General features: G+C 35.7%; 6 protein-coding genes across 7 annotated transcripts in view; 3 read left to right on the top strand and 3 right to left on the bottom strand.

Moving 5' to 3' along the window:
• The window catches only part of LOC130242151 (roundabout homolog 2-like), a 130,874-nt gene extending 127,000 nt beyond the window's left edge, over positions 1-3,874 (top strand). Inside the window, exons 24-25 of the mRNA XM_056474173.1 lie at positions 2,816-2,940; positions 3,251-3,874. Coding sequence (XP_056330148.1) covers positions 2,816-2,940; positions 3,251-3,262 — 137 coding nt within the window. The 3' untranslated portion in view covers positions 3,263-3,874. The remainder of the gene's footprint in view (positions 1-2,815; positions 2,941-3,250) is intronic.
• Positions 3,875-31,168: 27,294 nt separating this feature from the next.
• lim2.3 (lens intrinsic membrane protein 2.3) lies at positions 31,169-34,905 on the top strand. The gene is made up of 4 exons (XM_056474267.1): positions 31,169-31,343; positions 32,778-32,927; positions 33,510-33,644; positions 34,847-34,905. The coding sequence occupies exons 1-4, from the start codon at positions 31,169-31,171 to the stop codon at positions 34,903-34,905; spliced, it is 519 nt and encodes a 172-aa protein (XP_056330242.1).
• A 1,963-nt stretch (positions 34,906-36,868) lies between these two features.
• On the bottom strand, positions 36,869-50,132 carry hspa8b (heat shock protein family A (Hsp70) member 8b). The gene is given in 10 exon segments (XM_056473067.1): positions 36,869-37,317; positions 37,319-37,425; positions 37,503-37,735; positions 40,608-40,806; positions 40,889-41,091; positions 42,752-43,307; positions 43,387-43,539; positions 43,797-44,002; positions 47,113-47,322; positions 49,953-50,132. Coding segments are annotated over 9 exon segments (1,953 nt in total). The 5' UTR covers positions 47,318-47,322; positions 49,953-50,132; the 3' UTR covers positions 36,869-37,226.
• A 1,710-nt stretch (positions 50,133-51,842) lies between these two features.
• Positions 51,843-63,045, top strand: si:dkey-4p15.5 (zona pellucida-like domain-containing protein 1). Its single transcript, XM_056474171.1, has 12 exons — positions 51,843-51,942; positions 55,406-55,546; positions 55,703-55,816; positions 57,343-57,569; positions 58,582-58,766; positions 58,857-58,929; positions 59,016-59,113; positions 60,352-60,432; positions 60,525-60,696; positions 61,305-61,401; positions 62,398-62,415; positions 62,516-63,045. The coding sequence occupies exons 1-12, from the start codon at positions 51,843-51,845 to the stop codon at positions 62,620-62,622; spliced, it is 1,413 nt and encodes a 470-aa protein (XP_056330146.1). The 3' UTR covers positions 62,623-63,045.
• A 10,716-nt stretch (positions 63,046-73,761) lies between these two features.
• On the bottom strand, positions 73,762-97,578 carry sytl2b (synaptotagmin-like 2b). 2 transcript variants are annotated; one of them, XM_056473325.1, is made up of 19 exons: positions 97,455-97,570; positions 95,678-95,879; positions 89,827-89,978; positions 88,953-89,073; positions 88,512-88,578; positions 88,058-88,175; positions 87,168-87,974; positions 84,308-86,803; positions 83,294-83,386; positions 82,259-82,312; positions 82,045-82,139; positions 81,534-81,647; positions 80,612-80,781; positions 80,026-80,128; positions 78,755-78,916; positions 77,205-77,298; positions 76,972-77,071; positions 76,681-76,886; positions 73,762-74,578 (listed from the first exon to the last, which is right to left on the bottom strand). In XM_056473325.1, the coding sequence occupies exons 2-19, from the start codon at positions 95,776-95,778 to the stop codon at positions 74,430-74,432; spliced, it is 5,202 nt and encodes a 1,733-aa protein (XP_056329300.1). In that variant the 5' UTR covers positions 95,779-95,879; positions 97,455-97,570; the 3' UTR covers positions 73,762-74,429. The 2 variants fall into 2 exon arrangements, with proteins under 2 accessions (XP_056329300.1, XP_056329301.1); XM_056473326.1 differs by lacking the exon at positions 73,762-74,578 and having other exon boundaries at positions 76,797-76,886; positions 77,174-77,298; positions 97,455-97,578.
• Positions 97,579-100,700: 3,122 nt separating this feature from the next.
• picalmb (phosphatidylinositol binding clathrin assembly protein b) lies at positions 100,701-135,045 on the bottom strand. The gene is made up of 23 exons (XM_056473228.1): positions 134,497-135,045; positions 131,697-131,839; positions 131,527-131,602; positions 128,563-128,665; positions 128,142-128,235; positions 127,881-127,992; positions 123,705-123,811; positions 123,578-123,619; positions 121,768-121,853; positions 121,461-121,584; positions 118,477-118,610; positions 115,792-115,883; positions 115,518-115,670; positions 113,219-113,302; positions 112,887-112,976; positions 110,160-110,270; positions 109,834-109,941; positions 108,934-108,964; positions 108,744-108,843; positions 107,197-107,256; positions 107,005-107,109; positions 104,197-104,308; positions 100,701-102,090 (listed from the first exon to the last, which is right to left on the bottom strand). The coding sequence occupies exons 1-22, from the start codon at positions 134,624-134,626 to the stop codon at positions 104,216-104,218; spliced, it is 2,178 nt and encodes a 725-aa protein (XP_056329203.1). The 5' UTR covers positions 134,627-135,045; the 3' UTR covers positions 100,701-102,090; positions 104,197-104,215.
• Between the last annotated feature and the right edge of the window lie 9,134 nt (positions 135,046-144,179).

Raw genomic sequence — 144,179 nt, 5'->3', positions numbered from 1 at the left:
ATATCTATATTATGAAAGCCTAAGCAGTGAATTACTAATTATGATAATTCCAGACTATAAACTGTATTGTTGAATACAGGTTGTGTAGGTCTATTTTTTTGCTGCCAGATTCATAAATACAGTTGAAAATCCTCGTAGTAATAGAGATCATTACTGAGAAGGTCTGAAAAGGTTGCATATTTAGTCAAAGTAAACAAAGAAAATGTCTGTGAGAAGAAAAAGTCTGTCTTGATTACACCTTCAGGTTAGCTAAATATATATAATAAAACACACACTCACACACACCTACACCTACACCTACACCTACACACACACACACACATTTATGTCCAATTCACCTGTTTGCCATTGTTTACTGATCATCAGAGCAGAGTGTGGGTAAAAACTCTTGACATCTGGCAACCGCAAATATAAAAGCTTGAGGAGGCTTGTTAAAAACGACATAAACAAACAATTTTCTCCTTTTTTGCTGAAGAAAATATATATAGATATAGATTGTGGTGCAGTTTTTATTTTGTGATATACATTTTCCCCTCCATGGCCAGGTTACAAAGGTTTAATGCAAATAAAATAATAATAATGATACAATTTCTGCAAAACCAATACCTACAACATTTCTATTTTATATTTATTTACATTTTTAATGTAATTTTTTTAGGGGTTTTTAACATTTAATGGAAAGAACAGTGACAGGAAATTTTAGGGAACAGATAGAGGGAAAGAATCACGCTCAAATTCGGGTTGCCATGAGCACCTTGGTGCTACTGTACTGTACATGAAATATACAAAAACACATTTGCAATACTATCATTGACGTAATTGCAATGTTATAACAACGTAATTACAATGTTATAACGATGTAGTAATTACAATGTTATTACATTGTTACTACATTGTTACTACGTTGTTATTACAATATAGTTACAATGTTATTACATAGTAATTACAGGCAAAATAAACGTTTGTAATCACATGTATATTCCGTATATTTATATATTTGTAAATATACAAAGAAACATTTAAGTTTATAAATATTGTCTTGCATGTACTTACAATGCAATAGCAGTGTAATTACAATGTAGTGACATAGTAATGACATCTGTACTGTGTATATTTACGTATACAACTATAGATAACCAAATACTGTACATGCAATATACAAAGAAACATTTACATTTCTACATATTATCTTGGATGTAACTACAATTTAATTACAATGTATTAACATAGTAACTGCACACAAGACCAAAGTTTGTAATTACATATTACGTCTCAGATGTAATTACAATGTTATAACAATGTCATTACATTGTAATTACATTAAAATAAACATTTGTAATTACATATGTACTGCGTATATTTACATATAAATGCACAAATACCGTACTTGAAATATAGAAAGAAACATGTTTATAAATATTAACTTGGATGTAATTACAATGTAATAGCAATGTAGTTACGATGTAATGACATAGTAATTACATTGTAACGACAGTAATTACATACAAGGTAAACATATTACATGTGTACTGTGTGCATTAGAGTATAAACTACAAATACAACCTGTACATGAAATATACAAAGCAACACATTGATAAATATTATCTAGGATGTAATTAGAATTTAATAGCAGTGTAATTACATTCAAGATAATACTTTGTAATTACATTCCATGTGTATATTTCCATAAATAGCTATGATTACACAAATACAGTACATAAATTGTACAAAGAAACTTTTACGTTTATAAATTTTGCTTGGATGTAACTACAATATTTTTGCAATGTAACTACCATGTAATGACATATGTAATTTCAATGTAACGACACAGTAATTTCACACACGTACAAACATGTTTAGGAATCAAGAATAAAGTTTTTAATGACCTATTACATACATGTGTACTGTGCATATTTAAGTATATAACTATAAATACACACCGTACATGAAATATACAAACACGTGTGTAAATCTTGGACGTAATTACAATGCTACAAAAAGTTTGTAATTAAATATTAGATGTGTCCTGTGTACATGTATAAAACTATTATACACAAATACTGTACATGAAATATACAAAAACACATTTACAATACTATTATTGACGTAATTGCAATGTTATTATATAGTAATTATAATGTAATGACACAGTAATTACATCCAAAATAAAAGTTTGTAATTACATATGTACTGCATACATTTACATATAAATACACAAATACTGTACATGAAATATACAAAGAAAAGTTTAGGTTTATAAATATTATTATGGATGAAATTAGAATGTAATTATATAGATATTAAACTTGTAATTACATGTGTGCTGTGTATATTTACATAAAACTGTAAATATATATTGTACATGTAATATACATTCACAGTTATGAATATTATCTTGGATGTAACTACAGTGTAATTACATGTAATGACATAACAATTGCAATGCATTGACACAGTAATTGCACACATAAAAGTTTATAATTACATACTACATCTAAAATGTGAATACAATGTTATAACAATGTCATTACAATGTCATTACATCCAAAAGTTTGTAATTACATGTCAGTGCATTTAACCAATAGGCTATTGACTATATTTCTTGACATTTTATTAAGATTTACTGTAATATTTAAAGCTAAACGTTAATGTTACAACACCTTGGCAACCATCTAAAAACTCCATAGCAACTAGCCACAGTCAGGATTTATCAAACCATCTAATTTTCTTCATAAATGTCATGATATATTTATATAGGCATCTTGCAAGTGTGGTTTCTAGCATTTAACGGCTGAAATATTTTTATACTGCACAGATGAAGATCTAATCCAGTATTTCAAAGCAAACCTGCTGTCCAGCCACTGTTCGCTCTCCAGAAGCTCCGCGTCTCAATCCTCCGCAAGCTCTCGCTCCTTGGGGTCTGGAAGGAGGAGAAACGAGGTTAGATGAGTTTGTGTGCATCTTGTCTGCTCGCTCGTGGTCTGAATAAGTTCATTAGTCACTCACCACGCGTGGGGGCCTCGGAGCATTGTAGTAAATTAGCAATCGATAAGCTCCAGGACACTGAGCGTGCAAAGCTGCAAGCGAACTAAATGAATCAGGCAAATTATTACATTTACACTTTGTGTGTGTGTGTGTGTGTCTCAGAGTGAATATTAAAAATACCACCCCATGTTTGTTGTTAGAATACTACTGCACGTACTATTCCAGATGATAATTTGTATGTACTTTTGGGCTTGTTTATTTTCAGAATATGATATGAGGAGAGGAAATCGTCCTGTTGCTCAACACAGCGTACGCCATGCAGTGTAAATGCCGCCACGCTCTTGTCCTTCACCTCTGTATTATCGTTTGTCTGATTTTTTTAAGCGTTTTTAAATGATCCATTGTTGTCCTACCTCTGTATGTATATATCTATTTTTTACGACATGTGAGGGAAAAAAGGCACACTGGAAGGTATGCTGTTTTCTTATTATTATTTATTGTATTTATTTGCTTAAAAAGAAAACGAAGAAAAATGTTAGCTGAACATGATGTTTGAATGTATCTGGTGCATACTGTACATGTATGCCTCGATGTCTACATGTATTAATAATAATTAAAAAAGGTGTTCCGACATTTTTTTTTGTGACAAATATAGGAGATATTATCAGGCACAAATCTATGTGAACAAACCATCCAATTATACATCAGTAAGTCTGTAGAATATCAAACGTTTCTTGTTGTAAATCCTCACTAGGACTGTCTCATGATCCTGTGCTCACTGAAAGGGGCTGTTCTCTTCTCCTTGAGAATGATTCGCACTCTGTCAGACTGTTTTCTCCACAAATGCATCAGTCATATGCAGACCGCGGATAAAACAATAAAACTCATGTTCTAAGAGCTGCGTCGATGGTATGGATTTCTTTGAACATTCTGTCAATAACTGCATTTGTGTATGGAATGTGTAGTGATGTATGGTGTAAATCTTTTGCTTTTCTGATTTGGGACTGGAACTGGGACTTTCCACTGTTTACATGTCTGTGTTTATAAGTAATAATAAGTGCTTATGTGAGTGGGGGGGGGGGGGGTTCAGCCTGATCTCACAGGGAAACGTAACTATTTTACGCTTTGTCAGTTTAGGGGCTAATTCGTATGAATTCATTTGAAAATTCATATGAAAAGGAGGCATGGCACCTAATCCCACCTTTAAACCCAACCGTCATTGGGGGATGAGCAAATTGTACTAAACTGTACAAATGAGATCATACGAATCATACAAATTAGCCGCTAAATCAAAAAGTTACGAATTGTCTTGAGATTCATGTTGTTTTTTTTTAGATGTCAGATTTAAGTTTGCTGCAAAATACTGTTGCATCTTCTTCTTCATGCTCATTGGTACACTGTTGATGATGGTAGGATACATCAATTTGCCAGTAGGTGGCGACAAGAGGAAGTCTTTTTAAGTAAGTACTCAATCTGTCTTTCAATACATTCTGTCAAAAATACTGATTCATGCATGAGGGCTGCACGATATTGGAGAAATCTAACATTGCGATATTTTGTTATTCTGCGATATTTTTTGCGATGCAAATACAATTTCACCAGATGATTTGAATATCTATTTGGAAAGAATTGATTATTTTAGATTGATTGTGATGATTCTGTAGGGGGAGCGGACCTGCATAAAAGCTAATAAACAATCTACAAGCATAGATAAATGCAGTAAAAAAAGATGCAACTGAAATTAAGAAAGTGTTAATAAAGTATTAATAAAGTGTTTTATAAATTTCTTAGTCTATTTAGGTAAAGTGATGAATAATAAAATTTATTCAATACAATTAATCATTATTAAAGTTACAAAAGGTACAATTTTTAAAAGGAGGCATGACACCTAATCCCACCCCTAAACCCAACCATCATTGGAGAATGAGCAAATTATTCTAAATTATACAAACGAGATCATACGAATTCATACAAATTAGCCGCTAAATCAAAAAGTTACGAATTGTCATGAGATTCGTGTTGGGTTTCTTAAATGTCAGATTTCAGTTTGCAGCAAAATACTGCAATTTCTTCTTCAGGCATTGATACACTGTTGATGATGGTAGGATACATCAATTTGCCAGTAGGTGGCGACAAGAGGAAGTCTTTTTAAGTAAGTACTCAATCTTTCAAAACATGCTGTCAAAAATATTGATTCATGCATGAGGGCTGCACGATATTGGAGAAATCTAACATTGCGATATTTTGTTATTCTGCGATATTTATTGCAATGCAAATACAATTTCACCAGATGATTTGAATATCTATTTGGAAAGAATTGATCATTTTAGATTGATTGTGATGATTCTGTAGGTTGAGCGGACCTGCATAAAAGCTAATAAACAATCTACAAGCATAGATAAATGCAGTAAAAAAAGATGCAACTGAAATTAAGAAAGTGTTAATAAAGTATTAATAAAGTGTTTTATAATTTTCCGAGTCTATTTAAGTAGTGATGAATAAAAAAAATTATTCAATACAATTAATCATTATTAAAGTTACAAAAGGTACAATTTCTTATCCCTAAAGTTTTTTTTTAAATCGTTATGCAGTCACAGGTTACAAAAAACACATGCAAATGATACATTATAATACAGCCTCAACATTGCATACTGCAATGGGACTATAGTGAATGATCACATTGCGATATCATTGCTGAAGCAATATATTGTGCAGCCCTGACATGAATAATAAGTGACTAAGTCATTTGTGATTCTTTTATCAATGAATGTACTGTAGTACAAGTATCCAAAGTGAATCACCTCAGTCGTGGCATTGAGGATACAACAGTAAGTAATGTAAGTAATGTGTATTTATATAGCGCATTTATCGTGTATGGCCATACAGCCAAAGCACTTCACAATCATGAGGGAGGTGGGGGGGGGGTCTTTCCACACCACCACCAGTGTGCGGCATCCACTGTGCTCACCACACATCAGCTATAGGTGGAGTCGAGAGACAATGATAGAGCCAATTCGGTGGATGGGTATGATTGGGAGGCCATAATGAGTAATGGAGTGAGCCGATGAGGTGAATTTGGTCAGGACACCAGGGTTACACCAATTTAACCTCTCATCCAAAAGTCAGCGCTCACTGACAGCGTAGTGTTCCCTTCATTTTACTGTGGATTTATTAGGACTCACATAGACCACAGGTTGAGCACCGCCTGCTGGCCTCACTAACACCTTTTCCAACAGCAACATAGCTTTCCCATGTGGTCTCCCATCCAGAAACTGACCAAGCTCAACCCTGCTTAGCTTCAGTAAGAAACCGAGAATGCTGGTTATTTACAGCCACCACCTACAATCCCTGCCAATTCTGGAACTCAAACCTGTTACCTTTTTTATCACAGGCCAAGTCCAGCCTTCTAACCATTAGGCCACGGCTGCCCCGCAGTATTGACCTTAGTTGAAATCAGCTGACCCGTCAAACCATCCTCATTAATTCAAAACATTGATGATTTCAGTACTGAATGTTTTCTTCTTTAATTGGGTTGGTTTCATTAGTGGAGCAAATACAGACAAAGTAACTGGTAACAGTCAATGAAATTGATTCCCTGACTCGACTTATTTTAGAATGAAACAGGGTCACCAATAATACGATGATGCACGGCTCGAGCTTTTCAGGAAGTCATTAGAGAAATTTCTTTCACAGACATACCTTGTAATTTTAATCCAGCCTGAATCTGCCATGTTGGCTTTTTCACACCACCTCTGTAATAATTCCATTGCAAATTACCTGCTGTTATTCAGCAGTCTCAGTGAAACTTCGAGAATTCTCTTTTGTGGGTTTTGATCTACGTGAACTACCATAGACGCTCATACTTCACATATTCGGATTGCTGTGTGCCATTCATCCTACAAAAACCAAACCAGTCAAATTCTTAGATATGACCATTGATTAGACCAGCTGATTAGTCAAAACACAATGATTAATTAAAAAAAAACATGTTTTCAGTAGGCATCACAGTGGCGCAATGGGAAGCACGATCGCCTCACAGCAAGAAGGTCACTGGTTTAAGCCCCGGCTGGGTCAATTGGCATTTTTCTATGGAGTTTGCATGTTCTCCCCATGTTGGCATTGGTTTTCTCTAGGTGCTCTGGTTTCCCCCACAAGACATGCGCTATAGGTGAATTGGGTAAGCTGTGGTGTATGGGTGTGAATAGATGTTTCCCAGTAATGGGTTGCAGCAGGAAGGGCATCCGCTGCTTAAAACATATGCAGGATATGTTGGCGGTTCATTTTGCTGTGGTGACCCCTGATTAATAAAGGGACTAAGCCAAAAGGAAAATGAATGAATGAATGTTTTCAGTACAGAATGTTTTCCACTTTAATTTAGTTGGTTTCAGTGGTGACAATGGTAACTGATAATAACAAACAGTCAATGGAATTGATTCATTGACTCAACATTTTTGAGTGCCTCTTATTCTGCATACACTGTAAAAAAAAATCATACAATTATACACAATCATTTTATGTTGACACAACATGAACGAATTAAGTTAGCTTACTAGTTTTACAAATTTAAGTGGATTGAACATAAAACAATTAAGTTGTCCCCAAATCAACCATAAGAATTTGATTGTTTCAGCTCATTTTAAATGAGTAGTTTGAACAAACAGCACGTCATTTTTTGGAGTGTGTGTTAGTGATAGGAGCTTTCAATCAACTGCTTTGTGAAGCTTCAAAACATGACAAATCTTTTGTTTTGAATCAGTGGTTCGGACTGCATATATAGTCAAGGTCACGGGATTTCAGTAAATGGGGCTTTCGCTACATCATAACAGTTTGAAAATCAATGGTTCTCTGTTGGGGGCAAGAATCACAGAGATTCACTTAGATCGTCCCTCAGTGGTAAATCAGTGAACAGGTTTCATCGTTTTTACCTGATCTCAGTTTTACAAGTCTGTAGATGTTTTAATGAGACATTTGTAAAATAAAATGAAATAATAGTCATGGGGTGGTACAGTGGTTAGCATTGTCGCCTCACAGCAAGAAGGTCACTGGTTCAAGCCCCAGCTGGGTCAGTTGGCATTTCTGTGTGGAGTTTAGATGTTCTTCCTGTGTTTGCGTGGATTTCCTCTGGGTGGTCCATATTTCCCCCACAGTCCAAAGAAATGCCGTATAGGTCAATTAAATAAACAAAAATTGTCCGTAGTGTATGAGTGTGTGTGTAAATGAATGTGTATGTGTGTTTCCCAAGGGCATTCGCTGCGTAAATCATATAAATAGTATACATATGAATAGTAATAGCTGGAATAGTTGATGGTTCATTCCGCTGTGGTAACCTCTGAAAAAGAGACTAAGCCGAAGGAAAATGAATGAATAATAGTGATTAATAATCTCTTGTCCTATTTATGACAAAAAATAAGACTTGTAAATTGATAAAAGAATATTGTATGTAACTAACAATTAATGTTATAAGATGATAAGTTAAGTGTATTTGATTGGTTATACTTTGAACATTTGCTGTGTGTTTGGAAAAGCTGATTTTAAACATGTTTTTTGTTGCATTTACAGGGTTTTTGAGCAGTAGGTGTGTCCAGTCTAGCACGTGCTGTTTCAAACACTTCAAACAGACAATCATTTAGTGAAGCAATTGTTTGGAAGCTTTGAAAAGCTCAGTTTCGTCCATCACTAGCATATGTTACGATGACAAGCCAAAGGCGATAGGCAGATTAAAGTGCAGTTTCAAACATTTATTATATAATCCAAGCACAATCCCAAAGGGCAAGGCAAAGACAATGGCGGGGAAACAGGAACAATAACACAAGACATGGACATTCAAAAACTGACGAACACTGACTGAAAGGCTTTTATGGGAAAAACAATGAGCTGAGGTAACAAGGGGTGGAGACAATGACTCACCAGGGGTAACCATGACACTTAACAAGGGTGTGGCACAGAGGGAGCAAAGGAAGGTGAACAGAAGCAAAGTGAATCACAAAAAAAATGACAAGACTGAAACAGAATATTGGTCTGTTTGCCTCTTGGTGAAGATAAATAAAAAGATAAATAAAATCAAGAGCCTGTTAAGATTGGCTACTGTAATATAAGGTCAGGTCAGCTACCCCACCTTCATTTCTGCACTCAGTTACATAGTATATTACATACACTTACCATCCACTTTATTAGGTATACCTTACTGTTACCGGGTTGGACCCCCTTTTGCCTTCAGAACTGCCTGAATCCTTCATGGCGTAGATTCAACAAGGTACTGGAAATATTCTAATAGATTTTGGTCTATATAGTCATCATAGCATCAAGTAGTTGCTGCAGATTTGTCGGTTGCACATCCACGATGCGAATCTCCTGTTCCACCACATCCCAAAGGTGCTCTATTGAATTGAGATCTGGTGACTGTGGAGGCCATTTGAGTTCAGTGAACTTATTGTCATCTTCAAGAAACCAGTCTGAGATGATTCACGCTTTATGATATGGTGCGTTATCCTGTTGGACGAGTGGTTATTTGAGTGACTGTTGCCTTTCTGAACCTTTTGAACCAGAGATTGTTGTGCGTGAAAATCCCAGTAGATCAGCCGTTTCTGAAATACTCAGACCAGCCCGTCTGGAACCAATAACTATGCCATGTTCAAAGTCACTTAAATCAGCTTTCTTCCCCATTCTGATGCTCTGCTTGAACTGCAGTAGATTGCCTTGAGATTGTCTACATGCTTAAATGCATTGAGTTGCTGCCATGTGATTGGCTGATTGGAAATTTGCATTAACAAGCATTTGGACAAGTGTACCTATTAAAGTGGCCGGTGAGTGTATACTACTACAAAAAAAAAAAAAAAAAATCTACATAATATTGCTCTAAATATTTCCAAAAAAAAGAAATGAAGGGTCAAATATCTAGTACATGGAACGCATGAATACATGATCTCTGCAATTGCAATGTACAAGAACTTGTCATGTATAAAATAAGTCCTGTCTAAATTCATTTTTTTCCCTCTGTTTAAAATGCCTCAAGTTCCTCCTATTGAAACAACATACTTTTGACTATTAGTTGTTCTTAGCTGTTGTTGATACTTAATATTAGAGCAGGGATAAGCCAAGAGAAACTGGAATTTGAATGCAGAATCAGTTACATGAGAAATAAGGTAATCGTTTATGAACTGATCTAGTTTTAGAGTTAAGGCTTTGCTGCTGCTGTGTTAAAGATATTAAAAATAACATACTGTACAAAATGCCTGATAAAGGCTTGTTGAATTGTTCTTTCTTGATGTGTTTTTAATAATTAATGTCTATAAAATCCCAATAATGCTCATTTATTTTCAATATAAGCTGCATGCATGTGACAAATGTGTTTCTGCAACAGGTCCAGCTCTGACACACAGCATGTCCAAACTCTTATTTGAATTTCTTATCTATATCTCATTCACGACAACTCCAGGGATATTCAGAGTCATGGAATCTAGTCTTTTGACAAAGGTATGTTACTTGCTTTATAGACCTACATAACTTACTAAACATACTAAACATCATGTATTTGATCATGTATGCTATAAGCCATATTAACTAGGGCTGCAACTACCGATTATTATAATAATCAATTAATCTGACGATTATATTTCGATTAATTGATGAATCAGATTTTTTTTTAAAAGCATTAATTTCCAACCCTTTATCCAAAAAATTACTACAATTTTTACAAACATGTTGCTCCTTGAACATCGATCCTAAACTGATAAAAACGTAGTAGTTTTGTCCTGTTTTCAGTTCAAATATTTAAAAAAATCTTAAATCAAGAAACATAATAGACACGTGAAATAGCATAAGATATTATGTCTTGTTTTCTGAAAAAAATGCCCTTAAAATTAAGTGATTGTTTGCTTAAAACAAGCTAAATTATTTCCCAGTGAGGTAAGAAAAATCATCTTAATGAGACGTAATCTCAAACAGAGGTTGCAGCCCTAATATTAACAGCAATAAATTACTCCTGTTGTTGCTTCTTTGTATTGTCATGGTACTGTAATATTTCAGGTGAAGGTAATGAGGAAATTAGGCTGGTCGAGTTCTTTCCAAACAGCTTCATTAAAGGGATAGTTCGCACAAAAATGAAAATGTACTCCCTTTTTGCTCACACTCAAGTGGCTCTAAGATTATTTCTGAAGAATGTTAAAAACTGCAGCCTCTGGCATCCTTATTAGGAACAAAAACAATACTATTCGATTTAATGCATAGTGTCAAACATTCTTCAGGATATCTTCCTTTCTGTTCGACAGAAGAAAGACACTCAAACAGGTTTGAAGCAAGGTAAGGGTGAGCAAATGATGGTAGAATTCTCATTTCTGGCTATGGCTTTGAGTGTCCTGCTGTGTCTGTCCTTCAGAATGACTGGAGCATCAGGACATTCACTTCTGACTGGAACTTGCCCAAAGCTACACCAGCAGGCGATGACAAGCTTCTCTCTTTTTAAATGTGTTACGATTCATTCAAAAGGGCTTCATTCATTTATAGAACAAGTGAGTGAGTCATTGGGTTGATTTTTCTTGCTATAGGAATATATTGTAAAAAGAATAATGTTGCAAGCAGCAATGAAATGTAACCACCGTAATCCAGGAGTCTTGGGAAATCAGTGAATGTTGGGCATCATCCATTTCAGTGACTAAAAATTATAAGAGGAATATATTAAAGTTTAGTTTGGTTGTTTCACAGTTCCTGCTGTCTGCATGAAACTGACTATGGCAGACTATATCTGAATATTGGCCTACTGTATACTGTATGTGTTCAAGCCAAGGCTTTTATCAAACCTGAATTTTGTGGCACATTAAACTTTGTGTGACTTTATTTGACATCCTATTTCATGCCATTAATATCATGTTTAATAAAAGTGTTGCATGGTTTAGCATGTTTCTTGGACATCTGTCACGTGATTGCATATTTTGATGTTACTGGTAGTATATTATATGCTTGAGTTACTTTCATTTAATTTTTTTAAGAGTTCACACTTAGATTTTGCTTGATAATGTTAGCAGGTTTGGCCTGCTGTCCTGGGAGAGAACCCTGAGCTTGGAGATGATGAACATGTAAGGGGTTACGAGATCAGGTAATTCTCAAGAGCTCCGCCAATTCTTTTAGCCTGTTCCTTGATTAAAAGAGGCAGCCCTAGAGAAATAGACCGGCAACTGCACCAGCTCACATTCACACGGAGAAGCTTAGTACTAAAGTACTTGTAATTGTTACTATTGGTTTATTTAGTTTACTCATGTTGCATGTCTTTGGACTGCGGAGGAAACCGGAGTACCTGGGGGAAAACCCACACAAACAAGGGGAGAACATGTAAACTCCGCATAGAAATGCCAACTGGCCCCGTCTGGGACTTGAACCAAGCGACCTTCTTGCTGAGGCAACAGTGCTAACTACTGGGCCACTGTGTCGCCCAATCTTGGATTCATCTAGAAAGAGGAGGAGGGAGATGGTGTGGAGGGGGTGTGTTGAGGTCTTCAAAAAATGAAGATAAGGTAGTAAAGTTAGACGGGATATTTATGTTGAGTTCGGGATGATCCGATTGGCTTGCTAATGATTACGGATGAGGACCAGCAGCAATTAATAATATCACATGCTCCTCTCTAATTAGTTGTGAAACTCAACTTTGCAAAACACAGAATTTTGTCAGGCTGTCACAGTCACCAGCGATCTAGCCCATGCAGTACATATCCAGTTCACTCACACACCTGGCCTAGATCCCAATGATTGCAAACAGACACAGCTGAAGCTGTTCAGGACTAATTACACAGACTATATATACACCTATCACACACACGTTGCTGAGTCTTGTTTTAGTTTTGTGACATTACGAGGCATTTTCCTTGCCTTGCTTTGCCATGTTTTGACCCTTGCCTTGTTTGTTTGTTTATGTTGTCTGCTGCCTGCCTGTACTGGCCTATCGCCTGTGTTTTTGACTACGACTCTGGATTTGCCTGCATACATCTGTTTGCTCCTGATTGTGACCGTTGCTTGCCTGACAATTCTCAATAAACCTGCATTTGGGTCCTTGTCAGCGTCCCGTTCACATAACACAGGCCAATACACACATACACTTAAAAAAAACTTAGGTTCTTCACAATTATGTTACAAAGTCATTTAGAGAGACCAAATATGATATTGATCTTATTAAATTTCTGTCAAGAGTTGAAAGAAAATGCTGTAAAATGTAAAAAAAAAAAAAAAAAACTGCTAATATTTTGCTAAGAAAACTTTTTTTTTCACCAAGACAGTATTTGTCAGTATATTGGGATGTTGCAAACACCAATAACTTACCCTTGAGTTAGTTTTTGCACTAGTTTGGTCAACAAAGTAATATAATATTTTGTCTAATAGGTGAAGTTGTTGTTTACTGAACATTGTGATTGTGGATCTTCTACACACTCTTGTTCAAAATACTTATTTAAATTGAGTTGAAACAACACAGTTCTTCTTTTTTGGGACAACCTTAATGTTTAATGTTCAGTCCACATTAAATTCGCAAAAACGATTAAGTTAACTTAATTGTTTTGTGTTGGGACAACATGAAGGAATTATGTGGAACCCAGCATTTTTACAGTGCAGTTTTTAAACTGAACTGCAACACAGAGCTCCTCACCTTACCATCTACATTACTATTTACAAACACCTGTCTTTCATTTCAGTGCAAATGCTACTAACCACAACTTGAATTGCACTTTTCAAAAATTCAATTTACTCCCTTAAATGCCTGAATCTGCTGCAGAAATCATTCAAACCCAGAAACACTGTTATTTTGGTGCAGCGTTTCCCAAAATGCAGCCTTTTTAAAGGCAAATCGCATTTTCACAAGGTCGTCAACATAACTGTCCAAAGAAGAAATTTAAATTTTCAGTCGCTTGGAAACAAGTGCAGAAGTAGAGGACATGTTTAATGAATACACCAGCCTGCGCCGAGCACATTAACTATGGCCTAGTTAAAGTAGGGTGCTTAAAGTCAGCCACAAAGATGTGAAGCAGAGGTGAATGTGGCTGCGTCTCACAAGAGACCTTCTTCTCTGGAGCTCATTTTGAAATTTTAACAAAACACCTCCTGACCTCTGCAAATCCCTTATGCATCTGAATCTTGACCCCGCTGGCCTCGTGCTGCTGTGGCACATTTGAAATCAGGCAAAAAAGTGGGCAGCAAACAGGCAGAGGCTTAATTAACTCATGTGGTGTATTTAAAACCCTGCGGGGCCCTCTGGGTTTAAGTGAGAAAGGAACAGTTGAAAATATATGCTAGTCTGGACGGAATTGTTGCTGGGATACATGTGGCTAATGCCGGGCGGTTCAGTTAAATATGGGTCAGTCAGAGAACCGTCCTGTTCATATATATTTTATATGGTGTCATGTGTATGTGTGGAGACTATTTTTGATGATATCTGAAAGGCATGTGACACGCCAGACCTTTAAACCCTCAGCATTGATTGGAGAGCGACTAAAGCTCCTTTAATGGAGCACTCAGGATTGATGAAGGTAGTCTATGGATTACTGCAAGCAACTTTGCTGGATAGGATTTTGATATGAAGTGCTTTTTGTTCCGATTGTGAATCAACTTGATCCCTCGTAAACAGTGGCCTCTGAGGACTATATAATCATCATAGTTCATGGATGAAGCATGTTGTTATTGTTGTGCTCTTAAATCAGATTTTCAATCTTTGTAGTGGCAAACTAACATTTACTGTAAGTAGCCACAGATCTGAATAAAATGACAAAGGAAAAACGATGTAATGCAGAACTTTCTTTTATTCACCAGTTGATGACCTGAAATGAAAGTTCTGGATGTATTTGACTCCATTTTGCTGCATTTAAAAGAAATGCTAAATATTTCATAAATAGACAATGGGCCCTTTTCCTGCAGGCACAGGACGTCAATATGACATCAGATTGACATTGTACCCAAACATCATCAGGATGTTGAATATTTTTGGTTAATTTTACAACCTAAAATCTACCAAAGATCAATGTCTACTGATGTTACACTTTGACGTTGTATGGACGTCACATTAAGATGTTAATATGATGTTGCATTTTGGGCAGTTAATGCCACAAATGTAAACCAACCAAAGATCACCGTCTACTGATGTTACACTATGACCTTGTGTGGACGTTACATTATGACGTTAAGATGACGTTGAACTTTGGTTAGTTAATTCCACAACCTAAAATCTACCAAGGATTACCGTCTACTGATGTTACACTATGATCTTGTGTGGACGTTACATTATGACGTTAAGATGACGTTGAACTTTGGTTAGTTAATTCCACAGCCTAAAATCTACCAAAGATCATGGTCTACTGATGTTACACTTTGACGTTGTATGGACGTCACATTATGACGTTAATATGATGTTGGATTTTGGGCAGTTAATGCCACAAATTTAAACCAACTTAAAATCATCGTCTACTGATGTTAGACCATGACCTTGTGTGGACGTTACATTATGACATTAAGATGACGTTGGACTTTGGTTAGTTAATTCCACAACCTAAAATCTACCAAAGATCATGGTCTACTGATGTTACACTTTGATGTTGTATGGACGTCACATTATGACGTTAATATGATGTTGGATTTTGGGCAGTTAATGCCACAAATTTAAACCAACCAAAGATCACGTCTACTGATGTTAGACTATGACCTTGTGTGGATGTCACATTATGATGTTAAAATGATGTTGAACTTTGGTTAGTTAATTCCACAACCTAAAATCTACTGATGTTATACTGACGTTGTTTGTACATCTTATTATGATGCCATTTGACGTTAAACTCACATTGGATTTTGCTCCCCTGACGTCACATCCAAAATATAACCAAATACCTACATCATTTGACGTTGAGTGCCTGCTGGGTTATGACACGTTTAAGGGTCATCTTAAATCCTTGAAAGGTTTTAATATTTAGATTTTTTTTAAACATATAATGTTTATGTATTCATCTATGCATTTATGAACGCATATGAACGCATTATATCATCTTTGCATCAAATTACAAAAAACGAATTACCGCTTAAGCGAGGTATTTGTAATGCAGCGTCTATGGGGCTGAGAGTAAATTTAATGTTATTCTCTCCTCTGGCTGCCGTCATCAGTCTCACACAATTTTTTTTTTCCTTTTTCTAAAAGTCTTGATAACACAATCATGAAGTTTTTCTTTTATTATTTCAGGAAATAGGGTTGTAAAATATTATTTGTTGTATTCTCCCAATTGCTGCGCTCTAAGTTTACCCAACCATGACACCTTCCACTACTGAGAAACCATTAAATGTGAAAAGAATCTATAGAGTCAAAAAGGGATAAACATTGGGAGGGTTTTTAGAAGATGGAGGAATTTAAAAGGATAGTTCGGCCAAAAATGAACATTTCCTCACCCTCTCGAGTGCTTCCAAACCTTTTTGAGTTTCTTTTTTTATGTTGAACACAAAAGACATTATTTTGAAAAATGTTAGAAACCTGTAACCATTGATTTCCACAGTAGGAAAAACAAATACTATGGAATTACAGTGCTCAGCATATTTGAGTACACCCCATTTTGAAAATGAACATTTTTTATCTATTTCACAGTGAAAACAGGCAATGTATTTTGATGTGTTTAAACAAAACAGATTTATTAAACAGATATATTTATTAAAATAATATTCAAACTTATATAGATATTGAAAGATAATACAGTTAAACTCAATAAACATATAGCAAATAAAATTACAACCTACAAAATTTCAACTAAATTTTTCCATTATTTTGCTAATTTGATTTTTCCTCTTTTTAAAAATTTCTATTTAATATTTTTCTCTAACATATTGATTTGGGTGTTCTAGTTTTTTTTTCCGTCATCGTAAGTTATTTTGTTAGATGATCTCTAGATTTGTCTTTAGTACTGACTAATCTAATGTATGTGCAGAAATTTAATGTTGTATAGCTTCCTATTAACAATGTGAATTGAAAAGATAGATTTGTGAGGGGTGTACTTATATATGCTGAGCACTGTATATGCTTATCTTCTTGTGATATTTTCTTTTGTGTTCAACAGAAGAAAGAAACTCAAACAGGTTTGGAACAAGTGGAGGATGATTAAACAATGACAGAATTTTAGTTTGGGGTCAACTTGCTTTATGAAAATAAAACCTTTATTTTTTGTAACTCTGCTATGTGACACTTTAAACACTTCTGTACTTTAACTGAAAAATGAAAAATCATTTAAATGGAGCACTTTAACTAAAGCAATATTTTATGAGAATATTTCTACTCTGATTTTTGTATTGCTTCCACTATAGCAGTGGATAAGGCTTTTATATTGTGATTGTCCATCCACAGTAACACAAACTGAACTAGAGACGGGCTGTTTGGCTCTAAATCTGAGTAATTTCCTATTTCAATTAATGTGGATTTACTGAGCTACAGCAAGAGCTGTGCTGGATCATTGTCTAATGGGGGGAAATGACGGACAGAATGCATTAATGCTCATAAGAGAAAATGTGCTCTAGTGTTAAACGAATGTACATCATGCCTATCTGAGATGGAAATTACTGTGATTTTTGTTATTTACATTAAAAAAGAGAAACTTATTTTTCAAGTAATATTCTTACAGAAAATAAAACTGTGTTTTTCCAATTCTGGCGCTGAGTTTGCTAGTACTGAATCTGGCCTTGATTATAATGAAAGGCTCAGCTGCTGTACAAATATGATTAGATTAAATCAATACCAGACATTACCATGTTTTGATGACAAATATGATTCTGAGGAGCATCCCTTCGTAAAACGATTTGTTCTCATGCATCGTTTATATTGTTTGAGGAAAGAAAATACAGACCTTATCCAGATCCAGTTTTTCCTGCATTTTTAATATAGTTCAAGCCCGTGGCCAGGGGTGGTTCAAGTGGTTCGAAAGACTGACAAAGGTCCAGTATTTGTCCCATACATGAGCTCATTTGTGCTATTATAACTGTTATGCCATCATAAGTTATCAAAATAACACATCGAAAAAAGGCTTTAGGACCAAGCGGAATCTGATGCAAGTCAATTTTCACTGTGCTGTTGTTATAGAGAAAACAAGTAACTTTCATTCTAAATCTGGACCTTATTCTTGAAAGAAAAAATGACCAATAAAAAGTTGTGAAGCACCAAAAGTGGCCCACATTAGCACTTTTTAGGCTATTGTTGTTTTCCATGAATTTTCAAATGTACTTTTTTTACAAGAGAAACTAGAAAAATCGTGAAGCTCTACATTATTATAATTATGTTTATTTTTATTACTCAAATGGCCAAATTTTGTGACTAAGGAAAGTTGGATGTGCTGGCCAGTTTATTATTTGCCTAATAAATCTCAATAGGTCACAGTTTTAATTTAAAACTTTAACAGATTGCTATTTTTTCCCCCAGTGATATATCATAAAGTAGCGTAAAAATAAGTAGCCTCTATATATTTCTTTATTCTAAATCTTTAGAAAATGTTTTTGGCACATTAAAAAGTGTGACCATCTGACAAGCTAATCCAGCAAAAAAAGTGCTTTAAATCTCACTAAAAAGCACTTTTTAAACCTCATAGTTAAACAGAAAATGAGTCGAATGACTGAAAAAAGAACCACCCCTTTCACTAGGCTGGCTATGGGCCTGTAATTATGTGTTTGAGTCATTTTAGTTTGGCTCGGCAAACTAGTGATGATGTTTATTATGAATTTAAAATGAAACATGAAATGACAGTTGGTCAAAATAATTTTTGATTATATCTGATCAAAATATCATCAAAAAAATAAAGCTGCACTATTACAGAATAACAGTATTATAATGGCTCATTGAGCTCCGAGATCATGCATTTTTCAGCTCCAAAACAAAAACCATCTAGTGGTAGATCAATGGTTTTGCACCCTGCATATGGCCTGGACATGACTGGTCAGGATCAGGGTTGAGTGAGTTCAAACCAGATGGACAAAACAACAACAGAAAAGAGCAGAACAGTCTCACACTTTGTGTGTGTTATCATGAATCAGACAGTCGTGATCGCAAAATACAGACGCTGAAAAAAACATGAACGACACTGGGGAAAAATACTGACAAACAGTCACCCAGACTGATTTTCCTGGCTTGAAACAGAAGTTACAATACTGTTAACTTTCTTAAACTAATACATATCTTGTATGAGTTAATAGCCTCTTCTACGCATGCAGGCTTTTCCAGAAAATGACCTTTTTTCAGGAAAGAGATCTTGTGTGAATAGGCTCTTTGTGAAAAGAGTCATTCTTGAAATTGTCCAGATATTTACCGGTATCACTGTGTGAAAGGGATAGTCTACTTCAACAAGAAAAAGTAGTGCTTGGATTTGATTTTGTGTATCAAGAATTGTTTGGGTGGTTGTGATTTGCTGGATTTTAAGTGACTGACATGTTTTCTTGTGCCTGTTTCAGTAAATATGTCATCAGGGAGGAGATGTCATCAGGATGGGGAAGTTATAGGGATAGTTCACCCCAAAATGAAAATTCTGTCATTATTTGCTCACCCTTTATTTGCTCCAGACTTGTTTAAGTTTCTTGCTTCTCTCAAACACAAAAGAAGATATTTTGAAGAATGTTGAAAATCTACGACCATTGACTTCCATAGGATTTGTTTTTCCTACCATAAAGGCCAATGATTACAGGTTTCAATCTTTTCTTAATATATATTAGTTTATGTTTAACAGAATAAAAAATCAGACAAAAGGTTTATAACCATTTGAGTCCAGTTGAATAGTGTGTACACTTTTGTGGTGAACTCTACCTTTGCTTCAAACCCTTTATGAGTTTCTTTTTTTGTTGTTGTTGTTGAGCATATGAACAAAACCTTTGTACTCGGTAGAACAAAAATTCAGATATTTTGAAGAATGTCATAAACTAGTAGCCATTGACTTCCATAGTAGAGCTGCACGATATTAAAAAAAATCTGATATTGCAATTTTTTTTTTTCTGCGATTAAATATTGTAATATAAATACAATTTCATATAGTTTGAATAGTTGGTGGTTTTCTGATGAGTCTAACTGTCATTAGGTACAAAAATGATATAATCCAAATGCAAAAAAAATGCTTTTCTTTCTTTGCTTTGTCCTGTTTATAGTCCAAATATATAAATAATTCTTAGATGAAGTAAAAATATTGTTTTGCTCTCACCTCAAGAAGAAATTAACAGTTTTTTTTCCTTAAAACAAGCTAAATTATCTGCCAATGTGGTAAGTAAAATAAACTTGTTTTCACTTTGAAATGTAGATATTTGGACTAGAAACTAGGGTTGTCGCGATACCATTAATTAATCTTATGATGCTATACCAGCTGAAGTATCATGATACCAAGTAGTATTGCGATTCTGTAATTCATAACTCAAATTATAAAGAAAACTGTCAGAAATACTGTATTTATGTTATAATAGGCCTACTTGAATTTAATTCATAATTCCCCTAAGGCCAAAAAGTATTATTTGTACGTCACTTTACCTAAAATTTATAAAACTTTTTTTGTTTATTTTGTAGATAAATGACCAACAAAAATACATTAAAATAAAGATACAAATGATACGGAATGAAATTCGACCAACAAAACTAGGCTATATGAAGTGATCAAAAACTGTTTCAATGTTTCCTGTTGCTATTTTGGGTTTTTCATCTATTGTCTTTTTCTTATCAGGTAACAATCCAAAATAATTCAGAATTTTACTTTGTGAGTCGTTCTTTTAAAGAGATTGTTGCTGTTGTTGTAGCTACTAAATCATATTAACAGGAACAGGAATGAACCAATTCAGATCGAACTGAAGCGTTAGAAAATGTGCAATAGGTTACCATAAAAGGCGCAAATTTTACAGTTTTGCAACCTTAAAGCGCTCCACAGACTATTCAAATAAAATGGTCTATTGTTGCACAAATGTGTGAGCATTTGACTATTGCACATGCAACATTATCTATTGTAGATAAACCATTAATGACGATACTACCATTTACAAACTACAGTGGCACCGCCAGTATTTTGGAGCCATAGTATCGCAATACTATCATAATACTGGTAAACCGTGCAACCATACTAGAAACAAGACAAAAATTCTAAGTAAGAAAAACTTTTTTTGTTGCATAAATCATATAAATTCTGTATAAATAATTATATGAAATAAATCTGTTACACCTTCATACATCATAATTTTTGTGCCCAAATGTTCTAAACTCTCATGAAAAGCGCAATCACAGAGCTTACAAGCACATGCAAACTCTACAAACCACGTGTTCTGGCTCCTGGTCAACTGTATTTCAGACTCAACATTGCATATCTTGCGATGTGACTATTGCAGATGCGCACATATCGATGCTGAAAGGATATACTGCGCAGCCTTATTCCATAGTATGCTTTCCTAGTATGGATGTACTGTAATAATTACAGTTTACAACATTCTTCTTACAAAATTCTTCTTATTTTTGTTCAAGGCATAAAGAAAAAGCATTTGTTTTGTTTTTCAGATTGCAAACAAATGGAAAAAATAATATAGCAATAAATTATGTATAATAAACTGCAAAATTCCATTAAAAAAAGAGTGGTCAAACTTGATTTCAAAATGAATTTAATCTCTTTTATTCTCTGGTTTAGCATGTCCCAAATCCCACTAAACAGGGATATCCCCTTCCCCCACTCAAAAAAAGAAGGTTTAAGCCACTTTATCCGCATGTACTGTCTATTTGAGCAGCCTTCCAAAAATCGAGGCTTTCTTCCATGCTGAATAATTTTAGCAGTACTTGCTTATTCAGTGTTTGAGCTCATTTCTGCACTCTTGAAAAAGCAGTGGGAGAAGATTGGAAACTCAATAGCTTGAAGCCATTGTTTCAATTGTAAAATGGATTTAGACGAGCACAAATTTAATTAGCCAATTAGCTAGCCGGCAGCACAGATCCACGGTGACGTTTAGCCTAATGAATCCGCCACACTGCGTTGCTTGCCACGCTTCCCTCGCCACGCTGAACTGAACTGCCGCATGTCCAAAAATGAGCTTTCAGCACCTCAAAAGCCATTTAGACAAAGACACAAGAGGATTACAGTGTCTGTGATCATTTAGCTATTGTTGCGTCATTCCAAAATGAGCGCCTGTGACGCAGAGGATGACGACACAATGTATTACTTGCTATGCTGAGCGCATCCCGTCTTGTTCAATTTCACCCCTGGGAACAGAGAAAATCAAGCTTGTATAATTGAGGAGAGAGTTAATACTGCATCATGAGCTCCTCAATTATACAAGCTCAGTTTTCTCTCTTCCACCCCATGGAGCTAGTTTCGATGTCCACAAATCTTTAATTAAAAAGCCCTTTCTTTCTGCCTTGTTTTTGTTTTTGTCTAATGTGTTTGTGTGTTTTGTTAATTATAATTAGTCACTTTTTAATTTTCTCATTTTTTTACAGCTCTATATTTTTATGTTCACAGCAAGGTACTGTTTTATTACACAAAACAAATGTAGAAGTAAAGTAATATAACACTGAACAGGATCTATGGCAAGACAATAATACAGTTTTATTCATGCACCTGTCTGCTTTGCGAATGTATTGGAGTGGGAAGAATTTCTTTGTTGTTGAAAAAACTACACTTTTAAGTGTTTCTTTTTTAGCATGTTATCCATTTGTGTCTGCAGATTTCAATTACAATGCATATTTCTCAGACTGTTTTCTCAAAATGAGTTTTTCCTCCTGCACTAAACCATTTATCTCTACTTCAATAGCACTTGCACACCAGACTTCACAGATTTATTCATATCTGCATTCTGAAGGCTTAGAATATAAATTTGCTCATATACAATATGCCTGCATGGTGATATACACCATTTTATTCTTTGATTTTTTTTCTACATTTATTTATTTTGGCTGATAATGATGTTTATGTGTCCATAGTTTCATTTAACCGCCGTGTTTTTACCAAATAAAACCTTTAAAAAACAAAACAGAATATGAAAGCTGCAAGAAGCAATGAAAGGGACCTTGCACCCGGGCTCACCACCTGGATGACCTTAGGATGACAGAGAACTGTGGATAATAATAATTTAAGCTGATAACTATTAAAAAAAAACCTGAAAAAAAGTCACTAATTATCCTTCTGTCAGCAGGTGGAGTGAATGCTATAACTTAATATTTGCATGTAGATGTCTTCAGGAGAGGAATCTCATCGAACCTGAGAATTTTCAGGCTGATTGGACATTGTGTGGCTGACTTATATGTACTTCCTCTTCCATGGCGAAACACTGAACTTTGTCAGTCTGCCACAGGCACACCCTTCAACGAAAACTCTCAACATAGGCTCATTCAAATTTTGTAGCCAGAGGTACATATGGCTGTGTTTAATTTTTAAAACGAACAGTACAGGGTGGTATGACGCCATTTCTTTTCGCGCTTACCAGCTGACCGCTTATTTCTGTATGGACAGCTTTCCCGCTGTAACCAGTTTGTCCTGTTAGCTCGCCATGTACGTCGGCAGACTTAAGACACAGAGAGGAGTTGACCGTGACGACGGGGTTTGATTTCAGTGAAGAACAGTTCCAAAAAACAGGAAAGACAAAAACAGAAAGCACAATGCCCGAAAATGGCAATAAAAAATACCTGATTTCCTGTTGGGTTTGAGATTTTACTCCAAGAGACTTTTTTGTAGGTATTGGCATGTTTGATGTGTGTGCCAATTTTCGTATGTGTGCGTGAAATGTAGCTCGGGAGCCACTCCGTCAATAGTGCATAGGTGGCGCTGTTGAGTTATTTGGCCACACCCAGTTCCGAAACCTGTAACAAATGTCAATTTTCACTACTTTTGGTGCAAGTGCAAAGTTTTGTGAGTTTTCAAGCATGTTTAGATCCTCAAAATCGCGATTCATTCTAGAGAAGAAAAAGAAACGAAGCAATTCCGATACGACCTATACGCACCATAGGTGCTCAGTGCCTAATAATATTCAATCCTTAATTTTCTTTTCGGCTTAGTCCCTTTATTAAGCAGCGGATGCCCCTCCAGCTGCAACCCAGTACTGGGAAACACCCATACCCACCCATACACTCTTATTCACACACATGCACTACAGACCATTTAGCTTACCCAATTCACCTATAGCACATGTCTTTGGACTTGTGGGGGAAACCGGAGCACCTGGAGAAAAACCCACGGGAACACGGGGAGAACATGCAAACTCCACACAGAAGTTCCAACTGACCCAGCCAAGGCTCGAACCAGCAACCTTCTTGCTGTGAGGCAACAGCACTACCCACTGTGCCACTGTGCCGCAGTCCCTAACAATAAATATAATACAATATTTATTTATTTTAAAAAAGCACTCACAGACAGTATGGGTTGTGAACATGTAATATTTGCAATCTTTGCAGGGCTGTAGTCTCAGATATATTGCATATCTGTTTAGTATGTAAGCATGAACACGGCTGTGGGCCTCAGTGGAACTTACTCCATAACTTTAGCATTTCTATCTGAGGCAAAATGTGTTTGATATGTAAATACTGCAGGACCAAACTGCTTGGAGCCAAAAACAAGCACAAAACTACAAAAGTATTCCTTACAGAGACACTATGTGGAGCAGTGTTGATACAACGAGTTAGTATTCAGACCGCAGGACAGACCAGTGTTGACAAGTAAGTTGCTAAAGTCAGGTCTATTTGTTACTAAAGGTTGATGAGTCATGCTATAATGTCATTGCATGATGACGTCAGTCCATATCCATGTTCCAAATGATTTTACTATAATCTTTATAAGGTGAGTTGTTTATATTCAGAGCATTTTTTTCAGTACAGTATTAAATGATAGAACAGTTAAATATTCTGAACAATTGTTCTTTTAAAGGTCCTGTGAAGCGCTTTGAAATGTGCATTTGTATTCGATGTTTGACATAATCTCAACTGAAAATTGAAGAGGGGGTTGGACATAGAGTAGCCCTTCCCCTTTTTAAAAAGTAGCCAATGACATTTTTGTTTTTATCACAGCTCTGCCAGTAAGAAGGCAATAGGCCTTTTTCACACTTCCTGGTTCCGGTAAGCGAAACGGCGGACTACAACATCCGGTTCCAATGGAACAGAGTAAGATAGAATGGCAGAGTCATCTCGTCGCTGTTATTGCAGCATTCCAGGCTGCTCCAGCTTAAAAAAAAACAACATCCTTACCTCAATTTCCACGAAAAGACACAGGACAGAGGAAACCATAGGTGAAATTAATTAGACGGAATGAATGTCCTTCATTTCAAGTGATATGCCAGAGTATGCTCATGCATTTGAAAGCGGAGATCATTATGTTTTATCAAATATTGGTGGTCTTATTTTTATTTAGATGTGAAATTATAATATAGACAAAATTCCAGTTAAGTTATCTGCCTTCTGCAAACAAGTGCTCCTATCAAGATCATTAATATATAAGCATTTTACAACAAAATTAATTTGGTTAGTCAGTTTTATAATAAAGATGGTATACTTTTCTTACAATGAATTCCTTTCTCATCACAGTATTATTGTAGTAGTTATTGGTTAAATTTTTTTCAGAGACCCATATGTTATTTACTTGTACATACTCAGTCAAAAGGAAGAGGTGCAAAAAAACATTAACAATTTTCAGTGTTCAAAACCTCTTTTATCATTGTGGGAAAATGTACTTTTTGACTTCACTGTCTAATTTACTAATAAGCAACCAAATTTTAAGGTATTGATCACTGAACTATGCTTGTATATTACCAGTATCAGAGACTCTTTGAACAAGGAAGTCTCCCCACTTTAAAAAACTGTGAACTCTATAATGTATTTATTTAATTATTACATATGTACATTTTGTATATTTGTATTTTATTTATAATTACCCCCTGGCATGTATATTTTTGTGTTGAAAATAGTTATTTGCTGTTCTTTAAGTAAATAATAAAAACATTCAAAACAGATGAACAAAATGAACTGGAACATTAACTAACTTTAACCTGAAGATTCAGAAACACACCCTATACGCTATACAGACGGACTTTTTTGAACATATTTGCTTTAAAATGTACAAATTGAGTAATTAGTGCTAAACTGAAGTACTTTAATAGAATCGTACTCAAACACTGAACACAACAACAATCATCTTTATTTTTTCCGGCGAGTTGGAGCTAAATTATGTTTCCAGACTTGAGTAAACCTTACGAGCATTAAGCAACCTGTTATTACGGGGCTCCTCGTTCTTTCGCATTGACCGATAGCAACTCGCCTGTAAATTAGAGAGTATTTGATTGGTCAAGCATTAATGAAAAGCAGAAGTATGATGTGATGTGATAAAAAAAGTTGATCCATTGATCCAAGCTTTACAAGTTTATATCGGTTTTATATCTCCTATATATCGGTTTTATATCTAAACGCAGATTACCCTGTTTTGGAGCACACCCGAAACATCTAACATATTTTTATTTTAATTTCATGGGGCATTAAAGCAGTGAATTAGTAGTCATATTTAACTTTTAAAAAAATAGGTCTATAGAAAAAATGTTTACATTTGTGTATTGTAGCTAGTAACTGAATTTATTTATTTATACTTTTGCCACATTGATTAACATTGTAAAAAGGTATAACAAGTACTGCTCCTTAGTTCAGTTCAGCCAGCCTAAACCTACTGTGACCAGGAGGGGACATGTTTGGCTCACTTTTTGTCGTGGCCATGACAAAACAACTCATGGAAACGTGATAGGTCATAAGAACATCATGAGCAATTCATTTTTTTTTTCTATAGTGAGCTAACTCTTATCCTTTTGATTAGCATAATTTCTTTTGGGTTTAGCAGATGAATTCACAGAATTTTTACGAAGCATGTTGTATACCGTAAACTCGCATACGTTTTGGTCACATCCATAACGCACATTTATTTTCCTCATTTAAAGTATAAAAAATGTTCACAGATTGATATTTGTCTGATCCCATAACTCTTTGGTTAGTGGTTTTGGAAAATATATACAGATGTTTCAATATAATGTTAACATATATGTTCTATGTGAATTTATGTTTTGACTTTTTACTGCAAAGGTCACATCCATAGCGCTGGAATTGCTCTTATATTAACTTGTGGAAACGTAATCATTTGTTGTGGCCGTGTGATGTGAAATTGAACCCTCGAGATCTTATATTTAGGGAACAATATAATATACATTTCTCATGGCCCTACTTCTTATGATGAGGGAATGACATACATTTCTCATGACCACTACTTATGTTGAGAGAGCGACATACATTTCTCGAGGCCACTACATTTCATATTGAGGGGAACAATTTGTTTTTCTTGTGGCCACAAGTTCTTATGTTGAGGGAATGAAATACATTTCTCATGACCACTACTTCTTGTGTTCAGGCAACGGCTTACATTTCTCGTGGCCACTACTTCTTATGTTGAGGGAACACTATGCATTTCTCGTGGCCATTACTTTTTATGTAGAGGGAACAATATGCATTTCTCATGACCACTACTTATGTTAAGGGAACGACTTACATTTCTCGTGGCCACTACTTACATTGAGGAAACTATATGCATTTCTCGAGGCCACTACCTCTTATATTGAGGGAACGATATGGATTTCTTGTGGCCACTACTTCTTATGTTGAGGGAATGAGTTACATTTCTTGTGGCCATTACTTATATAATAATATGTATTTCTCGTGGCCACAAGTTTTTATGTTGAGAGAAAGATATGTATTTCTTGTGGCCATGACTTAATATCATCATGTTCCCACGACATATTATCACGTTTCCACGAGCTGTTTTTGGGGCCACGTGAACTGAGCACGTCCCCTACCGGTAGCCATATGTAAACGAGTCCAGCAAGAACTGGCATAAACCAGCAAACCAGTATCAAAACCTAACCAGCAGTTATTGAACAAAGTAAATATGCAGAAACATCAGAAGGTATGTTGAAAGATCGTACAACTCACCGAAATCTGCCTCATGGCTTTCATCAGTGGAAAAAGCGCAGTAAGAAGCCTCAATTTACCTCAGGAGAGCCACCATCAGCTCCTTAGACAGAAAATGTACTAAAGTGAATCGTTTTGTTAATATATGTAATTATATTAGTTTGTCTACATGCTTATTTCTTTAAAACTGAATGCTTGTTTTAACTATAGATATACGGCCATTTTAAAAAGGTTATTAAACATATAAAGTTATTTTAAAAACAAAGTCATTATACGTAATTTGAATGTAGCACTGCCAAACCCATTTGATTTTGATCTTTAAGCCTAGTATTACAATGTAGCTTTACCAAACAATCCCAGTAGTTCACGGCATTCCTTGTGCTAATATTTAACCTACTAATTTTCTTGCAGCGTTGATAAGAAACACAGCCTAGTTAATCGATATTGAATTGAATTGTGAAATTAGTGTCAGTAAGGAGTCCTGTTTTCCTCTCTGCCATTTAGCCACGGATATACATTAAACATGTCGAAGTTCAGCTTCTTTCCCAAATGTATCGTCTTTTTTGGCTAAACGTCTCCCTCTGCTGGTGCACATCCTAAAACTGGACAGTATTTAACTACAGTGCTGTTATTGTCCTAATAAAAACCTCTACACATATTTATCACAACGAAAAATTACAGCTATTCAGTTCCTCCACAATAACATTTTATTTATCTACATATATGAAAGTCAAACCTTTATCTGTATATTCTCTTGGAAATGAACCTAAGCCTATATCTATCTTAAAATATCCTAATCAGTGTGAATGGTACCTTTACGTAATTCCAGCTGCTATTATGTTCAGTGTCCTGCAGAGGATTGATGTTTTATTATTTCCTGAGGACAGATGAGCTCTATTTTTATCTGTTCATTACGTTTTTATTTTCGGTCGACTGCATTACCTTAATGCAAAGGCGCTAGATGGCATCTAATGTCTAAGTAGATTCACTAAATGGATTCTTAACTTTTTTGGTTGACAGTTTAATTCAGCACTAAAAACTACTCAAATAAAGGGCCATCAGTAGAAATGAACTACTGTGAATGGATAAATTGAAGTAGTTCCGTGCATTTTTATTTGTTTTATTTTTGCAATGAAATGAATCAATATTTAGATTTTTTTTTTTTACTTTTTTCTGTTTCTTTTGTACTTGACTTAGAAGTGTTTTAAAAAATTTCCTAAAATCTGCTTGTCATTTTGCTGTCAACTTGTCAATTGAAAGTCCTTTGTCATCAGTATTAGTAAATAGTTTTGTATTTTCAGCAGATTCTCTTAACACTCATCGGGCCTCTCTGATTGGCTGCTGCTGTGACAGCTCTATTGTCCCTGTCCGCTCTCCACCAGACCTGTGCCCTCACAAAAAAATAACTGCCAATCGCTCATGGAAATCTGCCTGCATTGGCATAATTCAGCTTCACACTATTCAATCTGACAATATTTTTGGAAGACAAAAAAAACAGGTAGGTTATTTATTATTTGATTGTGATTTGATTTGTTATTGTAGCTTGTGTTTGCAAATCACTGTTCTTGTGGCCAAATTTGATGATGAGATGTGGTTTAAATGCTGCAGATTTGTGTAAAAACAGTGTTCTTCATGAATTAATAATGTTGGTGGTATTATTCATTATGAATAATTAATCTGTTAAAACATTCCCTGGACCAAATGAACATAAAATTAGTTTGAGAATTTGTTTAAACCGTTGATTAGATTTGTGTGTGTGTGTGTGTGTGTTTGTGTGTGTGTGTGTGTGTGTGTGGGGGGGGGGGGGGGGGGGGGGATTCAGTAATTATTTTTGATGTTTCATTTGATTTTAGCTCAAGTTCTGTCCTTTCTGATGTAGTAAAATATTATTTAATTCAAAATCACAGTTCTTGTTGATTACTGAAATCAAAAACAAAATCAGATCTAAATATTACTTGAAAATGTAAACAAAAAAATGTATTAAATAAAGGTTAAATGATTAGAACAGAAATAAAAACAAAATAACAAAGCATAACAGAAATATAAAAAATACAAACAAAAAAATTATATTTAAATGCAATAGTAATAAAAAAGTGAAGAAATAATATAATTGGTCCAAATAAGTGTATAGTATATAGATATAACCTAATGAATACTACAATAAAATATAATACTAAAATAGCAGTTCATTAATCAATACTTGTTCTAATATTATATTAAACAGCATTTAAAAGGTAATAATACCAGCATTCCCTGCTGAAAAAAAAACAGCTTAAACCAGCCTAGGCTGGTAGGCTGGTTTTAGCTGGTCGACCAGCTTGATTTAATAGGGGTTTTAATCTCCAGGCTGGAGATTACCAGCTAAAACCAGCTGACCAGCCTAGCCAGGCTGGGAGCCCAGCCAAAACCAGCTATATGTCCAGCTTAAACCAGGCTGGTCAAGGTGGTTTTAGATGGTTTTAGGTGGTCATTTTGGCTGGAAACCAGCCTGGACATGGCCAAAACCCCTCTAAAACCAGGCTGGTTGACCAGCTAAACCAGCCAACCAGCTTAGGCTGGTAGGTTATAATATAAATAATACAAAAAAATCTAATTGTAACCAATAATCATGACAATTTGAATAAATCTTAAATGTAAAAGCACATTAACATGAAATTATTCTGTAAATAAAAAGTTAACTTTACTAAACTTAAACAGACATCTATAAACCATACTTAATTGTGAATCTGAATACAAACTAGGCTTGAAAAGAAAGAAATAAAGATTTTTAAGCTGATAAACTTTATAAATGCAGTTTTGTAGGTTGTTGAGTTGTGATAAATACAAAATGCAATTGTAAAAACTTGTTATCAGTTCAGGGCGACATGGTGATGCACTGGCATGTTCTCCCCATGTTCGCATGGGTGCTCCAGTTTCCCCCACAGTCTAAAGACGTGCTATAGGTGAATTGAATAAGCTAAATTGACCGTAGTGTATGTGTGGGTGTGAATGCAAGAGTGTATGGGTGTTTCCCAATGCTGGGTTGTGACTGGAAGGGCATCTGCTGCGTAAAACACATGCTAGATAAGTTGGCAGTTCATTCCGCTGTGGCGACCCCTGATTAATAAAGGGACTGAGCTGAAAAGAAAATGAATGAATGAATGAATGAATGATAACAGTTCATTTTAAACCATAAATAAAAGTGTATCTCTCTATAAAAATGTCTGAATATATCTTGACGCATTAACTTCAGTGTTTTCTCATATTTTCGTCAGTGTGTGTAGGTGCAAGATGTACAGCTTTATGGGAGGTGGATTGTTTTGTGCAGGAGTGGGAAACATACTCTTGGTGATCTCCACTGCCACCGATTACTGGATGCAGTACCGCCAGTCCAGCAGCTACATGCACCAGGGCCTGTGGCGCTACTGCGTACCTGGAAAATGCATGACTCACACAGACAGCATTGGTGAGACCAGTACACATAGACACCATACTGTATGTAGACCTTACATTGCAATTGCACTATGAAGTTTGCAGTGAATGTCTAACAGCTAAAGGCCATTTTTACCTGTTATATTCAATGTAAACCACAATTTCACTGGACATACTGTATTGCTTTTATAAAATGATTATTTAATTATTCTATACTTGCTGCCTTCATTTAATTTGATTTATTCTTTTATTGTTTTTGCCAAAATGAAACAATACAAAAAAAGCCCAAACTGAGATTAAATGTATGTGTGTGTAATTATGTAAGGTGTTAGTGTGTGTTATGAGTATGAGTTTTGAATTTGGAAAGAAGGATTTAAAGAGAGGAGGAAATAAAATTATAATAAAGTAGAATAAAGAGAAAAGGAGAGGGAAAAAACATTAATAATGACAGAGCGCAAGGTGTGGAAGAGGCAGTGGGTTTAGTTATATATTAAGATATTGAAGAAATGGATTCCAGAAGCAGGTAAAGAAGGACATATTTTACGTGTGAATGTAATTTTTTCTGATGAAATATATTCTATAAGCAGATTGGCCGTACTTTTTTTTTTTTTAGATGAAACAAATGAACTTTTCAAGTAATCTCAATTTGAATCAATCAAACTGACTAAAAATATTAGGTTTAACTCAAAACAATTTAGTTCAAACATGATTAACTTAAAATACCATAAAATAACTCAAATAAATTCAAGTACCATAAAACGTTGGTCACACTTTACAATACTAATTTCATTATTGACAATACTTGTACTGCGTTTATTATTCGTAGTTTAACATTTACTAATGCATTATTAACATCCAAATTCATGCTTGCTAACACTATAAATTCACTGTCAGTTAAGATGAATAACAATAAACAACTATGAACAATGTATTATACATGTAATACATGTAATGCATGTATTGCTCATTGTTTGTTCGTGTTTGCAAATGTATTAACTACAATTAACTAATACAACCTTATTGTAAAGTGTTACTTAAACGTTTTCTTGACTTTTCATCAAATAATTTTTACAGTGAAGCAAGATTTCACTAAATGAAACCAAGCAGTTTAGGCTGTTTATTTATCTCAGTACTGATCGTGGAATGGTTACCAAACAGTAAAAGGTATATGTTTGTGATTATTTTACTACAGCTTAAAACCTGGATCGAAAAATCTGAATCAATATTGAAAACAATGATTTATTTTATGTACTATATATTTTTTTACTATATTTTTAATGTAGTAATGTTTAAATTAATTTGTTTAAATTCAGCTCATATAAATTGCTTTTAAGTGGTTGCGACCACTTACCTTAAAATATTGTAAGTACAATGAATAATTTTTTAGTGAAGGAAAGGACCTACATATTTTATAATATAAATAATGGAGCGCTTTTTACTAACTAGTCTCTGGTTTGGTATGAAACAGCATACTGGGACGCTACCCGGGCCTTCATGATCCTGGCCACCTTAGCATGCTTCTTTGGCATGATCATCGGTGTCATGGCTTTCATCAACTACTCCTCTTTTACCGGCTTTGACAAGACCTTTGCTGCGGGAATTCTCTATTTCATTTCATGTAAGAATTTCTATGCATACATTAATGCTTTATATATATATATATATGCACACACAGTTATTAGCCCCCCTGTTAATTTTTTTCCCCAATTTCTGTTTAATGAAGAGATTTTTTAAACTCATTTCTAATCATAATAGTTTTAATAACTCATCTCTAATAACACTTCTATACAGCTTAAAGTAACATTTAAAGGCTTAACTAGGTTAATTAGGTTAACTAGTCAGGATAGGGTAATTAGGCAAGTTATTGTATAACAATGGTTTGTACTGTATCGAAAAAAAATATAGCTTAAGGGGCTAATAATTTTGACCCTAAAATGTTTTTTTAAAAACTGAAATAAAACAAATAAGACTTTTTACAGAAGAAAAAATATTATCAGACATACTGTGAAAATTTCCTAAATCTGTTAAACACAAATAAAAAAAATAAAAAAAATGTAAAAAATCAAAGGGGGGCCAATAATTCTGACTTCAACTGTGTATATATATATATATATATATATATATATATATATACACACATATATATCTCCAAACTGACTGTATGTGGAGTGTTTTTGGATTTTGTGGCTGTATCTTCCAGGCTTCTTTGTGCTGCTGGCCATGGCTGTCTACACTGGTATGACAGTCAACTACTACGGGAAACGTTATGGGAACTGGCGGTTCTCTTGGTCGTACATAATGGGCTGGGTTTCTGTGGTGCTCACTTTCTTTTCAGGTACACTAGATATAGTGTGTGATTAAAAATGCTATGAAATGTTCAAGAAAGGGATATATTAGTTAAATGGAGAGTTCACCCAAAAATGAAATGACCAAAAATGTGTTTTTAAACACAAACGAAGATATTTTGAAGCCTGCTGTTTGCTGACACCCATAGAATTCCATAGTAGGAAATTAATTACTATGAAAGTCAAGGGGTGTCAGCTAATTAGCATTCTTTTGTGTTTAACAGAAGAAACAAACTCAAAAAACTTTTGAAGTAAAGGGGAGTAAACAATGGCAGAATTTTTATCTTATGAGTGAACTTTCCCTTTAAGCTTTATTGAGTGTGTTTATGTGCATTTAAAATGGCTGGCTATTGACCTTAGCTAGGGTAGAGCCATATTTAATAAATTAGTCATTTGTTTTATAGCAGAATTCTTAAATTAAAACCACATTATGTGTGACGTTGCACAGAAAACTGAACCGATCAGAGAGTATCAGTAAGCAAAGTGTGCCATTAAGATATTTAGCTCCGCCCACTCCCATGAAGCGCTGCAAATTACATAATCTGTCTATGAAATCAAGTCTGTCTCCTGACTCTGAAAATACTTTTTTTTTTTGTGAATGGATAGTTTGATTTCACAGCCATTTCAATTGAATTGGGTCAGTCTCAATGCATTATGAGATTGTATTTGATTCCCTTAGTAAAGTCCTTAAGTACATTTGTCTTTTGGGCTTATTGTCATACTTTTCTTAGCTGATTGGTTTGGTTTTTTATGTATAACATTTTTTAATCCCTATGGGAAAAATGAATGAAAAAAATACTGGATCCTGAAGAAAAAGTGGTCAGCCACTATAATGTACATGATATAGCATCTAACATACAGTAATTATGGTACTGTCACATTTAAATATGCTCTACAAGACCTAGCAGACAAATGTTAATTATTCATATCTGCCGTTTCATGTGAGAGAAATTATTTTGGACACAAAAATTTGCTTCCGTTTTTAAACGCACTTATATACATTTTCTATTACAGTAATATATGCCATGTGTTTTAGCCATGCATTTTGTCCATTCTAAGTGCTTGGCTTATACACAACAGTACTCTCTTTGGTCAGAATCCTACAGAATTGAACTAGGAACATTTCTATTAATGAATAAGCATTGATGAAAAAAACCAGAAATGTTACATCATGCTGTTACTTTTTCTCCAGGGATCTTCTATATGTGTGCTTACCGGATGCATGGACCAAGAGGACCCATGTCACGCTGATGCTTTTCAACTCAGATCCATTCAGTCTGAAAGTGAACTATCATGTCATCCCTGATCCCCGATTTTAGAACTGTCATTTATTGTTTATTATAGAATTACAGAACACAAATAAATGACTGATACTGAACTGCACAGTTCTTTTCTGTATATGCATTCACTGGTCTAATTCAGGGGTTCCCTTACTTTTCAGCCTATGACCCTCAAAATTACAATGCCAGTGACTTGTGACCCCCAATATCCTCTGAGGTGGTTATAAATATATAAACCTTGCACATAATGGCGCACACATACCCGTAGGCCCAAGACTATTCATCATTTAATTTTGAAGAACGCCACTCGGGGACCATCCTCCATGTTCAGTTGTGGCCTGTATTTATTTTTAATGTACGTGAGTGCCGTAAAGGTGTCAGAAAGTTTAACCTGGTGCCATAAAATCAATGTGCTGTGTCTTTAATATAACAATCACCCCAGGGGTCACAAAAAAAGTTGTTTTTTTAATATTGTCACCTTGGAATTATAGGTTCTATCTGCGTTCTGAATGATTTTGAGATATCGAGCTTCAAAGTTTTTGCATTCCATAGGAAATATTATGTGTGTAACATTTGTTTTTTTACATAAAAAGTATTTAAATGTAAACAACTTAAAAAAACATCCCATAATGTAAATAAGTTGTCATTTAATAACTCAATTTTGACAAAAATGTCAGATAGAACCTTATAATTTTAAGGTGACGATATAAATATTAACTGCTTTTTTCTACTGTAGGTTGTGGATAAAATATTAAAATATGATAATTCTAATAGTTTAATAAAATTAATTAGATTTTTGGAAATCACCAAGCGACCCCCTCCTCATTGTCCCACGACCCCCGAGGGGGCCCGACCCCCACGTTGGGAACCACTGGTCTAAATTAACAAAACAATGTAAGTATTATACGTTGGTATCAAAATGACTTTAAAAATATATCGATTTCTATGGGTTTTTTATTTAAAGTTAATCCAGCTGCCGTAGTCCGTTGCGTTGTTCCATTTTATGGGGTGTGGAGCAAAGATATTTGTTGACAGCGCTTTCCCAAAAAAATTAATCAGAGAGAGAAAAACATAGCCTGATGGATAGCTGGTAAAATTTCCAGAAGATGACCATGTTGCAGTTTAGCTAAATTAATTCACGCCTCCTCCTGTGACTAGCGATGCGCCTTCGCCATTTGTAGTGCTTTAAAACAATGTTTTCCAGCCGCAGCCGCGCTTCATTCTCGAAATGTATAGTTTGTCTAAAGTGATGTATACAAACTATATAGTGTACTATGAGCAGGGATACAATCAACCAGCACAGTCGTCCCTCCATAGTAAAAAGCGAAAAAAACTACTTGTGGGAGTTCCATTGGCATTTTCTCACACGTTAATTCTGACCAATCGAAAAGCAGTTTAGGAAATACATTCAATAACATCTGGCCAATGAGTGATATGGATTTTGTCACATGACCGCATTTTGTTTTTTTCCAACGGGTCCAAAGCAATCAAACCAAAAACGGCAGAAAAATGCTACAATGTATCATTTGTTGCCCTTGGTCCAGACCAAATAAACCAAACCACAGATGTGAATCACCCTAAATAGAATCTTTTATAATTTATTAATGTAACGGCAAACAGTTTTGAGTTGTCTTCACTCCTCTTCAGTCTCATGATCCTTCATAAGAGCTCAAGAAACATTTCTTATTTTTAGTGTGAAAAACAGTTGTGCTGCTTAATATTTCTGAGAAAACCTATAATATAACCTACAATTATTTTTACATTGAAATCTTCTGTTAATATTTACTTATATAACTTATGATCAATTTAATGCTAAATAAAAGTAGTTTTTATCTTACAGCCCTCAAACGTTTTAAGAGTTGTCAATGTAATTAGCATTTTGCCTTATTTCAAACACTTTACTTTAAGAACCAATAACACACGGTAGCATTCACTATGTGAACAGCAAGTCTTTATTGTGTACAACTTATGCATATGCACTGTTTCTGACAAAAACATGCAGCTCAAAACAGCTACAGGCCAAACTGATAATATGAGCATATGAGTTACACATCAACTCAAAACTTAGGGGGCAGCGGGACATTTCCCGGTGGCCTGGTGGTCTATCTGGCCTGCCACAGTGAGTCTGGCCTGCCGCACCATCACCCCCCACCCGCCCTACCCCAACAGTCATCCCCTGGGCCTGATTACACTTCTGAAATATTTAACAATTAATAAACATGCGCAAAAAGAAAAATGACTTAAGTGCGCCCAGAACAACAAAGTAAGGTGCTCCAAACAGTGATCTTTTTCTCAGAATGATTCAATCAACTTCTTCAATGGTTGGTCCAGAGGATCCACCTCCACCAGGAGCACCCCCTGCTCCAGGAAAGCCTCCTCCAGGCATCCCCTCCGGCATCCCCCCAGTGCCCTGGTACAGCTTGGTGATGATGGGGTTGCAGAGCTTCTCCAGCTCCTTCTGCTGGTGCTCAAACTCCTCCTTCTCCGCAGTCTGAACAGACATGGCAACATGAAGTGAGTACTGCCAATGCATAAAGACACCTCAGACATAAAAGCTGATGGACATACCTGGTTCTTGTCCAGCCAGCTTATGACCTCATTGCACTTGTTGATGATCTTCTGCTTGTCCTCTTCACTAATCTTGTCTTTGAGTTTCTCGTCCTCAACTGTGGACTTCATGTTAAAGGCGTAGGACTCAAGGCCGTTTTTGGCACTAACCTTTTCTCGTTGGACATCGTCCTCAGCCTTGTACTTCTCAGCTTCCTGGACCATGCGCTCAATGTCCTCCTTGCTTAGACGTCCTGGAAGAGTTTAGACCATCGATTAGGCATTCAAATAGCAAAATAATTTAGAAGTGCAGCCACTCCTCCAGTAAAATCAAGTCATTTATTGAGAGAGTGAAAAAAAATCCCCACACAGATCTTACTTGTTTTTAGGCTTGGGTACTGCTCTCTGCTGGACCTAGAGCTATAGAGGATTGTAAATCTGCTTCTTTATATAAAGAAATCAGCAGCTAATATAACTTATATTTCTAACCATGCTTTGGATAATTTTAGCTATACTTGGTTTGTCCACAAGATGTCAGTGCTGATCCAGGCTGTGAGTGTCAGAAAAGAAATGCAGCAGAGATGGGAAAAACTAGCGTTAGCAATGACCATAGACTCAATGACTAGAGCTAATAATTAAGAGTTCAAATAAACGTTAATGATTATAACTTTTGTGGAAAAAGAACAGGCATTACAAGTTATTCATTGACAGACTGTGATTTATAAAGGTATTCTGATGTTTACCACGTTTAACATGTCAAAATGCAGTATTCATAGTGAAATGTATTGCGTATTCTATCGTTTTAAATGGTCTAAAGGTAACTCAGGAGAGATGTAGTTATTTTTATTCCAAACATGGTTAACGTTCTGTGAAAGAATTGCTGAAATTTTAAGCAGGTGTAGTTTAGTACTTTAGTGTTGTAATTTGTACGGTAACTTTTTTGTTAGTTAGGATAGTTGGGTCACAGTATGTGCTTAGGTAACCCCAAAAACTTACAAACTTTTAGGTTGATCATATTAATTCATCCCATTGATCAACAGAAAACTGCTTCATATATCCAGTGTTGGGGGTAACGCGTTATAAGTAATGCACGTTACATAATAACATTACTTTTCCAAAGTAACGAGTAATATAACGTATTTTAAAAATAAAAGTAATATTTAAAAATGAGTGATATTATTTGAGTTACTTTAAAAAATGTAACGTGAGTTACTTTTTACCTTGCTTAATTGGCTTTAAAAAACATATTGCGAAATAAAAATGACCTTAGGTTGAATCACTCACTCAATGAGAGAGCGTGCTGCGAGAGAACAGACAGTCAACTCGCACTCATCATCAGGTTTCTTTTGTCACAGCAGATGAGTCTGTCCTGTTCTAGTAACTAAATATCTAAGAATATTTTTTTATTTCGAGTCAATGTACAGTACGAGTATCCGGTATATTGGTACTTACTGAAGAGGCAAACCATTTCACGACAACTCCGTTTAATTTAATGAACTGGTTCGACATGTTCACTTAGAAGATCCGGTTAAAACAAACCGGATACTGTGAATCGCCCGTCATCACTACAGAATGTCAGGCCGGAGACTTACATCTTTGCAATGGAATTGTTATTTTGAACTCATCAAAGAAAAGAAGTGGATTGTTTTCAAGTGTTGATTATGTGTATGTAAAACTATTGACAACTGCAAGAAACACAACATCAAAAAAAAAAAAAAAAAACTGGATGCGAAGCACTACACCCGCACCCCACCTCCAGCTAAACAACAAATGATTGACATCAGTTCACGTTCTTCAGGTAAAACAATTCATTCAACTAAACTAAAAAATGGTTATTGCTTTTATTGTTGAGGAGATGCAGCCACTGTCTACTCTAAAAGCGACTATGTTTTGTAATATAGTAAGATTTTTTTCTCTTTTGGGAAATGATTTACACATTTGTTAAGGCCACGTGAAGCAATGTGTTTGATGTATAAAGCTCAACGATTTATTTTGATTTGGGGATTTTTTTATCGTCTTACTGTTCATTTTGTTATTAAACATTTTAAAGGTTTAAAATTTCTTAGTACTCTTGAGCTTTATTGCAATCTTTATCTCAGTAGACAGTGAATTTACGTAACTAATAACACAAAACGTTCAAAAGTAGCAAACACAGTACACGCTGTCATTAATCTGTATATATGCAACATGTATAGCTCTGGACTCAGAAAGTTCTTAAAATATAAATTTATCCTACATTTTTTAAAGGAAAATGAAGGTGTAGTTTTATTTTAAGGTGTAGTTTTCATTAGAAGGTGGTTGTTAAATGCAGAGCTTCTCAATAAAAAAAAAGGTTAAAAAAACACCAGCAAGTTCTAAAAGAGATCAAACCTCAGCCGGGTAAGGAAAAGTTACGGAAAACTAACTCAAAAGTAACATAATGCATAACTTTCCATAAAAAGTAACCCAATTAGTTACTTTTTTGGGGGAGTAACTCAATATCATAATGCACTACTTTCAAAAGTAACTTTTCCCAACACGACATATACTTCTTTAACACAAAAAGACACCTCTATGTGACAAAAGACACAACTTTTTTATGCTTGTAAAACTGAACTGCAATTCCATGAATACACCCTTATTTTAAAGGGTTAGTTCACCCAAAAATGAAAGGTTTGTTATTAATTACTCATCATCATCCTGATACAATCCCTTGAGACCTTTGTCTTTCTCTTGTGCGTCAGGGAAGGGTGCGCCCTGAAATGCTATGGGAAATGCAACTTATTGCCATTAGGGTCAACAGCACAACATGCAAGCATCGTATTGCCCATAGTAAACACACCCTCATCTGATGTTGAAGACATTGGTGAACAGAGTTGATTTCATTATAGTTGAACCACTGAAGTCACATGGAATGTTTTGACAATGTTTTTTATTCCCTTTCTGGACTTTGAACTTCTCTGAACCCTTGCTGTCTATGGAGGGCAAGAAAGCTCTTAGATTTCATTTAAAATATCTTAATTTGTGTTCTGAAGATGAATAAAAGGTCTCAGGGGATTAAAATGACATAAAATAGGTGAGTAATTAATAACAGAAGATCTTTTTATGTGAAGTAACTCTTTAAGAAACACTCAAGAAACACACTACCTTTGTCATTGGTGATGGTGATCTTGTTCTCCTTGCCGGTGCTCTTGTCTACAGCTGAGACATTCATGATGCCATTGGCATCAATGTCAAAGGTTACTTCAATCTGGGGAACACCACGAGGAGCTGGAGGGATTCCCGTCAACTCAAACTTTCCAAGCAAATTATTGTCCTTGGTCATGGCTCTCTCACCCTCGTACACCTATACAGTAGAAGAATGCAATGAAATGTTAAACTTCGCAAGAAACTGAGGATCAAATCATTAGACATTAGGTGCTGCTCACCTGAATGAGGACACCAGGCTGGTTGTCGGAGTAGGTGGTGAAGGTCTGAGTTTGTTTGGTTGGAATGGTAGTGTTACGTTTGATCAGGATGGTCATAACACCCCCAGCGGTCTCAATTCCCAAAGACAGAGGGGTGACGTCAAGGAGCAACAGGTCTTGGACGTTCTCAGACTTATCTCCAGACAGAATGGCTGCCTGGACAGCTGTGAAAAAAAGGATTAAGATGCTTTAGTCAATCCTACCACAAGTTGACAACTCTAAATGCAGGTGTATACTGGGTCTAAAAAAGGGCTTCACTTGCTTTTCCACTCATTCATATGCAGTATGACATACTGTAGGCTGACTAAAGTACAAAAGTAAAAGGAAGCAACAAAATCTCAACACAAATGCACAATTTGTCAGCCAAGATGGAAACCATTTCTGGTATTAACATCTTAAAGAAACACACTTGTGCACATATAATACCAGGAACACTGTCAGTCCTGGATGAGCAATTGCGATGGATGCACTGAAATATGTTAGCATTAGATAAAAACGGGGTCAAATTTAATTCATTTTTATTTTTATAGTGCTTTTTACAATGTATACCGTATCAAAACAGCTTAACATAGAAGAAGAAGAAAAGAGAATAATAAACAATAACAATATTTCAAAATTTGGAACAGTCCAGCAAGTCAGGCAGGCAGAAAAGTAGTGGTAGAATGGCAGTTAAATTAAAACGGATTCAGTTTAATTCCGATCAGTTTAAAGCAAGTGTCACTGATGAAGCATGATCCACTGAAGAAGAACTCCACCATAATGCAGCTCCACCGACCCCAACCAAGGACATTCATGAAACAGACATGTGATTAGCCAGGACAAAAAAATAAGGAAAACAAGACCCCCTTAAAATTATATATTATATATGCGTGTGTTTTTAAATAATAGAAATATTAATAAAAAAATAATAATAATAATAACATTCTTTATATAAATATTTGATACTGGCCACACAATTTAAGTTAAATTTTTTGTTTTATCAGTTTAAATGTTTAGCAGTTTAATAGTGACCTAAGTAATATTTAATAGGTTACTTTGTACACCGCCGCTAGATGGCACCACTAACTCAGTTTGTTCTCCTGTGCCCACAGAATATAACATTCCCTGTAATTTAGTCGACTCTTTATTTCAACGTGACAAATAAACTACTAGTCAGTCAACAGTTCAAACTAAAAATATTAAGTTGAATTGAGTAGCCTAATGTACTTTAACATTCCACCCTGAAAAAAAAAATCATCCATCGATCATAAGTGTTTATCACTTTCCCTTTCCTTCAGCTTAGTCCCTGTTTTTAATAGTTTTAATTAATTCTAAAATATATTTTTATAAATTTGTAATATCATCCAAACTTATGACACTTTCAGGTATTACAGTTGAGGTGCTAGGCTGTAGCACTGAATAAATGAATACATAAAGACAGATGACTAGCAGAGAATAATACCAAATTTGCGTCCTGTATTTAAAATGTACATAGAGCGCACGTGGTCGTGACATCCAAATGCGGAAAAAATGTGCACATCCGCACACGCATTAAAATCGATTTCATAATCTTGCGTACTGTCATCGGCTTCGTCACATTATAGGACTACACAATATTAATATGTTGTATACACTGTAGCCTTGGTAGGTCTACAATTGCATCCCTGACAGACGTCCGGAATGAGGCAGGTTGTCTGCTTTGATGACGATGGATAACCCCCCTTCAAAAAAAAAAAATTTAGATTTGCGCAAATTACCAGGGTCGCCCCATTAAGCTCTGAAAATTTGGAAAGCACATCCCTGATGAAAGAATAGGACACTCAGAACGAAGTACGTTTTAATTACCTGCTCCATACGCAACCGCCTCATCAGGATTGATGCTCTTGTTCAGTTCCTTCCCATTGAAGAAGTCCTGCAGGAGCTTCTGGATCTTTGGGATACGGGTGGACCCTCCAACAAGGACAATGTCATGAACCTGAGACTTGTCCAGTTTAGCATCGCGAAGTGATTTCTCAACTGGATCCAGAGTGCCACGAAAGAGATCAGCATTAAGCTCCTCAAAACGAGCCCTGGTGATGGACGTATAGAAGTCGATTCCCTCATAGAGAGAGTCGATCTCAATACTGGCCTGAGTGCTGGAGGACAAAGTGCGTTTGGCCCTCTCGCATGCTGTGCGCAGCCGCCGGACAGCCCTCTTGTTGTCGCTGATGTCTTTTTTGTACTTGCGCTTGAATTCAGAGATAAAATGGGTGACCATCCGATTATCAAAGTCTTCTCCGCCGAGGTGAGTGTCTCCAGCTGTAGACTTGACCTCAAAGATGCCATCCTCAATGGTAAGGATGGACACATCGAAAGTGCCGCCACCGAGATCAAAGATCAGGACATTTCTCTCAGATCCAACCTAGTAATGGAATACCTTAATCAGTAATGTTACACAATTACTGCTGTAATTTGCTGTGAAGTAAATCTAGCATCCTTACTTTCTTGTCCAGGCCATAGGCAATGGCAGCAGCAGTCGGCTCATTGATAATACGCAGAACGTTGAGGCCAGAGATAGTTCCAGCATCCTTTGTGGCCTGGCGCTGAGAGTCATTGAAGTAAGCCGGTACAGTAATAACAGCATTCGTGATGGCCTGTGAACACAAATTCATGTCTTTTGTGAAATGTTGGGCTGCTTTTGGATTCTCTCTACACTTTTCGCCCCACAGATGTTTACATTGTTCAAACAGGCCTTTTTCATGCTCTAACAAACTGCTTCATGTGTCAATGTTGACAGGCTGAATACATCAACCTCTTTAAACCTGCAGCAGCAAAGCAGAACTCAACACTGTATTACAAATGTAGGTGTTTGTATACAATTACGGTCTCCGAGTATTTGACAGAAACCTACTTTTCCGAGGTAGGCCTCTGCAATTTCCTTCATCTTTGTGAGCACCATGGAAGAAACTTCTTCTGGGTAAAATGTCTTCGTCTCCCCTTTGTATTCAACTTGAACTTTGGGGCGCAAGTTGTCATTTATAACAGTGAATGGCCAATGCTTCATGTCTGCCTGCACAACAGGGTCATCAAACCTCCGTCCAATCAGCCTTTTAGCATCTAGAAAAACAAATGTGGAAACAAACTCAGCAACAGCATCATCCCTTACATGAACACGAGCAACTTCAATGTCACAATACATGAAAAACAAACAGTCATGTACACAAAAAATGCAGACAAAGACTATAGAATGCACAATATCACTCCAATAGTTTTGCATGGGGAAAATTACAACGGTCAATATGGCTGCCTTGTGAACAAAGTAAGTAATTTCACCATGTTTGAAACGCCTATCAAGCATTCTCCTGGGCATTCTGTTTGAATGTGTAAGCATTAAATTATTCAAAACTTTTATTCAAGCTTAAGATTAAATCCAATCAGTGTTGCCAGATATAGCTGACTTTTTCCAGGCCAAAAGCTGTTCAAAACCCACCTAAACCTAAAAACTGCCCAAAATATTCAATCAATATTTTATTTAATCTTTCATGTATTTTACCCATACAGCAACCAACTCCAGCAGTGAAAGAACCACAACATAACCACATCGAAACACTGTCCTCCTCTCACTGCACTTATTGTTGTGTAGATTACACTACCTATTACAGTTTGTTTTGCTTTTGAAATGGAGTATAAATTCGTCCCATTTGGTGTTTCAATTCTTTTGAACATAATTAGGTGCTGCTTGTCAATCAAACTACACTTCTATGTTTGTTCTTGTTGTCAATTGTAAAAAAAAATCATGTCATGATTAAACTGCAGGTGCTGTGTGATGCACGCGAAGGGGAGTCAGATTTGTCTAGGAAGTCAGATTTACACAACCTCCTCTTGCGGGTGGGCCCACGTGGTTTGCGCTATGCACTGGTCACTACTAACTGAATGGAGTAGGAGCAGACAGTTATGTTTTGGTAAATAAGTTGCATATAAAATGTGCGTTTCAAAACCGCCTAAATTTTGTGAACTATGCTGCCTATGCCATTTTTTTCCCGCACAATTAAATTCAAAACCGCCCAATTGGGCAGGAAACCACCCAATCTGGCAACACTGAATCCTATATTTCCACCACCAATAAAATTAAACAACTGTCTCCTAAATTTGTTTCTAAATGTTTAAATCACCCAAAAAAAAAAATTAAGGTAGCATAAGCTAATGTGCATCTACACTCGAAAAGAACAAGATCACAACACCAACCTTCTTTATGGCAATTTCTGTTTACATGTTAAACAATTTCATCCTCTGAAAAACGCCTTACTCGATCGCATTCTGAAGTAATTCCAATTCTGAAGTAATTCCCAACTTGGTCTTGATGGCAAATCTCCTATCAAAATGACAGCGGATTCTTTGTTTACATGTTTCTGGGCTTCAAGTAGTTGCTGTCATATAATTTGCATTTGAATGGTAGAGGTGGAAATTCATGAAGTCAGACAGCACTGACTGTACCTTGTGTACGTTTCATTTAGATTACAAAACCAGAGAACATTTGTTTTAAGTGAAGTTTGTTCAACGTTTGTTACAAGTAGAGATTTTAAGCTTTATGTGGACATATTTCTCATGCCTGTAAAGCAAGTATTTGCAAATTTGCTCATTGGCTGACACCAGAGGGTTCATAATAGACAAGGCTTCATTGGCCATATTGACATTACACTTTTCCCCATACAAAACTAAACGAGTGACATGCCTTGTGTATTCTATAGTCTTTGTAAATGAGCCAATCAACGATCAATATAAACTGATGAATCTCCGTGGAGTGGCTCGGTCCAGATATGTGTTCTTTACAACAGTTTCTACAAATTAATGTTATAAATCCTCTGCGGTCAGCAAATGCGCTGGAATCTCAGTAAAAAAATTCCTTACAGACATGAGAAATATACATACTGTCAACACTCCCGTTTTTTCTGTGATTCTCTCGTATTTTACAATTCTATCCCGCTATCATCCTGTAAAGGTATTTTCCCGTATTTCTCCAATATTTTTTTATTTCTATGAAGGGTGGAAATAAACAGTTAAGAGCCGATCCTCCCAAGTCTCCCACACAGACGAACCACCAGAGGACGCCCTTTTCTCTTAAATGTGAATCTGTTCTGTGCTTTCATTTTATTTAGGCATGAAAACACTTTAAAATAAATACAAAAACGGCAGGATTCCCTTCCTTTCCATAACAGGCGCCGTTGCCGCTCCTATGTAACCCTCAAAACAGTCAGTTTTTGTCAGACGCGCTCCAAAGTGATAAATAGACGCCGTTTCCCAAACTGATTCTGTACACGCGATTTGAAGCGAAGCGATAGTGGACACTCTGGTTTTAGGTGCGAGTTTTAGCAGACATGTACACATAATAATAATAATAATAATAATAATAATAATAATAATAATATCTAAACATGTCAATCTTGATGGATTTTCGTTTAAACACAAATAATTTTGTCTTAAATGTTTATAAAAAGTTTATAAAAAGCAATCGAATGCTTTCATTATAGATCTGTGCATTCTTAAAGTGACACCTCGGTTACTTAATGTAATCAAACTAAAAATGTAAATGAGAGATTGATTTGCTGCTCTTTAATCAGAACAAATTATACAGTGAAGATTTGATAACGTGATTCAAATTCTTTACAATAGCTAATCATTTTAATAAGCTAAACTGTTTCCTAATTTATTTGCAGTTTTTTTCTAATGTATACTATTTATTGTATCCTTTGTAAATAACAATAATAACATTACTGACTGTTTCAACTGTTTATTTACAATGAACCGCTCCAGATGAACATATTTGGGGGAGGGGGGTTATTCTTTATTTTCACATCCCAATGTTGAAAGGTATGGAAATATATCGACATAAAGCTTGAACCAACCAGACCAATTACAACTGAAAACAAAAGTTCTCTAATGTTGTAATCTGTAATTGTTTTTTTTTTCTTCGAATAATTAGGTACAACATTTGTGACAGATATCGTTAAATTTCAATGGTGATACCAAAATGTAATTTAATTGTAAGCTTTGCAAACAGAGAAGAGAATTTGGAGAATTTGATGTTTCCCCATTCAAAGAGATAGGACCTTGCACTTGCATGCCCGGGAGATGTTTCAAAGATGGCCGCCGAGTGAAATGACTTGCCTTAAAAGTACTTTCATACAGTTTCATACAGATCAGTTTAAAACATATAAATCATGGCTTACCAAAGACTGTATTTGTGGGGTTCAGCGCTACTTGGTTTTTGGCAGCATCTCCAATCAGTCTCTCTGTGTCTGTGAATGCTACATAACTCGGTGTGGTCCTGTTACCCTGGTCATTGGCAATGATTTCAACTTTGCCATGCTGAAAGACGCCCACACAGGAGTAGGTGGTCCCTAGATCAATGCCAACTGCTGGTCCCTTTGACATGGTTTCTGACAAACAAACAGATATAATGGCAGTAGTTAATGTCCATGATGGAACACATTATGAGCATTCAAACCAAATATGGCATACAAGTTTGTTTAATTTTCTAAAGATAGCTCAATGCTTTGTTTATATGTTGCACTGTAACTGTTTACTCTAAAGCCGTTCTGGCACACTAGACATCAGATGATCCTGTGGCCTACATGAACCACCACAGAGTGCTTCAGCTGTCCCTATGTTAAAAGATGCTTCTTCTTCAAGCAGAGAGGGAAGACTTTGATCCTTCTTTCAGTTTTAGCAGTGATGACAGTTTTACTTAGAAAAATATGAATCACTTTATATTTAATGTACTTTTATTTATAAACTGCCCCAGAACAACAACAAAAAAATCTGTCATTATTTGATAGGGTCATTTTTAGGCATGGGACGATAACCGTTTTCAAGGTATACCGCCATTTGGAAAAGTCAAGGTTTTAAAACCACCAAAAATTTCTGCTATGTAAGATTTTTTTTTCAGTTTTTTAGGACAACAGTATTTCCAGCAGAAAATATATTCAAAAGATACCATTTTCAATTGTGCCGAAATCAGTGTTTTTGAAACTAATGAAGACAGCAGAAGTCAATGATTCATTTGAATTAATAAATGATTTCCATTTGAAAAACGTTTTTGTTTTTTACCCAGACATTTTAAAAGAATATATTTAGAGCAATAATCACAATACCATGAAACTGTGATATTTTTATCCAAGATTATCATACCGTCAGAATCTTATACTGGCCCATGCCTACTCATTTTAAAACTTTAAGAATTTAGTTAATTGTTCTATGGAAAAAGATATCAGACAGAATTGTGGCATCATACCTGCTCACTAATCTGATGTCATTATGGATTCTGGAATGTCATATCTGAATGGATTCTGAATGATTTTCTAGAACATTCAATGGGAGAAATACCGCGCGCATAAAACATTTCTAAAACGTTCAAATACCACAAAATCTTAACGTTTGAGAACATTCCAAATAGTTATCGACGGTTTGTGAGCAAACTGAAAGCACAAAACGACTATTAAATATTTACAGTGTCTGAACAACACATTAACGAAAATACATATCGCTTTAAAACATGAAAGTTTTGTTTTCAGATTATTTTCTACTACTCATTTTAAACCTTTAAGAATTTAGTTAATTGTTCTGTGGAAAAAGATATCAGACAGAATTGTGGCATCATACCTGCTCACTAATCTGATGTCATTATTTTATCCAAGAGCTACTTATACCACAAGGTAGGCACTCTTTTTCCCCGAACATACTCATTATCTATTCCTCACTGGAACAGGTACACTGAATATTTGATAATATTCAAGACAGCTTAAAAATCTTCTATAAGCAATTAAAATTTTTAGATTTTTAATGTAATAAAATTTCATCTAATAGAATATTTATTAATAATTTACCTTTCGTCTAATCCAAGGTGTAGTTGACTTTTCTGTAGGACACAGAAGAGTATTGATTTTTGGTTGCTTGTGATCCTTGCTTGTTTATATATATATATATATATATATATATATATATATATATATATATATATATATATATATATATATATATATATATATATATATTAGGTATTTCAACAGAATTGCACACAAATCACCAAAGACCTCAATTTCAGGTTTTTAAAAAAACGTAATGTAATGCTCTACTTATGAAAAGGAATCTAGAATGGCCTCTGGGTGAGTTAACTAACAGCATTTTATTGTAAAACTCTTTTTCACTGCATCCTGATAAATGTATTTTCACTTTCCCCCCCAATCCCTCTCGGTTTTCTATTTTGAACTTTGTTCTTTAGCTTGAACACATTCAACTTTATTTGGCACTGTTTATTTCTGCTCTATGACAAATCATTTGCAGTGTTATTTACGTGTAAACGCACCGAACAACCGCCTGAAGATATTTGACTGTTGTTGATGAAAGGTTTGACATCCCCCTGTTTGCTCCGAGACGAGTCCAAACTATTATTCAACAACCGTGATTTCCATAAGCATTCTAGGATTGTAAGAATTGGGAGTGTCCTATTATGGATTCTGGAATGATTTTCTAGAACATTCAATGGGAGAAAAATACCGTTATTGAGCGCGCGCGCGCATAAAACATTTCTAAAACGTTCAAATGCCACAAATTCTTAACGTTCGAGAACATTCCGAATAGTTATCGACTGTTTGTGACCAAACTGAAAGCACAAAACGACTATTAAATATTTACAGTGTCTGAACAACACATTAACGTAAAAACATATCGCTTTAAAACATGAAAGTTTTGTTTTCAGATTATTTTCTCGTCCTCGTGCAGATGTTGTGAAAATGACAGCGTCACTCACTTTCACTGTTTACAATGACATTAAGTGGATGTGAAATTGTTATTTTCATAGCAATTTTATAGCCTATTAACAACTATAAAACAATCCCATTGAGTTGCTAAGTTAAACTACCGTTATCGAGCCAGAGGATTGCAGCTAACTTTATGTTTCAGTTAACGTAATTGCATAAGCTTCTGTGAAATCAGATTGTTTATAATTATTATAAAGTAAGTCAATGTTCGAATTTCAATGCATGACAATAATAATCAAAATACTTCTCACCAGAAGTACCGCCGAGTCTGTGAATCACCTGTGGTGTCGCAGCTCGAGAAGTGCGCGCACGAGCTCTGTCTCTGGCAGCAGAAGTGAGCAGTGATGCGTTTTTAACACTTCCAGAGAACAGTCCAGAACATGAACCGAGCGCTGCAGCCAATCACATCATCGGAGCTTTTCCCTGCTGAATTCAGCCTATAAACGTGCAGAATGTTCTAAAAGTATCGATCCACGGAGTCCAAGAACATTCCAGACTATTTAAAGAAGTGATGGGAGAAACGATGCATTGAATCAATTGAACCGATTGCTTCGCAAAATGAGTCGATCCAAGCACTACATGCTACTGACGCCTGCTGGACAGAACGGTGTAATGCAACAAAGCGCAGGCCAAACATGCACAAAGGCAGCTTTATTCACAATTATTCTAATATTAAATGCAATTAACGAATCATTTATTGCCGTTAAACAAACGTCTGTACAAAGTCTGTTCTTTGCAGGGCTGCTTTATTTGTTGAAATGAAAGCTCAGCCAAATAAGCTACTTTTATTATCAATCTACAGCCCCAAATTAGAAAAGGTTGGGACAGGATGGAAAACGCAAATAAAAAAAGAAAGTGTGGATTCTAAATTTACTTTGACTTGTATTTCACTGCAGCCAACACAACAAACATTATTTAATGTGTTCGTCATAATTTTTATACTTGTTGTTTATTTTTAGTTTTTTAGTGGGTTTTTTTTTGTTCTTTTAACAAAAAAGTTGAAACAGTAATGCATTTACCACTTTGTAATGTTGCCATTCCTTTTCACAACACTTAGAAGATGTTTATAGACTGGCAGCAAGTGATGACGTGTTTCAGGTGTAATTTTGTCCCATTTTTTTTCTGTAAACAAGTCTTATAGTGGGCAACAGTACGGGTCTTTGTTGTCACATTTTGCACTTCAAAATGCACCACACATTCTCTATTGGAGACAGGTCAGGACTGCAGGCAGGTCAGTCAAGCACCTGTATCCCCTTCCTCCGCAACCAGGACTTTGTAATGTGTGCAGAATGTGGTTTTGCATTGTCTTGTAGAAATATGCATGGGCCTCCTGGAAAAGAAGGCAGCATATTGTGCTCCAACATCTCTATACTTTTAAGTATTAATGGTGCCATCACAGAAGTCCAAATTACCTTTGCCAAGGGCACTGACAGAACCCCATACCATGACAGACCCTGGCTTTTGGACTTTTTTCTGGTAACAGACTGAATGATCCTTTTCTTCTTTGGTCCAGAGCACACAGTTTCCATTTCTCCCCCCAAAAATGGCTAAAATATGGATTCATCTAATCACAGGCACATTTCCACTGTGTGGTGGTCCATTCCAGATTCCTCCAAGCCCAGAGAAGTCAATGGCGCTTCTGGAAATATAAGAACATAGGTCACGGGCCAAACTGACAAAACATTAAATAAATTGTTGCCAGACTTGAAGCTTCTGTGCAGTGCAGTGTGCAGATGTGCAGTTCTTGTCACAGCCAGATTGTTATTTCTTAATAGGTTTGTTTTTATTTACTTATTTGATGCTAGTTATTTGATTCTTCTAGACAGGTTCTGGGAACATGTCAAATACCTTACAGAAACATTTCGGGTATGTTCCAGAAACATTCTGGGAATACTCAGATATCTTCCTAGAACCTTGTGGGACCCTTCTTTCAGAGACATTCTGGGAATTTTTTGAGTTCCTTCTGGGAACGTTTTGGGTACTTTTTTGAGAACCTATAATGGGAATGTTCTGGGTACCTTCCAGGAACCTTCGATGATCATCAACTCCAAGAGCCTTCTGGGAATGTTCCAAGAACCTTCTGGGAGCATTCCAGGAATCTTCTAAAAATGTTCTCAGAACCTTCTTGAGATGTTACCATGATGGATACCATGCAAGAAGCTTCTGGGACCCATCCGGGATGTTCTGGGTACCCTCTAAAAACCTTCTGGGAATCTTACGAGAATATTCTGGAAACCTACAGTAACTGCTCTGTTGATGTCAAGAATATCCCAGGAACATTATTGGTTTGGTGGATGTAAATAATATAGAAGGAAGCCCTTCCAAATCATTGCATACTTTTGATTAATAATTGTGAGTTTTTAATGTATAGAGACCGGTACACAGGGCAGCTTGGTTGCTACAGTAAGTGGTTAAGCACTGTTGCCTCACAGCAAAAAGGTCATTTGCTCCTAGCTGGACCAGGAGGCTTTGTGGGTTTCCTCCGGGTGCTTCGGTTTCCCCCACTGCCCAAAGACTTGCGATATAAGTGAATTGAATAAACTAAATTGGCTGTAGTGTGTGAATTTGAGAGTGTGTGTGTTTCCCAGCACCAAGCTGCGGCAGAAAGGGCATCCTCTGGAAAAGATATATTAGCGTAATTGGCAGTTCATTCCTCTCTGGTGACCCCTGATAAAATGGAACAGACTGAAAGTGTGTGAGTGAGATGCAGGTACTGGACACATAAAAATAGAGGGTTCTTGATTTTTTCCATGATAAATATTAAACATCCATAGAACATAGTTGTTTACATTGAAAAAAAAAAAAAGGTTATTTAGATCAAGACAGTGTTTTTCACAGGACAATTCATTAATAGGTTCTTTGGGGAGACAATAAAATGTTCTTCTATGGAATCCCTATGGAAACTCCTTTTAGGTTCTTCTGCACTGCACTATGGACAAATGGCCACAAGGCGGCATTGTCACAAAAAACCCTGTCAGTATTTGTGAAGCGCACATGTTAGCAAGACAAAGAGTCCACATATATTGAACAGTACATTACTGACAATACAAACCGGCATTCTATTAAAAGATGCAGACATTGTACATAGAGGGTGTGATGAGCAGAACTTAAACAGAAAGCACATCAGAAATGGACACACCCGAGTTCACCAGACAAAGCAGAGCGGTTGATCATTTCAAATCCTCTGGGATGTGATATTTTCAACAAAGAACAGTAAATCAGAAAACAGAGGAATGTTATTGTATGGGTTTTAGGCACAATGGATTTTGTTCCTGACCTGGAAAAAGCTAAAGGGTTGAAAAGCTAGCATTCATGAGCTGTCATTAAAATAAAAGTTGGAAATCACAATAAATGTGTTCTTCACTGAATAGGTTCACCAGAATTATGAAAAATCACTTTGTAGTTCAGAGTTTTTTTTTTTTTTTTATGATGAAATGAAAAAAAACCTTAAAGCTACCTTAAAGTACTTGTATTGTAAAAGCTTTTTAAAAGTTGTATGAAACAACCAACAGTATATAAAATAACATATTATTATTATTATTATTGATATTATCTGTCTATTAGGAAAAGCCAAATCTCTTAACATTCATTCATTCATTTTCTTTTCAGCTTAGTTCCTTTATTAATCTTTCGGCGCCACAGCGGAATGAATCGCCAACTTATCCAGCACATGTTTTACGCAGCAGATGCACTTCCAGCCTCAATCCATCACTGGGAAACATCAATACACACTCATTCACACACATACACTATGGACAATTTAGCCTACCCAATTCACCTGTACCGCATGTCTTTGGACTGTGGGGGAAACTGGAGTATCTGGAGGAAACCCACACGAACACAGGGAGAACATGCAAACTCCACACAGATGCGCCAACTGACCCAGCCGAGACTCGAACCAGAGACCTTCTTGCTGTGAGGCAAACGTGCTACCCACTGTGCCACCTTGCAGCCCCATCTCTTAACATATGGTGCATATTTTTAAATGATATTTTATTAAAAATGATCAATAATAGACAATACAAAAACAAAATACAATTAACAGATTAAATCAATTCAAATTAAGATGTCAAAAATAAGAACCAAAAAAGATTATTGAAGCACCTTTTACAACAAAACTTTAATCTTTCTACTTTAAACTTTCATTAATTCAGTCTTGTCATTTCTTTTTTGTTTAATTTCATAATTGTCCAATTTATTAGCAATTTCTAAGTGAAAATTGTTTACATTTTTATTCAGAGTAGGCTACTATTGTAAATATCACTGATCTGTCTCTGGCTTATACAGTACAAGAGGAATTCCCTTTTTTTGTCTATGTACATATTTAACATGTACCTTGTAAACATGCTTGTTTTCCTCAAGGTGTGGCTGATGAGAGAACAGAGGGTTCCTTTTAGTTAAAATAAGCGTTCAACACTAAGTGCGTTAGTGCCAGTATTCATAAAGAGAAATTCGATCTCTAAAATCCCTTATGTGACCAGACCAACACCTTTCATTAACACCGCATGGCGACAAAGTGACTGCACCTGTTGAATATTACATATAATTAAACAAATACTAAATATAATAGTCAGTTATCTCCTATCAGTTGTATATTTTAAAATTTATTTAGGCACAATTCATCCAAAACCTATATATATATATATATATATATATATATATATATATATATATATATATAGACATTTTAAAAATCTGTTCTGTCATCATTGTTAATAATTTTCTGTATCAGCAGTTCACCAGTAACTTACTGTAAAATCAATTACCGCAAAAATATACTGTTTTCATTTACAGCACTATATATCTTGCTTTATACATGTATTTACAGAATTGTATGTATATCTTTACTGTAAAATATAAAGTAATTTTTACAATGTCCTACAGTAAAATACAGTTCATATTACTGTTAAATGCTCTTTACTTTACAAAAATCGTTAACAGTGTACTCACCCTTGTGACTTTTTGTATGGATTTATGGATGCTAAAAGAGCAAGTTTTGAAAAAAGTGCGTAACCAGAATATTTTGGTGACTTTTAACTTCAAATAAATAAATAAATAAATAAATAAATAAAGTCTTTTCTCAGAAAACTTTCACAAAATTAACTTCCACTGAATAAATTAAGTTTATACTTATCAAAATTTTTGGTCACACTTTGGTTCACACTTTAACTAAGTTTAATATTACAGCTAATATTGAACAATCCTTGAACAGCATTTATTAATCGTAGTTTAACAAATTCATGCTTGTTAACACTGTAAATTAACATATAACAACGAACAACTTTATTTACATTAACTAACATTGAGAAAGTTTCAGTAATAATGTAATAAATGCATTGTTTATTAACTAACACTAACAAAATACTTGAACTACCTTATTGTAAAGTTAGGGTTAGGGTGACCAATTGTTTTTATTTATGTGTTACAGCATTAGGAGATGTTTACTTGACAACAGTAATGACAACATTACTTCCCTTTAAGTAATGGCTTCAAAATGTGTGTTCATGAGCTTTTGTATGATTTGGGCTGCTTACCTGAATAGAGAGGATTGAAATCTTAAGACTGCGATGATGGAGACCTGACATACTTTAATGTCCATGTGCCAGTTTCACTTGTTGTTCTAGGAACTAGGGCCTATTCAATCAGCAATATTGATAACAAAAATGTTTTGTAAACTTAGTTACCGGATCTGAATCCTTATCAGTGGAGAGATCGCCGGAGGGGTTCGTGTTGCGCTCCTCTTTGTCATCTTTTCTCTCACACCCTAAACCTCTGTATAAAAACCCAATCTGTCAAATCTGCAAGATAGAAGAAGCTTATCATCCAGACTTTGTGGATCCAACAGGTAATGAATATTTTATTCACTCAAATGAAGTGCGTCATGATTTACTGCTTTGTAATATTCTGACTCATTAACAACTTTCTTCAGAACTGTTCGTTTTTAGAAGAAAAAGCTTCTTTCTACATTGGTTTGTGTGATGTTTTTTGTCTTCTTCTGTAGATCGCGACAGGATGATCAGGCTAGTCCAGCTTTTGTGCCTTTCTGGTCTGCTTCTACATTGTGAAGCTCAAGGTCTCCAATCATGCCTGGTTGACCCCACATACAGACTAGCAGGTCAGTGAAGAAGCTTCACACTCAGAAGAAAAAAATATTATAGGAAATTCTGTGAACATTTCTTTGGTCTGCTAAACATCACCTTGGGAAATATTTGAAAAATAATTTTTAAAAAATCACTGGATGGTGTAGGGCAAAAATGTATATACACTCAAAAATTATGTTTGTTGTTCAAACTACTTATTTAAAATGAGTTGAAACACACAATTCTTAAGTTTTTTGGGGGACAACTTAATTGTTTTATGTACAATCCACTTATATTTGTAAAAATAGTAAGTTACCTTAATTCCTTCATGTTGTCTCAACACAAATCAATTGTGTAGAACCCAGCATTTTTACAGTGCATGAACTTAAAATATTTTTGCTGTTTGTTCAATTTATTTATTTAAAATGAACTGAATCAACACAATTCTTCATTTTTCTTTTTTGTTTAATGTTAAATCCACTTGTAAAAACAAATAAGTTAACATAATTCCTTCATATTTTCCCAACACAAATCAATTGTGTGGAACCCAGCATTTGTTACAGAGTGGCATTGACAGCAATATGGTCAGATATGGACCGCAAGTTTCTTTTATACGCAAACATGAAAGAGATTCTAATTATGTTCTAAATGTACACATTTCAAAATCCTCTAAACTTTTTTGGAAACAGGACAAATACTGAAGCTTGTAATTCTAAACAAACACTAGAATCTTGACATCGATTGAAGCAATAATTTCCAACAACCACAAAAAGTTTACTTGTCTTTGAACATCATTTATATGTCATGTTTAAAACATTTGTATGACAAAGTGTCAACATGTATGTCGAAGTTAAGTCTAGTGCTTTCTGTGACTTATTTTATATGTGTGAACTGGACAACAAAAGGGTCCATTTTTGGAAATCGAGATTTATATCATATGAAAGCAGAATAAATAAGTTTTTCATTGATGTATGTTTGTTGTGATCGAATAATATTTAGCAGATGAATATTTGAATATCTGAAATCTGAGGGTTTGGAAAAATCTAAATATTTTAATAGTAACTATAATATAGAAATAGAAAATTGCCTTTAAAGTTGTCCAAATAAGTTAATTCTATAATTCAAGTTATAATAAGGGAAATGTATTTTTTTTAATCATGGAAGATAATATTTACCTAATATTAAAATTAAAATATATAATATGTATTAAAATAAAATATATTTATTATTATATTCTTTTTTGAATTTTCGTTCTTTTTGAAAACGTTTTTTTAAACAAAACATATCTTCTTACAAATTTGCTTCTCCTGTACCCATTTTAATGATATATTTTCATATTCTTACTACACTGTAAAAATATATGATTGTGATGATTCACTGATGTGAAACTGGCTTTGAGATGACAAAAAAAGTTAATTTGATTCAAGTATTACACATTTTTTTCTAGTGTTGAAAACTAAACACAACAATAACAATTACAAAAGTTTTCACAGACAATGAATCCAGAACTATGCATATTTACATATATACTGTAGTAATGGAATATTTCTATATCTTTCAGATAACTCGGATATTTCCGTGACCTGTGGAACCAATCAGATGTTTTTAAGAATCCTCCTGTGTCCGATGTATTTTGGTGGATATAACGAATCTCTAATGGCACTCAATGCCAGGTTTGGCATCCCAGACTGTCGTGGAGTAGCAGACTGGTCTTCCAGTCCTCCTGTTTTGATGTTTAACTTCTCGATCTCTCAGGAGGCTCTTCTTCTTTGTGGCAACATGCTAAACGTAAGAGCTTTTCACATTGTAACAATCAACCTTTTAACATTTGATCCTACACTATTAGAAAAAAAATGATTTTATTAATTCAATGTTATTGTATTGAATTTCAAAAGGTCATTGGTAACATAATAGTTCCTAAAGTGTGCATATACATTCCTGAAGAGTACAAAAACATCAAAGAAAATACATAAAATCTTTGGTTAAAAAACTGGCAGCTGTGGTTGAACAAGAATAAAAAGAAGCATAGTAATGTCGACAAAAAAACATAAACATTTAAGTGTCATACAGGGAATTCAAAGCTAATTTACGATTGTTCACTGTATATTTTAAAGGTTTCGTACTTTGAAGTGTGCATTTTTTTAGTTAAGGTTTGATGTAATCTCAGTCTGAAAGATAAAGACAGGGCGGGACATATATTAGCTCCTCCCCTTTAAAAAACAGCCAATTGCTTTTTCGCTTGTGATTGAGCTCAAGAGCATGAAATTAAAAGCTGTTAAGCAGAGTCTTGAAGGGGGGCGGGACATGCCAGATATTAGAGAGAATTTTATTGGTTGGAAGATTTGATGAGAAACTGAAGTATGAGGTGACATTAAAAAAAACAACGTTGATTTATTTATTCGAAAATGACAAACTAGACTTGACTTGACTTTATTAATTCCCAAAGGGAAATTCACATGTCATAGCAGAGCTCTTCATACTAAAAATAAATAAGTTACATAGATATAAAAAAAACTACAATATTTAAATTTTTATTTTTTCTAAATGCTAATTTTGTCAGTGTTTTGGAGCACACTAACTTATGGAAATCCTTAAGACTAACTGACACTGACATGAAAACAATATATATCTAAATTTCACAGGACTTTTATGGCAGCTTTATGTTAACCAGGTTACAGATTTTTACAATTAAAATAAATTTTTTACAGTACCTTTCAAAAAGTTCCAGTGACAGATTTTTTTTATATTTTTGTATACATTTTTCCAAAATGTGTGTGTTGCCTCTTTGTTGCTGTTTCAGATTACAAGCCAAGTGGGCTCAGGAGTATTTTCAGACTTCTCCCAAATCCAGTCGGTTAACATCTCCGGCTTAATTAACGCCTGGGATCCATCTATCAGCGCCATTACTTACAGACAACAACTAACCTACCAGTTCTCCTGCGTGTATCCACTGCAGTATTTAGTCAACAACACCGAGGTCAAAGTGTGAGTATCATTCGCGAGCACCTGTTTCTCTCTTCTGGAGGTTTCTGATGTGACTTTGCTGACTTTGATGTTTCTTCTTTAAACCGACAGGTCAGGAGTGAGTCTGGCAGTGAAGGACAATAATGGTACTTTCGTCAGTACTTTGAGCATGACTCTTTTCACTGTAAGGATATTTCTCATGAAATCACACTTATTGAGTTGGTGAATGCAACTTTCTTGACATCCACCTCTCATTTTGATTTTTTTTAGACTGCTAATTATACCACCAAACTCCAGATACCACAAACAGGACTGCAGCTGAAAACTCGCATATATGTGCAGGTCAAGGCAACAAATCTCACAAATAAGTAAGACTGCAACTGTTCTGTGTTCATTTTGTATTTTATTATTTAACATTATTTTCATCATTTACCTAATTTGCATAATTTAACCTCATTAACATCACTTTATAAAATTCACTCATTGAATGTGCCTTTGCTGTTTGCAGTGCGTTAAAACATTGTTTTCCAGCAGCAGCCACGCTTCATTCTCAAAATGTGCTTGTCTAAAGTGATGTTTATAAACTCTATAGTATACTATGAGCAGGGATACAATCAACCAGCGCAGTCGTCCCTCCATGGTAAAAAGCGACATTTTGTGTCTGCCGGTTTGTTTACTTGTGGGAGTTCCATTGGCATTTTCCTGCACGTTAATTCTGACCAATCGAAAAGCAGTTTAGGAAATACGTTAAAAAACAATGAGTGGCCAGTGAGTAATGTGGATTTCGTCACATGACTGCATTTTGGTTATTTTCAACTAGTTCAGACCAAAGCAATCAGTGTGGTGTGAAAACGACCCAAGAAAAGCAGAAACATGATACAATGTATCATTTTTTGCCCTTGGTCTGGACCAAATGAACCAAACCACAGATGTTAAAGCACCCTTAATCCCTTATTTATAAGGGGTCGCCACAGAGGAATGAACCACCAATTACTCTGACATATTTTGCCTGCCACAAACATCATTTCAGATTTAACATAATTTTAAAATGATATGTAACATAAATTTTGTTTATGTATACATACATAGGAATATTATTTAACGATATATACGTATAATAGGAAATACTGTGAAAAAAGTTCCTTGCTCCGTTAAACATCACTTATAAATGTATGAAAAATGGTTGATATGCTTATAGGTTTGTCTTCAACTTTATATTGACTTGTTTTAGTTAGTTGTTAGGGCCACAAAGTTTTCAAATACTGTAGTATTTCTGTAGTAAATTTTATTTCAAATTTATTTCAATTGACTTTTATTATTAAGATTTGCCATAGTCTTGTTTTTAGCAGAGTTATTATAGTTTACTGAAAATTATAACAATAAAAAACGTGCTACTTATATGTTAACTGAACTAAAAAAGTCAAGAAAACTTACATTTCTTGTATTTAATCTAATTGATGATGCAACATTTCCCAAAAAAGACTATAGAATGTGGTAATAACATTACAAAAAAGTGAAAATATTCAAGTAAAATAGTACTAATTAATAACTTGAGTTGTATCTCACCTTTCAATCAAATCTAATTTAATATCTTGTGTATTTTAAGGTTCAATGTAATGCTGGACCGCTGCTATGCCACAACAAGCCCATATCCGACCAGCAGCACCTCATATGATCTATTTCTCGGGTGAGTCATTGACAAAAAAAGCAGAATAAAAGAGAGCAATTAAGAAGACACTTTAATTCTCAAGTGAGAACTTCGTCTATTGTTGTTTCCAGGTGTACCCGTGACCCTCAGACAAAGGTTGACATGAATGGGATTGCACAGGAAGCTCACTTCTCCTTTGAGGCTTTTCGTTTTATGGAGCATAAGAACTTGACCATCTCCACTTTCTACCTGCACTGTGCCACCCGACTCTGTGAGAACTCCACTTGCGCCTCCCTGCTGCCGGTAACTAGTGCCAATTACATTTATTGATTGGTTTCTTTTTGTTTATGATTGTGTTTGTTTGACTCAGGTGTTTAAGGTTTAGTCCTAAAAAAATGTAAAATCTGTGTTGGCATCGGTGGTTACATGAAGAAGCTTTAATAATTACAGAACTTTTTCATTCCACAAAAGCTTATTTAGATCATGAAAATGTTCTTCACATTACAAAAAAAGATAACTTTTTACCCAAAGATTCTTTGGGGAAACAGAAACTGATCTTCTAACATCATTTATTCATTAGCAGACTCTTTTATCCAAAGTGACTTACAAATTAGGACAAAAAGCACTTCAAATCATCAGAGAGCAATTGGAATTCATAGATGCCAAAATATATATATATATATATATATATATGCACACTCCACAGGAGGTTTGTAAAGCACACTCAACTGTGTGAAGCACACTCAAAATAGCCCAATATATAGTATATGACTGTTAATAAGAAAGTGTCTGGTGCATATGGAGGGGAAAAGTTTCTCCTACATTACTGTGATATTTCTTTACATTACTGAACTTTATTTTTAAGAGTGTTAAATGTAGATTTCATGAGATTTTTGTGTGTGTTTTTGTAGAAATGTGCCAGGAAAAGAAATGTACGATCCATAGATTACAATGCTAGTGATGTGGCTACAGTTTCTTCAGGACCAATCAAGACCAGAGTTGACAACGGTACCAAAATCATCCCATATTTACTTGTTAATAAATATTATATATATATATATATATATATATATATAGAGAGAGAGAGAGAGAGAGAGAGAGAGAGAGAGAGAGAGAGAGAGAGAGAGAGAGAGAGAGAGAGAGAGAGAGAGCACTTGAAAAGTCTCATATTCTCTGCACTGTAAAACCCAACAGTCAATTTTATCAAATGAAATGAGTGTAGTTAACTCAAAATTTACTGAAAGTTAATTCGACTCATTTGAAAAGAGTTTGGAACTCAGCGTTGAAGGTAATGAGTTAATTAAATATACCTCATTACTTCAACTTAAATGGAATAAGTTCTCATATAGATTAGTTTTTTAACTCAAATGGTTTGTAGCAATCAGTTTCCTCAAACGGTTTGAGTTGCCTTAACTTATTGGGTTTTACTGTGCTCAAATTGCTTTATTTACTCAAATGGATTAAGTTCTCAGTACTCAATGGGATTAGTTTTTGAACTTGAATGGTTTGTTGCAATCGATTTCCTTAAATGGTTTGAGTTGCCTTAACTTTTTGGGTTTTACAGTGTGGATTTATTAGATTTATATGTGTTTGGGTAAAATCAAAGGTTACTCAATGTTATCCACAGGAAGTTGATTTATTACCTTTTCAATTTAAATTTAAATCATTGGTTTTGAGTTAATTATGAATATAAACATGTCTGAAAACATGGCACCATTTATGTTATTTTATGCAAACAATGCTCTAAATGGCAATGCTTTTATTGTAAATTAGGATCAATAGTTGATAAGATAAAACAAAATGACACTTTAATCATAAATCTAGATAAAATGATCATTTGAACTGATATAATACAATAAAACCGGACACATTTAAATGTACAAACATGAAATCTGTCTCATGCTTTCACTGTTTTAATGCTTAAAATACTATTTTCATCTTGAAAGTAGTTACATAAAAAGAGCTAAAAACTAATAAGAAAAATTTCTGCCATTTCTTCCTCAGGTGGCCTTGCGAGTAGACGTAAGAATTCTCTTTACAAGCACCTAATTTTAATATATTAATTTAATAACATAAATATATTATAATTATTAACATGAATTAATTCCTTGTGTATTTGCAGTGACCTCATCCTCGTCGATCCCTCAGCTGACGTATGCTGGTGCTGCCACTGGTTTGCTGAGTGTCCTTCTGCTCAATTGGCTGTCCGGATCAGGACCGGCATGGTGATCTACAGTACATCAAGATTTGGGAACTCGTTGTCATTTGATGGAACATTGACTAGGAAAATCTCTCATTAATGTGAGACAATAGGCTATATGTATCAGTTATCAGAATCTGTATTTTACAACTTCTTGTAGTAATCTAGTCTAATGTAATGTACTGTAATTAGACTTTTTTTGGAATTGTGTTGAATTTATTTTTGTTTGTTTTTATTAAAGTCTATTCAGCATGCAATGCTGCTCTTGGGGTATGTTTATGCACTAACTATGTAACAGTTTAACATTTAAACTTAAAAGTCTTTGGGATTTTCTGTCATTCAGGCAATATAGATTTTGTAATTTATCATTTATAAGCAGCTATAATGTAATGTAATGCAAATAAAATAAGTCTCTGTACAGGATTAATGCAATAAAAATGAATGCAACTAAATTTTCAAAGTGTTTATTAGACTCTGCTGTACTCCAGTTGTACTCTGCATTTTGAATATCAAGGTCAGTAAATCACATATAAATATAATAAATCATAAGAGTGTCATTTTAATTAGCCTACCTGCCCACACGGGATGCCAGATCTTGCGCAAATATTTCCTCATTTGTAAGTCGCTTTGGATAAAGGTGTATGTTAATAATCAAATGGAAATTTATGATCAGGTGCTTTCGTAACTGAGGGTTTCTATCTAACTTTTTAAATTCTATTCCTGTTTGGTGTTTGGAATGCAAGTTGCTAGCTGCTGTTCACTTAACGGCCAGCAGTGTCGCTAAAACAAGGGTCTCTGAATTGTACATAAAGTCCTCTGTTGTTATGGAGTTTTATTTTTCCTACTTCACTCAACAAAAGCTGTTTTGTTATGGTTTCGACTTTATTGTCTTACGAAAATCAACCGTGAATTCATATGGAAATGGGTGACTGTGGCCAGGGGCGCAACTGCACATTTACTGAGGGGTATGCGGGATCAAGTTTTGCGCCCCCACCCCCTAAGAGTTTACGTATAACAAAATTTGTGAGGATGCAGGGCTAACCAAGACCACACATCTAAACACACACAATACAAACAAAAATAAAAGAAGTCCATAGACAAGTGTTCTGGCTGTAAACAATATTTTATAACAAATACATTTTACAAATCTGAACAATTAGTGGTAAAAGTTCAATTAATTTCTTCTTAATTTCCTTACTAAATGATTACTGCACTTTAACACGCCTTGCTTTTGTACTTGCCCATTTGTCAAGTATTTCATCAAATGAGGTTGACCTTGCTAGATTGTTTTCAATAAAGATGATTGCAAGCTGTGACAAGCGGTCATTGTGCATAGTTGAACGAAGGTATGTTTTTATAAGTTTCAGTTTGCTGAAAGATCTTTCTGCAGAGGCAACAGTTAGTGGCATTGTTAGGAAAACTCTTAATGCCACTGTTAAATTTGGGAAGACCTTGTCAAGATTTTCCTGCTGAATAAAATTGCAAGACAAACAATACCTAAATTTGCAAAACCCTGACCTACCATTTATTCATTTATTTTTTGTGGGGCCATTCCTACCTGTTCTTTTCTCTGGCTCTATTTACATTTTCTTGCTCTCTGTCCTCACCATCTTCATGACTAAGTAAACAAAACAGATGTTTTATAACATTTAATCAGCAAAGTCTAGAATAACTTAATTGACAATGTTTCTTAACATAACTAAAATAGATATACAATCTGACCCTTTCTTACCTGTTCTCTTCACCTGCTCTGAACTCATTTACTGCTATTTTGTCATTGCCCTCCCCATCTTCATGGCTGAGAAAATAGACCAGATATTTAACAAAAAAAATCAAAAAAAATTTCTACTAAACTATTAAAAATATAGTATTAAAAACATTCACACTGTCACTATTTATTCATTCATTTTTTTTTTTTTTGGCTTAGTCCTTTTATTACTCGCCACTGTGTAATGAACCACCAAATTATTCAGCATATGTTTTACGCAGCGGATGGCAACTTTTATGTGCGCTAATTATTTTTAAACCAATTATTACTTTCTCTTGTATCTGAAATATATTCAGGTTAACTTAACAAAGATACATTTTGTATGATCCTCTTATTTTGGTAAAATAATGAAATAAATAAAAATGTTTGTTTTCTTAAATTTTGACCTCAACTGTTCGTGTGATTTGACAGTTTATTTAATTTAATCTAAACAGTTACATCTACATGAACACTTTAAACTTAGCTGTTTGACTGGAATTTGTTGTTATTTTACCTCTTGTAGATGATATTTGGTCAACAAGTAATAAGTTTTTACTCCCAAATAAGGTAAAAGAAATTAATTTGAAAAAAATTACAAAGGTTCTACCCCTGCAATATATGTATTAGACAAATGTTCTTTTTGTAACACTGAGCCTGAAAGTCTTTTACATCTATTTTGTACTTGTACATTTTCTGATGATTTTTGTAAACAGGTTTCAGGGTTGCTTTTAATTCATTTTACAAAATAACTAACTTTGACGAATGCATGTTTCTTTTTTTTAACTGTAAAACTGGCTATAATACACTCAATATTGCTCTGAAGTTGATAATTGTTCTTGAGAAATTTCACATACAGGTTAAAGTAATGTCTATAACTTCCTCCTTTATTTTTTTCTGTAAAGATTTTAAAATATTTTATAATTATTTGACCTCAATTAAAAGATACAAGAAGGCCATAAAACCTTTCTAATAATAATAATAATAATAATAAAAATTATCTGTACAATCTAATTATTTAAATATGATGGATCTCCCCATATGTAATGTATTTTTTATTGATTGATTTTTATGACTTTTACATGTGTTATCATATAACCCAGTATGCTTGTCAGTTATATGCTTCACAAAAAAAAGTTATTTGCGACTATCAAACGTCTACCGTAAAGTCACATGGTCTTACGCCAGGTATATGTATTTAGCCCATCGAATTATACTGTTTTTACATACTTTAGTGGATGGAAGTATGCGATTTCGGACGCAGCCATGGTGTCCCCCTGCCTGGACAAAACCACCTCCTCTGCTCTTACGTTTGGTAAAAGCAGGAACGGCGCGTCTATAGAGGCGACCTACAGTATAGGCGGCAGAATAGGGAGGGCGGCGTCAGCGAACCCCCCGGTCCTCGCGAACCGGTAACTTTCTTTTTCACTTAACATTACGGGTTGAGGGCGGCGTGATCGCCGTTCGCCTAAAGCGCGAGTTCAGCTCGCTCCGGCCCTGGGTAAAGCCCAGGCTAGGTGGCGGTTATGATTTATGAACTCTTTCCCAAAAACAGAAGGTGAATAATAGTATGTTAATAATAATATAAGCTTACCAATCTCTGATTATCCAATTTGACATAGCAGATTTCATTTTAAGGCATTGTTTTACATGTTCTTTTTTTCGTTTTCTATTTTGGGCACCACTCCTCTTCATTCTTCTCTCCATTTTAAACAAGTGACTGTAACTGAATAACGGATTAATCAACTGGTCTACGGAGGGGGAGGGGTGGTATTATATTATTTTTATTTAATAAAATACAATATTAAACTCGTATAAAATGCCAAATAAATTTTTTTTTACCAAATATATTTATTTATTCAATATTATTTGAAACTTTTAAAAAGGCTCATTTCAAAAATAGTTTTGGCACAATGGCGCCCCCCCATGTGCGGCGCCCCTATGCACTGCATATACTGCATACCCCATTTTTGCGCCTCTGACTGTGGCAAGACGAAATGAGTGTATATATAACATATACATATCCATACCAAGATTTTAAAAATAAACAGAACAGAACAGAACAGAAAAAGAACAGAAGGATAAAACAGAATCTATTTATAAAATTCCATCCTGAGAAAATATTTTGTGAGCGCTTACGAGAAAGCAAAAAGAACCAAATTTATGGCCTCATTGGGCTTCCGTACTAAACACCTGCGACGAGCAACAGAAAATCACGCAGGTGTGTGAAAATACAAGAAAAGTAGTTTCTGAGGACGTATTACAGTGCTCCAGTCAGGTAGGCGGGTATTTCACTGTATCTGATTCATTCATTCAGTGAGAACAAGCGATGTATGAATTATTTAAAACTGAAATGAGACCGTGTGAGTCTATTAAATCCATTTGTGTCCGCAACATTTTATGAGATGCACGAGGCACATGAATCCTAAAATAAATGTCTTGAAATGTATTTCCAAAGTTAAAAACTATTAATTAAGAGTAACATTTAAAAAAAAAAAAATTAATTTTCATGATAAATTTCACGAATGTGCTGAGTGACATTAAATTTGCTTTTAAAATACCATTAAATAAGTTACTTTAATGAACTTTTATTGTTTTCATGTTTATATGGGTCTCTATTTCTATAAGATCTATTAATTGAAAATAATCGTGTTTTTTTTTTTTAAATTTCATGATTTGTGTGCGTCCCTCAGTTTGACTTATCACCCATCCCAACTTGTGTTTATGTACTTTTGCTTTAAATAACATTACAAAAAAGAAGTGACATCATATAGGCCCTGCAAAGTCCAAGAATAAAAGCAGGAAAGTACTAAATTTCTTTTACATTTTTTTTTTGTTGCTTTTTAGCTGAGGTACGTCAAGCTCATGCAAAATAGATGGTTTAAAAAAATGAAAGCAAAGAAGAGCAAATTTCAGATTGAATGAATGTATGCTAAGTGAGAAACTTTAACACATGGGGCATTTGCGGCCATTTAGGCTGTGTGTATTTTACTTTTTGGCTAATAAATACACATTTCTGGCCTGAACTCATCCAGTCTAAAATCATTTATTCATTCATTCATTTTTCTTCGGCTTACTCTTTTATTTATCAGACGTCACCACAGTGGAATGAACCACCAACTATTCCAGCATATGTTTTACCTAGCGGATGCCCTTCTAGCAGCAACTCAGTACTGGGAAACACCCATATACTCTCGCGTTCACACATGCACTCATACACTATGGCCAATTTAGTTCATCCAATACACCTACTGTATAGCTCATGTCTTTGGACTGTGGGGGAAACCGGAGCACCCAGAGGAAACCCACGCCAACACGGGGAGAACATGCAAATAGGGAAACAAATAACCCCACATTAAAAAAATACTATAGTAATTTATTATTGACACTGTAGTCTTGTGTATTATATACCATAACTAACCATACTGTAGTAGTCTTGTGTATTAAATGCCTACTCTACAGTATTTACAACTCTTTGTTAATGAACTGTTGTAATAACTATAGGGATCTTCATTCATTTTCTTTTTGGCTTAGTCCCTTGATTAATCAGGGGTCGCCACAGCGGAATGAACCGCCAACTTATATAGCATATGTTTTACGCAGCGGATGCCGTTTCCAGCTGAAACACCCATACACTCTAATTCACACAGATACACTATGGACAATCTCGCTCACCCAATTCACCTATAGCACATGTCTTTGGATTTGTGGGGGAAACCGGAGCACCTGGAGGAAACCCACGCCAACACGGGGAGAACATGCAAACGCCACACAGAAATGCCAACTGACCCAGCTAAGGCTCAAAGCCCTGACCTTCTTGCTGTGAGACAGCAGCGCTACCCACTGCACCACCACGTCGCCTATAGGGATCTTATGAATACTATATTATACTTTAGTTTATACTACAGTAAACTGTGATATTGTAGCATAACACTTCTACTTATAGTTATAGCAACTGTAGTAAACTTGGTACAGTATTGTCATTTGTTTATATTATTTGTTGTCTATTACCACAGTTTTCTTCTTTAGGATCTAACATTACTATATTCTGAACTGTGTACACACTGTCTTGAATCCAATTCATACATTTTGACTTTGTCTCGATAACAATGGATGTGGGTCAAGAGGGCAGACATACGGATGTCACTATTGTGTATATTCTTTGACGCAATATCTGCGTATGAAATCTGTCTTTCTCTCCCAAGCGGATGTATATTGTGCTTACTGAAAGACTATAGGGAACTTGTTGCTGTTCATCTAGTCTTTTGAGAATATATCTGGTCTATTGAAAATATTTTGCCGGCTGCACTGTATGGATATGATCAGATAGCTCTGTTGTTCTTTGTTCAGCGAACATGACCCGGCCTCACCTCAACCTCCTCCAGAGCCTCGTCTCGTCTCTTTGGACCACATTTCAGCCATGGTGCATTGTGTACCATCATACATGGTAAGGACACTTGTTTGACTTTCGCCGATTTTACGAATCCAAGTGGGGTTCAGAATATATTCTTTCATTCATTTTCTTTTCGGCTTAGTCCCAAGTTCAGAATATATTTTTTCCAAATTTATTAAACACTTTCTAGTACATGTTTTTGTTTCCTAATTATTAGATGTTTTCATTTTTGTTTTACCCCTAAAGGATGTAAGTGACAACATGCCTCATAGCAGGGCTGGAAAAATCTGACATTGGGATATATATATATATATATATATATATATATGTTTTGCTGCGATATACATTGCGATAAGAATATAATTTCTCCAGATGACTTGAATAACTCTTTTGAAAGATATCATTATTTTAGATCGACTAGGGTGATTAAGTCTTTTTCTATGCCGTACATTTGCATACAACATAATAAATTAAGCATATATAAATACGACAAAGTAAAATAAGTTTACCCTACTGAAAAATCCAGCTTAAACCAGCCTAGGCTGGTTGGCTGGTTGACCAGCCTGGTTTTAGAGGGGTTTTGGCCATTTCCAGGCTGGTTTCCAGCCATTTTCAGCCTGGTCTTAGCTGGTCAGGCTGGAAAATGACCAGCTAAATCCAGCTAAAACCAGCTTGACCAGCTTGATTTTGGCTGGGCTCCAAGCCTGGCTAGGCTGGTCAAGCTGGTTGTAGCTGGTCATTATCCAGCCTGACCAGCTAAGACCAGTAGGGTAAATAAACAGTGCACTATGGTTATCTGGCTAAACCGTATTCAAATATAAAAATTCAACAATCAAACTTAAATACCTTGGTCATCATTTTATAAATAATTAATTAATTAAATAATGATTTCTCCAACAACAGTCTGATATTCATACAAGGTCAAAAAAACACTTTCATTGTCTTATAATATGCATTTATTTTTACCTGATTATCCCAACGACTCCCATTCGTTCAGCGATTCACTTGTTCCCAAACCCCTCCTTAGCACGATGCTAATCTGCGCTGATTGGTCCAATGACCCAGCCTGTTGTGATTGGTGGACTGCATTCAGCATGAGACAGAGAGAAATGCTAAGCATGGCTAATCAACAAGTAGTCAGAGTGCAGAGTGTATGTGTGAGCCCGATGGAGGAGTGCATTAAAGCAACGCAGTTAAACAGCAGCATATTGCTATATTCTCAACCATACGTAAAACCAGCAACACACGTTCATTGTTAATCTACACAGTGGCTAAAACTGAACTATTTTGAAACTTAACCGGCACATGTGTGTAGGAACATTTGACGGTGGCAGTTGATCACAAGCTGACAAATGCATTTAAATCCATAAACAAAGCAGCACCCGTTGTGTTTTTAACGTGGCTTTAGTTGCGATATGAGAATAAAAAGTTTATAGTACAAGCGGTTACAAGTAACAAAACACAATTAAATGAGAAAACAAGGAGGCAACCATTTTAAATTGCACTTACTTACACTTGTGAAATGGAGGAAGAAACTGATCCATGAACTGTGTACTGTAAAGTTCCTGTCAAGCTCAGACAAAGTCCTTCCTTTAACAAACGGCTGACGAATTACCAGATGTAAGCGTGTAGATTGCTGAAGCACTCGTCATAAAAATGATGGAACACAGCACAAGGCTGGGGCTGTAATGCTGAGGTATTTTTGCAAAAATAAACTTCAACCATTAACTGGTCACAGTTTCATCTTCAGAGCACAGCGTCTTCACGGCAATTCATTCGAAGCACTCTGAGTCGACTCTTTTATAGATTAATCAATAATTTTAAACACGGTGCACTTTCAGATTTTAGCCTTCGCTGGATATTTTACTTCACTTAGAGCTGTTACACACTGCATGGAAGGCCGTTTTCAAAAACCCATAATTGGGGCTCTTTAATAATAGCTGTAAAAGTGTTACAGCATTCCTTATTTGCTAAAAATTAAACTATGCATTAGGGAAGCATTAAAAAATGAAATGCTAAATAACCCAGCAAACATACTCGTACAGCCAGCTCACACCAAATCTAAACAGGTCCAGTGCAGGCTAGCCCAGGTATGGCCCACACCTGCAGGCTCTGTGTGAGTAGCCCACATTAATCCCATGAAGGCCTGGTGTGGGCTAGGCCATTCGGGTGCAGGGCAGGGAGCAAGCGCAAGGCCTTTGTGAATTTGCTCAACGGCAAAACTTTGGCCTATTAGTGTTGGCCCTGCTTGGGCAGCCCTCACCCAGCCCCCAGGAAGCCCTTACTAGGCTCACAGTGGCCCTGGAGAGGCAGGCTCTGTGTGGGCCTAGTCAGGGCTTCATGTGGGCTAGGTGAGTGCTGCCCATGCAGCGACTATTGAGAGCTTGCTAAGTGAGGGCTGCCCATATGAGGCACTCAAACTTTTTTTTGGCTTGTATGCAGGGAATAGAATGGAGATTAAAATAATAGCAGGTTTGTCTCATTTTAAATAAACACAAAAAAAGTAGACATTAAATATATTTGAATGTTGAAACTATTTTCTCAATGAACTAGTATATACAGCAAGTTTTGTTGTGCTACTTTGTGTGGAAATGTGGAAATCATTCATGGGTGTTACAAAACACCCTGCATTAGTTTGTGCCCCACTCACCCCTAATACAAAGAGTATCAGCACCACCATGAGGTTTGAAGGGTGAATAACTGTTAAAAGTAGCAGTTTATTCAAATGGATATAACATGAAGCTTTGGTTTTTTTTAAAACAAGCTGTTTGTGGACTGTAGAATTATGCGACTAGATCTTTACACTGTAAAAAGTGATTAGTTGCATAACTTTTAAAAAGTGAGTAAACCCCGTGCTTTTAAAGGCAAAAGCAACTGGACTTTTAAAAGTAATCGCTTTAAAAATACAGAGCAGTTCCATGCAAATGTCAACCTTGCCATGAAAAGTTTTCCCCAAAATACAGAAACCGTTTCTACGTTTTTTGTGTATTTTACAGTTCTTTAGTAATACGCAAAAATGTACCTGTCAATGTTTTCAAACTATTATATTTGATTTACCAAAGTCACACACGTGGCAATTTCACATCTGTCACATTCATAACAGAGAGATGTCACATCCATAACGACACTTATAAATGCAAAAAGATTAAAGTAAATAAAATCATTCATGTTTGTTTTATAGTGAGCCAACTCTTATTCTTTTGCTTAGAATTATTTCTTTTGGGTTTTGCAGTTTAATTCACAGAATTTTTACAAAGTGTGTTTTATACTGCAAAATTATGTCACATACATAACACATGTTTATTTTCCTCATTTAAAGTACAAAACATGTTTACAAATTGATGTTTTTCTGATCCCATAACTCTGTGCTTAGTCCCTTTATTAACCTGGTGTCGCCACAGCAAAATGAACGGCCAACTTATCCAGCATATGTTTTACACAGCGGATGCCCTTCCAGCTGCAACCCATCACTAGGAAACAACCATACACACTCATTCACACACATACATGTGTTTTTGGACTTGTTGGGGAAACTGTGGTTATCTGTGGTTAGTTGTTTTGGAAAATAAAACAGATGTTTCAATAAAATGTTAACATATACTTTCTATGTTTTGAGGTTTTACTGCAAATGTCACATCCATCACAGCGGAATTGCTCTAAAGCTTTTTATGGTGAATTCAACTGATTACTTTTTACAGTACATAACAGGGCTGCACGATTTGAAGAATTAAAAAAAATATATTTATCTGATCATAATTTAAACCGATTTAAAATGTGATTTATTACTGTTTCATTTAAGAGCTACAGGCTTGATGTGGTGGTTTTAACATCACCAAAGAAAAACCAAGCATAATCACAAAGTACGCTACACTATGCTACTGTTTACTTAAATCTTCTTAAACATTGTTGCCATTATTTTCCAATAAAATTGTCAGTTGTCATGACAGATTAGGAAAATAACTACAATATTTTAAATTCAATTCAATTATACATAAAATCTTATATTTGAAGTTGTATAAAACCTTTACATTAAATTGTGTTTTTTACACAGATCAGGATCATTTAAATCAGAACTTTTAAAAACTATATGCTTGTTACCATATTTGATAGCCCATCGAAATAATCGCAGCTTTCGGTTTTATAACGAAAAATCGTGCAGGCCTAGTATATAAGGATCCAAGTTTGTACAAGTTTTGGTGTTCATATCAAAGAAAATTTTGTAGATATAGAAACCATATTGAATGAAAATAAGTGTCTAGTTTAATGTTTCAAATATATTTTGTGACAAAATAATCTCAAAATATGGGTGAAAAATAATGTTCCATAGGGTTGCACGGTGGCTCACTGGTTAGCACTGTTGCCTCACAGCAAAAAGGTCACTGGTTCAAGTCCCGGCTGGGCCTGTTGGCATTTCTGTGTGGAGTTTGCATGTTCTCCCAGTGTTCTTAAGGGTTTCCTCTGGGTGCTCCGGTTTCCTCCACAGTCCAAAGACATGTGGTATAGGTGAATTGAATAAACTAAATTGGCCGTAAGTATGAGTGTGTGTGTGTGAATGAGTATGTATGGGTGTTTCCTAGTACCGGGTTGCGGCTTGAAGGGCATCCGCTGCATAAAACATATGCCGGAATAGTTGTCGGTTCATTCCGCTGTTTCGACCTCTGAAATAGAGACTAAAGCAAAGGAAAATGAATGAATGTTCCATAGTTCCATTTTTTAATGTAAAAATTAAACATACATATTTATTCTGACCTGTACTTATTAAAACTTATAATGAATCAGAAGTTGTAGGCTACTAAATGTATTATATTTTATCAACTGCTGACATACAAGTGGTTTCTTAAGGGAAAAAAAACGTGAAGTGCGAAGATTTGAAATCAAATGGCGAAGATAAACTGCTCTCTCTCTCTCTCCACTAGATGGTGCAAGTGATCGTCTTTATATATAGTCAAAAGGCAAAATTCCTCACCATACTGTGTGCAAAAATACTGTACCTTTTGATCTAACGAGATAAATAACCACATTAGCAAAACGTTTTCTTTGTATTCACTTCTGTATTTTTGTTGCATCTCTGGTTTATCAGATATTTATCAAAAGCTTTAATGTTAGTACAGACGTATTTCACATATAAAGCGTTCACTGTCAACTTTGTACATCATTGACAACAAGTTTATGCGATACACACACATTCTGTAGCCTTGTTTTCTGTATTGCTCTTTTTTTTTGGCATGGCTTTTTGAATTTTTGGCTTTTTGTCCACAAATACCATTCTAAAACATGTTCAGTATTGTTTTAACAAAAAAAACGGAGGTTTCGACTATAGAAGATATACAGTTGAAGATCTTTAGTTTCAGTATACTGTATGTCATCTTTTCAGGCATTCTCACTGGCTTCATATTTCAGCAACCTCATTAAAAATAGATTATATTACGAAAAAATATATCTCAACATACATGTTTAGACACCGCTTTTAGCTTATTTAATGTACATCATTTGAATCTGTCAGTATTTTGTCAAATGAGCTCCTGTGTAATAGTGTTGATCAGTCTGTCAAGAGAAAGTCTGAACAAAATCCAGCTAAAGAACGTCCACCTATCGGAAACCCGTCTCAGGTGTAATTTGGGTAAATAAAAGTATTTTAATGTAACAAAACTCTGTTATACTATAAATTATAACAAATGCAAGATTTATGTGGACAAAGCTCATTTCCAGGTGTTTTTGGCCGCTGTTATCATCCTCAGTGGTAAAATGTCTTCCACCCATTCATTAGGAGAATTCATCATTCTCCTCCATAATGCAACTTCCTCTGTTGTTGAGTCCATCCAGTCCACCTGTACTCCGTAACTCCGGCCTGTACAACAAGATTGACTCGTCAAACGCTAAATTATTTGTAATAATAAGTAGTTATATGTGGGTTATTGACATGACATTGCATTTTCACTGTGACACATGACAAACATGATTATAATTAGTATTGCCATCATTTAAAAGGCTGTAAATAAAAACATTTCTTTGTCTTTCTCTTAAATTAAAAATAAAATCATTAATAAATACCTCAGGCCTAATTTTACAATAGAATATATAGAAATTTTTATCAATATATAACTAAAAACATAGGAACTTGATACATTTTGTCACTGAAATCCATGTCCTCTGTTGTGCCACAGTATGCAAATTTTGAATTGGATAATTCCACAGAAAACTTAAACAGGGTGTCAACTGGCTTTTAAAACGTAAACCCTGCTGAAAAAACATCCTAAACCAGCCTAAACTGGTTGGTTGGTTTTAGCTGGTTGATCAGCCTGGTTTAAGAGGGGTTTTGGCCATTTCCAGGCTGGTTTTCAGCCATTACCAGTCTGGTTTTAGCTGGTTTTATCTGGTCATCTTCCAGCCTGACCAGCTTAAACCAGGTTGGAAATGGTAGAAAACCAGCCTGGAAATGGCCAAAACCCCTCTTAAACCAGGCTGATCAACCAGCTAAAACAAGCCAACCAGTCTAGGCTGGTTTAAGCAGTTTTTTTCAGCAGAGAAGTAATTGATGAATCAATTTAGAGAGATTTATGGACCTCAAAAAGTCTTAAAATCCTATTTTACAAGGTATTAAATTTTGTATCGGTATGCTTAAGTTTGCCTGAATTTAATCTGCGTATATTGGGATGCTGTGTAGTTTATGAAATAGACAAAATCCTGCTAGATTTGACATCGCGCTGCTTGTTTACTGCAGTATCCAGGAAAACAGCTATTCCACTACCTGCTGCATTAGCATTTTTAATCAGTATCTGAATAATGTTTTAGTTGAGCTTTAGTTTCTTACAATCAGCATTTAGTAAATACACTGTAAGTCAAAATGTCGCCATTGTTACCGGATAAAACCTAAAGTGCAATGAGGTCTTAAGATGTATGGAAAGAATCTTAAAGGTCTTTAAAGGTATTGAATTTCACTCTCAGATTCCTACATATACCCAGTTTAATTAGTTGAAGGATCCCATTTAAAGGTCCCATGGAATTAAAATAAAGTTTTTTAGATGTTAGTATCATTATTCTTAGTTTTTAGGATATCTATAAGCTAGTGTGCTCCATAACAGTGACAAAATCTGCGTTTAGAAGATATAAAACTGATATCAACATGTAAGGCTTGTTGTTTGTCACTTCTGCCTAAATGGATCAACGGTTTTATTCACATCACCTCATACTTCATTTTTTCATCAAATCATAACTGATCAAATGATCTCTAGTATCTGACATGACCCAGCCCCTTCAAGACGCTTTTCATTTGATGCACTTGAGCTCAATCATTCTAAATGGCAGAGCTGTGATAAAACAAAATGCTATTGGCTGCTTTTAAAAAAGAAGGAGGAGTTACACTATGTCCCACCCTCATGTTTCGGCTGAGATTACGTCAAACATTGAATAAAAATGCACATTTCAAAGCACTTTACCGGACCTTTAAGATCCTTTGACTAAGTGAAGTCAATGATGTGTGCATGGTTTTGTCTCAGAATGTTTCACATATTTCACTTTTTAGTAACCCCTGTAAAATTTAGCTTTGTTGTCCTTTGACGTGACACCCCATTTATTGAATATGTCCAATAAGTCCCACAAGTTATGGAGAAAAAAACACTAAGCATGATTCATATAAAATAAATAGCACTATATGAAGATAAGTGTGCAACAAAAAAGACATATCGCTCTCAGGCTATTTGTATATTATTAATGGGTTATCAATAAATATTATTTATGAGTTTTTTCTTATTATTTTTACTGTCACACATAATAGGATTTAAAATTACAATTCAGAAAAAAAGAAATAAAAAAAAAACTGAACGAATTGATAAAGTTAGTGACCTCTTATATATTTTGTCAAACATCAGATGTGTTTTACCAAAAACTGCCTATTTGTCAACTACCCATGTGTTTTTCTGAACAGATGAAGATCCTAAGACTGGACTGCACCTGTTCCCATGCCGAGTCTCAGGCCTCCGAGCGGGTGACTGGCTAGACGGTCACGGTCCCAAACGGTAAGTTCCACACAGGCCTCTTTCAGATCCTCTGCCCTGAAGCCATCATACACCATAGTGTGATTAAATATCGGATTGGTTGTCCTCTTCAGCACTCGAGTCTTCTGGCGGCTCTTTTTGCTGGTGTCGGGGAGTACAAAACTGCAAAATAAACAATTATTTAGTGAGCTGTTTCAACAAGAAACACAATGCAATCATAATGTAACAATGTTGTTTTCATTATTACCATTTGACATAGGGGTCAATAGTTGGGCTTCTGATAAGAGGGAGATTCTTGCAGTCTTTGACCCAGATATGCACTTCGCCAGAGCCAGGGACGTTCTTTGCTGTGTTTTAAAAAAAAGAGAAGTTCACACAGATCAACTGACAGATCTTTGATGTTTTGCTTTATCTGTAACATATTATTTCGGTATGTATGTCAACTGTACTGTAAGTGACTGTAAGGGGTGTAAAGTTTACAATGGGAGATCTGAGGTAGGAAACGTATGGCCAATCTCATCTGTCCTTTTAAGTCTGATGGTTGGAGGCTGTTTGTGGTCTGAATGAAGAGGTTCTGGAATTAAAAAAATGGCTTATTAGCACAATGAAACCAAAAGTGAAAATCATAGCTGAAAATCATGGCTATTATACAGATAATATCAGTTGGACTGACAGATTTATTGATGTCCTGGTAAATTCCAGCCTTTACCAATGTTGTTTGAAGGCACAGTGTGTCATTTTCGCCACTAGAGGGAGTGTATTCACAACAAACAAAGGTGTAGTTTGCTGAATGTGGAATCATGGGGGTTGAGGTCTTCATTACATCCTATGGTACTTCATGGATGAGCTAAATATTCAAAACTAAATATAATCCTAGTATGAAGTAAAGTAAGCTTGAAAGCAATTGAAGCAAAAAGAGAGCGATGAAGCAATTGCTAATGAGAGGCGAGCCCGAAAGCAGCAGAACTTTTATTATGTCACAGTCAACCACTTCTGGATCTTCCTCTCATGATTACATGGTGAAAAAGCAGTGCTGTTTTGCAGTGCTGTTTTACATACTAAATATATATTTAGGGTTCTAATCCTCCTCTGTGTAGTCTAATGAAACACATGTCATATTAAAGTGTCTTTGGTGTTTCCCTGTTTTCTGTAAAACTAAACTGGATATAAAGGGTGTATGATGTCAGTAGCATGGCAACACAGAATACGATCTGCGTCATTAATTAAAATTAAAAACAAATTCTGGATTTGAACATTCTTCAAAACGTTTGGCATTATGTACATAAGTTGGCAAAATAAATAATGTTTTTTGTGTATTTCATTAAAGAAATCTGAATAAAAAAATCAAATATTGTGCCTTTGAGCCATGTATAATCTTTTTTCCACATAAAGTCAATAATGAAAGAGATTTTAAGTTTATTATTTCATATTTGCGTCTTGTCTTCATAAATAGACCAAACATTATCCCCAAAAACATAAATGTTATTTAAATGTTTGAATATGCTAATCAGTAAGAAGCATTAGAGTTATGACGGGTTTAAACTACAAAATATTCATTCATTCATTTTCTTTTCAGCTTAGTCCCTCCATTAATCAGGGGTCGCCACAGCGGAATGACCTGCCAACTTATCCACTATATGTTTTTTACGTAGCAGATACCCTTCCAGCCACAACCCAACACTGGGAAACACTTATACACTCTCACATTCACACACATACACTATGGTCAATTTAGTTTATTCAATTCAATTCTCGAACCAGCGACCTTCTTGCTGTGAGGCGATCGTCCTACCCACTGCTCCACTGTGTTGCCCTACGCAATATTTCTCTCTCAAATAATAGTCATTCTGTCATATGCAATTTTGACTATTAAATTCTCACAACGGACTACAATCGTCATCATTGCAGTTTGTGCCATAATCAGACAGATTTAGAGATTGTTGCATTTTCATGCATCAAGTATTAAGTTTGAAAATGTTATGCATCACAAGTGCCATGTAATAGAAATTATACACAAATCAATACTGTACCCTTGGTTTAAGGGGCAAAAGCTTCCTCTCGGTGTCATTAAAATCCCACGTAGAGAGGTCAAGTTCTATCTCACCCAGGAAGCTGTTACGACCAAACATGTCATTGTGCCACGCTGAAAGGTTGAGAACCTGGGATGTCAGATACTCCATCCGGACTCTGTACTGTATGCATTAAATAATAAAATGAGATTATTAGGAACTTTCCATGATCGATATGGCTACAGTAGTCACATTTATTCCTCATGTGAACATTTCTCAGGTCAAGTATTAAAGCCTAGTATTCCACCATTATGGCAAAGGGTGAAAGTACACTATACATATAGGGCTTTTTTTTACATTTATTTTCACACTTCACACTGTTCGTAAATTGTAAAAACACAGTCATCATGTTAGGTCAAAGTCAAGATTTAAATTAGACCAAAGTGCCTTTTAACGTAATTGGGTGATTATATATACTGTATTTATATCATTAATATTTTTGAGACTATAATTCAATTAATGCAGCTGGCCCTGGGGGTCACACTTAACCCTGGGACCTGTGCTGTGGTGTTTTAATAATTAACAAATTACTAAACCATAACTTCTTCTTTGAATGTTTCTGGCATCAGTATCTTTGAATAGATGAATGCAGTGTGCCACATTATGTTGATTTAAAAGCTCTAGTTTTTCACATCACCATGTTTTATATTGCCAACTGTAGTGACTGTAAATTGATCCTTTCCAAGTATAAAGGAAGGAAGCGATTTTCTTTACTCCAATTGTCACATTTTCAGGGAGCATTTGACATTTGTCCCCTCAAATGCTGAAACAAATTCCGGTCCCACTTTATATTAAGTGTCCTTAACTACTATGTACTTACACCAAAATGAATAATTCGTTACAATGTACTTATTGTGTAAATACATGTATTTAATATGTACTTATGCTTGAATAAATACCTATCTGTAATTACATTTGTAAATACACTGATGGTCAACACCTTACACCTTAACCCACCCTTAAACCTACCCATACCACCATAACCCTACCCCTATCCCAACTCAAGTGCACCACAAGTGTTCTCAAATACATTATGAACACAGTAAGTACATTGTATTTATTTTTTGATGCAAGTACATAGAAGTTAAGAACACTTAATATAAAGTGGGACCCGTATTTCTTATATATGTTCCATTACCTGGTGTTAAAGGTATGGCTTTAGAATGATCACAACCTGGGATTTAGCACAGTGTGAAATAATAGAAAACTTATTCTGTCAGTGGTTTCCTTACCCTAAGAATCTCATTGTATGTAGGATTCAGTGTTTTCTTCTTCACTGCAGTTTTTCTTTTTCCCAAATTAGCAGGATCCGGTATGAGGTAACTTTTCACATACCTAGAAAACAAAGCACTTTGCAGAAATGGTGGTGGAAGAAGTATACAAATCAGGCACTTGAGTAAAAGTACAGGTACTCCAATAAAATATTACTCTAGTAGATGCATAACTTCCTCCTTTTCAATGTTATTTTCACTCAAAAAGTATTAGATTTTTATTTACTTAAACAATTTTTTGCACACATTCAAATGCTGACCTAAGATCAGTTTGTAAAATCAGTGAATCATTTACCGAAGACTCATTCTGAATGGCTCACTTGAATCAGTGTATTGTTGACTTATGAACAAATGTCAAATGTCATAACAGCTTTTTATTCAGCTACATTTTGGAAACTGGAGTAAGTACACTATTTAATTTTGGATTGTAGTGAAGTAAGTTTTCTAAAGTTAAATATACTATGATAAGAATATGTACTTTAGTACAGTAGTGAAATACTTAAGTACTGTCCACGACAGGTGGGTGGTTGTTAGTTTACAGTCTTACGGGTCAGATCTATTCCTCTTTGCGTCCACCGCTGCCAGATTCTGGCACTGAACAACAAAGATGTGGAACTCCCGCAACTTGTGCACGTAGTTTAGTGAAAACTGGATGCTCCCTTGAACGTCGACACTGTTGTAGTCGCTGGTGTACACGCTCGCAACACTCCCGCTAACCTGAAAGTGATGGAAATACAGTGTTGAACCACTCCCAGTACACCTGTGTACTTAATTTTGAACATTTCATTAGCATAAGAAAAACATGCTTATTTTCAATCGAGATCAAATATAAGATCACACTACTTCTTTCATCATTCAATATCCTGTTTGGTGTAAGTTAACATGGATTTGTCCAATTCCGGAAGTGAAATGTGAATGTGAGTCATGATGACAAAAAAAAAAAGGTGAAATAGCTGACAAGTTATGTTTGTATATAGGATGAAGTGTAGACTATATCAAAACTACTCCACCCTGTTCATGGAGACCCACCCTGCATCCTAAGATATTTACTTCCATACTAGATAGTTTGGTATGGTAAGTTTTCGGATAGGGGAAAAACAGTATTTTAGCCAAGTGGTATGTCTGAAATCACATCGAATGGACACCTCACTATTCCAGTGAGGCTATGAGATGTTATGGGAATGGCAGCAAATCAGTGGTTGGTCACATGACACATGACAATACGCCACATGTAGTAGTGTAGTAATTTCTTACATCAAAGCCTCATTCAAAACCCATATTCATCAAAAAACTCATTCAACAATCACAATGTAACACACTTGTGTATTTGGCTAGGGTTGAACTGAAACTCTTCATAACATCGGGTCCCCAGTAGCACAGCTGTCCACTGCTGTACTATATTTTCTGATGGTATTTTGCATGGACTTGGTAAATAGTTGCTATGTAACATATAGAGTATTTGAACATACAGATGACAGAGATGTGGAGCCAGAGTAGTTGCTGAGGTTAGTGAACTGTCTGTTATTCCACTGTGGAACACTGCCACGAGAACTGCTCTCTGAGTCACTCTCTCCTCCATCACTCTAAAAAGAAAGGACAGTGACACTTTTAGGTACCATACATTTTGACGTTTTGTTGTATGTTAAGGGGCGTTTCACTCTCGGTCACTTCATGTGTTTTTTTATGATCGGATAGCTATCTAATTGTGAAGAGAGTTGGTGTAAATGCCCAATGAAACGCAATGCAGACTGATATAAATGCTCAAACCACTACAGGAGGAGGCAAATACATCTGAAACCACATAAGTACTTTTTTTGCATCCCAAAATGGAAACAAAACCGTGAGACAAGACATAGTTAGATATTACTATATCTTTTGTGTACTTAGCCTGTAATGTTAGTAATTGCAAAGCCCGCCTTGTCAGAGAAAATGCATGATGTGACCTGATGTAAACAGGCCCAACATGACAAATCAACCAACTTCTTTTTCCAGGAATGAGGGCACTGATTTGCTGAGTTTCTTCATGTGTTCTGGATCTGCGATGGAGAAGGAAGTCTGGAGATGTGTGCTAGAGGCTTAAATAAAAAAGCAAGAGGGGTTCATGTGCAAATGTGATGCCAGATTACCAAAATAATGTCTTAAAATGTGACTAAAGCGGCATATAAACATGTGAGAAGTTCAGTTTGAGACTTGCCATCATAGTTGTCATGCATGTAGTCGTCTGTTTGCTTGAGTATTTGGTCTTGTCCTTAGGGAAGAGATTACAATGACAACACACAGGAAAAGTAGGACAGATGCTTTTGTCACCTGAACTCTCCATAGAGCCAAACAATAAGGTGCTTTACTCTTGAAGAACCATTGTGCTACTGCATGATGGGCTTGCTATAGGCCAATTCACACAGCATTAACAGCACTTAGTCAGATTTGGCCAGATCAGTGTATTAGCCATGTCAGTGTCAGTTGGAGTTTGTTTTTGTAGATTGAACATGCTAAATTGGCAGTTGTCAGGTCTTATAATGACTGAGAAGTAGGGCTGTACGATATTAAAGAAAAATGTGATAAGCGATAGCATGCTAAATATGATATGCAATACGATATTTTAAAAGCTTTCACGGTATTTCAGGTGAAAAAAGAGTCACTACAACTTTTGAAAGTGAACAGCCATGTTCTACTGTTGTATAAAACAAATCAAGGATATTAACATTGTAAACAAACTAAATAAACAAAATAAATATCTCCACTACAACCTCAAAATATCAAAAACAATCATGTAAACAAGATTTCAAACAGAGTAGAGTCATGTGTCTTATTGTTTGCTTGGGAATAAAATATTCCAGCATCCATACCAAAATCGTTACAGATTTTTGGACTAGAAAACCAGCATGTCCACTCTGCTTGATTTCAGAGATGCTTGTTGACATGTAACTTGCATTGCCTCGTGTGCTGAAAAGTCTTTCAGATGGTGTGCTAGTGGCAGGCACACAAAGATACTTCTGTATTAAATCACTCATTTATTGTTAACTCTTGCGATGTGTAAATCAAGATATAAACATTTGTGATTTTTCAATAATTTCAATATACTGTGCAGCCCTACTGGTGATCTCTTGCAGTATGGATTGGCCTTTAGACAGAGACAGTGAAATACAGTATGTGTATCGTAATTTAAACTGAAAATCAACAGAAACAATAAAAGATTTTAAGTGTCATGGCGTAGAGGATTGATGCTCACTTGGAATAGTGCTAATGTCTTCCATGCTCTTATGGTATACAGGTCTGGACGAGGCTCTTTTCAAAGCTTTCTGAATGAGACTTTCATTTTCACCTACAAGATTGAAAAGTGTCAGTTAGAAGATGCAAGAAGTGTTGCTGGTTTTGTGTTTCCTTTTCTTGGGCCATTGTGCAATGTGAGCTCTTACATTTATTTGATTGGACACGTGAAAGGGAGGTGTGGAAACTTCTATTACAGCACTGATTAAATTACACGTGCCTAAAAAGCCAATAGATTAGTACTGGGATTGTTTAGTCCTTTTAAGTTATGTTAGTGGTTCTCAAATGTATGCATGGGTTATCCTTATTTGGAACTTTTTTTAAATCTGTGTTCTAAAGCAGTGGTCCTCAACCACTGGGCCATGGACCGGTACTGGTTCGTGGATCAGTTGATACCAGGCCAAACAAGAAATTATTAATTATTTCCATTTTATTTATTATCTGAGTCTGAACAATCTTTTATTTTGAAAAATCTTTTGTTTTGAAAAATGACCGTATTCTCTCGGTTACATCTCGGTCACTTGAGTGCACAAATTTAACCCACAAGCAGCAAAACGAGTTAGAAATAGACGTCTTTGGAAAGTTTCTTTGCGAAGGGGAAAGGCCTAGTGAAGGACCCGCAAACTGCCAAGGAATGGATCCGCAACCCATTTGTCAACAAATCGGGTGAAACCAGCATGTCTGTGCAAGAAGAAGATCAACTGCTGGAGATTGCAAATGAGGGTGGTCTTTTAAGGGCCATTCACATATCGTGTCTTATTCTAAAAAAATCGGTTAATGGTCACCTAGCAACCTATGAATCACCGCCCACACCCACCCCTCCCGGTCTGCGGTAAAATTGTCAAGTGTTGACCGGTCCACAGTGATTAAAAAGGTTGGGGACCACTGTTTTGAAGTGTAGAAGTCTATTACTTTTCTAAGCAATCAGATTTACAAAAAAAACTGTAGAGCATGATAAGAGAAGCTTCAAACTCACGGTTTGGAATCCCCTTAGTAATATTTCCATCTGTTTCTGTGGTTAAGTGGTGTCCCAGACTCCCTCTCCTGGTCTGGAGGTCAAGGGAGCCATGTACTGGAGTACTGGTTTTTACTGGGGGACACTTACAGCTGTGGTTTGTCTCTGGAGAGGATGTGAATGATGTGCAGATAAAATCATCAATCTGCTCTGCAACTGGAGGTGGGGTGTACATACTCTTGTCCTCTGAGATTCCAAGGTAATGCTGGTAGTCTCGTGGAATGTAGGACCTTGCAAGTGGTTGAGAGTCAGAATCTTCTGAGGTACGAGAAGGTCTTCTTTGGCTGTTTTTGTCTCTGTCTCTCCAGGATATTTCTGGGGACGTTTTTGGCAGGGTATAGCTAGCTTCCTGTACTTTTCTGGATTGTGTAAGACTAGCTTCTGGTGCCTTTTTTACATGCTGCAGGTTGGAACCCTGGACCTTCTTAGATTGAAAATGCAAGTCCTGGTTTTGTTCCTCTACTGCAGCATTCACTGAAAACATGCTGGTTGCACGCCGCATGGCATTTGCTTTTCCGTTTAAATGACCTTTGATACTTCTTCTACCCTGCTGAGGTCGTGACTCTTGATCAGTCTGAGGTTTAGGTACCATTGTAGTTTTTGAGCCTTTCTGTGGCTGAAGAGAATGAGATAGTCCATGAGTGATTGTTTCACCTGAGCCCCCTTGTGACTGATCCAGTTTTGGTCCTGATTCTTGTCTTGACATAATCCTCTTTTTTGAGGGAGACTGGAATGCTTTCATTTTTGCTGATGATGATGTTTTGCTAATCTGGCTCTCATTTACAAAATCTTTGACATTGGCTCTCTCATTTGGACTTTGTGGACTCGACGATCTCTGGTTTCCACTATCAAGGACTGGTGACCTTTCTCCAGTTTTTATAGGTGATCCTCCCCAGAAATCACGGAGGTTCTTAAACTGTGAAGTGGGCATACCATCCATCACAAATGTCTTATCCTTCCGTAGTAGATGCCCAGAGAAATTGGGAGACATTCTACCTCTGGCAGAAGTAATGTCCTCAACATCATCATCATCTTCATCACCATCATCAAACTCAGTACCTATTGTTCTGAGATCAAACTCAGACTTTGTAAATCTTTGGTTCAGTCGAGTAGTAGTGGTTGATCTATTTTTAGCTGCTACTGATGTTCTAGATTCTTTCTCCCAGAAGGACCTTAGTTGCTTGATCCTTTCTGCCATGTTCTCTTGCTGGGAATTCTGCTTAACCAAAGGACCTTGATTTGTCCTTTGTGCAGTTTTTGATTTTGTTTCTAATTCTTTTGGAGTTGAGTAATCTGCATCATTACTGTTTATGCTAACAGTACCTCCAGTGCTATCATCATTCTGACTTCCTACCAGAGACCCACTGTCAAGCGCTGGTGAAGATGATTTCAAACAAGGAGTAATACATTTTTTGTCTAAGGTAGAGTTTGCAACTATCTTGTCAGTCTTCTGATTTGCATATATTAATGGTTTTGATTCATTGATTATAATGGGTACTTGGGTAGCAGTACCTACATCCTCAATATCTACATTTTTCCAAACTGTCTCATCTTTCTGAAGACCTGGAGACACTACTTTCAGGTTTGGTTCACTTCTCCATTGGTCCTCTATTTCTTCAGTGGGTCTTTTGCTAAAATCATTAGGGATGATTTCTTCATTTTTAGCAGGTGCACCAGATTTGCCAATCAGAATCTTTGGACCAATGTTTTCTTTCTCCCAGAATGATTTCAAATTGGCAATTTTTGGTCGCTGGTTCTCTTCAGCATCTGATCTTTCTTTTTGCTGACTGATGTCAGCCAGTTTGACTTCAGTCTTGTCCTCTCTCTTGATCAAAGCCTCTACTTTGTTCTCATTTTGAACTTTTCTACCTGCAGAAATACTCACCCCTGGGACCTCTGGATTGACATTCTTTACAGTAAAAGCAGAGTCAACAGAAGGTTTTTTGATGAGAGATTCTTTATGAAATGTAGATTCAGATGTTTTCCTTTCTTTTCGAGGATTTTGGGAAGATTCATCAACACTTTGTTCCTTTCCCCAATCTGCTTGTTCTAGAAATATTGTATTGACTTCTGAAGGAACTTCTTCACTTTGTCTTGGTATGATCAAGTACACGTTACTTCTTGGTCTGATTGTATTGTCAACCCCATCATCAAAGTCCAAGTCTTCAAACTTTGAGTCCTCCTCCATGTCCTGAACATTGCTGTCTATATCAAGCCTATCACTGCTGTCTGAGCTCCTGCTAAACCATTCAAGAACTTTGGCAATGGAATCACCTTGTTCATCAGTAGGTGTAGCGATATGTTCATCTGTCATGACTTCTGATTTGGGATCTTCTTGGCTATTAGTCTTTCGCTTGATATCGAGAGCAAGGGGGGTGCTGTCAGTCTCACAGTCAGTCGATGCATTTGTCTTGTTGAAGGTTTCTGTTATGTCCAGGGCTCTGGGGAAGTGTTCATCTGTAAGACAGGTAGTATACCATTTAGCAATGACCAAAGACAAATATAAGCATCCAAAATTTTAAACAGTAATTTAGCCCTAGTTTAATTTAATTTGAGGGTGAGTTAATGGTGCATAAATCTTTATTTTTGGGTGATCATCGCTTTCAGCGTTAAAGTCCCTGTGAGTCCCAGTGTACTTGCATTTATAACTGAATTGACTCAGATTTCAAGCCGGTTGTTTAAGTTAGTGTTCTGCAAAAGAATTTCATTCATATAGGTTGAAATGACAGGATCATACAGTAAGTAAATTACATAATTGTCATTTTTGAATAAATTTCTCTTTTAGCAAATCTTACAAATTTCAGAAAAATACAGATCATACCAGTGGCAGTTTTCTTAATTTTATCTTCAGTTCTCATTGTCTCCAATTTTGGAAATGGAGCCATCTGATTTGCCACATTCTCAGACATGTTTTGTGTTGGGTGAGGGGCAGTAATCTCATTCAGTGGCTTTTTAGAGTTGCCACTTAACGCAAACAGTGGATTCTCAACAGGATGGTACATTCCACCAGAAAAGTTTTGTCTCTCTATTTCCATACTTGGTGACTGCGGAAGGCAACTGTTTGATTCTCTTCTTTGTTTTAGAACTTCTTCCAGTTTCCTGCTATCATCTGGTCTCGTGATTGAGTTCAGACTTAGACGTGGTTGTATCTTTGGCTTCTCTTGTAACCCCTGTGGAAGGTTTATTAGTTGCGATGAGGCTCTCACTGGTAAACGTGACTTTGGCAACTTCACTGGTGAAGGGGTACTAAATTTCTCGTTGTTTTCAGTTTTGTTGCTTGATTCCTCTGTACGTCCCAGATAAATTCTAGATTCTTCAGGATCCTTTTCTTGAATACTGTTTTTGTGAACATTGCTGAGGGAAACAACCGGTTGTCGCAGTTGACTCTTGAGAGTGGGCTCATTGGAGCTATTTGGGATACCTCTTGGTGGTGGAGACCTGATACTGGAGTCTGCTGTGGCAGATATGCTCTGGGTGGACACCGAGCTGGCAGTGTCTGAGACCGAGCTCTGGGGTTTGTTGATTTTGGTCCTCTTCTTCGGGACAGGCTTTTGACCTGGAGGTCTGGTGTGTACTGCATTAGAATCCTCACTGTTAACCTGACTGTGACTTGCTTTCTGATGGTTATCTGCAAATGTGAGAATTGTTAGCATGGGAGAACACAAAACATAACAAATTTCTGAGCATAAGTGAACAAGTTGCCACAATAACCTTGTGGATCAGAGTCCCTGTCTAATGCTTTCCTGAGTCCAGGACTTGAGGTAAAGTGGAGATCAGTCTCCTCAAAATCAAGCTCTATTGGAACACTGTTGAAGGGGTTGTGCCTTGGCTGGAACCAGGTAAAAAAGGCAAAGTTAAATATGAAGAAATTCACTGATCGTGTACACTACAATCAAAATTTGAATTTGTCCTTAATTGGTCTTGGAAATGACATTTCACCGGTTTGTTTCCTATGTTTTGCTAGAATTCGCCCTACATCCACATAGCAAAGTTTGTGTGTTTTTTGCAGATTATAAAAATTCACATCAACAAGGTGATTCAGAACATGTATCAAAAAAAATTTGATGCGTGTAGCTGTTAATGCATCTATGATAATCATCTAGTTGATACAGTTTTACCAAGTTTTGTTGTAATATTCAGACCCATAATATTATGAGCACCTTACCTTGGATGGCGATCGCATTCCTATGTTTAGTTTTTCCTGCTGGGCCTCTAAAGTGTCACCATTTTCCCTGATTTTAAAACAAACAATAGCATTCTAACTACTTGCATTTGTAACACACGCAGACAACATTTCTTGATATTAAGTTTTAACAGACATCCTGCAATGAACAGGATCAATTAAACCTTCACAGGCTTTAAAGGTACAGCATAGAAACTCCTATGTTGACCCTTGTGGAGTCATAAACATCTTGAAATCATGTGGCACCGCCTATTAAACACACAAGCACCTGAGAGAGGTGGAGGTTGCACACACAGTGCTAACCAAAGGATTCTGGCAAGCATGAATATATATTACTCCTGATGTTCTAGATAAGTTGTTAAATACAAAGCTACTAGATGAATAGATCACATGAAATGTGTATGAGTAACATTTTAGCATTACCTCTCCTTAAGGTGCTCTGAGGACTCAGCAGTCCGTGTTATTTTAGGTGACGTCATGATGCCTTCACTGTCCTTCCTGCTGATGCTCCTTGATCTGCCGCCCCATGACTTGGTTAAATACTCTACATAAGAGATGTTCACTGATAAGTAGTGCTGTTTATATTCTTGCATTTAATTGCATTAAAGGCTGTGTTTACACTGCAAATATTAATAATGAATAGATCTGATCTTTTAACCGCATCCAATTTTTGCTCCACTTCTGTTTACACTTAACCAGCCAATGTCTGTGTTTATAATAATCTCCCACACTAAATGATTCTTTATTCCTTATACATACAAAGATTGACTCTTGTAGATAGACTTTCGTTCATTAATCTTCTCAAAATTTGGTGAAAGTACTGCCAATTTTCATTAAGTAGACAAAACAAAATAATAAATCGTGTTTTTTTTTATTTATATTTTTTAATAATCATGATTATAGCTTTAATGTTATCAGATCTGGAAGGCAAGAGTGCTGAAATCAAGTCCACTAATTTGTTGAGAAGGAACGGGTACAACATTTCTTTCCAAAACCAGATTTCACTTTCAGGCATGTGTTTGCTACAGGGGTGAAATCATCCATTTACCAAATTTCATCCATTTTGAGATTTACCATCCATTTAATCACCAAAGCCAAGGTGAATCGAATATGTATGTTTACATGCAGGTCGGATGTAGGCTTATCTAATATGCATCCAATTAAATTCCATATTTGGAAGTGGCTCAGAATGGATATGGAAAAAAAATCTGACCTTGTTCTGATTTTTGTGTCAGATCCCTTTTTTTTTTGTCAAATCCTATATCCTAAACAGCCTAAGAGTTGCACACAGTCTCACCAACAACTGAAGGTTTTCTTTGCTTCATCGATGCCATGATGATATCAGAGCCATGGATCCTGTCCTGGTGTCTTTGTGACTTCACCTCGTAAAACCATTCTCCTGACATGTACTTGCGTCTGTCTTCCTCTGGGATGGCTTTCTGCAGATGTCTGGGAATCAAGTGAGAGTTTCAAAAAGAAGAAACAAGTGTGCTTCTAACATGCATCTAACCTAATATAGTCTCACCTGAACTATATAAATACCAAGCATTCCATATGGCACAAATTAGTTTATTATCTGTAGTCAAGAACACCCACTGCAATTACCACAAGATTAGTTGTTTGCTCACAACAGTCTGTATGTACAAATGTGTCAGTGTACAGTATTACGATCATAAACTGAGCTTTCCAACTGTCTGTACCTCATTGCACGTTATTGCTTTATTACGTTACACTGCTTTTGTTAGAGCCCCTTAAATCAATAACATACCTTATGACTAAAGAGTTGGGACAAACTCTTCTTTCATTGGCTTGGACAGAGCATTGCTTACTCTGTTTGCTTTGCCAATACCAAATCTCATAATGGTTGCTTCGTATGTAATCCTGCAATTAAGATGTGTTTTAGCCAATCGGATTACAAGAAGATTAGGGAGACGCACATCCATTAACACCTGATGTTTTAATCTCTTTTATAGTCTTTCCGGATCTGTGGGTGCATGTATATGATTAAAAAAGAGAGACTTTATGAAATGATACAGAAATACAATGTTTGGAGTTTTATAAGACATCAGAGCAGAAACTAATGCTTTGAATGATTGCTGTGGGTTTGTTTTTTTACTGTCAGTAATGGTTAGAGAATGCTACGCTTGATACATATTTTTATTACGGCTTCAAACCAACTGAAGTATTTTAGATGAGAGATTGAGAGTGTTAAACCATATCTTAGTGTTTTCCCTATCATTGTATTAGGAGGGTGCCTCAGCCCCCATGAAAGTCAAGTTATTTAATTTTATTTGCTTTATATAACACCAGATCAGAAATCATTTAAAGTTCCTTCCTTCAGAACAGGTCTATACTTTTGTTGTTTATCTTATTTACTGTCTGCTCTATAGATTTCTCTCGTTGTGAAATTCTCAGTAAAACGTCATGAAATATTAGTTTCTGCAGTCAAATTTTAAGACCATTGTGAATGAAATTTCAGACTAATACAGGATATTATAATATAATTAGTTATGTCTTCACCACATATTTTAAATAAATTGTCAAAACAAGCAACCCCTAGCTGTATGCATGCACATTTTTACATAACTTATCTAAAAAAATAAATAAAAGATTAAAACTATAAAAACTATAATAAACTAAATGTATGCACAACAGTCTGTCCAGGTCAGTGTCCTCAACATATATATAAATACTGTACTATAAATACACAGAGAACTTTTACACAAATATTATTGTAAGGATGATAACTAAACCCTATTGGTATTGTATTGAGTTTTGTTAAAAGTTCTATTGAGATGTTGGTGATTGGATATGTGTTGGACCGATTGGGCACCTTTCCATTTACGTAGGAAAATTAAGACCTTTTTATAATTATTTAAATCTTCAAGACAAAATTGTAGTGAAATGAAGACTTTTTAAGGCCTAAAATTAAGTTTTTTTTATTTAAGACATTTTAAGACACCGTAGACACCCTGAATATGCTGTGTAAACTAGATAAATATTATCTGAGCCAGGCGTAAGCAAATAAGTCCTTTTTTATGTTGGTTTCACACCAAACACTGAATTAGGTAAATTACAGAAAATCAATGCAAACACAAAAATAGAGGCTAATTATCGGCACACAGTTCACCTCAAAAGTATCTACCACACAAGTTGTGGCATTTATTTAATTTGGTATTTGATGCATGTGACCTGCATAATGTGAAGTTATAGCAATTCAATATTTGTTTATTACATATTTTACATATTATGCAGATGCATTGCCCTACAAAATCATCCCAATCAATCAAAATTTAAAATATCTTTGCAAACAGAGCCATTCAAGTCATCTAATATATATATGTGTGTGTGTGTGTGTGTGTGTGTGTGTGTGTGTGTGTGTGTGTGTGTGTGTGTGTGTGTGTGTGTGTGTGGGCTGGGTTAGACCCACTTCTGCCTTCAGAACTGCCTTAATCCTTTATGGTATAGATTCAACAAGGTATTGGAAATATTCCTCAGAGATGTTGGTCTATATTGACATAATAGCATCACGCAGTTGCTGCAGATTTGTCAGCTGCACATCCATGATCCGAATCTACTGTTCCACCACATCCCAAAGGTGCTTTATTGAGCTCTGGTGACTGTGGAGGCCATTTGAGTAAAGTAAACTTATTGTCATGTTCAAGAAACTTGTCTGAGATGATTCACACTTTGATATGGTGCGGTATCTTGCTGGAAGTAGCCATCAGAAGATGGGTACACAGTGTTCATAAAGGGATGGACATGGTCAGCAACAATACTCAGGTAGGCTGTGGCAATGACACGATGCTCAGTTGGTACTAATGGGCCCAAAGTGTGCCAAGAAATATCCCCTTACACCATTAAACAACCAGCAGCAGCCTGAACCGTTGATGCAAGGCAGGATGGATCCATGCTTTCATGTTGTTGACGCCAAATTTTGACCCTATCATCTGAATGTTGCAGCAGAAATCGAGACTCATCAGACAAGGCAATGTTTTTTCAGTCTTCTATTGTCTAATTTTGGTGAGCCTGTGCGAAATGTAGCCTTAGTTTCCTGTTCTTAGCTGACAGGAATGGCACCTGGTGTAGTCTTCTGCTGCTGTAGCCCATCCGCATCAAGGTTAAATGTACTATGCATTTGGAGAAGCACTTCTGCATACCTCACCTTTCTTCCCCATTCTGATGCTCTGCTTGAACTGCAGCAGATCGTCTTGACCATGTTTACATGCCTAATTGCATTGAGTTGCTGCCATGTGATTGGCTGATTAGAATTCATTTATATAATTTATATAATATACATTTTTTACAATGTTTTTTTCCTCCAATGTCATGCAGCCCCACCATTTACAGTTGTTTTTTTTAAGTGTTATTCACTTGTGATCAAATCAAAAGAAACTTATTCTTAAAATCCTACTACTAGGTGTTAACAGGGTCTTAATATTCCCAGTTGCTCTAGCCTGTAAAGTGCTAAAGTTACTAATGATTGCTTAAGGAATAAAACAAGAGGTCGAAGCTAATAATTATACTGTGACTTGTTTGAGAGCTAGTCAAATACCTCAAATTTCAAAACAACCTTAATAAAGACAATGTGAGCGTTTGCAGTGAGTTTTCAAAATGGTTTGATTAAAATCATGGGTTTGGAAACAACCGCTGGAACACATCTTTGCTTTTGAAGGAGGGGAAACTATGTTGGTCATGTGAAAAGGCCAGGACAATTATTCCACAAGGGTAGACTTAATCCTTTTATAGAAGGTTGAGCAGGGTTGAGACTGAACACAGGGAAATCACCCAGACATGGCCAGATTCTGCATTCTTTCTTTCATGTAGACTTCCAGTCTCCTTTCAAAGCATTAAACACGAGAACAAATAATTTGGTGGAGAAGGTGTTCGTGTTTCCTGTTTTTAAAGTTGTGTTTTGGTGAACAAAAATGTGCGTTGTTATGTGCATGTGCAAAAGTTGGTTGGGGTTTTTAAGTAAGTTTGAGAAGTTACTACATGGTATCAGCCTAATTTTGGCTGTACGTTTTGTACAAATGTATTGTTGTGATGATCTGTGACTAGGCATGGGCCGGTGTAAGATTCTGACTCTATGATAACCTTTGATTAAAAATATCACGGTTTGTGTGATTACTGCTCTGAAATAAGTTATTTTTTAAATGTCTGGGTCAAAAACAAAAAGTTTTTTACTTTGAACACAAGATATTTTATTTGAAGAACCATTTAAAATATTTTGAACAGTAAAAATGTCAGGCTAAATAATTCAAATCAAATATTGACGTTTCCAAACCGTGGTATACCTTGAAAACGGTTATCGTCCCATTCCTATCTGTGACTGACAATAGCCATTGGGATGCAAGAGTCAATTGCTTTACCTTTTATAGTGTGTCAACGTGACATTAGGGACGCTTCAGAAAATCTAGAATGTTTCTTTCATGTTCCTCCATAACAAGCTCCATCACATCAGTGACACTGACCAATAGGACCACTATAGCTCTTCTATAAAGCTGTGTATACAATTCAAGAGATGATGACACTAGTCTGGTGTCTAACATTCACTTTTAATGTTATTTCTAATAATAAGAGTAGCAATTGTTTGCTTTCTCTCTAACTTTCTGAAGTCAGTCAGTAGTTTCACATTGTCAGTGATATCCCTCATGTTATTAATGATGCCTAGTGTTGATTAGTTGGCAAGCAACATGCTCTGGGATGTTATATCATAGCCAAACACATAATAATCTGAATTGATTAGTGTAATAGCCAGAGATTGTGTAGTCCCAACATTAATCACCCTAAGGTTACACTTTCATTCTCACAAAATCAGGAGAACAATAAGAATGTGACATATTATTATTGCACAAAAAATAGTGCTAAACCAGTGATCAATTATTTTGAATAGATTTTTATGGTAATATTAAATGTCTGTACTGTCACTTTTGACAAAATGAATGCGTCCTTTAATGACCATTTAGCTTATTTGAGTTTATTTAAAGTTGTGTTTTAGCGTAAAACTATTTTAAGAAGCATTTATGTATATTTTGTATTTATATACAGTTGAAGTCCGAATTATTATTATTATTAACTCATTTCTAATAACTGAATTATTTTATCTTTGTCATGATGACAGTAAATAATTTAACTAGATATTCTTCAAGACACTTCTATACAGCTTAAAGTGACATTTAAAGGCTTAACTTGGTTAATTAGGTTAACTAGGCAGGATAGGGTAATCAGGCAAGATATTGTATATCGATGGTTTGCTCTGTAGACTATTGAGAAAATATAGCTTAAAGGGGCTAATAATTTTGACCTTAAATGGTTTTTAAAAAATTAAAAGCTGCTTTTATTCTTGCTGAAATAAAACAAATAAGACTTTCTCTAGAAGAAAAAAATATTATCAGACATACTGTGAAAATGTCCATGCTCTGTTCAACATAATTTGGGAAATATTTAAAAAAGGAAAAAAAAAATCAAAGGGGGGCTAATAATTCTGACTTTAACTGTATAAATTATAACTCATCTAAACTCATCTTAATTCAATCAAGAATTAAAATTTTGTAATTTTCTCATCATTCACTTGTTTCAAAACATAATGAGATTCTTCTGTTAAACACAAAAGATGAAGAAAGCTGGAAACCTGTAACCATTAACTTCCACAGTAATTGATTTTCTATTTTGAAGTCAGAGGTTACAGGTTTTCAGCTTTATTCAAAATATCTTCTTTTGTGTTCAACAGAAATAAGAAACACATATAGGTTTGAAACCACTTAAGGGAACAGTGAGTAAATTTCCATTTTTGGGTGAACAGTCTGTTTAATTTGATGCCTGAATCATACCCAAAACTGATTCAACTATGAAGGATTAGATTAAATATAGCGGATATCACACTGCTGCATGATTTATTTCATATCAAAAACCCGTCCACAGTACAAAGGAGATCATTTAGGCTACAAATAATAGCTTGGGTTTGGTTCTGATGGTTCAGTTCAATTCATCTTTATTTCTATAGCATTTTTACAATGTCCATTGTTACAATTGTCAAAGCAGCTTAACAGAGATGAAGTTTTAGTAAGTTGAAACTGCTTCATTTCGTTCTCACAGGTAAAGTTCGGTTTAGTTCAGTTAAGTGTGAAGTTCAACTGGTGTCTTACTTGATTCGATCCTCCTCAGCTTTTTTCAGCTCCGCATCCCTCTTTAAAACCTTCATGATCATCTCCTGCTCCTCCTCAGACAGATGACTCAGGTCGATCATGATGGCTGTTTGTTCTTCTCACAGTTCGAAACTCTAATACTGAAACTCCACACTGCTTTCTAATGCCGCTCTTGAATAATCATCATGCGCAATTACGGCACCTGCAACAAGCACAATAAAACCTCTCAGATTCGTCATTATCTCTTTCAAATCAAGTGACTTTTCTATAAGGCACAAAGTAATCATTAGGTCATAACTCACTCATTTCTTTAATGGAAAGGACAGATGTAACCTAATTTGTACACCGAATTTGCTGTAATTTCGAATCAAATATGTGCACAATGAGGTTGAGTGTGGGCCTGTTTTGAGAGCGCTGAGATTAGACAAAACATGTGACGGCACTGTCAGTTGACCATGAGAAGGGGCAGACCTTTAGATCGAGCACATTTATGGAAAATTATTAAGTTTGCTATTGAACTGAAATTGCATAATGCTGATCCCACTTAGGGGTAATGTCAGGAAAATGGATTTAATATGTTCTATTAACATTATAGGATTATATCTATGTAGCTACAAAACACACACACGCACACTTGGTGCATTTGTTTTTTTAAAGTTCCTTACAAGACCATATGACTGCATTTATTGCTTAAGACACCAGCATGTCAAGTTAGCTCTGCAAATATTTGAAAACAGCTCACCGAGACACTATTTACTCTGGGTTACACCTTGATCAAAACAAGCCTCACAGAAATGACAAAGGCAGCCTAATAACATTATACAAACAGCCATGACAATGAAATAGCAATGAGATTTTAATACTTTACACTGGTTAGGAGCTTAATAAGCACGGTTAACCGAAATTCATGTTCTTTAATGGGAGTCTGAATCAAGGCTGCAATTACGAATAAGCGTTTGGTTGAATGACAGAAAATAAAACATATTTAGCAGGAGCTCATCAGTAAAGGGTTTAACATGCTGATTGATTGGCAGTATTTGATGCTGTAATTCCGCATCCTGAATCCTGTTCTGGGCGAAGGGATTTTGGCTCATCAATTGAAGCTCTTCATTGCAAATTGCATTAGGGTGAATTAAATTTAATAAGTTCTTAGGAGGCAAACTGCAGTTTTTGAAAAGCAGCAGGCCTATATTTTACATATCAACTTTAAGTCGCACTTTTGACCATTTGCTTCTTCTGTTTATACAGATTTAATCACAATGAGCCCTTTAGAGCTTCAAGAGTTTATCAGTTGACTTCTTGAACTTGTAATTGAATTTAATAAACAGGATAATTTGGTGTAGTCCTGTTTGCGATGGTAAAATCACAGCTGTCTCGGGATTCGTGTGCTTTCAGTTTGGTTTTTGTTGAATTGTACTGTTATAATCCATTTAGCATTTAAAATGCAATGAATCCACCAGTACCCTAATGAACATGTACATTAATTAACTTCGTTCGTTTAAATTAAAGAGTTTTCCACACTTCGTTTGAAAATAATTTCGGTAATCCCTCAAAATCAACCAGAGATTACTTATCTCACTTTATAAGATGTGTAAATATATAGGCTACTGTGTAGCTTTATCTCAGTCTATCGATCAAGACACGTCATATAGTTTGCGCAAGACCCAATAGTACAACGACAGCGTTGGATAATTTATATTCACACACTTAACTTAAAAGATAATGTCGGTTCAAGCTTAACGACAGGTGTATGTCCATTAGAAAGGCTTTAGCTTACCTTGTTTCCGTGGCAGAACTTCTGGAGCGCTTCACTGACGCGTAGCACAGAGCACATCTTCCCTCGCTGAGCGAACCGTCCCGAAGGGTTGAACGGATTCTTGACGTTGGATCCTGTCGACCAATCAGAGACTGCGTTTGTGCGTTCGACGAGACGCGCCTAGATGCCACTCTCCAATCGGAGGTAAATGATGTGCGTACTGCGCCTGAGCACCTTGCGCGAAGACAACGCATTGAGAGGATTGCCCCAAAGTATAGCCATACAACCAAGTCAGTTATTATGTAATTATATTTAAAGTGGTCTGTCTTGTTAAATATATTGTTCTCCCAAAACTGAGGTTAAATACCTATCATAATTTAGCCTACCCACCCTTCACTTTTCTGAACATGTTTGACTTGGCTGCATTCTAGTTAAACACAGAAGCTATTTCGAAGAAAGCTGGGAACACATGTAATCGTAGACTTCTATAGGATTTGTTTCTCCTGCTGTGGGAGGAAAATAGGAAAGTCTTCTTTTGTGCTCAACAGAATAAAGAAGAAACTCATAAAGGTTTAGATCACTTGAGGGTGGTAAACTATGCCTATGAGTTATACATTTGTTTTATGAATGGATTACTATTTTATTTTTTACATTTAAGTAAGGAAATTATAATTGCTTGTTGCATTTATTATGTTTGTATAATATCCCACTGCATAATAGGCACCTTATGTAAAATGGAGTTACTTTTTCACACCATAATAATCTATTTAATTCTGTGTAATTATAGACTACGTTTCATAGTGTTCAGATTAATTTGCAGGCCTACTGCTGTTCTGCAAGTATATTTTGTTTAATTTTTTTATTTATTTTTTGGCTGAATTCTGATATACAACAAAACTAGGTTGTCTGTGACCACTTTTTTAACCTCTCAATAAAAAACATGAAATTATTCAGAATTCACTATTAATAATATACACCAATGATACAGCGTAATTTGAAATGGACCTCTGAGCAGTAGATGATTGTCTTGTCCAGTAAGTCTTTTACTTCACGGGTAGCCATGCACATTTGCACCATTTACCAAGGAGAAGTGATGGCACCATTATACACTGTGGGACAATGACAAGCCAGTAGAGGGAGCCTGGTGATCTGGGCAGTGTCCTGCTGCAAACCTTTGTCTGGCACATCATATGGATGTAAATTGGACACTACACTCCATGTTACTTACCTAAACATCGTTTCAGGCCAGGTGGACCCCTTCAGGACAGTGGTGTTCTCTGGTGGACGTGGACTCTTTCAGCAGGATATTGTGGTCTGCCACAATACACACGTTGTTCAGGAAAGGTTGAAGAGTTTTAGGTTTTGCCTTGGCCTCTGAATTCCCCTGATATTAATCACACAAGTTTGATCTTTGGTGGCTTCACCTCAAAACCTACTTGAACTACTTAAAGGAGCTGCACAGAAAAAAACTGCCGCCAGACCTAACAGCCACCTCCAAGTTTTGGCAGTTCAGTGGCATTTTGCCAGTACCCACTAATTAGGCAGGTGGTCATCATATTTTGTTTAGTTAGCGAATATTTGAAGTGCTTTTCTACTAGTTCCACTAGAGTTTAATCTGTTCATCCATGAAAGCAGACTATTCCATATTAATAATAATACTGATTGCACCTTGCGCTGGTTAAAGGGAGAGCTCATTTACAAATAAAGAATTACTCAAATTACCCTAAAGTCGTTCAAAACCTTTTGTTTCGTTCTGCTGAACACAAAAGATGTTTTTGTAAACCTGTAACCATTGATATCCATTGTAAGAAAAACAACTACTAATGAAGTCAATGGTTACAGGTTTTCAACATTCTTCAAAATATCTTCTGTGTTTAACAGAAGAAAGTCAAACAGGTGTTTGACAAGTAAAGAGTAAATGATTTTCATTTTTGGGGGTAACTATCCCTTTTGAAAAAACATTTGTCATTGTCTCTGTACAGACAATGTCCAGAAAAAAAGATTAAGACACACTCATTTTGATGTAAGTCAAAACAAGCAAGCAAGTAAGTAAGTTTATATTAGAACAAGCTTAACCTGGTTTATGTTTAACAAGTAGGAGTGAGGTTATGAACCGAGTAGATTTAACAGAGTGAAGCGAGCACAAACTCTCAGATCTTTCAGAATGTAATACCTTAACATTTGCACAAACTGAACCATTTCAATAAACTGAACAAACTTAAATGTGTAAAACGGCAAGTCTTGGGTGTGTTTGTAAATCATAAACACTGGTACATGATTAACCACTAGGCTGCAGTACACTACCTTACAAAAGTCTTCTCGCCTATCCAAGTTTGAGGAACAAATAATAACTTGACTTCTTGTTGATCATTTGGTATCAGAAGTGGCTTATATAAAAGGCAAAGACCTCTAGATTACGCTTAATTTACCAAAATAAAATATAATTGTGCCTTGATTTTTAATTATTTAATTAAGACAGTAAGGTATGACTTTGCTTATACAAAAGGCTTGTCACTTAACAGAAATAAAGTACAGTATAGAATAGAAAGTCATGGTGCAGTGGAAAAAGAATGAATATTGTGTATGACTCCCATGAGCTTGGACGACTGCATCCATACATCTCTGCAATGACTCAAATAACTGATTAATAAAGTCATATGGAATGGCAAAGAAAGCGTTCTTGCAGGACTCCCAGAGTTCATCAAGATTCTTGGATTCATCTTCAATGCCTCCTCCTTCATCTCACCCCATACATGCTCAATAATGTTCATCCCTGGTGACTGGGCTGACCAATCCTGGAGCACCGTGACCTTCTTTGCTTTTAGAAACTTTGTTGTGGAGGCTGAAGTATGAGAAGGAGCGCTATCCTGCTGAAGAATTTGCCCTCTCCTGTGGTTTGAAATGTAACTGGCAGTACAAATGTCTTGATACCTCAGGCTGTTGATGTTGCTATCCACTCTGCAGATCTCTCGCATGCCCATACTGAATGTAACCCCAAACTATGATTTTTCCTTCAAACTTGACTGATGTCTATGTGAATCTTGGATCCATATGGGTTCCAGTAGATCTTCTACAGTATTTGTGATGATTGGGATGCAGTTCAACAGATGATTCATTGTAAAAAATCTACCTTCTCCCACTTTTCCAAATAAGTAACTAGAAGTCAAGTTAATATTTGCTGCTCCTACAACTGGGATCGATGACAAGACTTTTGTCAGGTAGTGTAGAAACGCTTCACATGGAGCTGGAAACAACTATTCATCAGACTTGTGGAAGCTGCACTTTATTTTAAAAAAAGAAAGAGTTCACGAATTGTTCTTACATCCTTTAAATACATAAACAAACAAACGACAAAACCAAAAAATGATGATCCGTGAGGACGACAGAAACGATTTCAGTAAAATTCTGATTTGATTGAATTGCTTTCATATTTCAAACCGTCCTCAGCCAAACCCCTGGACAAACTGCCTACGTGATATATGTCTATATACATAAAAGCACCGATCAACAGTGCTCAACTGCCTCCCAGTCAGCCGTTCTCCTATTTTACACTACAAATTTACAGTGATATCGATAACCCTGTCGGCGGTCATTAGCCTAAGGAGCGTCCAGCTCCTCCTTCGGGACGTTCAGAGGAGCAGGGTGGCTAACTCGAGCACGAGTCTGAAACATGAGGGCAACTCTTAACATTCAGATCAGGGGCAGCCATATCTAACGGTCCGAGTGAAAATGATGGCATGCCATGCATATAATGCAGAACACATCCCTTTCCCAAGTGCAAAACACTTCATAGTCACGGAGGAAGTGCTTTTCTACTCCAACAAACGTCTCATTGCAAAACCCCTAAGCACAGTATGGACTAAACAGTATAACAAACCATTCACTAATGATTACCCTCCCTCCCAAAAGCCTCGGGCTGCAAACGTTTCATCTATGGGAAGTTGTTCTAGACATAAAACTTAGAGAATAGTTAGTGCTCTATCATTTAGCTTACAGGTGTAGATTTCACATATCATCTATTTAAAAAGTCTAAACCTTCATTATACAATCCAACAGCCATGAATCATGTTGAATCGTCGTTATTATTATTGATACTTTCCCCACCCCCCAGTAAACTCTCCGCTTTTTTTATTTTTTTTTAGGCATTAATCATAAATAAATACAAACGACACGCAAGAAAGGTTTACTGGTGAATACAAGTAAAGTCCAAACTAAAAGGTCAAACGTAAAACAAAGTTACTGTTACTATTTCATAACACGTACTATATCAGATGCCGAGTTATACTCCGATTTAGGTCGACGTTCTCCTGAAGGTCGAAGGAAAACAAACAAACAAACAAAAACAAAACGATCTAGCAGGAAATCAAACTCTAGCTTCTCCGAACACATGAAGTCTCTCAATGCCCTTACCTAACTTAACGGATTATAAAATGAAGGAGGAATCCCTTTATGGGCTGAACAGCAGCATCACTTGACATCTTAAACGAATGACGAAATGATTGCGGTTTGCTCCCAGTCTCTCAACACACTTGCTTTACATCTTTGACGTGGAGTATGTTGTGGGATTGGTCCTCTGAAGAGCATCCCAGCACAGAGGACAGAGCTTAATGGTTTGACATCAGGGAGCAACTTCGTTATTCCGTTACATAAACTGCATCTGGAGAAAAAAGCAGATAAGAGTATCGTTAGATAAAGGTGCTTTAGGTGTTAATAAAAAATGATGTTCACTTTCATGCTGTGACGGATTAATGAGTGAAACAGTTTTTTTTTGGTAAACTGTCAAAACTGTCAAAAAGTCATTTTTACCAAAACCATTTTACCATCGACTTTATGACAGATTCACCAAATATAGCATTTAAAAATATATCTTAAATTTAGCTTAACAAAAAAACTACTTTAAAATCATTACAGATTATACTAACAGAAGAAAGTCATGGAATGTTTCTGCATGATCACTTTTCTAAAAATGCAAAAAAAAAAAAAAAAACCATCAGTTGTTATTATTTTAAGAGTTTTTCACCTTTATTGGTATGGGACGGTAGAGATTTTACAAACAGGAAAGTGTGGGGAGCAGAGATAAGGGAAGGATCCACAAAGGACCTCAAGTCGGGAATCGAACTTGGGTCACCTTGGTGCTGTGTGTCGACACTCTAACCACTAGGCTATTGGCACCAACATCATTGTTGTTATAATTAATGTTAAATGTTTTCCATTACTTTGTAGTTTTTTTTAACATATAAATAAATAGCAAAAAATAAATAAATAAATGAATAAATAAGAATAAATTTTTCTGTAAATATAAAATATGTAATATTAAAAAGTGAATTATTTTTTATTTAATTATTTTTATTATTTGTAAAATAATTTTAAACATAGTTTACTAAGTATCAGTAAAATATCATTAAGTATTTGCTGATTAAAAAATAATATATTCCATATAGAACTTTTCATTTTCAGACCCCAATATCACCTCAATATTTTTTAAACATAACTTTGAAATTGTCCATTATTTTTAATTATAATAATTGAATTGCAGAGAATAAACTAAACTAAATAAATTACATTTTAAAAGACTACATTTTAAAATAATTTTAGCATTTAAAGAGCCCCTATTATGGGTTTTTGAAAACTACCACCCATGCAGTGTGTAGCACAGCTCTAAGTGAATGGAAACATCCAGCTGAGGTTTAAATCTGAAAGTGCACCGTGCAAAGTGTTTAAAACTATTGATTCTATCTAGTCGACTGGGAGTCAAATGAATGATTCATCCTTTGTTCGGATCTTTTTCCTGCACATGTCAACGTTGATACGAGACATTGCCAAATATGAAATGCCGGATCCGGTAAAACGTGAACGTGCCTTTCCCTTCAGACACTAGCAGAGTGCGAGGGATGGCCAGACATCTCTCAGTGACAGTAATGATTGATTTTCTGATTATTGATACAATAACCTACCCTGCAGCTCGGGATTCACCGGCTGTTTGTTATTAAAGAAAAGATCAGCAAAGACTACTAATGAGATTTTGTCAGTAACTGTTACACAGTTCATATGGACCAGTTTCTTCTTCCTCCAGATCCTGTAAGTGTGATTAAAATCGTTGCCTTGTTTTCTGTAGTTTGCAAAATATGTATTTAAAAGAGTGTCGCAAATTGTAATCGCTCCGTGCAGCTTGTAATCATGTATCTGTTGTAGATCACTGCTTGTACTCTGTCTCTCAGGTTAAATCTGTATGGGCTACAGGCTAAACGCAGTTGACCATTCACAACAGACTGGGTCATCGGACCAATCAGCACAGATTAGCCTCGCACAAAGGAGGGGTTTGGGAACAAATGAATCGCTAAACAAACCATATGGGAGTCGTTGGGATAATTAGGTAAAAATAAATGCATATTATAAGACAATAAAAGTGTTTTTTGACCTTGCCTGCATATCAGCCTGCTGCTGGAGACCCCAAAACCAAAATATGACCCTTTTATAATGCATAATAGGAGCTCTTTAAATTAAATGTAAAAAATATTAAAAACTACTTCGAACTTTATTTGAATTTAATCTACAAATTTCCCCCTGTTTGTTTAAACGGTCCCCATTCCTTCCTATTTTTCCCCAATAGATTATTTTTTCAGGAAAAAAAACATGCAACATTATTCACAAACACCAAGCAGTTGATCATGCATTCTACCATCTCTACAGTCTCTACATCTAGCAAGAGTCACGAGCTGGAACTGAGCACGAGTGCATGCAAGAGCACAGACACATGCGGTACCTAGACAAAAGACGAAGCTCTACAAGAAATCCTTGAGAGAGAGCTGTGCAAAGGGGTCTTGTCCAGGGGCTCTGAGAGGACTCTGACTGGAAGGGCTAGAGGCAGCGGAGGGCTAATGCAGAGAAAACGACAACACACAAACACACAGAGAGAAAGAGGAAAGAGTCTGGAGTAACAGGGAGAAACACACATGGAGGAGAGGGAGAGAAATGATCCGTCTCATGGTCCATCATACATAACTCAATGGACCAGGACTGTGAAAATGTTAATCAGGGATGGGCGATAAGGACATAATACTAGATTGAGCGAACTCAGACAGTGAAGTACTGGAAATAGTTAAACACATTTCCTCACGAACATAACACCGACCTCCATGTAATATAGATATGATATGATAATCGTTTTCGAGGAATACCGTGGTTTGGAAAATTCAAGGTTTTCAAACCACCAAAATTTTCTGTTATACCATTCCTATGGTATTTGTAAGATTGTTTTAATATATATATATATATATATATAGCTTTTTAGTACAACAGTATCTTCAGCAGAAAAGATAGCCAAAGATGCCATTTTAAATGGTAATGAAATCTGTGTTTTTGAAACTAATAAAGATAGCAAAAGTCTTCATTTGAACTATTTGGCCTGACATGTTTACTGCTCCAAAATATTTTAAATGTTACTTAAGATCAATTATATTGGCTGTGTCCGAAATTACTTACTACTCAACCGAAAGAGAAAAGTATGTTCTATACAGTATGAATGGAGCTCGGACATACTATAGATGCCATTTTGTCATCAATTGTGGAATGCTCTTCCTACTAACATTAGGAATGCTGGTTCATTAGACGGTTTTAAAAAGCTACTTAAAACTCATCTTTTTAGGACTGTTTTTAATTTGTGATACCTTTTATTCTTACTGTGTTTTTAACTGTATTTTTTTATTGTTTTACTGTGCTTTGTTTTTACTTTCTTGCTTTGGGTTTTAGAAAAGCGTGTTATAAATAAAATTATTGTTATTATTATTGTCATCATGTGACATAGCCGATTCACTTCATTTATGAATTGTTTCGCTGTGCATCATGGGATAGCGTAGCGTAGCGTCTATCGTATATTTACTTTTATGACTGTCACTGTTTGTTTGTCACAATCATTGTATTATCTGATAAAATGATAGCCTGATAATAGCCTCTTTCTTACATTTTTCTTATATTTTACAATACGAAACACTACTTCAACTACTTTTAATTTTTCATAAAAATTTAAATATAACATAGTATATAAATACTATTATTGAAAAAAATAAGAAATATCTATAATAAACAAGAACCTCCTCAACAAGTGTCTGTAAATAGACTTTTTTCTATTTTGTAAATAGATTTTTTTTCACTGCCGTAGCGTCACCCCTCTACTGTAAAACTTTTCTATACAGACAGTGATAATCCAGATAAGAATTTCATTAACAGAAATCAGCTAAAGCTAAAAAATCATCCATAAACCATCTCAAAACCAAACATGTTTATATTGCTGATCTTTAAACTCACGCTATCGTGTTGTCTCTGTTCAATGACAGTTTGCGTTTCGTTTACAAGCAAAAGAGATTAGCTCGACTTGAGGCGAAAGTTGATTGGTTGCTCCCACGTGTGGACTGTCCAATGGCATTTTTAACTCAATTTATTTTCAACTCGAATTGTCAATTTAAATACAATAAATGCATCTTAAATCATTTAAAATGCTTTATTAATACATAATTTATTTATTAATTAATCCGCATTTTAAAACATGACAATTTAAATAAACATTTAATTATGTCTATTTATTTGTCCGATAATTTTCCATTTAAATTGTGATTTTATTTATACACATTTTAATGCTTCAATTAAATAATTTGATTTGATTAATGTGATTTTTTTTTTATTGATATTATTCCAAGAAGACATATGCTGGTTTCAACCCCAATGCAGGTTTAAGTATTCGCGCGAGTAAACTACATACATAGTCAATACAAACAAGGAGGCGAATTATTGGCGTGAATGATGTGAACTGCATGACACGTTTGCCATGAAAGTGTAGAATTCATCTCAATCACATCTACCACACATTCAAATAATTGAAATCCAGCTAAAAATACATTTCAGGGGAAAAACATCCCATGAGTGATTATGCTGGGTTCGCATCAAACACCATTCGCCTGACTACATTACATACAAAGTCAATGCAAAAGCACAAATAGAACCGGATTCCCACCAACTGCCGCGAATAATGCAAAATACAGGATGAGTTTGCCACAAACGCACAGAATTCACATCAATCACGACTTGCGTATGAGTTAAAAGATCCAACATGGGTGGAAAAATTTGCCAGACGCATCTGTTCAACATCCTGGTACATCAAAACTGATGATCGCATTGTTGTTCCTGTATGTGGATGTGTAACCAAATATGAAACCTATGCCCTCACCTGGGGCATTTGGTCAGGCACTCTGCAGCTGAAATGGATCATTTATAATGTTTTTAGTACACAACTCTGAAACCCTGGCAGTGACCCAGGTCATCAAACTGGGCTTCAACAACAGGTTCAAAGCAGCGGTTGTAGTTATATCCATGTCTAGACTTGTGTCACTTGCATGGATAAAAACATTAATTTATAGAATGTTCGTTTCACGGTTGAACCCGGCGAAATTCTTATCCTGAGGAGAATTTTTTCCTGTGTGTTAATATATCGCCCATCCCTAGTGTTAATAGAAAGCTACATACATCACAAGAACAATGTGACACACATGGACCGTGGGGCAGATACTAGGGAAAGTACCTGTGCACTGGACACTGATCCGAATGGATTGGATGGCCTCATGACCGGCTGTGTGTACATCATTGTGGGCTGGGTCATCATGCTCATCGAGGGCAACTGTGGAGGCTACAAAGACCAAATCCATCAGGAACCATTATAGTCACAATTTTAACCACCTCAATTCTGGCAGCTGTGTTACACTGAAGTACTAACCATGCCGTATCCCATCATTCCTGTAGGTGTTGTAGCAGGGAAAGCCATGATAGATGGTGGCTGTAAAACAGGAGGACGACTAATGAGAACAGCAAGTTTACACATGATTCATTTTAATATATTTGCTCTGTTTCAAATCTGCAGAGAGCTACGTTTGTCTTAGTTGTCTCCAGAATGCATATGGGAAGTTTCAGTTCAAAATCCACCACAAATCATTTATTATACTATGCTTTAAATGAAAGGATGCAAAAACATGCTGTTTTTGTCCCTTTAAATGCAAATGAGCAGCTGTTCCCTGCCCTCTAATGAGAGGACAGCTTTAAAGCACGCTTTTTGAATATTCTGGAAACAACAAACAAAACTTCTTAAACACTACATCTAGGCCCACTTGGCATGCCTTGAGTGGCGATTATTTTTATTTGAGACACTGTCTGTGATGTTTATTTATCTAGAAGAAAAACTCTAAGATTGAAGCATTTGCTTATTCTTTACTAGCTGCAGCGTGAAGCACAACAATGTATTGGATCAAGTCCAATACGTAGTGGATGTGCATGCGCAAGCGGCTGTTGCTAGAAATGATAATTATTTACATTAAATATTAAATTACCCTCTGCATTGTTATTAACATCTACATCTACCCCAAACCTCACAGTTATTAGCATCTACACCTATCTAAACCCTAAAACAAACTCTCACAGTAGCATTATGTCCAATGTCCACTACCTATTGGAGCTGATCCAGTATGTCATCATGCTACAGACTGCAGCGAGGACATCTTGATTATATTATTGGCATTATATAGTATATATATATATATATATATATATATATATATATATATATATATATATATATATATAGTTGGCTTTAAATAGTGTTCATTAATATACAGAAAAAAGTAGGAACAATATACAGACAAAGTACGAATTTCATTGTACAGTAAAACGTGTTTCCTTACTGTGCACGTGACAACAAACGAATTGAATTAAATTTAATTGAATTGAAGAATAACTCTTGTTGTCCGGAGTGGAAGTTTGTGTTTTGTATCTCTGCAGACCTTTTTCATGCTGAAACTTAAACTACGCACTTGAAAAGCACCGTATGAAAAGCAAAATAAATGCCCTTTAGGATATGTTGTTTTAGCCAAATCCCAGAATGCACTTGAGTGTGCTCAGTTTAAAATTGACAGGCAATAAATATGTTCATTACTAAAATAGTTATTTTAAGAACTTTGAGACAGTTTGCATATTTTGTTGAAACATTTTCTCGCTGAATTGTAATGCATGTTTTAGGACAAAAACTGTAAATAAAAATCACAGTGTTCAGAATGGAAAGTCTAGTATTGTTCGATCCTCATTTACAGTTTTCCTCTGTACTCGTTTCAACAAGTGTGTGACGCTGGGTTTAGTGTTGTTCAATCTGTTTTGATTTTCAAAGGCATGCAACACTTTCTAGACTTCAGAGCTAAAAAAGTAGCGTTCAGTATGTAGTAGGCAGTTCACTAGATTTCGGAAGCTATTTTATCAAAAATGAAGAACCGTTTGTACCATAGAGACCGGGTTCCATGTAGTAGACGGAGCAGTCTTGGGTTGCCAGTTCATTCCACCAGTTAATTTCTTCTCTCCTGGTTGGCTCCAGTGGATATCACTGTGAAAATAAATCATTAATATTAACACCAAACCAGAAACAAATGCTCAGAAATAATATACTGAGTAAAAGAAAGAGCGTCGTTCTTACTTTTTAGTGGTACCATTTCCAATACCCAAATCTGTAAGTTTGATAAACAGTATGAGTTTTACAAAGAAGGCTTTAAAGTGCTTGAGTTACAATCAAAGTTTGAAAGAGGACATTTAGACAAAAACATCTTTCTTTGCAAACATGCGCTAATCTGACCTGTTTGGAAATATGTTTTTTGTAGCATCTAAAACTGCTCATGTTGAAAGTTAGACCTTGCGCTTGGTTTTGGTTGAAAGTTAGACCTTGCATTTGGCTCTAGGGGTCAAGAATCTTTGATTTGGTTTGATTCTGGAGTCAGATCTGACTTTCAATAGTCATGTCAAAGCAATAACGAAATCAGGATACTATCTTTAAAACATTGCAAGAAATTAGATGCTTTGTATCCAGTGAGGACCTAGATAAACTTGTTCATGCTTTTATCACCAGCAGGGCGGATTACTGTAATGGACTCCTCACTGGCCTCTCCAAAAAGACAGTTAGACAGTCGCCCGTCCCCCTGCTGGAATCAACTTCCAGGAATGATCAGATGTGCTCCAACATGATTCGCATTCAAATTAAGACTTAACACATCTGTTTAGCTGTGCCTTTACTGAATGTGCTCTGTGCTACATCTGACAGATCACACTATTATGTCTTTCTTTTCTTTTTCATTCATTTAAAACCTGTTTTAACACATTTTAATCTGTTTTTAATCCTTTTTATTCTTGTTTATGTAAAGCACTTTGAACTACCATTGTGTATGAAATGTCTATATAAATAATCTTTGCTAAAAGCCTTGCTTTTTTATTCGACTGTGCAGCATCTCGTGCAAATATGCATTCTTTGTAAATGGCCACTGACAATATTTTATATCTTGATTTTAGTAACAGATATGCAAACCTCTGAATTATTGATACTTACTTCCAACGAGGTTGGCCAAGGAAGAATCCAGGTCGTCTGACACCAGTTTCTCTGGGAGCTGATTGGAGGACTGACTTGAACCGGCAACAGTGGGTTTCAAAATCCCTGCTGTGATTTTACAAGTAAGACAGAAACGTATATTTATAAAGCTTGTTTGATCCATAATCATTTAGTGCTTTACATAATAAAACCAAAAAACCTAATAGACCTAAAAGTAAATATTAAAATAATACTGTCAGATTAGAATCTTCTAAATACATTGTAAGAATAAACACAAGATCATTTACTTTCTTTTTTTTTGGTTTATTTGGAGTTAAACAGCTTACCGTCTGTATCCAGGCTATTGGAGGAGGCAGCTTTAGTACCGAAAACAGACTCAAAGTCAACACGCAGCTCCCCTGAGCTCTGTGGAGGAGGGATTTGTGGAGCTCCATATCCTTCAAAAGGCACAAAAAGTCATTTAAACCCTGTTACACCACCCACAATATAGTCAGTCGTTTTAAAAGAATGCCAAAGGTAAAACAATGCCCAAAATCAAAAGGAGTAAGTTCAATTGCTGCCAGGTGTCTATAGTCATGTGTTAAAGAGTTAGTCTTGGGAAAACCAGAGACATGCACAAAAGTAAATCCCCCTGAAAAACAACAAGAGCCACTGTACCCTCACGTGAACAGTGTTAAAGGCATCGCAGTTCACCAAAAAATGTTAACTTGAGACATCATTTTTTTACTCTCATGTCATTATACTGTATATCTTCATTTTATCTTCATATCTTCAACCTCTTCATTGTAGAAAATCAATTTGTGCCATATTGTACAGGTTATTTTGATAAAAATAAATATTGAGGGTTTCACACTCCAAAACAAACATGAAATAAAAGGATCATGAGGATCAGTAAATGATGAGAGAGTTCTCATTTTTTGGGTGATGCATGCTTTACACCATGTTCTAACAACCTAATCGTGTCCTAAACACTTGGACTTTATAATATCATTTCCTTGTTAAAACAAGTTTTTGTGCTAACCAGTGTTGGGGAAAGTTACTTTTGAAAGTAATGCATTACAATATTGAGTTACTCCCCAAAATTGTAACCACTTGCGTTACTTAGTCACTTTTTATAGTACGTTATGCAGTATTTTCAAGTTACTTTTGCCTTAGCTTTTCTTACTTGGCTGAGGCTTGATCTTTTTCAGAACTTGCAGAGGGTTTTTTTCTTTCTTTCTTTATTTTAAATAGAGGATCTCTGCAATTAACAATCCACTGTATAACCTACACTGTCATTTACCTTTTGCTCTTTGATGTGTTCAAAATAATGTGAATTCTTCCATTAAAGAAATGTAAAAAACAATTAAATCAAGATTTGTACATGTCGGCTTATATATTGGTTATTGGCTTCCAAATAGAAAGTGTTTTCAGTTATCAGTATTGACCCAGATTCGCCCAAAAATGAAAATTTGCTCACTATTTACTCACCCTTGTTGTGTGGTTTCAAAGCTTTATGAGTTTTTTCTTCTCTTGAAAACCTGTAACCAATGACTTTTGGTCTGTTTCCACTGAGTGGTACGATACGGTACAGTTCAGTACATTTTTATGTCCATTTGCACTGGCAAAAGGTACCAAAAAGCAAACCATACCAATCCACTTTTGGCCCATTTCCACTTAGAGGTATGATACGTGACGGTACAGTTCGATACGGTTTTATGTCTTTTTCCACAGTCAAAAGGTACCAAAAAGCGAACTGTACCGTACCACTTTTTGAGTACCCATTCCAAAGGGTGCCTAGCACAACAAAGAGGTACCAAAAGGGAGAGCTAGATGCGCAGCTGAACGCTATTGGTTTACAGAGAAATGCCACTAGTGCGTGCAACAAGCCAGGGCAATGAAAACACTTTTTAAATACACAGCTGTGACAGCGTAATATTATATACATATTACAAGCCATGGTCGACCCGAGCTCAAACAAACCTTGTCCATGTCTTGATGAACAGCAACAAGGCCAAGAAAAAGAGCAGAATTTGTTGTTTTTGTTGAATTTGTTGTCCTGTTGTTGTTTACGAGGCCATCTAAAAGTGCAAGTGGTTTCACTTTCTCTAGAGAGCTGTATTTGATGCGCTCGTCCACTTGTCTATATTTGAAATACCGAACTTGAGCTCATGATAACAACGTGCGCATGACTATTGAAGTGTTTCTGACATCCTTTTGGAAATTGGCGCACAGAAAAAAGAAAAGGAGCAAATGACAGCAACCTAAAACATGAACAAACTGCCATGTTTAATTATTATCATCGTCTTTTGGACTATTATGAACTCGGAATGATGGAATTACTTTCTAACAAGAGGTTACATGTGCTGGCGAAGATGAAAATTAGAGGTTCGTACTGACTGTATTTATTTCGTATCGTTTATTAACCTGAATAATGCCTAAATGTATGTTTTGCTTATTTTTGGTAACATATTATATATATATTTGTGTATATAAAGCGTTTGTTTTGTAAGAGCTGCTTCTCGATATGTGAACTTGAAGCGAGAATAAAGTGGACTGTAACTTTCTGTCATACACCATGCCTTTTACCATTTGGCAGTGGAGACACAAGCCTAATAAAGGTGACCCGTACCGTACTGTACTGTACCACTCAGTGGAAATGAGGCATTACATAGTAGGAAAAACTATGTTCAACAGAAGAAAGAATGTCAAACAGGTTTGACAAGTGAATGGTGAGTAAATCATGACAGAATTTTCATATTTGGGTGAACTATCCCTTTAAAGCAGGGGTCACCAATCACGGTCCTGGAGGGCCGGTGTCCCTGCAGGGTTTAGCTCCAACTTGCCTCAAAACACCAGCTTGATTGTTTCAAGAATACCTAGTAAGACCTTGATTAGCTTGTTCAGGTGTGTTTGATTAGGGTTGGAGCTAAAATCTGCAGGACACCGGCCCTCCAGGAACAAGTTTGGTGACCCCTGCTTTAAAGGATCTGTAATGGCAAAACAGACAAAGAAACAAAGGGAAACATAAATATATATCACAAGGCAACCTCCAGCCACAAGCAGGCTCCTACCTCTGAATAGGCCTGCTACAGTGGAGGGCTCAGACTGGAAGGGAGAGGGGTTTGGGAGATGCTGGACCATAGACGGGTGACCAAACGAGTCTGACAGGCAGGCAGGAGAAGGAGAAACAACACGGCAAGCATTACAGACATAAAGACATCTCAGAGTCACACTGGATTAGTAAAGAGCGTATTTAAACAGCAATATTAATAGACAGCCATGTGCAGAAGGCAAACAGCATCCAGCAGGCATGATCACAGGTTTTAGTCCCTGTGCACTGCTTCAGTGCTCCTATGTTTCCCAGACAGAGAAACATAGGTGGGATGCTTTGCCATCATGGTACCTGAGATTAAGTGCTCTATCCGAACAGTTCGTTTGTAATTGGTTGATACAGATGAACTTGAATCAATAAAGGGATTGTACTGATCTATGGTAGAAAAGGAAAAACAATCATTCACTTATAACTCTATAGATGATCATCTACTAAAGCTTTACAAAGCATAGGGGTGAATGAAATGATTATCTAAAAAATCTTTAATTGTAAATGTTTCAGAATCTCCACAGCACAATATAATTTATATGATGATTAGAGCGGTCAAAAATATTTTTTTGTTGTTTGTTTCACTGATGGGTGGTATTTCAAATCCTTACCTTTTATCATCTTTACAAATATTAAATTGCACTATATAAAGACTTTGAAACATTAATTTCATATTCAACAATAATGTATTACTTTTGATAACCCAAATTTTCTATATAAACTACCATTCAAGTTTAGGTTCATTTGTTTAGAAATAAATTGTTATGTATGTATGTATGTATGTATATGTATGTATGTATGTATGTATGTATGTATGTATGTGTATATATATATATTATTATGTATATATGTATATATGTGTATATATATATGTGTATGTGTATATATATATATATATATATATATATATATATATATATATATATATATATATATATATATATATATATGTGTATATATATATATATATATGTGTATATGTGTGTGTATATATATATATGTATATATATATATATATTTTTTTTTTAATTATTATTATTATTATTGTTTTTTTTTTTTTTTTTTTTTTTTAATTATTATTTTTTTTAATTAGGACAATTAATCATAATAAACGTCAAATAAAATAATTATAAGAATGATTTCTGAAGTGACTGAAGCTTAATAATGCTGAAAATTAAGCTGTGACACCACAAAAATAAATTACATTAAAAACAAATAAAATGTAATTCTACTTTCTATAAATGTCAAAAATAAAAACATAAAAATTATTTTAGGAATAATTATTCAAAACAAATGCATCCATGGTGAGCATAATAAAACATTTTCAAACATTCAGACTTTTCAGAAAAAAACTGAACCTCAGATTTTGAATGGTAGTATATATGGTGGTATATAGAACGTCCTCATTCTTCTAACTCTGAATTTCTATTAGGGCTGCAGAATATTGGAAAATCTGATATTGCAATATTTTATTTTTCTGCAATTAAGAATACAGTTTCACAAGAAACTCTATTTGGCAGTTTTCTGTGGAGTCTAACAGTATTCAGGTATAGAAACTGAATAATCATACTGCAAAAAAATGCTTTTCTTACTTTGTCTCATTTCTAGTCTAAATATCAAAAATTCTTAGATCAAGTAAAAATATTTGTTTTGTTTTCACCTTCAGAAGAGATATGTCAAAACTGAGAACTTTTCCTTAAAATAAGCAAAAATATCTGCCAATGGGCAAAGTAATATAATCTTATTTTTGCTTTGAAATATAGACATTTGGAATAGAAATGAGACAAAAAAAATTGTACGAAAAACATATATGTTTTGCATAAATCGTATAAATTCTGTATAAATAATTGAACACAATTACAATATAAATACAATCTTTGTTATATCTTGAAACATCATAATTTTTTGTGCCTAAATGTTTTAAACTTTCTTGAAATGCTCATTTACGGGCCTTAAAAACACATGCAATTGATATGGTTAAATTTAGCAGTGACTCTACAAATCACGTGTTCTGTAGCTTCTGGTCAACTATAATTCCGACTCAACATTGCATAAGTTGCAATGTGACTATTGCAGATATGCACACTGCAATATTGATGCTTAAACAATATAGTGTGCAGCCCCAGTTTCTAGCTTTGAAATGATCTATTTAATTCAATAGTGATCTACGGTTTGTTTTTATTTGTCTTTATTTTAATGTGCACACTTGTTACCATGCATCTAGTCAGTTGTTTTACTCTGGCACTACCTACAACTGCTTTAATTGTAGCTTCACATCACAATAAAACCTATAATTAATGAAACGTCCCCATCTGAACAAAGCCAAAACAAAGCTCAGTGTGTACAAACATTATTTCGCACGTTATCTATAGCTCGACCAGCAAACCTCAATTTAGTCTCCAATTACAGACTGCATTCTCACTCAGTTCAGCTGGAAGAAAAACGTGACCGAACTTAATCAGAGGATTCCTGATTTGACACAACAGGATTTACTGAGCATGCAAAACAACGAGGGACTTTCACCGAGCGAGTAAAAAAACTCCAAACTAATAAAACACTTTGGATGGGTGGTGATGGAAGAAAGAGACTAAAGCGTGTTTACCACCGAATATCTCATGACCTGACGTCCTAGAGGAGAAACTAACACCGTCTGATGACATAACGGGTAGATGAGCACCATCAACAACAAGTTTGCTTAGGAAAGGGTTTAGGTTTGGAATGGAGTCATCTACAGCTTCAGAAGAAGAGAAAGGATCTGAGCAGGCAAAAGGAGAAAGAGAAAGAGTGGAACAGGAGGACGTTAGAACGAGACTCAAGTTAACACGGAGAAGACTACAGCATGCTTGAGTGTCTAAAACATGCAAGAGAGCGTTTACCTCCCCATGCCGTGGCCACAGACGCTCCAGGCTGCATGCTGGACTGGAAGTTAGTCTGTAAGTCGAAAAGGTCGCTCTCCATCTTCAGGGCACTAAGGGGCAGAAAATGTAAAATAACATTAGCAATCGTGCATGATCATTGAACAGTTCAAAATGTAGATGTGATTTACACGACCTAAAAAAAGTCTATCCAAGTTTTAGGAACAACAAATAACAACTTGACTTCTAGTAGATCATTTGGTATCAGAAGTGGCTTATATGAAAGGCAAAGGCCTCTAGATTACACTTATTTTACCAAAATAAACTATGATCATGCCTTAAATTTTTAATTATTTAATTTGGACAGTAAGGTCTGACTTTGTTTAGACAAAAGTCTTGTCACTTCTTGTCACAAAGTCATCTGGAATGGCAAAGAAAGCGTTCTTGCAGGATTCCCAGAGTTCATTAAGATTCTTTGGATTCATCTTCAATGCCTCCTCTATCTTACCTCAGACATACTCAGTAATGTTCTTGTCTGGTGACTGGGCTGGCCAATCCTGGAGCACCTTGACCTTCTTTGCTTTCAGGAACTTTGATGTGGAGGCTGAAGTATGAGGAGCGCTATCCCGCTGAACAATCTCCTGTGGTTTGTAATGTAATAGGCAGCACAAATGTCTCGTTTTCTCGGGCTGTTGATGATGCTATCCACTCTGCAGATCTCTCATACACCCCCAAACTGAATGTTACCCCAAACCAGGATTTTTTTTTTACCAAATTTGACTGATTTCTCTGAGAATCTTGGGTCCATGCGGGTTCCAGTAGGTCTTCTGCAGTATTTGTGATAGCTGAGATGCAGTTCAACGGATGATTCATGAGAAAAATCTACCTTCTGCCACTTTTCCAAACTAGAAATCAAGTAATTATTTGTTGTTCTATTATTTGTAGCTTTTGTCAGGTAGTGTAAGCCCTGAATTGTGAGATTTAAAGACGGAAAACAAAACTGGCCATTGCTTTAGCATAAATAAAAGTTTGAATTGTGGCATGGAGACTCATTTAGACATATTTACTTTAAATTTTTGACATGCAATTCGAAATTGACATATCTTACAATCTGAGTGGTATTTTCAGAATCGCAAGAAATTTTCAGAAATTTAAGAAAACTTGTAGCAATGCATAATATTATATGTTCAAAGAAATATTCACAATTTTAAGAACAAAAATAAAAACTTTGAATTGTGTGAAGAAAAAAGCCAGAATTCTGAGTTTGTCTTGGAATTCTGACTGAGATTAAAAACTGCCTGAAAACCTAAAAAAAAATGTAATATAAAATATATTATATTATATATAATATAAAATCAGGAGAAATTTAAGAAAGCAAAATTATGAGATATAAAAGAACCTAATCTGGTACATTATTAGTTCATCTTAACTCACAGTACATTTAAAGTTAACAAGCACAAATTTGGATTTAAAAAATGCATTAGTAAATGTTAAACTGATTAGTAAATAATGTACATGTAATGTTCATTCTTAGTTCATGCTAGTAAATAAATTAAATTGCACCTTATTGTAAAGTGTTATCCCTAATTTAACATATATATTTTTTAAACTTTCATCTTAATTATGGTATTTTCGTCACAGTAAACAAAAAAAAAAAAATTAAATTATGATTTTTTTGAGACTCTGAGAAAAAAAGTCTGAAAGTGAAATATCAGAATCTGAAAATAGAATTTGAAATTGCCTTTGTTTTTAAACTTAGTAGTGAAAACAAACTTTGAAGGAAATAAGTATTCAACACGTTACCATTTTTGTCAGAAAACATATTTCTAAAGGTGCTGTTGACTTAAATTTTCACCAGATGTTGGTACCAACCTAAGAAATCCATATATGCAATGAAAACAAAATTTGTTAATTAGTTAACAAATTAAGGTATGTGAAATAAAATAACATGACACAGGAAAAAGTATTGAACACGTGAAGAAAGGCAGGTGTTGAAAGGCAGTGAAAGCCCAGACAGCAGCTGAAATCTCTCAGTAGTTCTTCAGCAACCCTCTGCCCTTTGTCCTTGTAAATTAATATTCGCTGCTTCAATCCAACATCTACATTATCAGGATGAAGATGAAACCAGGGTGGACATTCCAGCAAGACAATGATCCAAAACACAGCCAAGGAAACTCTCAAATGCTTTCAGAGAAAGAAAATCAAGATCAGATTTGATAGACGAGACCCACAAAACCATCAAGATTTTTACACTGTTGAAGTCTGTGAAAAAAAAATCACACCTGAGCAGTTCATGTGACTTTATTCTCTATATGAGAGGTGTCTTTAAGCTGCCATCACCAATACGCTTCAGTAGTTCGGTATATTATCATACCCTTGTTATTACAAAACCATTTTTTCAGATTTTGTTTTTTGCTTTGTTATATTTTTATGTTTGTATTGTTTGGGTTTTTACCAAAATCTGGTTCAATTCCATGTCAACAGCTCCTCTACAATATATTTCCCCCCCAAAATTTTGTTGAATACTTTTTCCCCCACTGTAAAATGCATATATATATATATATATATATATATATATATATATATATATATATATATATATATATATATATATATATATATATATATATATATATATATATATATATATAAATAAATCTCAAACCACACAGAAACACATCTGGATAGCTGATTAGTTGAACTGACCCGTTGGAGCAGCTGGGAGTGGAGAACAGATCAATGGCAGGAGCGGTGCTGATGCAGGCGGCTGTGGTAGAGACTGGAGAAGTGTCAGTGGTAGCAAACGAAGGCCTCTTGGAGAGCTCCTTCAGCCTTTGCTCCTGCTCAAAAACAGCACAAGAAGCCAATAAACCTTTCAGACAGGAAGGCGCCAAGTACAGTAACCAACAGACACTTTTCATTCATTAGCGTGGTGTTTAGCGGTGGATAAATCTAATCTTTGCAAACTTCTTAGCAGTCTGGGAACTTTTGTTGTCATTGGTCCTGCTGTTTTCTGTGCCGTAAGTGGGGTCTGAAACATTTTGAGCTTTTCCATTTTCAGTCTACAGTTAATCAATAACATTCAAACAGCCACAACAGACCAGCTCATCTCCACCTACTGACCTCGTCTAGATAGAATTTTTGTTTCGTCGTCTGAAATTATAAGTTTGGTTTAATGGCAAAAAAATACAAAAAGCTGAATTTTCTCCTATGAACACTGATTCTAACACAAACCCAAATTGCTCAGTGTAATTTTGTGTCTTTCAGAACAAATATGAAAGTCAAAAAAAAAACAGCCAGATTTTGTTTGATTACAGTAATGTTTTATAGTACCATAATTTCATGACATTTCTATCCATTTTAAAAGATCAATATTGTCATTTAGAGTTTTTTGTGAAAAGTAACAAAAAATCTGATGTATAGATACAGTTTCTGCACTAAACCTTTTAAAAATTATATTTAATTACATTAATTGAATGGAAAACAATTTTCCACGCACTTATATAAAAAAGCAAGCTTTAATTTCAATAAGTCAATCCAATAAAATGATAAATTATGCATAAAATGATTATGCCGTTCATTCCGCTGTGGCGACCCCTGATAAATCAGGGAATAAGCCAAAGGCAAATTAAAGAATGAATAAAATTGGATTGAAATTTAGTTGAATATTTAAGTTTTGAAAACTATTTTTTCATAGTACACATAGTACTTCATAATATTAATTTACAATTACAATTTTTATTTTAAATAGTATATCAACTAGTGGCAGAAATGTACAGTAAATTCTCATACATACTAGCATTCTAATAATATTTATAATGCAAATGCATTTACAGTATAGTAAATATATGCCCACATATACGCTTATTTCACACGGCTGCCATTTAAAAAAATGAAAGTGAGACTGCGGTGGGAAAAAACACGTAAGTATAGGATCAGCACTGTAAACATTGCAACAACATGCTGTGGATTATGGCTCGTTTCCACTGACTGGTACGGTACGGTTCGGTTTGGTACGGGTCACCTTTATCAGGCTTGCGTTTCCACTACCAAGGGTACCCTTTTGGTAGGCGTGGTGTACAGTATGACAGAAAGTTTCAGTCGACGTCGTTTTCGCTCGAGGAAATGTCTACAATAAAGCTGTACGGGTCACTCACATATCATATGAGAAGCACTTCTCACAAAACAGATGCTTCATACACATAAATACTTGTGTAGAAATGTTTATTACTAACTTTTCTATGAACATGAGTTGATTAAAACTGCAGATCAATGACGAAATAGCCTACTGTAACGTCTGTAATTATATTAAATAACTAAATAAATGAACAGATATAAACACATACAGCCCCTTACAGTCTCCGATATGTTACCAACTACAGAAGAACTACACACAGCAGACATTTCGCCCGTATTTAGGTTCAAAAACAACAGAACATATAGCCTACAGTCAGCGAAAACCTCTCATCTGTGTCTGTAATCTTCAGCAACACATGTAGCCTCTGTTAGACAGTAATTCCGTCATTCCCAGTTTATATTAGTATAAAAAGGTGAAGATAATAAGTTAGTTATACATGGCATTTTGTTGAAAAATAACAGTTTTAAAAACAGTTTTGCAGCGTTGAGAAGCCTTAACGATTAAGAATTCCAATGTTTCTGGCTGCTCGCACCACTCACTCGTTTAATGTCAGGTGATTCACGCTCTGCGCAGCCTTCAACTGCAGCTTGTGCTGTATCGAACAGACGCACGTCCCTTCATAACTATAGCGGTCGTTTTTCGACTGAACTAAATTTATTTTTCACTATTTGGAGGGCCGGAACAAATTGCCTCGCAGACCGCCAATTGAATAACCCTGCTCTGTGGTTTCGCTTCATGTGGAGTGCGTCACATCATCTTACCGCGTTTGTCACAAATTACTTGACATCACCCGGACAGAGGAGCTTGGCCGCACGCACCCGGCCTGAACCAGTTGTGGAAAATAAATATATTTATGCTTTTTTGGAGTCAAACTCTTGAACAAAAGCTTGGACAATGCTTGAAAAAAAATTTAAGACCTCGTAAAAACTGGATTAAGACTTTTTAATACCTTTTAAGGGTCTTAATTTTCTCAGAATTGATTTATCAACTTTTAATATTTTTTAAGACCCTGCGGACACCCTGTAACTTAACTGGAAATGAGGTCTGATATCCCTTCATTTATTTTCACTATCCATTCAGAATGCTTCGGGTCACTCTGAAGACAGTGAAATGATAAATTTGTGTCACTTTCTCTTCGCTGATAAGATATATAGCCAGGTGAACAACGTTCTTGCGTGACTCAGGCGATACTTCTGGGTTTCTTCCCACCGCAGCCTCGATTTCACATTCAAATCAGTCTATAACTAGCTTGTCCTGTAATTAAATGGTTAGTTGACCCAGAAATGTTAATTCTTTAATGATTTGCTCAAACTTTACTTTTTTTCTATTGACATTTTTTGGTTCTTCTGTATATTTTCTTGCGTTCAACAGAACAAACTGGTTCACATCAAACTGGTTAGGAACAAGTCAAGGGTGAGCAAACGATAGTAGATTTCATTTTCGGGTAACCTATCCCTTTAAAAAGAACACAATCAACCAAATAATGAGATGAAATATAGAGAAAAATGCTAAAGTAAGTAAAATTATTTTTAATATGTGTCCTGTTTTGTACCTTTAGGGCTTTCAATCTGGCCTGCTCCTCCTCCAGCGCTGCCTGCTTTTCTCTTTCATCCACTTTGGTGAACGACATGCCAGTGTTGGCCAGAGATGACACAGCATTGGAGAGTGTGCTCGCCCTACAAAAAAGTCAGGGAGAGCAATATTTTGAGCTTCTGTGAGTATGAAGCAGAAAATTACACATCATAAATACGCTGAACTTGAGCATTAAGCATTAATCTATCATTCCCTTTCAACGAAATGCATCTGTTAAAAGTCAATCGCTCATATTCGGTTGTGAGCAAGAAGCATGAATGGCCCACCTGCTGGCGGCGGTGGAGTCCTTCACCTTCTTTCCTTCTAATGAAGCCAAGTGTTGCTCCAGGGCATCCAAAAGACTGCTGGGGGCCTGAGAGAAACCACAAACATTTACTCAACCCTGACTGTTTTAAGCCTCCAATTCCAAAAACAGTAAGTATCTCGACTTCTATTTGAAATAAGAGTTAAAACGGTGCGGAGGAGTGCAGAAAAGAGTGAGAAAAGTACTTACACAGACTGTAAACTGAAGGTGGACAGAAGGTGGAAAGATAAAGGGAAATACAGAATATAAAGGTGGTTTTGGTCAGACATATAATGCTTGAAGCAAGTAAAAAGCAGCTATTTGCTATGATGTATGAGTGTGATGGTATCATTTGTGCTGAATATATTTGCAATTATAGCTTTGTCCTGCCATGTTATTGTATGTAACAACCCGTTCTCGTCAAATACTGCAGCTCAGGCAACATTATTACTATAATTATGAAAGTGTTCGCTCAAGAATATATTCATCATCATGAGCCCATGACTTTGCCAACTGTTTGCAGTGATGATGGAAACTACATGCGTCAGAAATATGGTCCTTTAGTTATATATAAATGCTAGGGATGCTCCAATCGATTAGCCGGAGTTCAATATCGGCCAAGAATCCCAATTTATGACTCCATCGGTACTCGCCAATCTGGCCGATTGCAAATGTTGAAGAGGAAGATGCACGTGCGCACATCAGCAGCGCTACAAATGATGTGTGGAGGCAGCTAAAACACAACACAGCAGCTAAAATACATATAGATGTGGTGCGACCTCTGTTTACAGTCAATTTTAATCCTTGTTTTCAGAACAAACAAATCGATCTACATGTGTGAAAGCACCATAAGTAACTAAGTAACCACTCACACTATGCTATGCGAACCGTGCTCAGGCGCGTTTGCCGATTCGTTTAAGAAGTGTGAGTGTTCTGAATTGGGCTCAGGCGCAGTTCAGTTGGCCGCCCTGGCCCGGTTGGAAGAGTTGTGTCAGAGCACGGTTCACTTGGGCTTTGGTGTGGTACACTTGTAGTGTGAATGCAAAGTGGGCCTGAGCCCGAAAGTGAAGACGAGACATCACTTTTAGGGACTGTTTCATATGGATTTATTAATCATTCTTACTGTTCAATGAGCACAAACTGTCGTAGTTTATTAAAGACGCAAACCCCTCACTGCACGACAGCTGCGCCTTCAGCAAACCTCCTAATTCCTGCAGCACGAGAACTACAACGATATAACTACAGAAATCTCCACTGTGCTGAGTGAGAGTGCTTGAACAGCGCATCATCGATGATGTAAGCATGCCCAGGCCCGAATGTAATGTGAGTGCGGGCCGTCGGGGGAGACAGGAGGGGGGACAAGCGTGCTTTGGCCCGGTTCAAGGCAACTCTTTCAAAAGCATTTTAAATCGTTCACATTGTCCATATTTTTGACCATCATAACAAAGATCTGAGTGTATTTGAGTGAGAACGTGTTGCAACATCATATATTCTTGTTGTTACCATTAAAGTCATTTTTACATTTTTTCTCATATTACTACTGGCATTTCTCCACTGAGCCTGTAACACCTTTATTTGCTGTAGATTGGGATCAGTTAAGACAGAAAAGGTGAGAAATCTTTAGTGACATGCACATTCTAATGACCTGCATGCATCTTTTAAGTCAGAAATGCACTGGTGCAAGGTCAAGTATGTAAGAAAGAAAGAAAGCAGAACAGTTTCTGAAAATCCTCAGAATAGTTAATAGTGCAGAAAGAGAGCAGCTGTGAATGTCTGAATAAAAGCGCTCTTACCTGAGACAGGTCAGGTATGTCCCCGCGGTCTATTCCCACCTGCTGTGAGGCGAGAGGACAAATGTGTTACACAGCACTCTTTTAATGAAGTCCCCGGCTAACCAGAAATGACACATGAGAATCTCACCTCTGCCACTTTGAGGAACTCTGAGATCCGGGTCATTCGAGTGAGGAATTTCTTGTAAATGTCCAACCCTTCTTTGCACTGAACTTTTTTCATATCAAAGTACTTTTCTGTAAGAGGATGACCAAGAAATGTGTGTTACCTGTCAGCATTATACCATTATCTGCATGTGTAGGAATTCAAGTGCCCTGTTAGGCTGTTTTATGGTTTCTGTTTTGTTTTTGACTCCTAAAATATGCAGGGTTCCCATTCTGAACCAGATGTCCTGACTTTTACTGACTAAAAAGTTCAATTTTCATGACCTATCCACCTTATTTTTTTATCTAACTTAAATATGTCAAGACTTCTGGTCTCATTCACTCCCATTCATTTTTAGCAGTACAAAAAACTTAGTTGATGTCAGAATTATTAGCTCCCTGTATTTTTTAATTCTTCCCAATTTCTGTTTAACAGAAAGATTTTTTCCAACACATTTCTAAACATAATAGTTATACTAACTAGTTTCTAATAACTGATTTATTTAATCTTTGCCATGATGACAGTACATAATATTTTACTAGATATTATTCAAGATACTAGTATTCAGCTTAAAGTGCAATTTAAAGGGTTTACTAGGTTATGTTAATTAGGGAAGTTAGGGTAATTAGTTAAATTGTTGTATAACGATGGTTTGTTCTGTAGACAATCGTAAAAAAATGTTTAAGGGGGCTAATAATATTGACCATAAAATGGTTTTTAAAACATTAAAAACTGCTTTTATTGTAGCCAAACTAAAGGAATCAAGACTTTCTCCAGAAGAAAAAAATATTGTAGGAAATAATGTGAAAATTTTCATTCTGTGTTAAACGTTATTGGGAAATATTGAAAAAAATAAATAATATAATCATTTTGACTTAAACTGTATGCTGCTTATTGTTAAAACTGTCATTTTCAGATAATTTTTTTTTTACGTATTGTTGTCACAAATATACTGGTTTGTAGCACAAGATATTTGACCGTTTACTGCCATTAGTCAATCTTAATCATTTACCCATAGCGGCAAATTAATTGGAAGTCTTAACAAAAGCACAGAAAAGAACTTACTCCCACATTGAAAAATATGGTAAATAATGAACAGAAAAACAAGCAGCTGTTGTGTTGATCACTCAGCAGACACAAAACAACGTCGCATTTAACCAGAAAAAGCTTGATGACTGCATTTTACTTAAGTGACTCCCGGTCGATGTGGGGAAAGGAATAAATGGCACTGGAAAATCAGACAAGCCATAACAAAAGCATGTGAAACAACATGATAAACAATTCACATTACATTTTGAAACAAAACAACTAACCAAAATCCCTTATACTCCCTGACTAGAACAAAAAATATAATTTTAATGACCAGAACATAGAGTTTTGAAAGATTCAAAGGAATTTAAAATTCCATGATATTCCATAAATTCCACAGAAAACCCTGCGTGTGTTTTCATTCTTCCATGGTCAAAAACACCTTTCTTTATATAACATGCATTTCAGCGTCAACTCTCTTTTTGTTTTTCTCAGTGTCTGAAATGGATCATTCAAGCATCTGGTCTCTCTCAACTCCACCTTTCTGAGAGTCTACTCTGCTCTGATTGGTCCAACAGCCCTGTGTGTTGAGATTGGTCGAGCACTTATTACATGAATTTCAGCTCTGAAGGCTTCTATAGCATTTGCGAACACAGTGATATGAACAGTTACAATGGTGCTGATTATACAGTATCCATATGAGTGCAAGTCAAACAGTTGTATATTGGAAATGTAACTGATCGAACCATATTTACGTTTTTACTTTGTTTGATATATATATATATATGGTACCACTTTACCATATGACAGCAATATCAGTGTATGTCCAGAAAAAAGTAGGGTTGGATTTTTTTTTATTCATAATTTAATTAATAATTAATTCTTGACTTTTAATTAAAATTTAGATTTGATATATCCTTAAATTGGATTCCAGTCTGCTGTGTAGTGTTTGACTATGACACTAAAACACTGCCTCAAAATCTTAAAAATCATTTAGTTTTGTTTCATTATTATAAAACAAATACCAAATTGACTGCAACAATTAAACATACACTTGTCTTGTATAATGTAGCAATGCAGCCCACAGAATTGAGTAAAAACTAGTTCATATAATATATCATTCCATAATAAAATGATAAAGAAACATTTGCAAAAATTGAAATAGTGAAAATGTTTCTATGTGTTCATATTGTGTTGTGACAATGTTTTTTCTCAAAACAGTAAAATGCTTATGAAGAGACTGTCAAATCAACTCTAGAGTAGGCATGATACGATAACTGGTTTCAAGGTTTACCGCGGTTTGGAAAAATCAAGGTTTTAAAAATAGTATTCTGTTATACCATTCCTAAGGTCCATATTAGGGATGCACCGATACCATTTTTTTACAAACCGATACGAGTACGAGTATTTTAATTTGTGTACTCGCCGATACCGAGTACCAATACAGATACTTCATAGATTTGGTTTCAATTAAGTTTATTTGTTCGTTTATTTGTTTGTTTGTTTTTTTGCCTGTAGCAAGGATGAACACAAAACTCCTTAACAGAAGGCTGTTCCTTCTATTTTATTTTGTTTATATATATATATATATATATATATATATATATATATATATATATATATATATATATATATATATATATATATATATATATATATTATTTTTACATGTTTTTCACAACTATTTTATTTAGTTTTTTGGGGTAACAGTATCTCCAGCAGAAAATGAACCTCTACATCAAAAGCTACTGTTCCAAAATATTTTAAATGTTTCTTAAAATATAATTTATTGTGTTCAATAGGGGGAAAAGTTGTTTTTTACCCAGACATTTAAAAGAACATGAAGCAGTAATCACAGTATCGTGAAAATGTGATATTTTTATCCAAGGCTATCATACCGTCAGAATCTTATACCAGCCCATGCCTACTCTAGAGATGTGTTTGTAGAGATGTGCAAGATTGGTCTTGAGTATGACACAAAAAACATGCAGAATTTTGTGGTTTGAAGTAAAATTCCCTGTGAAATTCAAATGAAGTTTTTTAGGCGTTAGTATCAGTATGTTAGTCTTAAGGATATCTATAAGCTAGTGTGCTCCAAAACAGTGACAAAAATTTACATTTAGATTTTTAAACATTAAAAAGCTTGCAGTTTGTCACTTCTGCCTAAATGGATCAATCAAATGATCAATTAAATCAATCATCAGACCAATCAAATGATCTATAATATAGTATTTGGCATGTCCCGCCCTCTTCAAGAAGTTTCTCATTTGCTGTCTTGACCTCAACCACAATCAAGCTCACTCTTATTGCAATGGCAGCTTGCTAGACTTAAATAGAGTTAAATGAGCTAAGCCTCAAGTCTCTACGACAATATGATGCAGAATTATGAGCTCACAAATTATGGTCCAATGTTAAGTCAATGACAGTTTTTTTCAATGGAAGTATATGGGGCAGTTGCTAGGGTGCTGTAACTAGTTGCTAGGGTGTGGCTAGAAAGTTAAACGGTCAGTATTTATAGGCTGCTTGATAGACTGAGTTAAATGATCTAAGTGATAAATCTCTGTAACAGTTTGATGAAGAGTTATGACCTCACAAATTTTGGTTAAATGTTAAGTCAATGGCAGTTTTTTCAATGGAAGTCTATGGGGCAGTTGCTAGGGTGCTGTAACTGGTTGCCAGGGTGTGGCTAAAAAATTAATTGGTCAGTATTTATAAACTGTTCTCTAGACTGAGTTAAATGATCCAAGTGATAAGTCTCTGTGACCGTTTGATGAAGAGTTATGAGCTCACAAAATTTGGTCCAATGTTAAGTCAATGGCAGTTTTTTCAATGTATGTCTCTGGGGCAGTTGCTAATGTGCTGTAACTGGTTGCTATGGTGTTTCTAAGAAGTTGAAAGGCCAGTATTTATTGCCAACTTGTTAGACTGAGTTAAATGAGCTGAGCATTAAGTCTCTACAACAGTCTGATGCAGAATTATGGGCTCTCAAATTCTGGTTGTAAGTTAAGTCAATGGGACTTTTTTCTGTTCCAGTTTTCAGACAATATTTATGGTGATCTGCTTAGATAAACAACACTATAATTTTATTTATCCATCCAGAATATGCCAAATTCAGAAAGCATTCCCACTTACCCAGTAAGTTTATTATTCCTTCGTTGTATGCAGCAAAAAGTCGGATAGAGTCTTTGAAAAGAAGCATGAAGGCTGCATTAATAACTCCATTGGTGAGTTCATTGGCATTGACCTGCACAAAACCAAAAAATACATCTTTATTAATATGTGCAACACAAATGTGTGTAGTTTATATATTTATTGCATGAATTCATAAGACATCACACCCATTGTTTAGCAATGAACATGCATGCATATTGATCTGCTTTCATTTGAACTTACATTGAAGTCAAGAAGGGCGTCCATCTGGTTCTGTATAATAGGGATGGTTTTAAGGAGCTTCTCTGTGTTCATTGTTCTCATCACTCCATCCACCCTTAAGGAAAAAGATTTTAAAATATAGGTCAAATGACATTGGGGGGGGATCAGTGCATGGAGGTTTAGTGGATGATCCAGCAGAATGACTTCAAGCACTTAATGCAAGCACTTCAAAACTAGCACTGCACAAATCCCCTTCAAATGAATTATAACAAAACCACAGCTAAAGTCATTGTATCGAGTGAACAATTGGCTGGTCAAATGAATCACTGTTTGAGTTGCATAATACACTTAGTGGAAAATTTAGCATAGGAAAGCAAGCAGAAACTAGAATCCACCTTTAGGTTTAAAGGTATTTTATAAAATGTACTAAATGATGTCTTACCCGCGCTTTACTTTGGTGAAGTCAAATGCCACCTGTCGATATGAAACCGCTTTCTCGTTCAAATATCGACTATACCTCCGAATAAATGTTGACATGTCATAACCTGAAGAGACAGCAATAAAGATGGTGTTAAATAAATATAAATATAAAGAGGTGTTGTTTCATTAGCTATTTATTTACACTTATTTACACTTTGTTTCTTTAACATAATTAGTTCAAGAATCATAGATGTCATGTATTTGGGTTTATTTCATTGTTTAATTTGTCGTTAGTTTGGAAATAAGCTTTTAGGATTGTGTTGTCTTATTAAATTCTTTGATTTAGCTAGAGCTCCCACTTTTATTTGTGCTAAACTTCACAAACTTCTTCACAAATTATTATTGATAATTTGCATTTATGATAATTTTTGAGTAAAGACTGCAGAAACTCACCCTCGTTTTCATTTCACGATTGATTTGTTGCACACAGAATACTTAAATGTTATGAAATCTTACTTTTTAAACATCAGGCTAAAAAAACGTAGTCAAGGTGTAAACATGTAGACTTGGCAGACATTCTTATTGTTATTTGATGGTGACGTCTTCCTCACTTGTCTCCCACCATTAGTATTCATATTCAATTGTCTGTCCTGAGACACTAGTTTCACCTTTGGGTTAGGTCTAGCCAATAGCATTGGGGAAAGGCGAGTATACAGTTAGTAAGGCCCTATCTGGTTGGTCAAATTTGAATAAACAACCTATGCATGCAACTAGGCTTATGACAGTATTGAATTTTCTTGTTGTGTTTAATTGCTGAAGCTTTTATTACGGTATATTCATGATATTGTCCTAAACTGCAAAATAAATTACTTTAACAGGCATAATATCAAAAAATACTTGGTTACATTACACTGCAAAAGGATTAAAGCATACAAAAGCAACATTTTATAATAAGTCTCATTGCTAAACATTAGTTACTAGATTTTAATTAACAGTGAGAAATAGGCAGATAATTTTTTTAAATACAACTGAATTTGATTGCTTATCAACACCATTGAAAAATGATTAAAATCTGTGATCAGATTACAACTACAATTTTAACATGTTATTAGGCATTAACTAAGAAATTAACTTAAGATTAATAAGATTTTAAGATTAATAAAAGCTTTTGTAGTTTTCATCTTGAGTTTAGTTAAATTAACTAATTGGAGCCTTATAACAGTGTTAATATACAATGTCCCTATAAATAGTCATATAATTTTCAATCAATATTTTAGCATGCATTAGGCCAGATTAACAAATGTAAATGTTTGAACTAGTAAACTAATTAACCAATTAAGTCTCCAAACATCTGGCCCTGTAATGAACATCACATCAAATACTTAAAAAGCACTGTAAAAGTAAAAAAAATAATAATAATTATTAACTGCATGTTGCAACCCATGCTCATTACCCTTGCATACATATCTGGTACATTTCTTTCCGGTTTTTGGCCAATGTGTGCCATTTGCGCCTGCTCTTCTCACGTAAATCCCCCAAAGGCTGCTGTTGACTGACTGACTGACCTGTTGACCGAACACCCCACCCACCCATCTCCTCTCTGCGTCTCAAGCCCACCACCGACGTACGCGGCGAGCCAATGGGCAAACTGGTAATAGCGGAAAAGCCGTCCACACGGAGGCAAGTGGTCAGCTGGTAGCGCAAAAAGGTACAGAAGCTGTCGCCGGTGTCATACCGGCCTGTAGCGTTCGTTTTAAAGACGAAATGCAGCCATACCTAGCTCTGGCTACATAATTTGTGCTCTCCAGAAATGTATACAGGGGTACGCCTTTACAATGAGCCTGTGTTGGCATTTTGAAGTAGCCCACAATTTCAACATTTTGCATGTTCGTTATTATATTATATTGCTTTATTGAAAATCAGCAAATGTCTACATGCCAAACACAATGCTTGTCACATGAAATAAATTTACATCTCTTTGCAATATGCATATTACATATACTATTATTGCAATAACTGATAATTTTTTCTATACATTGTGCAGCCTACAGTTCCCCCACCTTTAAAATGACCAACTCTCTAAACCCATCCCTAACCTGAATTGGTTTCCACCTTAACAACAGTAAAAGTTTCCTGATACCCTACAGCATCAGAATCAGAATCAGAAAGAGCTTTATTGCCAGGTATGTTCACACATACATTTGTTTTCGTGACAGAGCTTCTACAGTGCAACAGGATTACAGAGACAGGACAAAAAAACAGATAATAAATACATTTTAAAAAATAGAAGTAAGTAGTGAATGCAAATATACAAATTGACAAGTGCATGTGCAGGTATATTACTATATACAACGTTATACGTGCATACGTGCAGCTGTTATGTGCAAATTGGCATGTAAAGTGTATATGTGTATAAAAGTGTATGGCAAGTAGTGATGTTGGTTCCACAATTATTATCATCAAGTGTTCATGAGATAGATTGCCTGAGGGAAGAAACTGTTTCTGTGTCGGGCTGTTCTGGTGCGCAGTGCTCTGTAGCGTCGACTAGAAGGTAAAAGTTCAAATAGGCAGTGTGCTGGGTGTGAGGGGTCCAGAGTGATTTTGGCAGCCCTTTTGCTCGCTCTGGATAAGTACAGTTCTTGGGGAGTAGGAAGGGTTGTACCAGTGATTCGCTCAGCAGTCCGAACTATTCGACATAGTCTTTGGAGATCGTATTTAGTAGTTGAGCTAAACCAGGCGGCTATTGATGTGCAGATGACTGATTCAATGATTCAATGATGGAGGTGTAGCATAATAGCAATGAAACCTTTTGATGTTGGTACATAGTAGTTACATAAATTATATTTATTAATATAAATTGGCACAAATGAAATGTAATTTTTCCAATGCTCATTACAACTCAAACAAACATCCAAAGGTGAGCATCAAAAAAAGTAATGAACCATCTCTAGAGCCTGAAGTAAGTGTGTAGAGTTCTATACTGTACCTTGTAGACCACTTTTGTCCAGGAAATTACTGAGGTTGAATAATGTGTTCCTGGAGGCCAAGTACTGAATAAACCGCTGTAACCAAAATGAAAGAAGATGATTAATGCATGCAACCGTTCACAGATGAAACGTGATTACAAAGTCCGATCAATCTCCCGCATTTACCCACCTCGTTCCCATATACCATGAGGTGATGTGTTGTGATTAGAGACTTAAAAACCACCACCCAACTGGTATTGGTGGTCCTCTCGAACAAAGAGTCTGCCAGCTGAGGAATGTTCACGTTCATCTCATTGGTACAGTGTATCAGATCTATAACAGAAACAGAGACTTCCATGAATTACTAACTGGGTGAAATTCAAGAATCGAGTCAATGAAACAGACTGCACTGAATAAGGCTTAAAATATAATAAATAAAAGGATTGTCATCCATTTCTAACAAAAAAATAATCTGCGGAGAGAGCACACATATACGAAAGCTTATCTACATATAATAAAATGTGCTGTATTCTGGATTATGTAACGCGGGAATTGCACAGGGCTGGTGGACTTTCCTGATGATGTTGATCATGCACTTCTCCAAATATGCTTTAGGGGTTATGAGACGCACAGTATTTTCTGCTTCTTGAATTCTGAATGAGCGAGGTTGACTTCAGTTGCATGGTTTATTGTTTTGGTGTACAACGGTTGCCTGCAGAACACTGCCAACTACGATTCGTCCAATTATGTCACTCCTCCTCTTGGGAAGCAAAACCCTCAGCAGAAAACATGTCAACTCAAATGCTCAGAAACAGATCATCTTATGTCTTGTTCAACTTTAGATTATTTGGCAAAAGCAGCTCATCTTCGGTTAGTGAGAAAAGGACCATGAGTAAAACAAGCAGAATTATCTGCCAGTTGAGTAAGTAAAATAGTTTTCACATTGAAGTGTAGATATTTGGACTATGGACAAAAATTCTAAGTTCTTAGTAAGAATTTTTTTATTTCATTTTGCATAAATCATATAAAATCTGTACAACTACAATAGTTTGGCTGCCTGTGGCGCAATGGGTCGCTGGTTCGAGCCCCAGCTGGGTCGGTTGGCATTTCTGTGTGGAGTTTGCATGTTCTCCCCTGTTTGCGTGGGTTTCCTTTGCAACATGGACAGATTTTGAACAGTTCCTGGCCAGCTGTATAGTTATTCCCCCACAAGTCCAAAGATATGCTGTAGGTGAACTGGATAAGCTAAATTGTCCGTAGTGTATGTGTGTATGTCCTGGTCCTACAGGTTGGAGATGAAGCGTTGGGCTAACGACCCACCTCATAAAAATTAGATGTTATGAAACACCAACATTGTGCGACTAAATATCAACTTCAATATAAACGGCCTTGGGAGTAAGTAAGTAAGTAAGTAAGTAAGTAAGTAAGTAAGTAAGTAAGTAAGTAAGTAAGTAAGTAAGTAAGTAAGTAAGTAAGTAAGTAAGTAAGTATTAATACAGTAGTTAAATGCAGTCCTGCAGCTCCAGGTCAACTATAATTCAAACTCAACATTGCACATCTTGCGATGTGACTATTGCGGATATGCACATTGCGATACCAATGCTGAAACTATATATTGCGCAGCCATAGTTTAGATATTAGTAAACAAATATTATTTTTAATGTGTATGATGCAACATTTAATCCCATGACTTTCCAATTTAAGATCTTTTTAAACCTTTAATTGAAAAAACTGTGATTCAATATTAATAAAAAAAACTTTTAAAGAACCTTCAAGACAGAAAATTCTTTCTGTTATGGAAAATAACATTTTGATTTTAGTTAAATACAGCAGTGTTTCTCAACCACGTTCCTTGAGGACCACAAGCACTACATGTTTTGTCTTTCACACCCATTTCAGGTCTATTAGTCTTCTAATAACAAGCTGATGATCTGAATCAGGTGTGTTTGGTTAAGAAGACAGAAACGTGGTTGACAAACACTGAAGTACAGTAACTCTACAAAAGAAATAAGATGTGGAACAACATGGAGGTGAGTAAATGACGACACTTCACTTTAGGGTAAACTATCCCATTGAAAATGTTGTTTTGCCTTATATAGACTTTATTTTAAAAGCTGATGAAAAGTACAGATCTTAACTGTAACGTCTCCCAAAATAAAGCAGAAAATTAAGAAATTTCTAATAAACAGCAGTTCCTGGCCAGCTGTATTGTTATTACAGTATAATAATAAAAAATACTAAAAGAACAAAATCTGTTCATGTTGCAAATAATTTGCGTTCAAGCAGTGCTGACAACAATTTTCAGGTTTTATGTTACTCATTAAAAGTCCTTACCACAGTCCTTCCAACGTGTCATAGCTCGCCTTATAACACTTTAAGAACATAATGAAAGAATGGTCGGGCCTGGCTGAGAGACAGACGTAAATAGAGATCTATTCTCAAGCACAGACGTACTAGACTGGCAGCAGACCAGCACTTCTTAAACAAGGTGCACAGCATTCAACTGACATCACCTGCAAACCTCGCCAAATGGACACGAGAATCACATCCAAATCAACTTGTGTATACTCAAAACAACCTGCTTAAACTCAACAACAGCATGACAAAAACACAACAGTGATTGATTTCTGCCAATTGAGAATAACAGAGAATAAACATTTAACCATGGTCTACGTGAGGTCATAATCTATATTAAAATATATCCGGGCAATACAAAAGCATTATGAGATTAGTCTGAATGACAATCCACTGTTATTTTTCCTATTTCTAAACAAACACCTATCGTTAAACGGTAGATTCCGTACAGCATGTCAGCTCGTCATAAATGCTCTGTATTCCCAATATTTATGTCAAGAGCACATTAACGTTAGCTTAGCACAACCCGGGCCTGCCTATTGTACAATAGCCTCAAACGGTAGCCATAACAATCACAGCACCGACTGTACACCCGTCCGTCATCGCAAATCCACACCAAACCGCACAATACTCACAATCCAAGTGTTTCTTTTTCGGGCCCATGATTTCGTGCGTCGTCGCCTTGCACACAGTTTTGGAAACGGCTGATCCGGTAACGCTGTGCTGAGCAGCGGTTATCCTGTCCGTAATGCTCTGGCCGGACATCTTCAACGCTTTCCAGCCAACGACAATCAAATAATATGGACGAATGTTGAAAATCACGCTGCAAGTAAAGAGTGTTCACGGCTTCAGGTCGAGCGAGACGGGGACAAAGCTCGTGCGGGCGACAGGAGGCAGAGGAGCAGCCCTGAACACACGGTTATCCGCTGCGCGAGACGATGATGGATCCACGAATGATGTTAGCCGATTTCTCCAGCCGGATTCTTACATTTTCACGGGTTTGTAAAGACTCGTGACTCATCTCTCGTGTCCCGACACTAATCCCGCCGTTCAGCCACCGTCTGTCTTATTTGCGTGAGCCCGCTGGATTGAGGAGCAGCGAAGGCATTCAGGGAAATGGCGGGCCTGCGCTCTTCCATGAGAGCTGCTGCTGGAGAATATAGGACAGGACACTAGCCGCTGATGCTGCTGCTGCTGCTGATCCTGGATCAGACGCTGACGCCTTCAGCATTAACACAGCTCGTTCGGAATAAAGCGACAGTCGGCTGTCTAATACTATATTTTTATACGTTTGTAGTTTACTTTTGGACCTATATTTTCAACAAATTAGAGATATAGGCTATTAAATGTTAACATTTTACAATAATATATTTTTTAGATAAATAGCAATAAAATGCAACACGTTGCTGATTCTTTTTTCAAGTGAGAATGGTCTCACTTTGATTTTAATAAGGCATTAGTTGCTTAATGTTGAATTATTATTAATAAATGTACAAGTATTGCATTAAGTAATGAAACCTTCAGACCCATTTCAGCTCTGAAATAAAATGAGACATTTACTTCCATCACTTGTTTGGATCTGCAATTAATTGGTACATTTTTGTGAATAATGTTGATTAAAGTAAACACATAGGTCTTATATATATATATATATATATATATATATATATATATATATATATATATATATATATATATATATATATATATATATATATATAAACATAATAAATGTGTTTATGAATATATATTGATCTGTTGAAATCAGTTGTTTTGTGTTAGAATGCCAAATGTTTGGTTGGATCTATGTAGCAGCAACCCTCTTGGTGTGTTAGCCTCAAATTCTGCTTAGGAAAGACAATTTAAAATTTTACATAGACTGTTCGTTACACCTGAGGTCAGACATAAAATGAATCCAGGTCTGTCTGAGCTGTGTGTGAAATGTAAATTAGACATTGGAACCTTCTATCACTGCATGTGGAGTTGTCCTTTTATACAGCAGTTTTGGGACTTGATTAGACTGCAGCTCGACACCATCTTTAAATGTACATTTCGACTGGGAGACTTGCTTACTGGGCCTAAATGATGATATACCTTATAATTTTCGGAACAGAGACCTGCTACATATTTTGATTTACTTTGCTCGGAAATGTATCCTTGTAAAGTGGATTAATGAAGAACCCCAGTTTAAATCAATGGCTGCTTGCAGTCTGCAGCATAATCCCACTTGAGGCTTTCTCCACAGCTATGAAGAATAAACCTTTTCTATTTTATCGGACCTGGGACCCTTTCTTTGATTATCTAGGAACCTCTAAGTCTCTAAGACTAAAAGCTTGTCTGTTAGACTCAGCCTGGACAAAAGAAATGTAATATGCCTTTTTGCAATGTAATGTTATGATTTTTTTTTTATTATTATTAGTGTTGTTATTATTATTTATTTGTTGTTTATTTAATTACAATGTAATTTTATTTACTATTATTATTAATTTATGTTTATTTTCCATGTGGGGGTCAGAACTCAAAAAAACTCAAATTACATGTATGACAGATATTATCTTTCTACTCAATGTAATTTTCTGACATGTTTTTGCACCAAAAATGTTCAATAAAAATATATTTGAAAAAAAAAAAAAAAAAGAATGCCAAATGTTTTCCTCCTATTCAAATTTAATACAACATTTGCCAAAATGTTCAATATTCAAATATGATTTTTCTAGAAATATAAAAACCTGGGGAAAATAAATGCAAAACATGTTCATATAGATCACTATTAACAAGGCTACATGCATGAAACCATTTAGAAAAATTCTGGGCAAAAATGTAAACTCTTCAGCACTTAAATTTCATTTATTACAGTTTTTTACAATGGCTATGACAGTTTTTTCAACACATTTAACAAGTTTCCAAAACTCTTGGCACACCAACACACCTAAAACACAATTGGCTAAACGGTTCATTTCATGCTCAAAATCACACATTGTAAAGTAAAACTTTAAACTACTTTTCAAAATACACTAATAAACTCACACACTATGTCTAACAAAACACTGCAAACATGTTTCAAAATGAAATAATTGTTCAAAATGCTAACATATGTTCTCATCCAACAGGAACATTTAGTCAATCATAACACATTGACAAAAAAACACTATCATCAGCTAAAATGACAGAATCTGCAATATTTTAACGATTGTAAAAAAAAAACTGTAAGTGTACCACATGCAAAACCTAATGTAATCCTTGGAAGTAGCGAACCTCCTCATACAAAAATTTCTGCTGAGGGAAACTGAGGAAAGAATAAAATTTAGAAGATGGTGTAACGTTACATTACTGAACACAGCAGTGGTAGCTATAAGTACAGTCCTCTGGTCTTTAAACGATACTTTTAGATACGGTCTTAATTGTGTAGCTAACGTAAACATATATAGGTGGGCTATAATGGCATAGAGCAATATCAAAACTATCCGTAACATTAGATGTTTTTGTCAGTAGCATTCCTGCTGTAGCACAGTACTATACGGTTAACGGAAGCCTAGGGAATCCTCGTTTCTTAAACCAGGTCAAAGCAAACAGGAAAAACTGTAACATGAAAAAGGAAGAATCAAAGAGACCAGTTTTTAATACTCAATAAATGTAAATGAAGACTTGGGTAGACGTCTGAAATAAGGTAAAACAAGGTAGTAATATGTGAAGTTGCTGATGATGTTTATAGAGATTTTTAATGTTCCTCTGCTGAGATTTTGAGAGATTCAGTGTTTTATTTCCATTTATATCTGATCTAATGGCTGTTATTGAAGTCCAAATAAGATTATAATAGATTTTTTTTATCATCATTTGGACATTTTGACATCAGACATCATTTGGATGCTTTGCTTAATGGAATGTTAATTGAAGTAGGGCTGTTTACTTTCACCTTGTGTACAAATTTGATTAATTTAATACAATTTTCTAGTAACGTCAACTATTTGGGTTTAATAGTTTAATAGAATTTACAAAAATAAAAAAAAAATTGATTAATTTACCATAAAATTTAAGTAAACTAGAAAAAAAATGTTCAATGTTCTGTTTTTCAATTTTTTTTTTTTTTGTTTTAAGAAAAACAGAATTCACCAATATACAGAATTATTAGTATATCTGCCTTTTACACGCACATGAATATTAATATGTAGAAGCAGAAGAGTTCCTTTCACTGGAAATAGGGAATTAACCAAAACACCTGAAAATCATCCCCACACCATAATCCCTCCTCCGCCAAACTTTACTGTGTATATTTTGCACAATGAACGCAGTGGCGCAGTAGGTAGTGCTGTCACCTCACAGCAAGAAGGTCGCTGGTTCAAGCCTTGGCTGGGTCAGTTGGCGTTTCTGTGTGGAGTTTGCATGTTCTCCCTGCGTTTACGTGGGTTTCCTCCGGGTGCTCCGGTTTCTCCCACAGTCCAAAGACATGCGGTACAGATGAATTGGTTAAGCTAAATTGCCCATAGTGTATGAGTGTGAATGAGTGTGGTTGTTTCCCAGGGATGGGTTGTGGCTGGAAGGGCATGCGCTGCATAAAAACATGCTGGATAAGTTGGCGGTTCATTCCGCTGTGACGACCCCGGATTAATAAAGGGACTAAGCCGAAAAGAAAATGAATAAATGAATGATTTGGCACAATGCAGTCAGGCAGTACCGTTCTCCTGAAAACCATCAAACCCAGAATGTCCATCAGATTGCCAGAGAGAGAAGTGTGATGGTCACACCAGAGAACGCGTGACTGCATCAGATGCTTTGTATTGCTTTTGGAGCTGCAAGGCTTGATGCATCTGCTCAGCCATGGAAACCCATTCAATGAAGCTCATGAAAACGTTCCTGAACTAATCTGAAGGCCGTGTGAAGTTTGGAGGTCTGTAGCTGTTGTCTCTGCAGAAATTAGGTGATTTCTGCGCACTGCCAACATGTGCATACTGTGATTTTACATGGCTTTCCACTTTGTGGCTGAGTTTCTGTTTAACCCAATTGCTTCCACTTTAACACTAACAGTTGACTGTGGAATATTCGTTTTTTGGAATATTTCACAAATGTACTTATAGAACAGTTGGCAGACTATCACTAACTTACTGAGCTCATGAGAGCGACCTATTCTTTCACAAATGTACATTAAGGCAGCCTGAATGCTTGAGAGTGGCTATGGAAATGATTGGAATATCTGAATTCAACAATTTGGGATGTCCCAGAACCAGTGATATAAAGTAACAGATTACAAACACTCAAATGACTGTAATTGAGTAGTTTTTCTCTGCAATTGTAATTTACATAGTAGTTTTAAAGATGTGTACTTTTACTTTCCCTTGAGTACATTTTTAGTGCAGTATCGGTACTTTTACTCCACTAGTTTCCTTCAACCTGCAGTCACTATTATTTCCTGTCTATTAGGGCTAGAAGAAAACAGTCCTGCGATTCCTGTCCAATCAAATCGAACATAGAAAGTAAATCGCATCATACTGAACAACCTCAGGACATGCAGCAAACTGTTTAGAATCATTAAAAGTGTCCAAGAGGATACTTTACACGGAATGACCCAGAGACTGTTTAGACTGAATGTCACTGATGAGAAGATGAAGGAATGTTTACTGTATGATGACCGAAATGGCCTTAAACAATAACTAAATGCACTACAGAATTTTACGTTTACACACACATGCACAAATTACACGTAAACGCATTAACCTTTTCCAGCGTAATACTCATTACTCTTGAGTATAAAGGGCTACTTTTTACTCATACTTTGGGTAATATTTACAACAGATACTTTTACTCTACTTACTCTGCATTTTTGGGCAAGCAATGGTACTTTTACTTGAGTATGACTTTTCAGTACTCTTTCCACTACTGCCCAGAACTTTGTTCATAGTGTACATTACGATGCACTGTAGTCTGTGTCTGTGGAAAAGCTTAGAAATGACATGAGTGCAATCATGAACTGATATGAACACAAGAGGGCGCTGTCGCATTTTGCCGATGGCACTAAAGACGCCTCGTTTAACAACCTTTTTATGTGAGATAAAACATACTTATGTTTATTGAGTGTTTAGTTGTTGTTGTTTTTTTAACTAATCTAATTAAATGTTTCTTTTTTTATAAACCAATGTTTTTTTTATTATAAAACCCACCCTACTGAAAAAAACTGCTTAAACCAGCCTAGGCTGGTTGGCTGGTTTCAGCTGGTCGACCAGGCTGGTTTTAGAGGGGTTTGGCTGGTCTCCAGCCATTTCCAGCCTGGTCTTAGCTGGTCAGGCTGGGAGTCGACCAGCTAAAACCAGCTTGACCAGCCTAGTCAGGCTGGGAGCCCAGCCTAAACCAGCTATGTCCAGCTTTAACCAGGCTGGTCAAGCTGGTTTTAGCTGGATTTAGCTGGTCATTTCCCAGCCTGACCAGCTAAGACCAGGCTGGAAATAGCTGGAAACCAGCCTGGAAATGGCCAAAACTCCTCTAAAACCAGGGTGGTCAACCAGCTAAAACCAGCCAACCAGCCTAGGCTGGTTTAAGCTGGATTTTTTAGCAGGGCAAGGAACAAGATGTTCTGTCCATCTGTATGAGCAGCAAATGAGAAAGCCTAAATTGTAATTAAATTGAAGTAAAATTAAATTCAGGCTCTTTTAAAATTCATATACACTCTTGTTGAGGGGGGGGGGGGATTGATGTTTATACATGGGGCGAGGCAGTGACGCAGTAGGTAGTGCTGTCGCCTCACAGCAAGAGGGTCGCTGGTTCGAGCCTCGGCTGGGTCAGTTGGCGTTTCTGTGTGGAGTTTGCATGTTCTCCCAGCCTTCGCGTGGGTTTTCTCCGGGTGCTCCGGTTTCCCCCACAGTTCAAAGACATGTGGTACAGGTGAATTGGGAAGGCTAAATTGTCCATAGTGTATGAGTGTGAGTGAGTGTGTATGGATGTTTCCCAGAGATGGGTTGCGGCTGGAAGGGCATCCGCTGCGTAAAACATGTGCTGGATGAGTTGGCGGTTCATTCCGCTGTGGTGACCCCGGATTAATAAAGGGACTAAGCTGAAAAGCTGTCAAAAGCAAATCAATTGAAAGCTGAATATATAATCTTTCCATTGATGTATGATTTGTTAACAATATTTAGCCGAGATACAACTATTTAGAAAATCTGGAATCTGGGGAAAGGAAATATCAAATAATATTTGTGCAAATTATGTTTCTAGCATTTTTTGATAATGCTGTTTTGAGTTTTAATATATTTACAGTATAAAATTTACTAGATATCTTTATGGAACTTTGCTTAATATTTTAATGATTTTTGCCATTTAAAAAAGTCTAGATTTTTGACCCACAGTAAAATGTTTACTATACGGCCAAGAATATACTTGTACAGCATAAAACTGGTTTTGTAGTCCAGGGTAACATATCAAGAGAGAAAATAAATAGGAGGGTCTAAATCAACTGAGCTTGACAAATCGTGTAAGTGAAATGTTGGTACAGCTCAGATGTCTTGTCCTCCTCTGAAAACCGTAGTCACATTTCAAAGGTTTATTATTCATAAAAACAAAACCTGTATGCCAAAAGTCCCTTGCTGTTAGTTGTTCAGTTTTCACTCTATGGGAGGGCCATCAAGACCACATAGTGTAGTATGACCTATATTCAATATAATTCTTTGACCATTATAAAAACAAGTTATATTAAATGAACAAAAAATAAATAAGTAACAATCATTTTTATATGACTGTGGTGTGGTAGACATAAACATCTCTATGTGCATGTGGAAAATGAATGGGGTCAATAATAAGCATCAGTTTTCATACTCATGAGAAATGAAACAGTATCTAATAAGACTGTTTATTTCTTCACAACATAGTGCAACTACAGTGTAAAAATTTTTTATAAATTAGCAGTTTTCTGGATTTTGTGATTCATGTTTTTATTTTTCCCAGTTTACTTATGCTTTTGAACTGCTTTATGAGACCTTTATCTTTCTTCCAACAACTCTTAACCTTGAAAAGATGAAAAAGTTACTTTTATTTACATTTTTAATCGTTTAAAAGCATATATTGGCTGGGTTGGTGATGTATATTACGGTACAAAAACCTTGTGATAAACTGCCTGTACATGTTCTGGTATTTTACAGACTTATTTCTCTGTATATTATTTCTTATACTGTAGATATATAATTTCAAACTACAAAAATGTCAAGCAAAATCTAAAGGTTAACTGGCTTTAATATTTTTTTTAAAAAAGTGTATGGGATATTATGTAAACATATGGGTAAAAATGCTCTGAATATAGATATGAATCAAAAGAAGGTGCTGCTGAAGCGGAGATTTATGCAAGAGAAAAATATGATAATTTTGATGAAGCAGTCTTTAAAATATGTGTATTGTAATTAAATATAATGATGCAAATTGATAAAGTGCAGTGGTGGAAAGAGTACTGACAAATCCTACTTAAGTAAAAGTCCCACTACTTGCCTAAACATGTAGTGCAAGTAGAGTAAAAGTATCTGTTGTAAATGTTTCTCAAAGTTTGAGTAAAAAGTAGGCCATTTAAAAGTACTCAAGAGCAGTATTATGCTGTAAAAAGCTGATGCATTTAAATGTAATTTGTGGATGTGTGTAAACGTAACACTGTGCATTTAGTTATTGCCCAGCAGGCATCATGAGACGTTAATATTAGGTTAGATTTAGGTTGTGATGTCAGGTGACCAAAATTTAATGTCTAGTCAGCGTCTAAGGACAATGTTATTTTGATGTCCAGTAACGACATCAAATGACGTTGATTTTAGGTGTTGGAAAGTGACCAAAATCCAACATCATTATTGACATCAAATACTGACATTTACTCGTCAGGTATGGCAACTAAAATTCAGCATCTGATAGACGTCATAGTGGTAACGTCCACACAACGTCAAGCTGTAACATCATTAGATGTTGATATTTGATTGTTTTTTGGTTGGACATTAACGTCAACCTGACATTGAGTTCTGATGTCAACCCCGATTTTCATTTCCAAACAAAATGCAACGTCCCCACAACGTTGGGGGTACAACGTCAATCTGATGTCATGTTGACCTCTTGTGTCTGCAGGGTGTTTAAGGCCATTTCGGTAAACAGTCAGTAAACATCTGTCATCTTCTCATCAGTGACATGCATCTAAACAGTCTCTGGGTCAATGCGTGTAAAGATTTTGGACATCTTCTTGGACACTTTTGATGCTTCCAAACAATTTTCTGCAATTTTAAATCACAAATGTCTTGAGGTAGTTCATTTAGATGTGATTTACTTTCTGTGACTGATTTTTCTAATCCCTATAGACAAGAAATAAAATAGTGACTGCAGGTTGAAGGAAAATAGTCGAGTAAAAGTACCAATACTGCACTAAAAATGTACTCAAGGAAAAATAAAAGTACAGATTTTTAAAACTACTTAGTAAATTAGAACTTCTGAGGAAAAACTACTTGATTACAGTCGTTTGAGTATTTGTAATTACTTTACACCCCTGATAATGTGTGACAAAAGAAAGTGCTTTGGATGTTTTCTTTACATTAGACAAAAAAAAAAGCCCAAATGACAAAACCAACGTGCATGAAAATCAGTCTTACCTAAATGTAAAAATTGCAGTTGATCACTGTTATAATTTAATTTATAAACGCCACAGCGGAATGAACCACCAACTATTCCAGCATATGTTTTATGCAATGAATGCCTTTCAAGCCACAATCCAGTACTGGGAAACACCCATACACTCTCACATTCACACACATTCATACGCTACGGCCAATTTAGTTCATCCAATTTACTTAAAGCGTACGTGTTTGGACTGTGGGGAAAACCGGAGCATATGGAGGAAACCCACATGAACATGGGAGAACCTGCAAACTCCACACAGAAATGCCATCTGGCACATTCGAGACTCGAACCAGTGACCTTCTTGCTGTGAGGTGATTGTGCTACCCACTGAGTCACCGTCCCGTCCATAATTTAAATATAGCTCAAATTTTACCTATGAGAACAATTACATATAAAAATAAATATAAACCTAATCTACTCCAGTTTGAGAATAGTCTATCATGTAGTCTTGAGGATGAATCAGAGCACATGTCTGTTTGATTACTGTACATCTGGGTCATTCCAAGGGTGTTGTAAATATACATGGTTGTGGTTTCACTATTTATTATGGATTCTTTTCAGGTGAACAGGGCCATTTGATCCCATTTAGCCTCAATAGTAGCCTTGTCACAAGGTCAACATATTTGATTTCAGCCTAAGAAGTAAAAGTTCAATAGTTTGTTGGTCTCATTAAGCACATGAGCTTCCCAACAACTGAAAC

The sequence above is a fragment of the Danio aesculapii genome, chromosome 15 (genome assembly GCF_903798145.1).
Source record: "Danio aesculapii chromosome 15, fDanAes4.1, whole genome shotgun sequence".
Lineage (NCBI taxonomy): Eukaryota > Metazoa > Chordata > Actinopteri > Cypriniformes > Danionidae > Danio > Danio aesculapii.
Note: the sequence above shows the minus strand (reverse complement) of the source record. Positions and strands in the feature narration are given on the sequence as shown.

Excerpts from the sequence above, each read along its gene's own strand:
- sytl2b (XM_056473325.1), bottom strand. The coding sequence starts at position 95,778 with ATGATCGACCTGAGTCATCTGTCTGAGGAGGAGCAGGAGATGATCATG. Across the intron at positions 80,782-81,533 it reads GCTCCACATCTCTGTCATCT|GTTAGCGGGAGTGTTGCGAG; the intron begins GTATGTTCAAAT and ends CATCACTTTCAG. Across the intron at positions 77,299-78,754 it reads TTTTGCCCCTTAAACCAAGG|AACCTCTTCATTCAGACCAC; the intron begins GTACAGTATTGA and ends TTTTAATTCCAG.
- si:dkey-4p15.5 (XM_056474171.1), top strand. The coding sequence starts at position 51,843 with ATGGATACCATGCAAGAAGCTTCTGGGACCCATCCGGGATGTTCTGGG. Across the intron at positions 55,817-57,342 it reads CCCCACATACAGACTAGCAG|ATAACTCGGATATTTCCGTG; the intron begins GTCAGTGAAGAA and ends TATATCTTTCAG. Across the intron at positions 57,570-58,581 it reads TTTGTGGCAACATGCTAAAC|ATTACAAGCCAAGTGGGCTC; the intron begins GTAAGAGCTTTT and ends TTGCTGTTTCAG.
- picalmb (XM_056473228.1), bottom strand. The coding sequence starts at position 134,626 with ATGTCCGGCCAGAGCATTACGGACAGGATAACCGCTGCTCAGCACAGC. Across the intron at positions 128,236-128,562 it reads TTCACCAAAGTAAAGCGCGG|GGTGGATGGAGTGATGAGAA; the intron begins GTAAGACATCAT and ends TTTTTCCTTAAG. Across the intron at positions 127,993-128,141 it reads ACGCCCTTCTTGACTTCAAT|GTCAATGCCAATGAACTCAC; the intron begins GTAAGTTCAAAT and ends GGTTTTGTGCAG.
- lim2.3 (XM_056474267.1), top strand. The coding sequence starts at position 31,169 with ATGTACAGCTTTATGGGAGGTGGATTGTTTTGTGCAGGAGTGGGAAAC. Across the intron at positions 31,344-32,777 it reads GACTCACACAGACAGCATTG|CATACTGGGACGCTACCCGG; the intron begins GTGAGACCAGTA and ends GGTATGAAACAG. Across the intron at positions 32,928-33,509 it reads AATTCTCTATTTCATTTCAT|GCTTCTTTGTGCTGCTGGCC; the intron begins GTAAGAATTTCT and ends TGTATCTTCCAG.